This window comes from Ahaetulla prasina, chromosome 12 (assembly GCF_028640845.1).
Source record: "Ahaetulla prasina isolate Xishuangbanna chromosome 12, ASM2864084v1, whole genome shotgun sequence".
In the NCBI taxonomy this organism is placed as follows: Eukaryota; Metazoa; Chordata; class Lepidosauria; order Squamata; family Colubridae; genus Ahaetulla; species Ahaetulla prasina.
In genome coordinates this window covers 16,499,290-16,643,468 of record NC_080550.1, presented here as the reverse complement: position 1 = coordinate 16,643,468, position 144,179 = coordinate 16,499,290, and positions in this window count along the sequence as shown.

The window sequence follows — 144,179 nt, the reverse complement described above, 5'->3', positions numbered from 1 at the left end:
AATGTTGCCAAAACTTCACCTTTCATCATCTTGGTGCTTGTTGGTAACTTGCTTTCTGAGTAGGAATGGCTTATTTTAAGCTAGTAGAAGTAGCTGCTGGACTTACAAGACACCAGTATAGTGTTGACTTTTGCTTCCATTTCTAACTGTTGTATCACCAGTTTTAATGTGGTGGTACTTAGGGAAATGATCCTTCAACCAATGCATGCCAATCGTTGAAAGGTCATTGTTAAAGTACCAGTTCTGTCTCCTAAACAACCAACCAACCAACCAAACAAACAAACAAACAACAACCCTGTTGAGCATAGTTTAGAACAGGGGTCTCCAACCTTGGTCCCTTTAAGACTTGTGGACTTCAACTCCCAGAGTTCCTCAGCCAGCTTTGTTGAAGTCCACAAGTCTTAAAGGGACCAAGGTTGGAGACCCCTGGTTTAGAAGACTGAGGTACTACCATACTGAAAGTTGAAGCAAACTTCATACTTGTAACACTTGTGTAACAGGTTGGAAATTAAAAGCTGAATTTTGGAAATTTCCTTAATACAGCCCTTAGGAAAAAGGGGCTGGGGGAGAGGAGGAAGGGAAATCATATAAATTTCATATTTTCCTTCAACAGTATGGTTCTGCAATTTCATCAGTCCAACATCGAGTGTCAAAATAATTTGTTTGGGATTGGCAGTACCTACGTTCTATCACAGTTGTCTTCAACAGTTAATAAACAGAAACAATTTCGGAAGATGGGATAATTAGCCTTGAACTAAAACATAAACTGGTTCATCCAATAAAATGCAGTGAGTTTATATGCAGGGTGAAAAGTAGCTCAGATCACTTAACAAACAAACAATAAGAATGATCTGATTATTGTGATAAATTAACAAAATTGCATTGCAACGTTACGAAGTTTAGACTTTGGGTCTTTCCTATTTAATGGGCTGGTGGGCAGTTATTTATAAGATCACTGAGGTAACAAATTCAATATCTTGTAATACTAAATGGATGCGAAAAGATTTCTGCTATTAAAACTATTCAAGACAAATTGCTACAGGTAGAGACATTTGCTCAATGGTGGATAAATGATGGACTCTTTCTAAATTTCTCAAGTGTGTAACTGCAAGAGCCAAGAAGACACAAAGAAATTCATTGGAGAAGTGTTTAAAACTATATATTTATGTAGAAGCATCTCTCTAAGAGAAATTTGATATTTCTACTTCACTAGGAATGGACTTCACTGTAAATCATTGATGGGATCCACAGTTCCGCTTCACAGAAAAGGAAGTTTTATGTAAATTCTTTGTTCAATCCTCAATACATAATTTCCTAGTTTATTGAGGCTTTTGCCTTCCTTAAAAAAAAGGAAAAAGAAAAACTGTAACATGTTCCCAGCCATGAAAATTTTGGCTGTCCTCAAATTAAATACAAGATTATTCTCTAAACTAGTTTTAAGAAGCTCAAGTAAAAGAAAAAAAATTGATTTTCAAGTTTTTAATCAATAGCATTGACATATGAATTGCCAGTTGCTAACCCAGCTGCTGTGGCCTAGAGGTGGAGCTCTTGCCTCACCATCAGGAGGTTGTGAGTTCGATCCTAGGTAGAGGCAGGTGTAGGGTCTCCTGCTTGGGCAGGGGGTTAGACTAGATCACCTGCAAGGTCCCTTCCAACTCTAGTTAAATCTGTAAATCAGTTAAATGGATGAAAGGTGCAATGGAAGGATTTAGTTTGACTTTGTAATGAATACAAAAAATAATAAAACATGGTTTTAGATCAATGTCCTTATTTAAAAACAAAAGAACCTAGAGTAAATTGGACTTATTATTATGAAACAAAATGCTGATTTAAGAAAGGTGGCCCTGTTACAATAAAAAAAAATCATCAGCAAAGGATGAAGGTGATTGGCAGCCTAAACACATATTTTTACGAATCTAGAAAATGTGGAGGCATGGTGTATAGAAGGCAGTTTCATTCTAAATAGGTCGTTGACAGGAGACAAAGATTTTTGTCTGCATTTAGTAGAAAGAAGAATGACAGGCAATATTTACCATGTATAAGGATGGTTCCTAATAGTTGTGCAAATTATTTCCCAATTCCAGATTTTAACTGGGTTGTTAAAGAATCTTCCCTTTGGAGAGACCTGAAAACTCTTTAAAACTATTGAGAACCTAGTTGAATCTATAAGTTTTTAAGAATCTATGAATGCAAGGTCCAGTAATTCTAAACACCACCGTGGATCAAATGAAGTCATCTTGAATATCCCAACAATTTGTTGACCTTCTTTTGTAATTTCCCACCAGGAGAGGCATCTACTTGTTCAATAGAACAATGTACCGACAAAGTCTAACATATTATGGCTATATGGGCATCAACTTCCATGTGAGTTTAAATCTTGTGTTAAGTCAAAATTCAAGTTGGTCAATGGACTGACAAATGACATTCTCACTGTAAATGTCCCATTTTGTGAATCAACAGATGTTGTTGTTTGGGAAAATAGAGTTTACCCTTCTGCTTATATGTGAATTATTATGCCTTTGATATGCATGTACACACACATACACACACACACACACACGGGTAGAACAAGAAGCAATGGGTGGAAACTGATCAGGGAAAGAAGCAATGTAGAACTAAGGAGAAATTTCCTGACAGTCAGAACAATTAATGAGTGGAACAACTTGCCTGCAGAAGTTATGAATGCTCCAACACTGGAAATTTTTAAGGAGATGTTGGATAACCATTTGTCTGAAGTGGTGTAGGGTTTCCTGCCTGAGCAGGGGGTTGGTCTAGAAGACCTCCAAGGTCCCTTCCAACTCTGTTATTATTATTATATGTTGGAGACAGATCATAATTATGACAGACCTAAAGTTGACGTGAGTTCTTGAGACATTTTAAACTGACTGCCTTAACATATGTCTCAAAGATGTCAACATTGATGCGGTATCCTGATCAACCTGAGTAGGTAAAGAAGAAATACAGGTAATCTTCGCTTAATGACCAACTGACCATTCAAAATTATGATAGACCTACTAAAAGGTGCTTAGAACCCAGTCCTGGAGTTCTCTCAGTGGCATGCCACCACCACAGTCACATTCATTTTTGTAGCCAGTTGCATGATCACATGATGTGATTTACATTTTTTTTCCTGGAAATCAGCTTTTTGGGATGGTTTCAGGCAAAAAAACCCAGAAAACAATGCTCACAGGAATGCATTGTCTCATTTAATGACTGATTGATTTCACAATCACCATATTCATTTAACAACTGCATATTATATATATGCTTATATGTCGTATAGTTATTTCATGCTTATTTTTATATATATACCCAGTGGTGGGATTCAGCCAGTTCGCACCACTTCGGGAGAACCGGTTGTTAACTTTCTGAGCAGTTTGGCAAACTGGTTGTTGGAAGAAATCATTAGGGCAGAGAACTGGTTGTTAAATTACTTGAATCCCACCACTGTATATACCGTTGTGACAAAATAAATAAAATAAATAAATAAATAAATATTGTTCACGCAGCTGCCTCAGCGTACAATTGTCATGACTTAGGAAAGAAATTCCAGGCTTCCCTACCTAAATCAAGGACTACCTGTACCACTGAGCAGAAGAAAAAAAATTGCACCGTCGCTTCTAGGGAAGGTCCATATGATGCATTCAACATAATGTCTTAACATGGAAATCTCGAAAGTTGAGAGGCTGCAGACTGCTGAAAAATAGATTGTACAATAAAACATAAGGTATTCATAAGCCCCTTGGACATCCTGTCACTGAGTAAATATAGGATTGCCCCTTTGTGCTCATGAAAATTTTACCAAAATCGTCTTTCCCTTCGAAAAAGGGGGGGGGGGATATCCAAAACCAATTTTCTTTCCTTAAATGAGAACTGGTAGAAATAAATGGAGTAGAATTTCTCTGTCCCTTATCTGCCAACATTTCATGTTGCTGAGCCCCTATTTCAAAGTCCAGAATGAGGCAAGACCAACTCATCTTTAGTATTCAGATATTTCACGGCTGTAAAAAATATGCAATGATTGGATTAAAAAGAGGAGTTTATATAATTAGCCTTTCCATCTTTAAGCAGCAGCTGTGCTTAAAATGGCTGGCAACCATTTTCCACATTCCTGTGTTGTCATACAAAGTGCCCAGAGGCACAAGAACAACAGCAAAAAAATCATAGTTATTGGAGGTGTCATTTATCCCCAGAAAACAACATCGTATCCAAAAAGTATTGTGCTTCTTAGCGGTCTATTGGATTATCAATTTTTCTAGCCTGCTAAGTAGTTTATACCTTGTTGCTATATTGAGGCTCAGACTTCTCTTCATAATTAGTGGCAATACACAACGTAAAACAACCATACAGCCAGTTATGCACACATCCAGTTTATTGAATCTACTGTTTCTTACTTAACATTCAAATGGCAGTCATTTGTAAGTTTTACGAGGTATTTGGGAAAGGAAGATGAGTGAGGAGATTTTGTGCAGGTTTTTCAAAGGTTCCCCCCCTCCTTTCTCTCATGGGGCTGTAATAGGAAAGCAAAGGAGCATAAATATAGCCATTGTTTTACAAAAGGAGGAGAAGAAGAAGAAGAAAGGAGGAAAATATTGAATGGCTCCTGAGGAATATTCTATTCAGACTTAAAATAAGTCAGTTGTGTAAATGGAAAGATAAATAGGAGTCAGGGGATGGTTTGGGGTTTTTTTGATTTACTGAAGGAAAACCTGGACCTCTCAGATTTGGGTTTTCCCAGATGTGCCAGTTTACCAATTGTTGTGACCCAGACCCAAGTAGGTAGTAATAAACTTAATCTGTGAAAAAACAAACTTTATTCTAATAGCTGGGAATTACTTCATTCCCAGCATCATTCAACTCAAAGTAAAACAAATGCCTCCCAACACAAATTCCTCAGTTATCTCATAAACCTTAGTCCAATTAGGCAAACTGCCAAAGGTCCTTCCTGGCAAACATCCAGAAGCCACAAAAACAAGACGTATACGAAGCAGAAGATGGAGCAGAAGATGCAGCTACAACGTTGTTTTCCGGCAAAACCCAAACACTGTTGCTGGTCTGTTTTAAGCCGCGGTGTGGCTCAGGCTGTAAGAAGCCTGTTATTAAAACACAGCTGCCTGCAATTACTGCAGGTTCTAGTCCCACCAGGTCCAAGGTTGACTCAGCCTTCCATCCTTTATAACGTAGGTAAAATGAGGACCCAGATTGTTGGGGGGGCAATAAGTTGACTTTGTAAATATACAAATAGAATGAGACTATTGCCTTACACACTGTAAGCCGCCCTGAGTCTTCGGAGAAGGGCAGGATATAAATGTAAACAAACAAAAAAAGCCTTATGGGAGAGGCCAATCATCTCTTGACCCTACTCCCAAGTTGTCCTCTCTGCTTGAGCTGCTCTTGCCTTCTGGCAGCTCTTCTCATGCGTGCATTAGGAACTGGCTCCTCCTGTTCCTCTGCCTCACTACTATCAGTCTCTGGAGCTCTGGAGTCTGCACCTCACTTCCCAATGGCCCTGGCCTCACCTCAGCCTCATCGCTGTCAGACTCTGTTGCCAGCTCCATAGGCTGCTGACAGACCACAACACCTATGACTAAAATAAAGATGGAAAGACATAAAAGTGAGGCGGAAACTGTGAAATGAAGGACCATTTCTACAATTGGTCAGGGGAGATTATTACTCTGAGCTAAACTGATGCAACAGTGTAATTGTGGCTTTTCCGACCAAACATTTGCTGACTGTTATGTCTATTAATAAGGGACACAGTGGCTCAGTGGCTAAGATGCTGCACTTGTCGATCAAAAGGTCGGCAGTTCAGCAATTCGAATCCCTAGTGCCGCGTAATGGGGTAAGCTCCTAAGCAGGGGGTTGGACTAGAAGACCTCCAAGGTCCCGTCCAACTCTTCTCTTCTCTTCTCTTCTCTTCTCTTCTCTTCTCTTCTCTTCTCTTCTCTTCTCTTCTCTTCTCTTCTCTTCTCTTCTCTTCTCTTCTCTTCTCTGGACTTTGCCTATTTCTTTTTTGAATGGGTTTCATCACCTGGAAACCTGACACACAGGTTTCCTATCTTTTCTTCTTAGACTATTTAAAATGACAGGAGCAAGAGAAGGAGTGTATGAACCATTTGATGATCAGGTCTTCTTTACAGCTTCTCCATTGGGCTAATATGCACCAACTTAAATGATTCATTGAGTTTTCAGTATGAAATATATATACTTATCAAAGAGCATCTGGAAGATAAAGAATAACAGGAGTTTCTGGTACACGCAGAAATGATGGACTGTTCATTATTTCCTTTAATCAAGAATCCTAATTTTTAATCCTAAAAATGTGTTATTTCTCTGTCACCAACACCACCGGTGAATTTGCCTTTATACAAACATGACAAAGACAAAGGAAAGAGTGCAGTAAATTGGCATTCGAGTTTGGAACAGAGTTCTGTTGAGCTTTGTAGGTTTTACAACGGTTGTAAAAAAATTCTTGCTCAATTCTTTCAGGGTAGTTATTCTAGCCTGATCTGGAATGAATACCTTAGATCAGCAGTCACCAACTGGTAGTCCATGGACCACTGGTGGTCCCCAGAAAAATTATTTGCACTTTTTATATTGCACTATATCAGGGGTCCTCAAACTATGGTGCCTGGACTAGATACACGCAATGAACGCTTGTGTTGCTGCAGAGAGTCTCCCCCTTCAGGGTCTTTTTGTGTTGTGGCTCCAGCCCCCACCCTGGGCCTGGCCCCCTGCCAGAGAGTGACTCAGAGAGTGACAGGGAAGGGCCATCAGGGCTCCCTTCTGCAAGGCCGGCTTCCCTGGCTCAGTTCAAGGAGCCAGAGGGAGGCCAGGTGGAAGAGGTGACGAGGCCTCTGTCTCCTGTATCTCCCCCCACCCAGGAAATGCTTCCAGACCCAGCTGAGGACAATCAGTCCTGGTTAGATCCCAGGTTTCGTAGACAAGAGAGGCGGGAACAACAGAAGGAGGGGTGGGGCAGGCCTAGAAAGTGCTGAGTCATGGAGCCATTCCCCACAGGGTATAAAAGCAGGAGGGGTTACTATACTGCTTCATGACGAACAAATCCATCTGGAGAGAACTTGAGCTGAAGTGCTGTCTATTCCTGACTTCCTGGTTGACACGCCAGCATCAAGAAAGATAACAGAAAAACCTTGGCAGATGCTTGCTGGGTTGCTGCCAGAGCTGATAGCTGCCATGGACTCAATTGCCGGCTAATTGAGTTATTTTCTTGTGCCTCCTGGACTGAGGTGGGGGGACAGAACATTTTGTGTGGGTTGGGGTCTGCTTCGGCCTCCTGGTTTGGGGCTTTGGATGAAGGCTGGAGGGAAGTGCTGGTGGTGGTGAAGAGCCAGAGGGCCTTGTTCTACTGAGACTGCATCATGGCCTGGAACTGGCTGACCATCTCATATCGCTGAGCCTCCAGGCGCCGGTACCTAGCCTTGTACTCCTGCAGGTCTTCCCTCTGCTTGGAAAGCCTATGCTCCTAGTCCTCAGTGAGGTGCTTCTGCTGAGCCTCCTTCTCGATCAGATCCAATTTGAACTAAGCCAGTTGTTTTGCCAACTCTTTCTCATGGTGGCTGCTTAGCTCCAACAACTGCTTGCTGTTGGGGCCCTAAGGAGCCCAGGCAGGCAGGGGAGGAGTGAGTAGGAGGGGAGGGGTGAATAGAGGCCAGTGAAGTGCCCCTCAATGTGAGTGACATAAAATTGGTCATGGTCACCCAGTCATATGACTACCTAGCCACACCCACCCAGCCGGTCATTAAGCAGATCATATTAGTGGTCCACGGGATTTAAAATTATGAATTTAGTGATCCCTGAGTTCCAAAAGGTTGGGGACCCCTGCCTTAGATGCCTTCAAGAAGAGAGAGAGAGAGAGAGAGAAATTCATGGCAGAGAAGTTTAGCAATAATAATTGATTATGTGGAACTGCTGTGTTTAGAGTTACAGAATTTTGCATGCTGATGAGAAAGAATATGCTTTGTTCCATAGTTTGTCCTTCAGAATCCTATAGGTCAAAGATTTTGCTACTGAAAGAAACAGTTAGATGGATTTGAAATAACATTATTTTAAGCCAGCAAGGCTCTTCATGAATTTATGTGTTAATGTGTCAACCATTTGGATAGGCCCAGGCAAGGAATGAGCACAGTAGGGGCTCTAGGAATGGTATTTATTATAGTAGGGTTAGAGTAAAGGATCTTGAAAGCCTTTTCAAGTTTCTTCTGTATCTCATGAAAATCAAGGCAGGGTTATTTTAAGTTGTTCATGTTTCTGTCATGACTATGTAATCTTTTCTGCAAGTTCAGCCTTCTTCCCACCCACCCCAGTTTACTCATACTTTCTCTATTCCCAAGGTCAGCACCATTTAATTTCAGTTTCAATTATTTCAATTTCACATCTTTTATCAATATTTTTTTAAAAAAATCTTAAACATGTAAGATTCCTCTTTGTATGCATATAGTGTATGTGTTTGTATATAACCAGAGCTTCAATGTGATATTTTATTATTTGTTAATATTTATTGCTTTTTTTGTGTGTGTGATGGGCTACTCTACAAAACTAATAAATAAAGATTTTCAAGAAGCTGCATTAAAAGTAATATATTCCTTATCAATTTGGGGAAGGATTTTATTTTTCCAGCAGCTAAAAAGATGAACTCTTGCTTCGTGTTCTAATTAAATCAGATCATTCTGATTTCAAAATCTTCTTGTGCATAGCACATTGTCTAACAAGTTGATCTTTTGAGGCTTTCCTTACATATTTTTGTTTTCTTTTCGGTCTCCTAGATACTGCCTTTCTTTGTTCTATCAATATGCACCAATGTTATATTATTCATGCATTCTTCATCAGAAAAAGAATGAAAGAATAATAATAATAAAAAAAACAAATTTGACCTTGTGTGACCACTGGAATTCTAATATATCCTTTCTTCCTCTGTTGAAAAACATCTATATAGCTTTTAAAAATGTCATTGGGAACTGTGATTAGTTGAGGGTGCCATATGTCAGTTATTTGTTCATGGGAAATAGAGTACAGCGTGGTTAATCTTAGCCAATTTCATACTGTTTTTCCTTTTTCTAGGTGTGACTGCATTCCATCTCATTTCTATAGAGGTGCATGATTATATGTTTGTGTGTGTGCACAAAAAAAAATTCTTATGCTCTTGTTCTGAAGTAGAATTTGTGCTGCGTTTCCTTAGTGTGTACATTTTAATAAATAGCTTCTTCTAATGCGCGTTTCTGAATACTTTTCATCAGCATGTGTATTTTTCCCCTCTTTGCATTCTGAATTGCATTGCAATTTTCTGAAAAGTATGGGTTTTAGCTCTATAATGCAGTTAAGAGTTCGCATATCCCCCCCCCCAAATTCTGAGATTAGCAGTTTATTCTTTTCAATGCTATGAAGACTAACCATAGTGAAGGTGGCTTACAGTCTGCTGAGTCTCAGATCTCCAAGGTGAGGAAAGGTTGTGTTTAATTCTCAGGTTCTTTCATGGCACCAAGCAGGCATATGTCCATCAAGAAGGCTTCAAGAAAATGATTCATGTGGTAGGAAGCCAGGTAGGAGGAGATAGCACACAAAAAAGAGATAATGGCACTGAACAATGAGAAACATCGTTTTCTGAAAGCTACCCTTGTCTCCCACCCAAACAAAGAGATCCTGAAAGCTTGGTTTCCATTTAGTAAGCTCTTACTCATTTTTTTTATCTAAATGTTCTTTTGTTGAAAAATTACCATGGATAATTTTCACTAGTTTGTACCCAGCATTCTCCCAGTCAATTTCTATATCCAGAACATAACAAGTACACGTGCCATTCAATTCCACTTGATTCTCTCTCTCCCTCAGGGGTGGGCTGCTGGGGCTTCACAGGGGTTCGGGAGAACCTCCAGTGCAGTTCGGAGAACCCCCAAACCCCACTCCTGGGTGGCCCCACCCGCTCACCCTGCCCCTCCAAGGAGTCCCCAAGCAGCCTGTTTTGGATGCAGGTAAGTGCAGGGCATGTGCAGAGGCTCGGGGAGGGCAAAAATGGGCTTGCCAGAAGTTCAGGAAGAAATTGGGCCCATTTCCAATATCTAGAGGGCCTCCGGAGCCTGGGGAGGCCATTTTTGCCCTCCCAGAGGCTTGAGGAAAGCCTCCAGAGCCTGGGGAGAGCAAAAATGCCTACTAGGCTATGCCCACCATAGCCATGCACACCCAGCAATTGGGCAGAGAATCCCTTGCTAAAATTTTTGAAGCCCACCCCTGCCTCTCCCCCCCACGGGGGGGGGGGCGAAATTAATGTTTGTTTATTCAACATCATCAAATATCAAAATTGCTTAGAATCACTTCAACAATGAGATGGCTATAAATTTGATAAATAAATAAATATCATTCACTTGACCACAGCTGGTAAAATTGGGTGGGATGGAGAGTGACACACACAGGCAACAATTTTCATGATCACTGAGGAGGTGCAGAAGTTTCCAGGTCCACTGGAAACAATATTGTGGATAGTCAGCATGGACAGTCCCCAAAAGTCTTTGGTTATGCTAGCTTTTAAGCCCTTTCTGTACATAAACGCAGCAGAATAGAAATGGAAATTGGAATACTGGATGGTTCTCTCCCCTGTTCTGCATCAAACAAGGAGATGGTTTGGTGGACGAGAATAGGGTCTTCAACATCTAAAACATTTGAATGCTGGTCCTCCCAGGTCTGTTGAGTGAGCAACCTTTTAGAGACCAGTGTGCTGTTGGATGTCTAACTAATCCATCCACAGTAAATGTAAGGGATGAGAAGTTAAGAGAAACTCAGAGAGATTGGCCAATGAATTCAAGACTAGAGTGAAAGCTAATGGAAAAGCAGGGGTGTAGATTTCAGCTAAGCCTCCTGAGAAGCTATCTGATGATTAAAACTCATCAGGAAGTGGTAGGTAATCCTTCAGCAGCGGTGTAGAAACAGAAGGCAAAAGGTTACTTGTTAGGGATAATTCAGCAGACGGTTGAACTTAAGATGTGGCACTGAGCAGAAAATTGGGTATCTGTTTTCCCCACCTGACCCCCACTTTTAGGATCCTATGAATTGTGCATGTTCCCTTGTTATTTTGCACACTTCAACAATCAACTGTCTCTATCTCTTCAAAGGGACAGGAGTGACACCAGCACTCTTATATGCCTTCCGCTTCTTTCGCTTTCTCATTTATTTTAAATACAGTAAGTTCTATCCAGTTCTTTTCCTCCAAATTAGTCCCTGAGACAGATTATTTTTTTCTGATCCTGGGAAACTGGAACCGGGAAAAATTCTCATTCTGAAAAATTGTAGTAGTTAGAATCTTCCCTTTTCCCTGGCTTGCTCTTTCAAGTGACACTAAGAGGGACAGTGTGTTGTATCTCGCCCAATCTCACCACAGCCGGGGCCTGCTTATCTGCTTCCGAACACGGAGGAATGTTCTAGTATGCCTCCCGGCCCCAGCCCTGGCTCCATGCCCAGACAGACTGAAGAGGAAGAAATATCTCCAGCCCCCAGCTCTGGCTCCATGCCCAGGCAAACAGAGCAACTAGACCCCTCCCCCTCCTCCACAGCATGTGAGCCTGAGGGAGGTCTATTGCCAACAGCTGCCGACTGGAGTGACCCTCGCATCAGAAGACTTGATAGGCAGAGGCAACAGAAGGAAGGGAGGGGCAGGCCTGGATAAGTGCTGAGTCATGGAGCCACACCCCATGGCCTATATAAAGGATCTGCTTTCTGGCATTCTCTGAGTCAGGCAAAGTCTAAATATATCTTGCTGAAGTCACTTTCTGATCTCCTGCCTGCCCTGAGGACTTTGCTAGGACTTTGGCAGAGCTGCAGAGGCACGCCTGATTCGGATTTCCCTGACCCGGCCGTCAGCGGAGGAGTGGGACACGACACAGTGGTATCTCACAAAAGAACTGATCCAGGGATGGGTTTCTATTGGTTTGCCCTGGTTTAGGTGAACTGGTAGCGGCAGCAGTGGGAGGCTCCACCCACCCAACTAGACGTCATCAAAAATGCTCTATGCATGGTTCACGAGCACATGTACCCCCATGCTACCGATAGCGAACTGGTAGCGCCGGGATTTGAATCCCATCTCTGAACTGATCCAAATGCTTACTTTTAAGGTTCTAGTTTTGCAGGCTTTAGTAAATGTGTTTTTCTATGCTGGTCTCAAGGCCAAATCCTAAGGATTTTTGAGTAGGTCTAAAAAAAAATTCCTGGCCAAACCTCTGCTAATCATAGAGAGACAATAGATGATGATTAGATGTAACAGTAAGTTAAATGAGGTGGGACCCACTCTCTTAGGTTTATTCTGATGCTTCAACTAGGTTATGGTGGCTTAGCATGATATGTGAACTGTGTCATTATAGTTTATTGTGTGGTTCATAAAAAAGTCCTGGCTTAATATTATATATGGATGCAGCTAAAATAGGCATGGATTTTTTTTTTTTAAAAAAAATATCCACATGATTTAATGTTAAGGGTATTTATATTGCTCACTGTATTATTTCTTTCTCACTTTTATCAATTTGGTTTTTATTTCCCCATCCATAGTTTTTTTTTTCTTTTTAATGTACCGAGTTCATTTTTGAAATGGCTGGTGGTCATTATTACTATTATTATTGGATCTGCAATGAGAAAGTTTTGAATGTCAGAAAATGTGATGGGAAATCTCTTTCTGCTGCTTTGATTGGCAAGTCTTTGTGGCGGGGTCACCTCTTTCAAGAACTGATTCTCCATTTCATTTGTATACTTTAGCCAGCTTTTTATTTGTCAGTTTGGGCTTATAGTTTCACCCATCACTTATCAGTGCTTCTCTTCTGTCTCTTTCTGTTTTTTTTTACCTCTACCGGGGTTGATTTCTCTCTGCCCCTGCCACCTGCTTCAACCTGATAAACTGACAGCTCAAATTGTAAATCTTGACCTATGGCTGGCCTTTCTTTGGGATATAAATGCTTCTGTTCAGATGTGTAATGATGCTTTAAGAAACATTCTGGATTCCGGTTGCCCAGCTCTGACACTATATTGTTCAGAAATCAAACCAATGACCGGGTACTGATGAATGAAAGACCACAGAAAAATGATGGATGCAAAACTGAAAATACGCTGGAAAAGTTTAACTTATGAATTACTGGGAGAAATTTACATTAATCTTCAATCTGGTGCTTAACAGGCTAATTGCAATACATGGCTTAACATGGAATGGGCTTGGAAGTTAAGAAGAACTAAGTAGCTGGATGAGGGATAGACTGGAAATTAGGGAGAAAGAGATTAGATGCGGGGGGTGGGGTTGGATCCTAGAAGGTGATGGCAAAACATGTCCATATTTTATTAAGAAAACTGAAAACATCTTACCTTGAAAGTTGTTACCAATAATAAAAACTGTGGGCTCTTATTGAAGTTATATTTTTTTAATGCTCAATGGACCATTTGGCTAAATGCAATTCTATTATTTTTTATTTATTTTATTTCATCAAGCATGTATTTCATGACAGATTCAAGTGTAAACATAATTATAAATACACGAAAAGGATACGAATAAAAGAACAAATTAGGACACGGATGGTAGGGACGCTGATGCGCTTATGCACGCCCCTTAAAGACCTCTAATGAATGGGGTGAGTTCTACAGTAGGGAGTCCAAGGTTAAAGTTTTGGAGATTTGAAGAAGAAACTACAGAGTCAGGTAGTGCATTCCAGCCATTGACCACTCTGTTGCTAAAGTTGTATTTTCTGCATTCGAGTTTGGAGCAGTTTACCTTGAGTTTGTATCTATTGTGTGCTCGTATATTATTGTGGTTGACGCTGAAGTACTCATTGACAGGTAGGAGATTGTAGCAGATAATTTTATGTACTATGCTTAGGTCAGACCAAAGGCAGCATAGTTCTAAGTTGTCTAAGCCCAAAATTTCAAGTCTGGTGGCATAAGGTATTTTGCTGCGAGCAGAGGAATGGAGGACTCTTCTTGTGAAATATCTCTGACCTCGCTCGATTGTATTAATGCCCGATATGCAGTGTGGGTTCCAGACAGATTAGCTGTATTCAAGAATTGGTCTGGCAAAAGTTTTGTATGCCCTAGTTTGCAGTTCAATATTACTGGAGAAGAAACTATGCAAGATTAGGTTAACAACTCTTAATGCTTTTTTAGCAGTGCTGTTACAGTGAGCTTTGGCACTTAGATCATTTGAGATGAGTACTCCAAGGTCTTTGACAGAGTGAGGGTCGTCTGTTAGGTCGTATCTGTCCAGCTTGTATTTTGTGTTCTGATTTTTTTTTTTTATTATGGTCAAAGGACGTGTTCTGAATTATACCGTCTCAAGTTAATTAGGATCTGATCATGTTATTTATTCTGGGGGCATCTGTGAATGTTTCCTACGATTGTATCTCCTTCTCTCCCCCCTCTTGTCCCTTGGAAACCCAATTTAATGAAATGTGGGGCTGACACCTTGTACAAACTGTACTGTGTAGCTTCTTTAGTTTTGGCTTAGTCTGATATGTGAAGCCAGTGATTATAAGTTGCAAAACCTAAGTTACTGCTGAATGAGGTAGATGTGAGTCATTTCTAGATTCATACAGTGAGGTCATGTTTTTTTAGTTAAGCAAAGGTGACTTGATTTACACAGTATTGTCAATCCAATAAGTATTATACATCCTCAGTGAAATGAATTGATCCAACCTGGAAAAAGGAATCAATCCTGGAGAATAGAATAGAATAGAATAGAATAGAATAGAATAGAATAGAATAGAATAGAATAGAATAGAATAGAATAGAATAGAATAGAATTTTTTATTGGCCAAGTGTGATTGGATACACAAGGAATTTGTCTTGGTGATTATTCTCTCAGTGTACATAAAAGAAAAGATACCTTCATCAAGGTACAACACTTACAACACTTAATGATAGTCATAGGGAACAAATTTAACACTTAATGATACAACACTTAATGATAGTCATAGGCTATAATTAAGCCATCAGTAAACAATCAATTACAGTATAAATCATAAAGATATAAACAACGAAATTACAGTCATAGGTGGGAGGAGATGGGTGATGGGATTAACACCTCGTTTGTTGCTCTTTTAACCACTGAGGTTGTGATTCTACAACCTCTAAATTAGTCACAACCTTTTGTAGTAGACGAAATCCAGAAACCAGAATTCTAACATTATCAATAGTAGAAAATATCTGTGTCTAACGGCTGAACTGTGGAATTTCTGATGTTCTCTGAACTTGATTGTTTGCTTGCAGATGTTTTGTTACTCAACCAAGTAACATCATTATTTTACATCATCAGTGCACTGATGATGTTACCTAGTCAGGTAATGAAATGCCTGCAAGCAAACAGCCAACCAACCTCAGAGAATGCCAAGGAATCCACAGTCTAATATTACTAATTAAACAAACTTGTGCAGGGGACATCAACCATTACTTGTGTCATTCTTTTAGTGTTTGGATTGAATCTCTTGTTTCCAACCTCTTTTTAAGTATCAAATCAATACATATTCCAGTTTAGCTGTAAATTTTACTTTGGCTCTTGACGGAAGGCATTACTGCTGTTGTATAATAAAATGCAAAGTCACAACAGTTTATCTCCTGTTTACTTCTTTCTTTGGCTGTTGCATTAGGAATTAAAGCAACACCTGATATTTGAGTCTTGTATTAAAGAGGTTCCTAACATGGCCAATTATTCTGAATGCATTCAGCTATATCCTTGGGTATTTGGCTAACTTGTTCCATCCAGTTGCTATCTACTATTCATTATGACTTGGCTTAAAGGAATTTACAGTTAGATCTAGAAGGAGAATGGGCCCTTACCCAGTTTTGTTCATTTGTTAATTTTTCCCAAACACACAAAAATACACCTAGAAAATGAACTGCCTTCTCCACATACAGAAATATACATATACATATATGTATCCATAAACATATACATACATACATATACATACATGAACAACAAATTGCCTTCTCCATCATGTACAGACACACACGCACAAACACATAACACACTAAAATAACTTTTTTTTTTGCCAGAATTCAAGGTAATTATTTTTCCCTCCATACTTCTAAATTTATCTCATTGTTCATAGTAACTAATGATATTTAGGACTATGTACATTGGCTCACTAAAGCACAAATATATGAAACTGTATCAGTTAAGTGGGATTTTGGCAGAATATTTTCTATTCCATCCAGCAGTCACATTCAACAACCAATTCTGAATTATTTCATCCACTCTGGCAATGAAAATTATTCTCATTTGGAAAGCCAGGAGTTCCTTAGTCTTTCCCCCTTCTGATTATTTTGTAAAATGTTGAAAGGCATTTATTTTCAAGTTTGTTTTATCTTGGGGTAGGAAGACATTAATAATAACAATAACAGAGTTGGAAGGGACCTTGGAGGCCTTCTAGTCCAACCCCCTGCCCAGGCAGGAAACCCTACACGATTTCAGACAAATGGTTATCCAACATTTTCTTAAAAATTTCTAGTGTTGGAGCATTCACAACTTCTGCAGGCAAATTGTTCCACTGATTAATTGTACTAACTGTCAGGAAGTTTCTCTTTAGTTCTAAGTTGCTTCTCTCCTTGATTAGTTTCCACCCATTGCTTCTTGTTCTACCCTCAGGTGCTTTGGAGAATAGTTTGACTCCCTCTTCTGAGTTATTGGAACACTGCTATCATGTCTCCCCTAGTCCTTCTTTTCATTAAACTAGACATACTGCGTTCCTGCAACCGTTCTTCATATGTTTTAGCCTCCAGTCCCCTAATCATCTTTGTTGCTCTTCTCTGCACTCTTTCTAGAGTCTCAACATCTTTTTTACATCGTGGCGACCAAAACTGAATGCAATATTCCAAGTGTGGCCTTACCAAGGCATTATAAAGTGGTATTAGCACTTCATGTGTTCTTGATTCTATCCCTCTGTTTATGCAGCCCAGAACTATGTTGGCTTTTTTGGCAGCTGCGCCACACTGCTGGCTCATATTTAAATGGTTGTCCACTAGGACTCCAAGATCCCTCTCACAGTTACTATTATTGAGCAAGGTATCACATATATCACACATTATATTATTGAGCAAGGTATATGCACATACCTGTGCATTTTTGTTTTTTTGCCTAAATGTAGAACCTTACATTGTAGGATGAATTGAGGAAGGGACAACACTTTTATATTAGGCTTTTTTTTAAAAAAAAATTTTTTTGCTTCTAATCCATAAGTTGTAAACAAATAAGTAGAATCCACATATTTCTGTTTTCATGAGAAGAATGGAAAACTATCTTGGTTCTTACTTAAAAATATGTAACTGAATACACAACTGAAAATTAATTTATCTTGTTCACTTAATACGGAATTTGCCCTTTTAAAAAGTAATCCTGAGAAGATAGATAAGAATAGAAAATCAGCAGAAGTCTTTCAAAGTTTAATTTAAACAAAAATGAATTTGAGCATTCTGTGTTTGAACTTCATATATCCTGTCTGATATTACAGAAGTGAAAATATACAAATAACAGATCCTTCCCTTTTGACTTCATGAACAATTTCTGGCACAAGTAATAGTCTCTCTTTCTTCTGATTTATGGAAAGGGTATTATTTCTGGAAATGTTGCATTCTCTTCCTTTTGCAGAGTGGATAATTTCACACTGGATACTGAAAAAACAAGAAGGGTACAACTCAAAATGAAGAAACAGAGTTGTTGTTTTTTTATTGTGTATCAGACCATTGTTCCATCGGATTCAACAATGTTCTCTCAACTAATAATAGCTCATTGAGTTCTTGCCAATTTTTCTGCATAATTGAAGTTGCTGTCTTCAGGGAGCAAAATCTTCAGGAAATTGGAGGATAGGATTTGGCACAATATCCAGTGCCATCTTGCTAAGAGATTTACCCATTCTGTGTATGCCAGTCAATGCAATAAACTTCTGTTGGCAAGAGTTTGGTTCTCTACCTACTTCCTGTCCATTATCACAACCATTTTTATGGTAGCTGGTCAGACCTCATTTCTGTTTAGATCAGTGGTTCTCAACCTTTATAGTGCTGCGACCCCTTTAATACAATTCCCCACGATATGGCGACCCCTCCCCTATTAAATTTATTGCACCTGAAGCCAGATTAGGCTAGCGATTGGGAGTGATTGCAGCTGGCTTGAGAGGGAGACATCAGAGCAAAGATTTTGCTCTTTTTTAATTCATCGTGCCTGAAGCCGAATTCAGCTAGCGATTTCAAGAGCCTGCAGCTGGCTTGCGGAGTCAACCATTGGAGCGTGATTCTTCGACTCGCAAGTATACTTCCCATATTTCCAATGGTCTTAGGCGACCCCTGGCAAATTGTCATTTGACCCCCAACGGGGTCGCGACCCACAGGTTGAGAAACACTGGTTTAGTTCATATCATGCACCTTCCTTCATCTGCTCTTTTATCCCCTTTTTCTTGAGGTGGTGTTTATGAAGATCAGATAGAGGGGGAAAAAATCACTTCCCTTATAGCAGTGGTGAAATGTAAAATTTGTTACTACCGGTTCTGTGGGCGTGGCTTGGTGGGGGCAGGGGTAATGTGACTGGGTGGGCATGGCCAACTGTTTTTTCGGTTGTTTTTTTTACTTTTAAAATCAATTTTTCTACAACCTCTTTGGCCTGTTCAGTTTTAAAAGGCTCTGACGATCCCAGCTGAGTTGCCTGATCGTCAGAGACTTTTGTTTTCTTTTAAAAACATTTTTTTTGCCTTTAAAAGAAAAAAAAATACCTCTGATGATCAGGCAACTCAGCTAGGCTTCTCAGAGCCTTTTAAAAGCATTTTTTCCTACAACCTCTTCAGCTGAAGAGATTGTAGAAAAAATATTTTTAAAAGGCTCTGACAATTCCAGCTGAGCCGCACGATCATCAGAGGCTTTTTTTTTTACTGCCGAAGAAAAAATGCTTTTAAAAGTAAAAAAAAAAACAACCTCTAATGATCGCATGACTCAAACGGGCATTGGGGGGGCCCAGGTATTTTTGCTACCGGTTCTCCGAACCACCTGCCGCCATTGGTACCGGATCGGGAGATCCGGTCTGAACCGGGAGCATTTCACCCCTGCCTTATAGGCATAGGTTAGGAAGAAAACTGAACAGAAAAATATCTGTTTTATGGTCAGCTCTGCTTCAGATAGCTTTTTCTAAATGCCATGGTGGAAGTGATTATTAATTAAACCCTCATCTTGTTTCAGATTGCTTGGGAACACTGTGGCTACACCTATGCATGTACTTATTTATTGAAATGATTTGTAGCGTTGATCATCTCAGCAATAGTTGTGGGCATCATGCAAAGATTAAAACCTTCATAACAATAAGTAACCCACCATGCCATGGCTAAAACAATAACTCCCAAAACAATAAACCATATCCCTAGGAGAGCTCATCTAACTTTATTTGTTGTTGTTACTTGAGGAATAGCCAGATCTTCTTGTTGTGGCCCACTAGCGGCCAGAGGAGCTGGTGGCAGACTCAGACAGTAAGGGGAGAAACATGGGCCAGTCCTGGAGTCTGGAAAAGGCTCTGCAGAGTGCTCTGCATCAGAGGCAGAGATGGAGCCAGGGCCATCCGACAGTTATCAGCTACCTTTGGAGTCAGAATAGAATAGAATAGAATAGAATAGAATAGAATAGAATAGAATAGAATAGAGTAGAGTAGAGTAGAGTAGAGTAGAGTAGAGTAGAGTAGAGTAGAGTAGAATAGAATAGAATAGAATAGAATAGAATAGAATAGAATAGAATAGAATAGAATAGAATAGAATTTTTCATTGGCCAAGTGTGATTGGACACACAAGGAATTTGTCTTGGTGCACATGCTCTCAGTGTACATAAAAGAAAAGATACCTTCATCAAGGTGCAACACTTACAACACTTAATGATAGTCATAGGGTACAATTAAGGAATCAGGAAACAATCAATGTCAGTATAAATCATAAGGATAAATGGGGTTGAAGAACATCTGGAGCCTGTGCCCATGCACAGAGCTGCCAGGAAAAGGGAACAATTAAGGAACAAGGGCCGACTCAGGAGTAAACGCACAGGTGGACGGTGAATGGCCCCTCCCATAGGGAATAAAGAGGAGCAAAAGGGGAGTGGAGTTTGCAGGAGACAATTAGTTCATTTTATTAATGTGAAGATTTGTTCGTGACTGTCAGAGACTCCTTGCCAAGTATTTTCTTGTACAGCATTGCATTTGGAAGATGTCGACCTGGCAGCTCTCCAAGCCTGATAAGGTCTGTGGTTGTAAATTCACCCTTTTAAAGACTGTTTGTCGGGACTTTGCTGGATGTGAATGAGAGGAATTCACTTTAGCTTAATAAAAAGGGGTTTTGTTGGGACAAGGAGTCTGCTTCGTGCTTTTGGGAAGCCTAGGTCAGAACCCTTCTATTCCTTATGAAAGGCTAGCAGTGTTGATGTCATCGGGGTCTTTGAAGGTGCCGTTCCAAGGAAGAGTTGCAGCTACAGAGAAGACACTGTAGGATGTCCAGGGTCCAAAAACATATCATTGTTTGATGAAAGAAGCTTCCTAGCATGCTCTCCTTCATGTATAAATATTTTTTATTGTTTTATATGACAAATTCCATTTCTATATTGAACAGTGCATTTTCTAGGCATCCAAAGTTAAAATATAAACATCATCATAGTCATTATAATAATGTGCATATAAACATCTATGCATTTATACCAATCGTTATTGAAAAGTATACTATCTTCCATTATGGTATCAATTATATAACCATCAAAATATTTACTCATCAGTTTTTCTTTCTCATGTAGTCCATATTACACATAAATCGACTCCTCTAACCTCTGTATCTGTCAGCTAACCATTAGCATGCTCTTCTTGCTGGACCTGGTGGAATGGGGTGAAACTATGGGCAATTAGTGATTCCTCCACAAATATCCTTCTCCGATGGCACATAAGATGCAAATACGGTGATAACACGAACCTAATTGGTTTCCTTTGTAATGTCGTCTACGCCTATTTATTTCATTTCATTCATTTCAATACTTTTCACCAGAGTCTTAAAAGGATTTTCTATAAAGGTTAAGCCGCTCTACAATTTCTGCTTCACCAAATTGAATGAGACTCAGTAAAGAATTCAGGAAAATACCTTGCACAACGAAATGCAGAATAAAATTGTTGCTGGTTTTGAGGGGCTCGCATTTCATGGAACACCATCATCGTAACTTCAGTTGTCTTATAGGGATCATTACATTCTGCTTTTTTTTTTCTCTTAAAAATAATGTGTTTCCACCCAGCTATGTGTGACCAAAGTTTGTGGATTTATTTTTAAAGGCATAAGTTTTTTTTTTAAAAAAGGTGTCTCTAAACCCATGCAGAATGCCTCTCCTCCTGGCTGACAAAGTAGCCTAATTTTATGGCTTTTCAGTACGTTGCAAACATTGATGGTTCTCGGTTGTCCCCCATTGTTCATTGAAATACCGTATTTTTCGGTGTATAAGACACACTTACCCCCCCCAAAAAAAGAGGCTGAAAATTTGGGTGTGTCATAGCCCCACCCACCCACCAGCCCCATCCTTCAGCCTCCGCGCGTCCTCTTCCTTGCTGCAGAAATTGCCACTGACAATGGCTTAGCCATTTTGGGCACCACAGGTCGCATTTTCAGCCTCCAAATGCTCCGTTTGAAAGGTCTTCTAGACTGTGGGGATTGCCAAAGTACATCGCTGCCAATCGCCACCCGAAAATGCGACACATTTGGAGGCTGAAAATGCAACACACAATGCCCAAAATGGCTACCTGGAACAGCTCCTGCCTTCTCTTATTTATTTATTTATTTATTTATTTTATTAAATTTTTATATCGCCCTTCTCCCGAAGGACTCAGGGCGGTGTACAGCCAGAAATAAAATACAAGATATATACAATTAAAAGGAACTAAAATATAGCAATTACTAAACGGCTGATAGTTAAAAATGAATTTAAAATTTAAAATATTAATAAAACCCCAATATAAAATCAAACTATTATTCCAGTCCCGCTTGAGTAAATAAATATGTTTTTAGCTCACGACGGAAGGTCCGAAGATCAGGCACTTGACGTAGGCCAGGGGGGAGTTCGTTCCAGAGCGTCGATGCTCCCACAGAGCATCTTACCCCTTCCATACTTCACCTGCTTTAGTCACTGGAACACTCTCCAATGATCAGTTGTGCTTTTAAAGCTGTTTTTGAGCCTCAACGAGGTGCTTGCAAGTGAAGCGATCTTCCGCGCTTCGCCTGCTGTTCTCAGTGCTGCTCCCTCCGACAATCAGCTGTGCTTTAGAAGCTGTATTTCAGCCCCAACAAGGGCACTCAAAACCAGTGAACTAATGAGCTGAAGCTGACCACTAGCCAGATGAATACCTGGTAGGCAGAATTTTTTCCCCCCTATTTTCCTCCCCAAAAACTAAGGTGCGTCTTATACTCCGAAAAATATGATAGCTTACTGTAAAGCTCAACCCTAGAATCGTAATTAAAAAGTATTTCGTTCAAAATAAGCAACCAGGTTGAGAAAACTCTGCCTGAGACAAAGGACAATCACTATTTTGCCCATTCATCTTATAAATAAAAATTAATTTCCCTGCTCGCTAGTCATATATATCACTTCTATTGTAACCTTGGGGTTTGACTTTATTGTACAGGGTAGGCGCAGGAGTCTGATACAGTAAAAAAAAGAACGGATAGTTTCTCGACAAAGAGAAAATGAGTTCTTCACCTTCTGTGTGTCTTCTGCCACACTGTAAAATGTACTTCGATTTTTTTATAATGATCATTGTCTTCTGCAGCATTTTATAATTGTGTTTCAGATCTTTCAAGCTGTTTGTGATTGCAAACCTGTTCATTAAACTGACCGCATGAGGGGGTTGGGGAATCTTGTTTTTCTAACCTAAGCACTCAATATTACATGAAAATCTCTCTCTCTTTTTTTTAAAAAAACAACAACGTAGCAAGGCTTAATGTAGCATTTTTATACGAAGGGCTTAAGCTATTTATTCACAATCATCCCTTTGGATCTAAGTGGGAGATTTTTTTTTTTTTATGGAACAAAGTTAATTAATGGCACAAAAGACCACGGTATTTATGTTGTATTTCTTTCAGAACTGATCTGCCCCAATTTATTTCCATGAGGAAAAAATGGTTGGGAATCCAGAAACAGCACCTGTCACTAACAAAAATGATGAATCCCAGTCCGCTGGCTCTCTGCTCCCTACTCACCAAAGTTAATGTCTTGCACAGTTGTGTGCAGCTGTTGAGTTTTCCTCATTTTGTGAAGATAAATAAACCCTTTGGAGCATTGTCTGGAGTTTGGGCTGCCTGGCTAGGTAGAATGTAAAGATTTGAAAGAAACTTCTCTAGGTTTGCAAATTCGGATTGTACAGAAATGCAGGGTGAAATACTTATCGTCTCTGAGAGAGGAACCTCAAAAGAAGGCTGGAGTTTCATTCATCACACTCAGCCTCCACAGACTCCACAGTAAATGCTACAGGTGGGCTTTTATCTTTGGCAGATGTCCTCTCCCAGGAATATCGTAACAGGTGTTGTTGGCTAGAAAAAAGGCGAATGTTTTTACAGAAATAGAAGGAAACAACACTCAGTGGCTGTGCAACTGCTCAACAGCCCATGAAAAGGAGTGACTACTGCAGATGGTTTATTTATGATTGTACTGGCAAGCTCCCAATTAGACTTCTTATCCAATTTGTGGCCATTCCCAAGGGCTCAGACCAGAGGAAAAATTAGAATATATTAAGTGTCATTTTCTCTTAAGTATTAGCTTAGGTATTTGCAAAGTCAGCTTTAGCATTTAATAGAAGAAAATACTAAATAGGTTGTGTGGGGTGGGGGTGGAGAAACCGCAGTAACTCCCCAGTTACTGCTTCTAGGGTCGGTCACTCTCTCTCCTCCATCCATCCATCCATCCATCCATCCATCCATCCATCCATCCATCCATCCATTTTTATGACTTTGAAGATGGAGACTCTTTTATCACTCAGTGTTTCTAACATAGAATAGAATAACAGAGTTGGTCTTCTAGTCCAACCCCCTGCCGAGGCAGGAAACCCTACACCACTTCAGACAAATGGTTATCCAACATCATCTTAAAAGCTTCCAGTGTTGGAGCATTCAAAACTTCTGAAAGCAAGTTGTTCTGCTGATTAATTGTTCTAATTGTCAGGAAATTTCTCCTTAGTTCTAGGTTGCTTCTCTCCTTGATTAGTTTCCACCCATTGCTTCTTGTCCTGCCTTCAGGTGCTTTGGAGAATAGGTGGACCCTTCTCCTCTTTGAGGCAACCCCTTAGATATTGGAACACTGCTATCATGTCACTCCTGGCCCTTCTTTTCATTAAACTAGACCTACCCAATTCCAGCAACCGTTCTTCAAATGTTTTAGCCTCCAGTCCCCTAATCATCTTTGCTGCTCTTCTCTGCTCTCTTTCTAGAGTCTCCACATCTTTTTTACATTGTGGCGATTAAAACTAAATGCAGTATTCCAAGTGTGGCCTTACCAAGGCATTATAAAGTTGTATTAACATCTCCTAAGCTAGTCTAAGGCCTTGTGGATCATGCAAGAACATTTTTCCCTTTTGTATGACCCTATAATCCCTTGCTTCGGGGCAACTGAATGGAGCTGATGAGCGTTTATTGGCCAGATGCCCTTCCTGTCACCTATGTCGGATATTTGCTCTCTGAGCCCTGATAGAGAAACATCTGTCACTGCCTAGGATTGAACTCTCAACTCTCCAAGTGGAGAGGTGGGCTTCTTCACCTTTAGGCCACCACGCCACTGGATCATGCAAGAACATTACCAATATCAAAATAAGATGCTATTTGGTTCCTGGATATGGAACAGAACAAGATGTATCTTGCCTTTGCTTTCGGAAGCAATGGATTTTTGTATGGTTCACAGACCACATTAGATAAGGTCAAAGAGCTGGACCAGGGCTAGAAATGGATATCAAAAAGTATTTCATTCTAGTAGAATGGTAGATTTCTACTAAGAGAAATCAGAGCCATTTTTCCCTACTCCTATTCTCCTTCCGAGGATACAAGGAAACCTAGAAATGAAAGCAAAGAAAGAAAGAAATTGCAGGCAAGAAAGTGGGTGAGAGAGGCAGATAAGACACAGTAAAAAACTTTTGCTTGAAATACTGACACACAATATATACTATGTATAGTTTGTGAAGCTGAGGCCACCGTTTGTATTAAACATCACTGGCCTTCTACACAACAGGCAAAGGATATGTCTTCTTTTTCATCGTACTTTTTTCCTCTTCAGCAACCTCCTTAGCTTTCCGTTAATTCCCTTAATTCCAAAAAGAAAGACCAAGAAAAAAATACTACTTCTAAGGGGTGTTTTTGGTAGCCATCGCATTGTATTCTCCCATGGTAGAATCGTGTCCCTGAGAATTTGTTGGACAATGTCAGTTTTGCCACTAGAAATTGGAAGAAGTTGACCGTCCTGCTTCGTTGTCTAATGAGCGAGTAGTGAAGAACCTGGGGAAATCATCAATATCCAGCTCTCTCGCTCTCTCTTTCTCCTCTCCTTCCAGACTGGTATCAGAGCTCAAATAGCAGTAATATGTCCCTTGCTTATCTACTGGGTGAAGAGGAAGAGAAAAAGAAGCTTCTGTGGCTTTGAAGATCAAGTTAAAAGTTTCAGAAAATAAGGCTGAAGGCCACAGTTTGATTATCATGTCCTGAGAGACAAAAGTAATACCTTTTGTTTTTTGGTTCCCCAAATATATTATTTTCCTCTCTTGGTAATCCTAAATAAATCCTCTTCTCTTTTTGAAGACATATGTCAAGCTTAGAATGGAAACATAAGACCCCGTTGGTAATCATTTGGTAATCTGAGCTTTTAAAAGGCAGAGGACAATTGGATATCCTAAGAGAGAGCTTGAGAATTGATGCTGATATTGATCAGTTATTTCTGGATACCTTGCTGATCCATCAATACTAATAAAAGGCAGGTGATGATTGATCAGAGACGAGAAGACAAGGATAAAAGGAAGACATGCCTGCAGATCCATTTTTAATTTCAGAGATATTTTAATCCATTATCATGCCAGCATGCGATATGTTTATGGGGAGTGATGAAGACTTGATGGGGAAATGCAATTTGGGTTAGTAGTTTGTGCAGGCATTCTCAAGAAAATGAATTGATTTCCCCACTTAGTTGATTTGTGCTCTTAGAAATAGTTCAGGCCTTCTTAAGAAACTACCAGAAAACATAACTATAGTCCAGTGGTGAAATCCATTTTTTTTTTACTACTGGTTCTGTGGGCGTGACTTGGTGGGCGTGGTGTGGCTTGGTGGGTGTGGTAGGGGAAGGATATTCCAAAATCTCCATTCCCACCCCACTCCTGGGGGGAAGGATATTGCAAAATCTCCATTCCCACCCCACGCTGGGGCCAGACAGAGGTGGTATCAGAGGTGGGTTCCAGCAGGTTCTGACCAGTTCTGGAGAACCGGTAGTGAAAATTTTGAGTAGTTCGGAGAACCGGTAGTAAAAATTCTGACTGGCCCTGCCCCCATCTATTTTCTGCCTCCCAGGTCCCAGCTGATTGGGAGGAAATGGGGATTTTTCAGTAACCTTCCCCTGCCACACCCACCAAGCCATGCCCACTGAGCCACACCCACAGAACTGGTAGTAAAAAAATTTGAAACCCACCACTGGGTGGTATTTGGCGGTCCTCCGAACTACACAAAATTTCCTCTACCCGTTCTCCAGAACCTGTCAGAACCTGCTGGATTTCATCCCTGTTAAAGTCCTCGGTTTACAACAGTTCATTTAGTGGCCATTCAAAGTTACAACAGCACTGAAAAAAGGGACTTAGGCGGCATCTCCACAGTCATGTGATCAAAATGACTGATACTTGACAACTTGCATGTATTTATGATGGTCGCAGTGGCCCAGGGTCACGTGATCACCTTTTGCAACCTTCTGAAAAGGACGGTCAATGGAGAAGCCAGATTCAAATAACAACCATCTTACTAACTTAACAGGTTTATTACCTTTTTTCCCCACACTAACTACTGTGACCAGAAGTTGGGTATTTCTCAACTAGCATATATTTATGACAGTTGCAGTGGTCTGGGGTCATGTGATCACATTTGGTCACCTTCCGACGATCAAAATCATTGGGGAAGTCGGATTCTCTTAGCAACCATGTTTCCAACTTAACAACCATGTGGATCCACTTTACAACGGTGGCAAGGAAAGTCATAAAATGTGACAAAGCTCCCTTAACAAATACCTCGCTTGGCAACAGAAATTTTGGGCTCATTTGTGGTTGTAAGTCAAGGACTACCTGTAGCGTCATTTGGAATGGTAGGAACAGAGGTGGGGTTTCAGCAGGTTCTGACCAGTTCTGGAGAACCAGTAGTGGAAATTTTGAGTAGTTCAGAGAACCGGTAGTAAAAATTCTGATTGGCCCCACCCCCATCTATTCTCTGCCTCCCAAGTCCCAGCTGATCGGGAAGAAATGGGGATTTTGCAGTAACCTTCCCCTGGAGTGGGGAGGGAATGGAGATTTTACAGTATTCTTCCCCTGCCTTACTCACCAAGCCACGCCCACCAAGCCACGCCCACCAAGCCATGCCATACCCACCAAGCCATGCCCACAGAACCGGTAGTAAAAAAATTTGAAACCCACCACTAGGTAGGAACAGGGGATTTCTCTTCTGGATATTGACGCTGATAAATGCAGTATGGTTTTATTCAGTAATTAAAGTGTTCTTTAGTCCTCTCACAAACAGAAATGTCAAGGCCAAACTGTAGGTGTCAATCACCTTCTCCCAAGTTTAATAGCACTCTGCAGTGGATTGTTGCCTTTGGTCCCTCCACACATACACAAAAAACCCCAGCATTTCCGAAAATGATTTTAGTATTGTTTTTAGTTTAGTCAGTTCAAACAAACGTACAAATAACCTTCCCTATGCCCAATATCCCTTCTTTCCTAATAAAGGTATTTACAACAGAACATTTTTAGGTATGTTTACTCGAAAGTAAATGCAAACAAGCTTTCTTTCTGGCAAACGTTTGGACTACAGAATAAATGTAAGAAACCAAACGCTTAATAAAAGCTGCTCTTTTATTCTGTTCACCCTGGAAATAGGAAATAAAAAGCAAAAATTATAGATAATTAATAGGTTGGTGCATTCCATTACATTCTTTTTGAAGGCTACAATCTTGTACATTCTTGCTTAAGTTCCCAAGCATTTGTTTTCAGCACACAAACAATTGTTACAAATAATCCCTTACATTTATAAAAAATATACCAAACTCTATTGATGGGGTTTGCTCATGGAGGGGTTGTACTATTGTTTAATGTGTGTGTGAAGACTGCATCTGTATTTGGCAATAGGAAGAGTGCTATTATTTCCCTACATAAAAGAGAAAGTATCAAAAGGGAATGCAAAAAATAAAGGAGTATTAATTTGCCAAGTTCCTGGGAGAATTCTGATCACAAGGGTACACAAGGCAACAAAGGACAAAATTTGCAAAGCACAGTGTGGTTGTATTCTGGGTACTTTTGCTGTTCAAATCACTGAGAAATGTACAAATGTGAGAAGTTTTATTGAATGCTTAATGAATAAGTGCATGGTAAAACAAAAAGGGACGTGGTGGCTCAGTGACTCAGATGCTGAGCTTGTCGATCGAAAGGTCAGGAGTTCAGCAGTTCAAATCCCTAGTGCCGTGTAATGGGGTGAGCTCCCGTTACTTGTCCCAGCTTCTGCCAACCTAGCAGTTCGAAAGCACGTAAAAAATGCAAGTAGGAAAATAGGGACCATCTTTGGTGGGAAGGTAACAATGTTCCGTGCACTTTTGGCATTTAGTCATGCTGGCCACATGACTATGGAGACGTCTTCAGACAGCACTGACTCTTCAGCTTTGAAATGGAGATGAGCACCGCCCCCTAGAGTCGGGAATGACTAGCACATATGTGAGAGGGGAACCTTTACCTTTTAAAACAAAAAAGTGTGTGGAATTATGGAATGTTTTGTGTAAATATGGAGTCGAAGCTTGATTACCAAAAGCAACAAGAACTGCATAGAACGGAAGTAAAGTATCACACTAAATAGAATCCTTAGTAAAGTGTTCAACCTGGAAAGTAAAAAAAGGATGTAAGTTCTCCTATTGGTTGTTTAATGAATATATGGATACAGTCTAAGGAATATATACTTATGCTGACCTTGGAGAACCAGTTTGGTGTTGTTTTTAAGGTATCAGGCTTAACCAGGAGACTGTGAATTATAATTCTGACTTAGACACAAAGTCAGTTGGGTGACATGGGCCAGTCATTCTCTGTCAGCCCTAGGAAGGAAGCATTGGAAACCCAATTTTGAAAATCTTTGCCAAGAAAATTGTAGGGATTTGTCAGGGGAGTCACCAGGAATTAACACTAAATTGATGGTTCAATCAATCAATTAATCAATCAATGCCTGATATTAAAAGTATATTCTTTGGGAACATGAACATATACAATGTTTCTGTGTACATAAATCTGTGTTGTTGTCCGAGATTAAGAGGAGATAGTTATTAAGATAGTTTTATACTTGTGATAAAGGTGGAAAGTCTTCATTTCTTTTCTTATTCTTTCTTATTTTCTTTCTTTTCTATTTCTATTTTTCTTTTTTATTCTTTTCTGCATCATCTACTGTTTCTTTTTATCTTTCTTTGAGTTTGTCTTAGTTTTACTACTGTAATTATAATCTTTAATACAGTTACTATTAAAAATGAATGGATGCAAGATGAAAGTTGCTTTTGTTGTTGTTAATTGCGAAGTCGTGTCCGACCCATCGCGACCCCATGGACAACATTCCTCTAGGCCTTCCTGTCCTCTACCATCCTCTGGAGTCCATTTAAACTCATGCCTACTGCTTCAGTGACTCCATCCAGCCACCTCGTTCTCTGTCGTCCCTTTCTTCTTTTGCCCTCAATCTTTCCCAGCATTAGGCTCTTCTCCAGTGAGTCCTTCTTTCTCATTAGGTGGCCAAAGTATTTCAGTTTCATCTTCAGGATCTGGCCTTCTAAAGAGCAGTCAGGACTGATCTCCTCTAAGACTGACTTCTTTGTTCGCCTTGCAGTCCAAGGGACTCGCAGGAGTCTTCTCCAGCACCAGAGTTCAAAGGCCTCAATTCTTTGGTGCTCAGCCTTTCTTATGGTCCAACCTTCACAGCCATACATTGCAACTGGGAAAACCATAGCTTTGACTATATGCACTTTTGTTGGCAGGGTGATGTCTCTGCTTTTTAGTACGCTGTCTAGATTTGCAATAGCTTTCCTCCCCAGGAGCAAGCGTCTTTTAATTTCTTGAAATTAAAATTAAAATTAAAATTGAAAGTTGCTACTTCATCAGTAATTTGTTCTTCATATGCTTATTGGAAAGCTAATTCTTTAGAGCAATTGTTTTACTTAGATAGGTAAATTGATTGATTGATTGATTGATTGATTCATTCATTCATTCATTGATTTCCATTGGATCCCAACTAACCACCCAGTACATCTTGTACTGGTTCTTCGATTTTAATGAAAGAAGAACCAAGAGAAAGTTTCTCAAGATAGTATAAATGTCTTCCAAGAAAAATAAAATTAATTTCTATCATGAACAATGAACAATTTTCAGAGTAATGTTTTAATGGATAGTTTATTCCATGAGGAACAATTTGGAAAAGAACAGATAAAAGATTAGTGTCTGGTTTGTGAATAAAGCATTCACAATGAAGGTTACAATGGAACCAGTTCACAGGTAAATTGTAAAAGTGATTCTCTGGTTCCCCTTTCATAGAAATTCAATGATTCTCTTTTCTTGCAGGATTAAGGCAACTTAATGCAGTTGAAATGGAATCTGGAAGCATCTGAATTGTAGAAAGAGCATTGAAAGTTAATCTCAATTTATGACCATAATGGAGCCCAGAACTTCAGTCATTAGTTAAGGCACCACATGAATGGATTTGATTTTTACGACCATCATAAAATATCATATTTGTTAAGGAACATGTGGTCCTTAACAAATATGATGGAATATTGTCCAGATTCACAGGAAGGAGAGAGGTGGGGAGGGAGGGAGGAAAATAGGAGGGAGGGAGGGAGAGAGGGAGGGGGAGAGAGAGAGAGAGAGAGAGAGAGAGAGAGAGAGAGAGAGAGAGAAAGAAAGAAAGAAAGAAAGAAAGAAAGAAAGAAAGAAAGAAAGAAAGAAAGAAAGAAAGAAGCAAGAGAAAGCACAGTTTTCAGTTTCCAGAATATATGTATTATGGTTCAAGTACTCTGTTTAATTTGGCAAGATTTCTATTTATAGGCGAGGAATAATAGAAGAACTGTCTCTTGGCTTTGGGAGTCTGGCAGTTAATCCATTTCTGCCCAAAAATGGGAAAAAGAAATGTTGCAAATTGTGACTTCAAAATGCAACTGATTGTAAATCCAAGTTATTTGCCAAACACCTGAATGTGACTGTGTGTAGCAGGAGGGCAGGAGGAAGACATAACTTCAAGGATGGCCTTTAAGTACCCTGTCATAACTTTAAATGATTGCTAAACAAGTCATTGCGAGACTTGAACTAGCTGTAGTGAATTTCTTTTTTTAAAAAAAATTTCAGGCAGAAGGTCAGAAATCATTTGCAGGTGCCTCCAGATAGGCATTATGGGCAGCGTAGAATCACATGCATCATTACACCATTGTGCAAAGAATACCTTGTGATCACCAAGCACATGTGCATAATATATGCAATGATGTCTTGACATATGTGATATCAATGTGACAAGATGTCACTGGGGCTAGCACTTTAAAATGTTTTACAGAAAATTATGTTGTGTTAAACTAGCCATTGTGGATGGTGAACTCAGATAAATATAGATGACTCAACCATAATCTTGTATGTCAATCTAGTCAACTAACTCATGACAGCCACCCATCTATTCTATTCTATTCTATTCTATTCTATTCTATTCTATTCTAATGAAGTAGACAGGTGAGCTATTCTATTCTTGATAACTAAATAGCAGATTTTTAGTATAAAGCTTAATTCTTACTAAAGGAGCATGTAAGATAGTTATTCATTTACTTACTAAATGTATATGGTCACCTAGCTCATGAATGTGACTCTGGGTGGCTGACAGTTAAAACAGAGTTAAAAATAAATAAACATGACCAAAATTGAAAACAGGAAAAATAGCATCAAATAGCCAAGAATGCTCATTAACACTCAGACTAACTATGAAATAGATTCACCCATACTGTCAATGGTTAGTATAATGGATTACACCAGGAAAGAATAATAGAGCAGATAAAAAGAAACCAATTCAAAAAGAAATTAATTCAGAAATAGTTTACAGGGGAAAATAGGAAAAGAGAAAAAAAGATAGGCAGCACAAACATCAATGAGAAGTAGACAGCAAACAAATAATTGCTAAAAAAACAACCACACACACACACCATCAAATGAGCATGCAAAACATGGTGCGTTGTTGAACACCAAGGTTGTTTTGCATATTTTGTAGTTTTAAGCTGCTGTTTTATTTGGATTATTATACTTTAGTTTTGTGTTATGGTATAGTTTTTAAAGGGTCTATAAGTCACCTTGGAAACTTTTGTTCTGAAGAACAACATATTTACAAATAAATAAGCCCTCTTGGTAGATAGTTGCTCTCACTGATTATAATTGGGCTCCAGCTTTAATCAGCAACTTTTTTGCATGTGGCAACAGAGTTCATTAAATTACCCACGCAAGTTAGTTGTTACTGAATTAGGTTGTGGGAAGAAATCTGTAAATTAATTGTAGCCTGCAATTCCAAAGAGAACAAAAATGACAGAAAGTCCTTCATTAGGTGTCAGATATCAACATCTATTGCTTTACTTGAGGGGAAGTTAGAAACTGAAACCAGAAAAGAGCACCACATTCTCCCCATTATATTGTATGCATATATGTGTAGAATTATCTTGAATAAAAAGTATGAACTTTTTCAAGAGTAGAATTCGTCCGAACCGGTAGGAACCCGCTGAATACCACCTCTGGAATTAACCAATTGCAGCCTTGCTCCGTTCTCTAATTCAGTTGGTTTACTCCATATGAAGGTGAAGTGTGCATACTGCTTAGGATTTTAGACTATGATTAGAATGTGAGGTGGTACAACTTTGACATCAGAAATGCCTCTGTTCTTTGGGGATAACTTCTGCTCCCTCCCCCAATCACCCCCTGAACAGAGCAATAAATAGAAGGAAGGAAGTAGAGATTGGGCTTGTAAAGTGGATGAACATAAAATGTGAAAAAAGCAATTAGAGGCCATGGTTGAAAATTGTAACAAGCCAGATCCCCTTCATCTACTTTGGAAGTATGGACAGTTTCTTCCCAAAAAGGTTATATTCTGTTAGTTCAACCATGGGATCCTCCAGATATTATTAAGCTAAACCCATAATACCTTCAACCAACATAGCCATGGGGTATGAGAAGTGTGTAAAGAAACATTTTAGCAAATCTGGAGGTACGTGAATATTTGTGGAAAATAATCTACCATGGGTAGAACAGAAGCCAAAAGTGTAGAGAACAAAAACGTGTATCATTGAATCAGACATTTTGGGGAGGAAATGTAGACCTACTTGAGCCTACGTATTTCCTCTTCTGAAGGACAGTTGTAGCATTGCAAGGGACTATAGAGGTTACACAATCCAATACTTTGCTCAACGCAAGACATCTTAGAACGGTTAAAAGTCTATGGAGATTCTCAGTCATCCAGGTCGTGGTTGTCCCAAAGGTGCTTTTTTTCAGGAGGCAACTGGACTTTCTTGTTTTTTCTTTGAAGACATTTTGCTTCTCGCTTCTTCAGCTCTGTCTGGATGGTAGGGAATGGAAGGATTTATATTCCTTGCAGGCAGCTGGTCATTTGTATTCTTTTAGAGAGCCTCTTGAAATATGTTGTATTCTTTTAGAGAGCCTCTTGAAAAAGTATCTTTGGGTCTCAGAACTGTTAGAAGATTATCTGTTAGAAGAACTACAGCTCACAGAGACTGAATCGTCATTATTCATTTGAGGAGTTGTACTAGACTCTGTTCATCTTTGCAACTTATCTTTAATACATATTTAGTTTTATATGTTCGCATAATGTTATGGAATGTAGTAGTCTGGACTCCAGAAGGAAGAGGCTGGGATTCCAGAGATCCCAGAGGCAGCTCAATTCAGACAGTTTTTGTGCAAGAAAGTAGGTGAAAACGGTCCCTCCCTACCAGTTCTCTGAGTATATGCTTAATGTAGATGGTCTAGTGATTCAGTCTGGCAAGATTCTGTCTATAGGTATAGAACAATGAAGGAATCTGTTTGAAATTTATTGTCTTTATTGTTTTTTGGGCTTGACATACATTCAAGCCCATTCCTGTGTATTTCCTTGGAAGAACTGCTATTTGTTTCTCTTCTAGTGAATATCTTGGCTTGGAATCTATCTAAACTTAGCTTCTGTAGAAAGCCAAAGATAATGCTAGATAAAGAAGGACTAGGATCTCAGATGTTTTCAAACAGATAACTTATTTGTGGTGTTTTTTTTTAAAAAAAAGTGGAATTCACTCTTTGTACTTATTTCTCTCTCTTAAGGTCAGTCTGTATTGAAGACAATGATCAAATTGTTAAAATTACTACTGAACTAGATGAGTGTAATTATAATTGCATGCTCCAGTCCATAGGTTCATGAGGGACAAAATGTCCTTGGTGACTTGCTGCTGACCTTTAGAGATAATGTTGTTGATAAAGGGGGAAAAAACTTTTTAGAGCATCTTCCAGAACCCTAAAACAAGAGAAATGTATTTAGATGACCAATATATGTTCTAAGAGGCATTTTGAATTTTGCAGATAGCAATTAACAAATAGCGTGTTGGCAGTTTAATTCATACTACAGGGCATAAGTTCAGGATAAAAATGCTGTTTTGTGTTTCATTTTCAAGTAGCCTAATTGCAGGGAAAAATAAAAATGGTAACACAGAGCTTTAAAATTAAAGCTATATTGAGTTTGGTCAGCTTTTACTGAAAGACACACCCAGGTCATGGTTGCAAACTCAGCTGAAGTGCTTTCTGCTTATCTGGGTAGTCCACTTATTCCAAATATGCAAAACAGCTACCCATAAATTTCTGAGTGCCCCCACCTCCCGTTTGTCATGAGAACCGGTCCAGAAAATAGCAGATGCACACCACATAGCAAACACTTTACTCGCCTGATGATCCAAGATCCCCATTGAGCCAAGGGCCTAATTATATTCCTTTTTGCCAAAATAAAAAAATAAAGTATTCTGTATTTTTCTCCAATCATTCTCATTCAGACTAACAGAGAAGGAGTTACTTTTGGAGGAAAGATGAAAGGAAAAGAGAATGTTGCTGAAGTTTTTGTTTATTTGGTCTTAGCTTTTTGTGTTTAGCTTAGTCAGTGGAGCTTATGTAGGACAAAGCAACAGGTTTTATACTTGGGCTGCTAAGCAGCCCCCTCCTCTCAACTCTCATCATGGAGTCCTAGTGGAACTTGGAGTTCTAGTGGGCAACCCTTGAAATATGAGTCAGCAGTGTGCAGCAGCTACCAAAAAAGCCAACATAAACAGGCTGCATAAACAGGGATAGAATCAAGATCACGTGAAGTGTTAATACCACTTTATAATATCTTGGTAAGGCGACACTTGGCATACTGCATCCAGTTTTGGTTGCCATGATGTAAAAAAGATGTGGAGACTCTAGAAAAACTGCAGAGAAGAGCAACAAAGATAATTAGGGGACTGGCGGCTAAAACATATGAAGAACAGGAACTGGATATGTCTAGTTTAAAGAAAAGAAGGACCAGGGGAGATATGATAGCAGTGTTCCAATATCTCAGGGGCTGCCACAAAGAGGAAGGAGTCCAACTATTCTCCAAAGCACCTGAAAGTAGAACAAGAAGCAATGGGTGGAAACTAATCCAGGAGAGAAGCAACTTAGAACTAAGGAGAAATTTCCTGATAGTTAGAACAATTAATCAGTGGAAAAACTTGCCTCCAGAAGTTGTGAATGCTCCAACACTGGAAGTTTTTAAGAAGATGTTGGATAACCATTTGACTGAAGTGGTGTAGGTTTCCTGTCTAAGCAGGGGGTTGGACTAGAAGACCTCCAAGATCCCTTCCAACTCTGTTATTCTATTCTATTCATATTAAGAAATGTCCAATGTATGTTCTACCTATCTGTGCCCCCATTTTTTTCCATAGTGTATTTTTTCCCCTTTAGTGGCTTTAGCTGAATCTAGGCCACTGCAAGGAAGAATAGACACAACTGCAATGTATGGATAACTAGCATAGAATTGCTTTCCTAGTTGATGAGTGGAAAGCAGAGGAGGTACAATTGGTGGACTCTTCAGAAGTGGCACAATGTATCATCAGTGGGACACTAAAAGGAAGATGACCAAAGACTCAGGAGCAGGGAGAAAGCAGAAGAGGAGAAAATGGCAGGAAGAGAGGAAAATTTGCCCAAGGTTCTCTCAAATTTGGCAGCTCCCTTCATCTTAATCTTGAAGTGAGCAAGAAAGCTCTAACAAGCTAGAAATTGGGAACTCTTTCTAGCTAGTTTAAATGATTCTGAATGAGACACACTTACCGTATTTTTGGGAGTATAAATAGCTCCAGAGTATAAGATGCACCTTAGTTTTGGTGGAGCAAAATAAGAAAAAAAATTCTACCTCTGCTTAGCAGCATCCATTGGTATCTATCTGGCTAGCGTCCTGTCAGTGTGTGAGATTGTTTGGAAACAGTATTTGCTGTGTGAGCAACAAGGAAGGAGACAGCAAGGAGCCTGGGTGTGTCTTAGGTCAATTGTTCTAGTTGCAAGCTGTGCTGGTCTTGAAACTGAAACTGAAACTCCTCTCCACTGCTTGTCTTTTGCTTGCTGGTGCAAACTCTGACAGTCCTTGCAGCAAATAGCGAACAGCCAGGTCAACTTCAGCACGTTATTGCAGCCTGATTTAGCACAAGCAGCTGATTGGTGGGTGGATTGGCCTCCCAGAATGCCCCCAATCAGCTGTTCCAGGCTGCAGGAATTGCCATATACCATCGCCTCCTCCGTGCCTCACGTTTTGGGCTACATTCGGTGTATAAGACGCACCCAAATTTTCACCCTCTTTTATGGGGTGGAGTGCATCTCATACTCTGAAAAATATGGTACATGAGGACAGAAGTAGATTTTATTGCACATAAAGGCACTCTTACCTTTTTGTAGGAAGGAAAACGTGTTTGCTTACAAGGGTGTTGCCTGGTCACGAAACTCAACTCTGGAGCATATAGATGTGAATCTCAATATTTCATGTCTATGGAGATTCTCGGTGATCCAGGTCATGGTTGTCTCAAAGGTGCTTTTTCAACCCGGAGCTGAAGAAGCTTCTGGATAAGAAGTGAAAGGTCTTCAAAGAAGAACTAAAGGTAAAGGTAAAGGTTCCCCTCGCACATACGTGCTAGTTGTTGCCGACTCTAGGGGGCGGTGCTCATCTCTGTTTCTAAGCCGAAGTGCCAGCGTTGTCTGTAGACATCTCTGTGGTCATGTGGCCGGCATGACTAAATGCTGAAGGCACACGGAACGCTGTTATCCTCCCACCAAAGGTGGTTCCTATTTTTTCTACTTACATTACATACGTGCTTTCGAAACTGCTAGGTTGGCAGAAGCTGGGTCTAATAATGGGAGCTCACCCCATTACATGGCAAGACAAGGGATTCGAACCGCTGAGCTGCCGACCTTTCGATTGACAAGCTCAACGTCCTAGCCCCTGAGCCACCGCGTCCCTCAAAGAAGAACTAGAAAATAAAAAAAAGCACCTTTGGGACTCAATGTCCCATATTTTTGGGGACTCAATGTCCCAGATTTTCTAAACTGAACATCTTAAGACCATGTGACTTAACATAATTCTTCTTGTTTATCCTTCTTGTTTAAAATAATCATTTGCAACAGTGGTTCTCATGCTTTTCGTTACTACCACCACCCTTTAAATACCTTTTGTGGCCATGGAACACCAAGACCTAACTCAAGATTTAAATCATAACATTTCTTCAAGTCTTTTTGGACCCCTTGTTGTGACATTGTGGGTCCCCAGGGTTCCATGGACCACAGGTTGAGAATCCCTGATTTTCAAGATATGACTATCTGTCTTACGCATGCACGTTTTGTGGCTATTATTCACTGGATGTGCCCATTTCCACTAAATATGGAATTAAGTACATTCCTCCCCATTAGCAGATTTAAACTGACTTCCAGGTGCACTTTTAAATCCTAAGTGACACGATCAAGATCACCAGGGTATATGCAAGATGGTATGACGTCCTTCGTAGAATCATTCATTTTACAGTCTAAATATGCAACATAAAACTAGCCTGAATTATTGGGGAAGAAAATGCACCCAAGATTTAATCAATAACTATATTTCAATTTAGGTACCTCACTTGCAGTGAGAAAAATTGTCCACTATCAGCCAAGAGAATTTGTCTTCAATGTTTTTATATAATGGAAAGGGAAAAGATACAAACATTTTCTCTAACATATTTAGGCTGAATGTGTTGGAATTTCTGTCGCTCGAGAGCTATAGCGATACCTTTTTAATGAAGAAATTTCTTTTGTTCTGAATGCGGTTAGAGGGGAACTCTAGTGACTTCTTCCAGTTTTCATGGACACTTAGTTTGGAACTGTTGATCTGTGAAGTCTTGCCCCAATAATGATGACCCAGTAACCTTGCTGGCCAAGTGACAATTTGAACCAATGTTTCCTCAATTTATCCTTATAATCTAGCTATTTCTTTACCGCATTAACTTTGTACTTCTTTGTTACTTTCAGTCGACCTTCTTTGTGAGCTGTAACTTTTGATGTGGCAGTGGCTGCGGTAGGGAGTTGCTGGTTTTGCCTGCACAACGTAGCTCCTGTTCATGCGCAAATCAGCCTTCGCACGCTTGCCCACCGCTTGTATGGCCCAGTTCACAACTGGCTGTAGACCGGTACTCGTCCACAGTCCAGGGTTTGGGAATCCATGATTTAGACTGTGGCGCAGTGGTGGGTTGCTACCGGTTCTTCCCGGTTCGGGAGAGCTGGTAGCGGAGATGTTGAAGTGACAGCGAACCGGTTTTCTTTAACTGTCATCTGGACCCTCCCGCTTACCCCTGCACTATACCTACCTTTATTCCTCCATTTTCAGCCCAGCTGAAAGCCACGGCAAAGTGGATTGCACTGCCTCAGCTGTCCAGAAAATCAATGCACTTGCGCGAAGTGCAAGTTTGGTGTGCATGCGAGCGAAGCTTGCACACACACGCCGATCACACGCAAAGACCATGCATGAAGCGAACCGGTGGTAACACAGGTTAGAACCCACCACTGATGTGGGGGAACCCAAGAAAAAGAACAGCCTGAAAACAAACATAGGGAAGGTAAAAGCCAAAAGAAAACATTATCACTTCCAGAAAATCCTCCACAAAATTTTCTTAACTGCCTTTCATTTGATATTTTTGCCAGGCCTGGAAACCATCTTTTTCATTGGATCTTCAGGCCTGCCACATTTACTATTACCGTGGGAAACTGGGAAGAGGGATTGTATGGAGCCAGGGTAACATATATACTAACATTCCTTTCTCAGAGAGTCAAGGACATCTTGCCCTGCACCTGGAGGGGTTTAACTGGGAGGCATCTCCAGTTGGGACTGCATGGATTGGACCATGCGATGGACACGTGGGTGTTGGGCAGGGACTGGACTTTCTTTTGGGTGGGGAAAACCTGGAAACTTTCAGATTCAGGTTTTCCCAGATGTGCCAATATGACATCTCTAATAAAATGGAACTTTGAGGAAACTCAAGCCTCAGAGTGTTCTTTCATTGGAGGTGTCACTTGGAAACTTGTTCAGTTTAGGGCAAAGTTAGGCAAACCTTTGAAGCCCATAAGCAGATATAAGATTTTGAAAGTATGAGTACTCACAAAGCATCCTCTTATCAAGGGGTAAAAGGTAATTTGACAATGATAGATCCTGCTATCACATCTAATCTAATCTCACAAAACTGTTCCTATTAACCAGTTCCCTTCTCCTTTACCAATCCATGATTTTCCCTTGTTCAAGCAGCATTTGGACTTTTCTTGAATGCTTTTTGTTAATGCCTGTTATAATTTTAATGCTAAGAAAGGGTACAATATTTTGCCTTGAGGTGTGTCAAAATGCTTATTCTTCCTTCAAAAAACAAAAACAAAATCCCCACCAAGAAATTAACTAACCCACACGAGGCAGGGAATCAAATTTTCCAATCAAGTGGTCAATTTGGATTGAATGGACAAATCAATTCCATTGTTTGTGAATCCGTTCACGCATGTCCTGAAACCTTTCTGCTTTCCCCCCACTACCCCCATCAAATCAACTCTTGAAATTGGATTGAGTGAATTGGATGAACCCACTTGGAAATTTCAATCCTACTGATTGTTCAAAATGGAATAGGTTTTGAAGTAATTCACACATCCATGTAATGACAAGACTCCCCATTGGAAATTGCCAGGTGTTTCTAAGTCACTAGCAGAGGAATTGATCAGTGTCAATCGGTGCTTGTACCATTATTATTTTCATTGATAAACATAGTTTACTTGCATAGTGTGGTTTACCATATATCATGCCTCCCTTGAACAAGTCAAGGCAAATGAAAAAGAAAGAAAACCCCTTGTGTCATTTGGTATATTTTCGACCTGCATGCTACACTTGCCCAGTTCAGTGAATTTTTAAAATTAGAGTTGAATGAGATCTTTATGGCTTAAATGTGCTTTTTCATATGGCAACTGGACTTCGTACGTTTCTGCCTGAAGATCCTTCTCTTCTCATCCAAGAAGCTTCTTCAGTTCTTCCACTTCTTCTATTCTCTGCTTTGCTAAAAGAGAACAGTAGTAGAGAATCTTCTTTGTTGTCAGTTAGAATAGCAAATACTCAGATAAATGGAGAAATAATCCAAATAATGTAAGGTAGTTTTCCTACATCCTAATTCTTTCAGTGAATACTTTTTTTCATAAAATAGTTTCCTTCCTTGTTTGTGTAAAGATGTTATTTAAATCACAAAGAAGGAAACCTGTGGTTTTTCAAATACTGTTTAACATAAGATGCAGTCAATAAACATCTATAGAATGTTTGAAATATGCAGAATCACAATCCAAGTAGATCCCCACATTTTTTTTTTAAATGTTCAGTTGTATTGACAATAAAATAAATTATATGGGTATCTGCAAAGGTATACTCTGTTTGGTGAAAATTAGACTCTGGCTGATATATTTGAGTTATTTCGCTACTGCTACATCACATTTTGTCCACACTAGCTTTGAATCTCCGCAGGTATTACTCAATTCATAAACCAGGCTTCAGGGTGCTAGAAAGCAGAGCTTACATTTTACAAGCAGTAGTCTCTTGGAAAATTCAATGTAAGACTTATTTAAAATCTGATCCATCTTTTATAGAAAGGAGAGCTACTTTTTTCCAATAGGAATGAATTTTGGAGCAGGAAACTAGTAAAAGTGGATGGTCAACTTGCATTTGATTTATGTATCAGGAATAGGTGTTATTTTAATTATCTGAGATGAATTTCCAAATCCAGAAATTTCTAAACTTTTTTTTTATTGCAGCTCCTTGTGGATATAATGCCCTGTTTCCCCCCCCAAATAAGACATCCCCTGATAACAAGCCCAATCAGACTTCTAAGCACATAGCAACAAGACCAAGCACTTATGTCACTCCCCTGTTGGAGTCTGAATCTGAAGGGGAAGAACAGCTGACAGAGAGTGAGAGAGGGGATCCATTGGCTGTGGAAGAAACTGGGGAAGAACAAAGTCAGGCTGGGCAGAGTAGGGGAGAGGTAGAACAAGGGAGAGGGGGTTCAGATGAAGACCAAGGGCCACCCCCTCCTCATCCTAGGCAGCACAGAGAGGAATAGAGAAGAGAGCAACATGGGTTGTGTGGCTTACGAGGGAGGAAAGGGACCCGATCCTCTTTACAAGGCACACCTGAGGATGGAGTTTAAAAGGAGAGGCAAAAGGGAGGGGTGGTTGTTGGGAAAAAACACTGAGTTCATCTGGTGTTTATCTGAGTTCCTGGCATCCTCCCAACTGGTTTGATTTACTGCTGTGCTACTTCATTTCTGGAATTCCCTATTTCGCTTACCCTGTCAGATTAATTACCCTGTCTTGCCTTGTTGGATTTTTTGTTGAATGTTTTCTGTTTGCAATGTTTGGGACTGAAGTATTGCCAGTCAAAGACTATTACAGATTGGTGGAAGAGCTCTCTCCAGGCCGGGGAGTTGAAAGGGACATTGGGGGCACAGTTGGTGATAATAAAGGGACTCATATCGGTTCTCTGGCTGTGTTGCCTTTGTGCCATGCCCTGGGTCATCACAGCTTATTTCAGGGTTCAAAAAATATAAGACAGGGTCTTATTTTCAGGGAAACATGGTAGAATCCTGTTTGTAAAAAAATCCTGTCTTATTCTAATATACTATGTACATTATAAATCATTGCCAAATAACAGAGATATAAAAAGAACGGAATAAATAAATATAAACACACATTCTAATACTGCCTTTTTTGTACACCTGTGTCATGTCCCACTCCTCCGCTGATGGCTGGGTCAGGGAAATCCGAATCAGGCGTGCCTCTGCAGCTCTGCCAAAGTCCTAGCAAAGTCCTCAGGGCAGGCAGGAGACCAGAAAGTGACTTCAGCAAGATATGTTTAGACTTTGCCTGACTCAGAGAATGCCAGAAAGCAGGTCCTTTATATAGGCCATGGAGTGTGGCTCCATGACTCAGCACTTATCCAGGCCTGCCCCTCCCTTCCTTCTGTTGCCTCCGTCTATCAAGTCTTCTGACGCGAGGGTCACTCCAGTCTGCAGCTGTTGGCAATTGACCTCCCTCAGGCTCACATGCTGTGGAGGAGGGGGAGGGTCTAGTTGCTCCGTTTGCCTGGGCATGGAGCCAGAGCTGGGGGCTGGAGATACTTCCTCCTCTTCAGCCTGTCTGGGCATGGAGCCAGGGCTGGGGCCGGGAGGCATACTAGGACATTCCTCCGTGTTCGGAAGCAGATAAGAAGGCCCCGGCTGTGGTGAGATCGGACGAGACACAACAACCTGTTAAAGAATAAGCACTCCCCTTTGGAGACTACCTAAGCAACCCATTTTCATTTCCAGAAATGGCAAAATAAAAATAAAAGTTGTTTAGTTTAAAACAGATCAGGAAAATGTTAGGTTGTAGTTTTGTGAAAATTGCCAAATACCATCAGCTGGCATTTGTAGACTAGTTCAAAGTCATCACCTCTAAATTCTAAGCATAACTGCTGTTGTGTACTGAAACTTCCTGCGCTTAAAGAAGTTAAAATTGTCCCGAAATCCAGGTTGTGTTTGCCTACATTTTCTAAACATAAAATAACTGCTCTGCATAGCAAGGTAAGACAGTATGGGCCAGTGGTTGTCCTCAATTTCTCATTCATTCTGTAAAGAGAATGCTAGGGCTAGCCCAATCTGAGTGGGTTGTTGTTGCGAAGTCATGTCTGACCCATCGTGACCCCATGGACAACGTTCCTCCAGGCCTCACTGTCCATGGGGTTTTCATGGCAAAGATACTGGAGTGAGTTGCCATTTCCTTCTCCAATGGATCACGTTTTGTCAGAACTCTCTGCTATGACCTGTCCATCTTGGGTGTCCCTGCATGGTATAGCTCATAGCTTCATTGAGCTATGCAAGCTCCTTCTGTCAGGGTTCCAAGGAACACCCCCTAAGAAATAAAGCTCTGAGGCTTGAGGTTCCTCAAAATTCCAATTTATTAGAGATGTCATGTTGGCACAGCTAGGAAAACCCAAAACTGAAAGCTTCAAGATTTTCCACACCCAGTTGACATTCACAGCTCTCCCCATACCCACAAGTTCATCACATTGTCCAATCAACTCTTCACACTCAATTGGATACAGTCTTCAGGCAGTCTACATCAGACCCAGACAAAAGTCCTTGAATACGGAATGTTTTTATGACTAACTTTCTACCACTCCAACAACAACCCCCTCCCAACTTCCCCACCTAAAATATGTGGCAGTTAAGAAGCAAAAAGAAAATTGCTTTCCAAAACTGACACAAGGTCTATGTAAGGGACATGTCATTGTCGAAGATGAATTTCATGGTACCCAAGAATAATCTCTCTTAAAATTTGAAATTGGGGCATCATTTTTGGTCTCCTAGTCATCTAATTGAAACCACTCACATACATGCTGTGGCTTCAGGCTGAAAAGTAAGGAAGTCCAAAGGGATATGGGGAGGGGGGAATATAAGGAAAATTTATATAAGATGTTTTACAGATGGCACCTCCCCCCCACAAGATTAGCACAAATTAATAAGGGAAATTCTTTGGCATGCTGGAAGTTCAAGGTGGCCGTGGGGAATTTCTATCATATGTGGTGGTAAGTGCATGCTGGAAGTGCAAGGTGGCCATGGGGAACTTCTATCATATATGGTTTTGCCCAAAGACAAAAAAATAATAATATTGGAATCTAATAAAGAGTTGGTTGGAAGAAATTTTGCTAATAAATGTAGAAGTCAAACTAGAATTTTTCCTTTTGGGAATGACAGAGGGTAAATACAAGAAAGACATAAATTATCTATTACTGCATATACTTACAGTGGCATTTTTGAGCATTCTTAGCTTTTGCTCAGAAGTGGAAAGAGAAAGATACCCCAGCTGAAGAGGAAATACTACTAAATTTTTTTCAACTGTGCAGAAATGGATAGACTGACCTTGGAACTCAAGGATAAAAGTGAAACTTTGTACTATAAAATCTGAGTAAAATTTTGTGAATGGTTAGATAAAAGGAGGCATAAAAGGAGACAAATATGTAGTGTTAGACTAGAAATATATATGTTATTATAGATAAATGGGTATGTGAATTGTATAGAAAGGTATATGTATGTGTAGATATGTATAATTTTATAGAAATAAGGTATAAATTATTATTATTATATTATGTGTAAATAACATAAGTTTAAGAAATATATTATTATATTATCATTAGTTTATTATGTATTAGTTTAAAGTGTTGGAAGATGCTTGGAATCAGTGATGTCATAGCTATGTCCAATGTTTTTAATTTTGAATTATTAATTAAAAAAACGCTTTAAAAATTAAAAAAAACACTTTCAAAGGGATGGGGCGGAAGACTCTAATTAATCTATACATAACACAGATATTAAATACAAATAATGAAAGTACCCCCTATCTGTGTTTCCCTTTTGGGCTCAGTTGAACATTTACAATTGGGTGGAAAAATTTAGAGCGGTTTTATAGACTAGACCCAAGCAGAGAGAAAAGCTTTAGATCAAAATGCAAAGAGGAAGACGGGACGCAGTGGATGTGAACGTAAATTTGTGCCTTCATATATTCACTGCATGCCTGAAAAGGACCAAGTTGTCTCACAGAATTACAATCAACCTCTTACCATTTAGAAAGACCAGGAGAAAGTAAAAAGGGCCATGTATGCATATGTATGAAGATCATGCTTCAGGTGCTCAGTTTCTCTGGAGCCCCACTATTTTAAAATACTTTACTGGTTCTACATACCGAGAAAAGACTTTTAAGTGCAATTAAATCAACCTGTGTATTAGGCATGCTGTCAACACGGGAAAATCTCTCGGGATTTCTTTAAAAAGAATATCTGCCCTGTGATTATAACACAGTTTGGAATATTGCATTCAGTTTTGGTCGCCACAATGTAAAAAGGATGTTGAGACTCTAGAAAGAGTGCAGAGAAGAGCAACGAAGATGATTAGGGGACTGGAGGCTAAAACATATGAAGAACGGTTGCAGGAACTCGGTATGCCTAGTTTAATGAAAAGAAGGACTAGGGGAGACATGATAGCAGTGTTCCAATATCTCAGGGGTTACCACAAAGAAGAGGGAGTCAAACTATTCTCCAAAGCACCTGAGGGTAGAACAAGAAGCAATGGGTGGAAACTAATCAAGGAGAGAAGCAACCTACAACTAAGGAGAAATTTCCTGACAGTTAGAACAATTAATCAGTGGAACAACTTGCCTGCAGAAGTTGTAAATGCTCCAACACTGGAAATTTTTAAGAAAATGTTGGATAGCCATTTGTCTGAAATGATGTAGGGTTTCCTGCCTGGGCAGGGGGTTGGGCTAGAAGACCTCCAAGGTCCCTTCCAATTCTGATATTATTATTATTATTATTACTACTTAGCTGCGATTTATTTTTAAAAAGCCAATCATCAAATTTCAAATATATTTTGGGATAAAACTTTTTTTGGGGTGGGGGCTGCTTATCTTAAAATGCATATAAGAATTAATTTGTGGGTCATATTGAATGATTGCTCACCTACTTTATCTGCACATATATTTTATGCAAATTGGGAAAGAGAACCAATGAATGTAAATCAACGCTGAAACCGATTCTGCTTTTTTAAGCTGCAGCCCCTAATAACGTCCTCTGCAGGTCTCCTTAAATGAAACCTGGTAAGAGATGTCAGTAAATCAAAGAAACTCATCTGAATTTTCAGGAAATTGTTTATGGATACTAATAGTTTTCTGAAAGGGAGGAGAACAGGAAGGGAGAAACGATATTCTTTGCTAAATCTGGAAACAGATTTGAAGTTGGCTGGGGAACTCACGGCTCTTAAGCAAGATTCTTCAAATTGCCCTAGCTAAAAAAAATCTGTGGATTTTTTTTTTTGTCCAATATAATCTATGAAGAATTCCCAGAGCCGAAACCCTGTGATGTTGCTAAAAGCTCTTTGCATTATGCAGTTTATTTTTCAGTATAGGGCATATCTTTTGTTGCATTGTAATCTTTTCTTTCTCTCTTTCTCTCTCCTTCTAGTGCAGAGGGGGGTGGGGAGAGTTCTTTTTTTTTTTTTTAAAAAGGAATTTGGAGGAAAGAAAAATGCAAATGGAAAGAATGATAGTGGAAACAACTCAAAAGTACATTTTTCTGACATGCAGTAAAATCAGTTTCTCAAAAGCACTTATTAATCATAAATTCATTACAAGCTAGCATCCAGCTATACATTATAAAACAATCACATCATCATTTTGAATTTTTGTTATTTAATATTAAGTGGTTTAAAGTTTTTTTCCCCCTTTTTGGTAATGGTTTTACTGATTTTTCCCCTAAGATGAGCTGTTAATTAAGAGGGATATATATATATGTATGTATGTATGTATGTATGTATGTATGTATGTATGTATGTATGTATGTATGTCTTTGGTTATTTGGGTTTTCTCCCGCTAAAAATTCACACCAGCCTGAAGATGACGAATGAGACTTCGTTGAAACGTCGCCAAGACACTTCCAATTTTACGCGGGAGAAAACCCGAATAACCAAAGACCTACATACAAACACCCGCGAAAACCTCAGAAAACAAATCTATCTATCTATCTATCTATCTATCTATCTATCTATCTATCTATCTATCTATCTATCTATCTATCTATCTATCTATATCTATATCTATATCTATATCTATCTATCTATCTATCTATCTATCTATCTATCTATCTATCTATCATCTATCTATCTATCTATCCATCTATCTGAATAAATACATATATTTTGGCATGCATCATCTCCTTAATAAGTGTATTTATCTTCATATATTTATTTATTTAAGATAGTAAATATGGATGCCATCATTCAAGGAAATCAAAAGTAGAATGCAGTTCTAGTTCCTGAGGATTATGTTAGAAATATTTAGATTTAATTGTCTTCTCCTTCCCCAATCCTATAGAAATTAATGACAGAATAATCACCTGACCATATAGGATGGCTATGGTTTTATTCATTGCTGTTTCTCTTTGTCTGAATAGCTCAGTACAACATTATTATATAGTCCTCAAGCAAGATATATTGTGGTTTCACTCACCTCCTAACCTGTATTACTTCTGACAGCTGTCCCGTTGTATTGTATCTTATTCTCAGGCCAGTGCTGAGAATCTGCAGATGAGAGATAGCAGATCATGTTCTATTGAGAAGTTAGCCATAAGCTTCTGTCATCAGCTTTCTCTAGAAAAGGAATCAAAACTTTGCTTGAAGTGTACAAATGCTGAAATAGGGCTAATTCAGATCTTCTATCTATCATCCATCCTTCTATCCATCCATCCATCCATCTATCTATCTATCTATCTATCTATCTATCTATCTATCTATCTATCTATCTATCTATCTATCTATCCACCAACCCACCCACCCACCCACCCACCCATCCATCCATCTATCTACCTACCTATCCATTCCAAGTTATAATGCCAGGTTTGATCCATTAAGGAGTAGCCATGCCTAAATATAACCAGCTAGGTTATATTTTGAATCTAGCCAATCTAATAGCTTCCTTTCCAGTTACTTTATAGAACTTACTGCTAAGTGCTTAAAACACTAAGTGAACAATGATGAGATATAGTGATGCAGAGATTAGAATGCAGTGTTGAAGGCTGACTTTGCCCACTGCCAGGAGTTTAATCCTGATCAGTTCAAGGTTAACTCAGCCTTTCATCCATCCAAGGTCAGTAAAATGAAAGCCCAGATTGTTGGGGGCAATATGCTGATTTTGTAAACTGCTTAGAGAGGGCTATAAAGCACTATGAAGTGGTATATAAGTCTAAGTGCTATGGCTATGGCTATTATCTTTCCCACTTTTCTTATAGAAAGGAACAGTGATAGGCAAACAGGAATCTTTCAAAATCTGAGCCAGCCATGATAGATACTGTCTGTAGATATTTTAAGTGAAAAATAACCCCAAACTGATGAAGACATGACTATACTTGCTTATGGAAAATGCAAGGTTAGAAACTTTAATAATTTATAAAATAGTCATCGCTGTAATTTTGAAATATCTTTTTAAATCTTAAAATATAAAAGTTAATCGGAATACATTATAATCGATCAATAGCACAATGGGGGAAAATGTAATATTATAGTATAATATGGCAGGGTGGGGACAACAGAGACTGAATTTACAAAAAAAAATATATAGATTTCATGCTGAAATAACTTTTTATACTTACTGCTATGCCCCTTTTAAAATATATTGCATACCTTCCTGTTTGCTTGCAAAAGCAAATACTTTCCCTGAAGTTGAAAATAGAAAGCTTATAATAAATTCTTAAGGTGATTGCAATATTGCTAACTTAATTCAGAACAAGGTTTTGTATTACAACCAATTAAAAGGGGGAAACCAATTCATTTGCTGTAAACTCTTTTATAATCTGTCAAATAAAGTTTCCAACGTAACTGTGATCATTAGGAATTTTTAAAAAAGAACTTTAATCTCCAGTCACCTCTGGATTATCCTTGTATTTCATCTTTATTGCCTTTTCAGAATTTGCTCAGCACTGAAAAGTTATATCCATCTCCTCACACTGCCTTGATTATTGATGAATTCTGTAATATATCACTGGAACAAACTTGTTTTCCAAATGACACCTTTCATGCATGAGGGTAGAGAATTCAGAAAGACCTCCAATTTTTTTCACAGAAAAAAAAAAAGACATAGAAAGTGAGAGTTGGAAATTCCAGGCTGTGGAATGTATTTCCCCGATAAATTTCTTCGACGTTCAGTTTTTCTCCCTTCTAGAAGAGCACCTCAAAGTTTTTAATAGTTAATTAATTGCGGCATTAGTTTTTAACTTTTTTAAAAATTATTTTTGTCACAACAGTATACACAAACATCGTCATAAATAAAAAACAAGATATCATGAAAGAAATATATGTATATATGAGTAAAAACATGCAACAACTATGTTAATTTGATATAATGAAGGGAACAATAGGACAGGAACGGTAGGCACTTTGTGCTCTTATGCACGCCCCTTAATTAATTAATTAACTTAATTAAATTTAATTAATTAATTAATTAATTAATTAATTAAACTTACTTTTAATTATTCTATATTCTGTATTTATATTGTTGCTATCTGCTGGTTATTAATTGGGGAGGGGGAAAGCTTACACATGGATTAATTTGAAGGTTTCAAAATGTATTTATTTCAGATTGGTTAATTTATAAGGCGCTCTGAGCAGCTATATACAATTCTCCTTCCTATAAATGATCGCAGCAGAGAAATACAGATGTTATATTATCTCATGCCCCATGTATGGCTTTTGTCATGCAATTGTTGTAACAATTCAGTAATCAGTCCCTGGACAGCTCCCAAAGCTAATGCACTGTATATAGCAGTGATGGTGAACCTTTTCGGCACCCAGTGCTGAAAAGGGAGCACTTTGTGCATGCGCACTCATCAGGGCAGCAACCAGGAAGAGGTGCTGCCCAGGTGTTCTGTCCCCCCTTGCCTCCATCCAAGCGATGGCTTAATTAGCCGGCACTGTCAGCTCTGGCAGCAAACTAGCAAGCGTCTGCCAAGTGACTCTGTTATCTCCCTTGATGCCGATGAGTCACCCAGGAACAAACAGTACTTCAGCTCTAGTTAAGCAGTTGATTTGCCTGCTACGAAGAGGCATAGCAGCCCTCGCTGGTTTTATATCCTGTGGGTTGTGGCTCCATGACTCAGCACTTCCTAGGCCTGCCCCACCCCTGCTTCTGTTGTTCCCACCTCTCCTGCCTAAGAAACCTAGGGTCTAGCCAGGCCTGATTGCCATCAGCCGGGTCTGGAGGCATGGCCTGGGGGGGGAAGAGTCAGGGGACGGAGGCCTCGTTATCTCCTCCACCTGGCCTGCCTCTGGCTCCTGGAGCTGAGCCAGGGAAGCCGGTGCTCCCGAGATAAGTCCTAATGGCCCTTCCCCATCACTTTCCAAGTCACTTTCTGGCAGGGGGCCCGGCTCGGGGGGCACAGACACAACACCAGAGGGCATGTGCCCACCAGATAAGGTACTTCCAGATAAGGTAGTTCAGGCCAGCAAGTCTTTGGGTTACTGCTGCACATGCTCACCGGAAAACAGAAAACCAGGTCTTCCAGTTTCCGGCACTGCCACATGCACAAAGGCTAGCTGATTGTTGTGTGTCATGTATGCCAGAAACCCAGAAGAGAAATGGGCGACGCCACATGTGCCAGGTGACAGGGCTCAGCGTGCCACTTTGTGCATGCGTACCATAGGTTCGCCATCATTATTATTATTATTATTTATTAATTTGATTTCTATACCGCCCTTCTCCCAGAGGACTCAGGACGGTTTACAGCCAGAATAAAACAACAAAGACATAAACAAGAATTAAAACATTTTAAAAAACTGATTCTAAAATTGGCCATAATAAGTTAAAACTATCATAAAAACCCTCATAAAAAAAACCCAATTAAAAATTTCGTTAGGCCAGCCCCGCACGGTGGAACAAAATGGTCTTAAGCTCGCGTTTGAAGTCTGGAGGTCGGGGAGTTGACATAATCCCAAAGGCAGCTCATTCCAAAGGGTAGGAGCCCCCACAGAGAAGGCCCTCCCCCTGGGGGTCACCAGTCGGCATTGTTTGACTGATGGCACCCTGAGGTGGCCCTCCCTATGGGAGCGCACAGGTCGATGGTAGGCTATTGGTGGCAGTAGGTGGTCCTGTAAGTAATCCGGTCCTATGCCATGGGGATATGGTCATCGTGAAATTGTAAAGATCTATGAGTTTAATTCTTGGTAAAAGGTTTGCATCTCATAGAATAAGAGCTAGCTATGCATGTCTGTTGCATCCCAATAGGGATGAAATATGGTGCCTCTTGGTGGTCAGTGTCTATGGAGATTCTCAGTCATCCAGATCATGGTTGTTCCAAAGGTGCTTTTTCAAGAGGCAACTGGACTTTCTGGTTTTTCTTTGAAGACTCTTGAGCTGAAGAAGCTTCTTGGCTGAGAAGTGAAATGTCTTCAAAGTAGAACCAGAATGTCCAGTTGCTTCTTGAAAAAGCACCTTTGGGACGAACTGCAGGTCAGTGCTCATGAATTAATGATGATTGATTGATTGGATGGATTATGTGCTATCAAGTCAGCATCATCTCTTAGAAACCACAGTCCACAAGGAACCGAGTGACAGCATTGGCTGATTAGAGTTACTTCTTTATTGATTGGTTTATTCATGACATGTGTATGCCACCTATCTTGCTATTATGTTTGCCTACTGTTTCTTGCCTATTTACAAGGATCTTGCCATATTGACTGACTGAACAGCCGGATAAGAATTTCAGGAATTCTGAAGGAGGTAACATTTCCTGCTGCGCAAAGATTCTAAGCTTGCTAGTTTCTTAACATCTCCCCTCATTCTAGTTGGATATTTATCACACATATTTATCTCCATCACAATCTATCCCTTACATGATTTCCTTAATGGTGTTATCCAGTGGTGGGATTCAAATAATTTAACAACTGGTTCTCTGCCCTAATGACCAGCTGGGTAGGTTTGGCTCGGTGGTCATGTGACCATGTGGGCGTGGCCAACTCAACATCACTCACATCAATAGGCGCTTCGCCTTAGCTATTACAATCTAATAAGGGTTAACCAGAGAGGCAGTTTCTGTAAGCAGGGCAATAAAGATTAGGCTAGAAACACCACCAGAATGTTTCCTTCCTGCCTTCCTTACAGGATTAGCCCTGGAAAGTGGAAAAAAATAAAGTAAGATTTCTTCCAACAACCGTTTCTCCGAACTGCTTAGAAAGTTAACAACCGGTTCTCCCGAACAGGTGCGAACTGGCTGAATCCCACCACTGGTGTTATCTAACCCTAGCCCTAACTTCATCCTTAAATTGGAAAATCTAAGCACTTTAGTCCCATTTATCCATTAAGAGTGTTCAGAATACTTTGATCCATTCAAATAGTTGTACTAACACATAATTTGATGACTTTGGATTAATTTGGAAAATCAGATTGAGATTTGAATTAGAATTGTAAAGTTGTCACTTAGAATTGTCAAGTGAAAAGAAGGACCAGGGAAGACATGATAGCAGTGTTCCAATATTTGAGGGGCTGTCAAAGAGAGGAAAGGGTCAACCTATTTTCCAAAGTACCCGAAGGCCAGACAAGGAATAATGGATGGAAGTTATCAGACTGTTTTTGAATGATTATGATGTATTATTTTTGATTGCTTTTGGGGGAAGTTAGGAATTGATGATTGTAGGGGTATAATTAAGTTGGGACGAAAACTTTTTAGCATATGTTTGTTTTACTTTTAACTATACCTTGTGCTCGTTCCGGGAAGTCGGGGGGGGAGGGGGGTTGCGAAGGGAGGGGGAGGAGGGGGGGAAAGGGGAAAAAAAAAATTTTGTAAAACTTTTTGAATAAAAAAAAAAAAAAAAGGAATAATGGATGGAAACTGATCGAGGAGAGATATAGCCTAGAAATGAGAAATTTTCTGACAGGGAGAACAATCAGCCAATGGAACAGAAGTTGCCGTCGGAAGTTGTGGGAGCTTCATCCCTGGAAGCTTTCAAGAAGAGATTGGGCTGCCATCTGTCAGAAATGGTGTAGGGTCTCCTGCTTGGTTGGGTGATTGGTCCCTTCCAACTCTGTGTTCCAATATCTCAGGGGATGCCACAAAGAAGAGGGAATCAAGCAGGGGTAAAATGTAAAATTTGTTACTACCAGTTCTGTGGGCGTGGCTTGGTGGGGTGGTGGGGTAATGTGATGTGTAATGTGTAATGTGGGGTAATGCATTATTTTCCTGTGTGCTGCACAATCATCAGAAGTTGTTTTTTTTTAACTTTTATAAGCATTTTTTCTACAACCCCTTTGGCCAAAGAGGTTGTAAAAATGCTTTTAAAAGCTTCTGATGATCCCAGCTGAGCCGTGCGATCATCAGAGGCTTTTTAAAAAACTTTTAAAAGCATTTTTTTGGCCGAAGAAAAAATGCTTTTAAAAGTTAAAAAAAACCTAACCTCTGATGATCGTGCAGCTTAGCTGGGCATGGGAAAGGGGGCAGGGATTTTTGCTACTGGTTCTCCGAACAACCCACCACCATCGCTACCGGATCGGGTGATCCAGTCCGAACTGGGAGCATTTTACTCCTGAGTCAAGCTATTCTCTAAAGTGCCTGAGGGCAGGACAAGAAGCAATTGGTGGAAACTAATCAAGGAGAGAAGCAACCTAGAACTAAGGAGAAATTTCCTGACCATTAGGACCAGTGGTGGGTTGCTACCAGTTTGCACCAGATCGGGAAAACCCATAGCGGCAGCAGCAGGAGGCTCCACCCACCTACCTGGATGCTTCTGTGCATGCACAGAAGTGTCGCACCATATAAGCGGACGTGTGAGCGCACACATGAGCGAGCAAACCAGTAGCGATGGGATTTGGAAGCCACCCCTGATTAGAATAATTAATCAGTAGAACAACTTGACTCCAGAAGTTGTGGGTGCTCCAACACTGGATGTTTTTAAGAAGATGTTAAATAACCATTTATCTGAAGTGGTGTAGGGTTTCCTCCCTAAGCAGGGGGTTGGACTAGAAGACCTCCAAGGTCCCTTCCAACTCTGTTATTCTATTCTGCTCTGTATCTGTTCTGTATAAGTTGATTCTTTGGGGTTTTCAAACTGATTGGACTTCTCCCTCCCACTTCTAATTATAATTAAGTACACTTAATGTACAAAGGGAATTATTAAGCAAAGACTTTGAAAAAGCCTAATCCCACTTTTTCCCTTTTTTGAAGGGAGATGGCATTTCATCTTGATTTTGGAGATTTGATCTAATTGCTATTAAATCTCCCACTCCTGCTTCCTCTCCTCATTTTCTGCAAAAGCCACAGAGTTATTTTCCTACATTCAGATCTCTTTCGGCATCCTTGTGTGCTGTAGGTCAGAAGGAGTTAAAGATAGCCCCTCACTCCTCTCCAGGGATATGAAGCAAAGGACATCATTCTTCTTAATTAGAGCTTTTCATATGGACTATGACTGAAATCACCTTTGTTGCTTTTTTCTAGCTCTCACTTGAATCTAATTAGGCCCTTTGGAACATTAACCTGACTTTTTTTTTTCCTCCTCGTGATTCATGTCATGAAGAAAGAAGGTGGGCATGAGAAGGGACAGAATTTGCTTACATATGTGTTACAAATAGGACAGTCTGATTCCAGATTCTAAAGAAATACATCTCATATTTTGTTTATATCGCTATATTACTAAGTCTCTTGTTTCTGTACCCTTTAACTGGGCCAAACAGGGCATCACTGGGCAACAATGTTTGAACCAAGATTTTTTTCAAATGAGCTAATTTACCAATGTCATCAAAATCCAAGACCGGTGATCCTCTGTGTTTGACATTTGGCAGCTTTTTTATTTATTTATTTGCATTTATATCCCGCCCTTCTCCGAAGACTCAGGGCGGCTTACGCTATGTCAAGCAATAGTCTTCATCCTATTTGTATATTTATATACAGAGTCAACTTATTGCCCCCAACAATCTGGGTCCTCATTTTACCTACCTTATAAAGGATGGAAGGCTGAGTCAACCTTGGGCCTGGTGGGACTTGAACCTGCAATAATTGCAAGCAGCTGTGTTAATAACAGACTATCTTAGCAGTCTGAGCCACCAAAGGGCCCTTTGGGGTTTGCGGTTGGTTCAAGGCTATTGCACTGTCACACCATTGTTTGAGATTTAGTAAAAAGTAAAGGTAACAGTAAAGGTAAAGGTTCCCCTCGCACATATGTGCTAGTCGTTCCCGACTCTAGGGGGTGGTGCTCATCTCTGTTTCAAAGCCAAAAAGTCAGCGCTGTCTGAAGATGTCTCTGTGGTCATGTGGCCAGCATGACTCGACGCCAAAGGCACACGGAACGCTGTTACCTTCCCACCAAAGGTGGTCCCTATTTTCCTACTTGCATTTTTTACATGTTTTCAAACTGCTAGGTTGCAGAAGCTGGGACAAGTAATGGGAGCTCACCCCATTATGCAGCAGTAGGGATTCGAACCGCTGAATTGCCGACCTTTCAATTGACAAGCTCAGCATCTTACCCGCTAAGCCACTGCATCCTTCTGAGGATTCAGTAGAGCAGTCCAGTCCAGTGGTGGGTTGCTACCGGTTCACCCTAGTTCGGGAGAACCGGTAGCAGCGGTAGCAGAAAGCTCCACCCAACCACCCAGGCGTCATCAAATACGATCTGCGCATGTGCAGAAGTGGCACATGTGTGAGCAAAGCATGCACATGTGCACGAACAAAGGTAGTGAAACCCACCCCTGGTCCAATCCCTAGCCCCGCCTTTGGCCACTGGAAATCAGATAGACAAAGAGGAGTCTAATGGTATGACAGTTAAATAAACTAAAAGAAAAATTCAAGAAAACGTAAGCAATATAAAATTGAAGTACGAATCCCCTAAAATAAAATAAACCACAGCCTAGTTCAGAAATGAAGTACAATTACGAGTAAAAAGATGCAAGAATAGATTGGAAAGAGACTGATCTATTTGTCCATAACTGAAAAGAAAAAAAAACAGAAAATGCAAACATGGAATTCCCAAGAATACTAATTATAATTTTCCGGGGTCATGTAATATTAGATTGTATTTCCCTAATGACAAATCCTAGAAATTACAGAAAGAAAATCAGGAAACAATTCTTAGAAGGGCTATATATGAATAGAAAAAAATATGTATGTTTGTGTGTGTATGTGTGTCGGTATATATGCATATGGGTGTATATATATAGATTGTGTGTGTGTGTGTGTGTTTGTCCATGTGAACCAGTTCATTGCATCTGTCCAGTTTAATGCAAAGGATTTTTTGTTGCCTGAACTCTTATTAGTAATTAATGTTTTCAGAAGAGAAATTTCATCCAGATGCAAACTTTGAGCGGTACAGCATGGGGGACAACAGAGAAATATGTTTATGGAATTTTCAACAACTGTCATGTTCACTTAAAGGAGAGAAAAAGCTCTGCTGTATTAATTATGTAATATGCAACTCCTTTAAGACAACTTAACGATAGCCTAATTACTTCTAGTTATGAACTAAGGGAATCTCAGAGTGGCAAGCGTGCATATTCATTGTAGTGTAGTCATCATTAGATAACCCAAACTATAAAACTCAATTAATTTTTTTAAAAATTGCCCTGGGCCAGAATCTCCCCTGCAAAACATCACCAGAGTCTATTACGAGAGAAGAGGTCAGGAGTAATATATTGGGATGAATCACCAAAAAAAAATAAAAAATAAATCATGATCAATTATGTGTGGGCAGATATAGTTTCTTTGAATTATCTTCCAGGAAACAGAAGAAACCAAACGGATGGTTTCGATCCAATTTCCTGAATTGAAGAAAAGAGTGTTGAACATACCTTCTAGCAACTCTGAAATGTCTCCTTAGTATTGTATTCATTTTCTAGTTATATCCAAACTCAGCGCTAAAGTGATATGAAGAGTCCCATCACAACACTTACTTGACACAAGACCATTCCTAAGCATAACAACATTTTCTCTCTCTCTCTCAAAAAAAAAAAAAGATTAATAAAACATATTGCGATCTGCCTGACAGGTTCTGGAGAACTGGTAGTGGAAATTTTGAGCCGTTCGGAGAACCGGTAGCGGAAATTTTGAGTAGTTCGGAAAACGGGCAAATGTCACCTCTGGCTGGTCCCAGAGTGGGGTGGGAATGGAGATTTTGCAATATTCTTCCCTCAGGAGTGGGGTGGGAATGGGGATTTTGCAGTATCCTTTCTCTGCCATGCCCACCAAGCCACACCACGCCCACCAAGCCACGCCCACAGAACTGGTAGTAAAAATATTTGGATTTCACCACTGCTTTGAGGGCTAACTTTTACTATACCCCGTAATTAGTAAATATGCCCTTTTAGCTTATTGCCGTGGCAACATTTAGTTTGATCTAATAAAACTTTTTTAGCAACAGTCTCCTTGTGAGAAAGAATTCATGTCTGCATTTTATAACAGAGCTTGCACCTGTGTTGACAGGCTGGCCATCTGTGTGATAGGATTTGGTTCTTGGAATCAGTCATCTCTTATATTGAACAGGGTTCTCAGCAGGTGACAGAATGTAGGCCTATAATACTTGTGTGTGATTAAGATAAAAATCCAACTTCACTTCTATTATGTCTTCCTCCTGAATTCATTGCAAACCTGTAGTACAACAGTTGTTCTTCTTGTTAGTTGCGAAGTCATGTCCAACCCATTGCGACCCATGGACAAGGTTCCTCCAGGCCTTCCTGTCCTCTACCATCCTCTGGAGTCCATTTAAGCTCACGCAGACTGCTTCAGTGACTCCATCCAGCCACCTCATTCTCTGTTGTCCCCCTCTTCTTTTGCCCTCAATCTTTCCCAGCATTAGGCTCTTCTCCAGGGAGTCCTTCCTTCTCATTAGGTGGCCAAAATATTTCAGTTTCATCTTCAGGATGAACAACAGTAGTACAATATTATTGGACTTCTACATCAAACTTTGTAATTGTGCTAACTCAACATGTTAAAATGGTGCATGCATGAGCTTCAACTGGAAGGTTACTATAAACCATAATTTATAACCAGCAATGTTTGGATTTGTGCAACATGCTAAAAGGCAAATGGGATTAGGATTTAGCATGTTGCATGAATGTGCTGTCTTATGGGAATCAGTTCTTATTTGACTCCCCACTGACTTGTGACACCCATTTTAAAACAAAACATTTCGGTCAAGTGAATTTGCAAATACTGCTTTGCATTATCCTTTCTGTTTAACTTTTTACAATGATTGAACTTTGGATACAAGAAGCAAAAAGTTGTATAGGAGTCCTGTAAACAGATTGAATAGGTTCATTTCATTGCTGCTGTTCTTTTTATGTTGTGCCTTGGGTGACTTTACAGGCAAGTGCTCTCCACGCTACCTTGTCAAGCACAGCTTCTTTCAATTCTTATATGTTCAACTTGGCATCAAATTTGATGTTATCAAGCCAGCGTGTTTCTTGCTTGCCCCTTCTTCTTTGCCCGCTGACCATTCTTAGCATCATTGCCTTCTCCAAAGAAGTTGCACGCATGGCAAGGCCAAAATAAGTCAGATGTAGTCTCGTGATTTTAGCTTCTAGTGATGTGTCTGGTTTTATATGATTTAACGCCTCTCTTTTAGTTACTCTGGCTGTCCATGGTATACACAATCATTTATGCCAGCACCACAATTCAAAGGCATCAACTTGTGCCTTGAGCCTCTTGTGGCTCAACAGACTAATGCAGCCTGTTATTAACATAGCTGCCTGCAATTACTGCAGGTTCTAGTCCCACCAGGCCCAAGGTTGACTCAGCCTTCCATCCTTTATAAGGTAGGTAAAATGAGGACCCAGATTGTCAGGGCAATATGTTGACTTTGTATATAAATATACAAATAGAATGAAGACTATTGCTAACATAGTGTAAGCCGCCCTGAGTCTTTGGAGAAGGGCGGGATATAAATGTGAATAAAAAAAAAACAACCTATTTGTCTATCAGCCATTCTTAGCTTCATTTCATTACAAGTTTGAAATCCTGAAAATGGAAGAGCTTGGCATTGGGGTGGGTGGAGACGACAATTGTTTCATATTTGCATGTTACAGGCCCAGCTGTTTTACCCAATTTTAAGATGCTTATGAATATCTATGCTTCCAAAAGAGAAAGTCCTTTAAGATCTCCCAGTAATTCTATGTTTTTTTTTTGTTTTTTGCTTTATTTGCATTTATATCCCGCCCTTCTCCAAAGACTCAGGGCGGCTTACACTATGTTAGCAATAGTCTTCATCCTATTTGTATATTTATATACAAAGTCAACTTATTGCCCCCAACAATCTGGGTCCTCGTTTTACCTACCTTATAAAGGACGGAAGGCTGAGTCAACCTTGGGCCTGGTGGGACTAGAACCTGCAGTAATTGCAGGCAGTTGTTGTTATTAACAGCTGCCTGCAATTACTGCAGGTTCTAGTCCCACCAGGCCAAGGTTGACTCAGCCTTCCATCCTTTATAAGGTAGGTAAAATGAGGACCCAGATTGTCAGGGCAATAAGTTGACTTTGTATATAAATATACAAATAGGATGAAGACTATTGCTAACATAGTGTAAGCCGCCCTGAGTCTTCGGAGAAGGGCGGGATATAAATGTGAATAAAAAAACAACAACCTATTTGTCTATCAGCCATTCTTAGCTTCATTTCATTACAAGTTTGAAATCCTGAAAATGGAAGAGCTTGGCATTGGGGTGGGTGGAGACGACAATTGTTTCATATTTGCATGTTACAGGCCCAGCTGTTTTACCCAATTTTAAGATGCTTATGAATATCTATGCTTCCAAAAGAGAAAGTCCTTTAAGATCTCCCAGTAATTCTATGTTTTTTTTTTGTTTTTTGTTTTATTTGCATTTATATCCCGCCCTTCTCCGAAGACTCAGGGCGGCTTACACTATGTTAGCAATAGTCTTCATTCTATTTGTATATTTATATACAAAGTCAACTTATTGCCCCCAACAATCTGGGTCCTCATTTTACCTACCTTATAAAGGATGGAAGGCTGAGTCAACCTTGGGCCTGGTGGGAGTAGAACCTGCAGTAATTGCAGGCAGCTGCTGTTAATAACAGACTGCATTAGCAGTCTGAGCCACAGAGGCCCATATGTACCATTCTACTAGGAGAATAGCAGGTTTCCTCGTGCAGTTTAATAGCCACTGTGAGTATAGATTGCTAGCCTAAATGGGCCAGGGGCAGGGGTTGGCTGCTGGGGGTTCACGGGGGTTTGGGAGAACCTCTAGCTAAGATTCTGTGCAATTCAGAGAACCCTCAAATCCCACTCCTGGCTGGCCCCGCTCACCCTGCCCTTCCCCTCCCAGGAGTCCCCTGCACTTACCTGCATCCCCATTTTGGATGCAGGTAAGTGCAGGGCACACACGGAGGCTCGGGGAGAGTGAAAAACGGACCTACCGGAAGTTTGGGAAGGGTGGAAATGGGCTCGTTTCCAGCCTCCAGTGACCCTCCGGAGGCTGGGGAGGCTGTTTTCACCCTCCCAGAGGCTCAAGGAAAGGCTCTGGAGCCCGGGGAGAGCAAAAATGGCTCCTGCCACCACTAGGTCATGCCCACCATAGCCATGCCCACCCAGAAATCAGGCAAAGAACCCCTTGCTAAAATTTTTGAAGCCCACCCCTGGCCAGGGGTCTGATCCAGCAGGGCACTGCTTATATTCTTACATTCTTCTTATAAAGCAATCACTGAGTGGTTCGCATAAAGTCTATTCTGTTTAACTAAATTGTGACAGACCTTCTTGGTCGATGTGTGTAAATTCCACCTATGAAACGCCACACAGATTGGGAAGAGGAAAGAGCACTTTTCATGCCTAAAGCAGAAAGGTAGGCAAAAAGGAAATTAGGCCCCAGGGCTGCAGTAACCAACCTGACAACCATCTAAAACAAGAGTAACAGTGACAACAGGAAAGGAAAAGAAATTCAATGCAGGGTAGAAATCTCGCTTGTTAGAAGCATCTGTTTGCTCTAGTGCTGAAACAGAAATATGTACATAACATGTGGCATTTCTTGCAACAGTAGCAGTTATGGCACTTTGGGGATGCAGATGAATATTTCAGAGGAATAAATATGCAGCACTCTGCTTTGTGAAAACAGATACATATTCAAAGGCTTGAGTTTCTGGCAGAGTTCAGACAAAAGGGTTTGCAGGAATACCGCAGAGTGAGGTTTGCAAACTTTCTCTTGGACATGTTGAAGAATGAACAAGGAAGGGCATTTCTAAGAGCTTTTTAAGAGGGAGGGAGGGATGGATGGATGGAGAGATTGTGATATATCATGCCATTTCAAAAGTCAACGTTTTCTTTCTTCTGTCAAATATATTTTCCATATAAAATTGTATACAGGATATACTTCCATATGCAGAAAGGTAATGCAAGATTTGATTCAGAAATTTAGAAGGCAGTTTGCCTACATTTTCAAATGAAATAGACTTGTTCAATGGGGTCCACAATTCAGATCAAAATGATTTTTATTTTTATTTATTTACTTATTTTTGTCACAACAATATATGTAAGTATCATACAGAAAGGTTATATAGTATATAAAGGTATAAGCATATATATATATATAGGAAGAAGAAAAGAAAAACAATAGGACAGGAACGGTAGGCACGTTTGTGCGCTTATGCACGCCCCTTATGGTCCTCTTAGGAATGGGGTGAGGTCAATAGTAGAAAGTTTTTGGTTAAAGCTTTTAGGATTATGAGAAGAGACCACAGAGTCAGGTAAAGTATTCCAAGCACTGATGATTCTGTTACAGAAGTCATATTTTCTGCAATCTAGATTAAAGCGGTTGACATTAAGTTTAAATCTATTGGTTGCTCTTGTATTATTGCAATTAAAGCTGAAGTAGTCTTTGACAGGAAGGACATTACAATAGATGATTCTATGAGTTAAACTTAGGTCTTGTCGAAGGCGACGGAGTTCCAAGTTTTCCAAGCCCAGGATTTCAAGTCTGGTGGGATAAGGTATTTTGTTGTTTTCAGAGGAATGGAGAACTCTTCTTGTAAAATATTTCTGGACACGTTCAATTGTATTGATGTCAGAGATATGGTGAGGGTTCCAAACAGGTGAGCTGTATTCTAGAATTGGTCTAGCAAATGTTTTATATGCTCTGGTTAGTAGTGTAGTGTTTTTGGAAAAGAAGCTATGCAAGATTAGGTTTACAACTCTTAGAGCCTTTTTTGCTATGTATTTGCAGTGGGCTTTGGCACTTAGATCATTTGACATGAAAACTCCAAGGTCTTTAACGGGATGGGGGTCATCTGTAAGGTAATGTCCATCAAGCGAGTACTTAGTGTTTGGGTTCTTTTTTCCTATATGTAAGACTGAGCATTTGCTGGTTGAGATTTGGAGTTGCCAAGTTTTAGACCAAGCGGTTAGATGATCAAGGTCTTTTTGAATGATAGATGTATTATCAGTGGTGTTAAATAGTTTGACATCGTCAGCAAAGAGAACACAATTACTTAAGATATGGTCACAAAGATCATTAATGTATAGTATGAAGAGTGTTGGTCGAAAGAAAAAAATTTTTTTTTGCTTTTTGCTTTGGGTGAATGAGCAGAAAGAGAGATGTTCTCACATCTAATGGGTCTAAATTTCAAAAATGAATAGCCTTGATTAAAAAAAAAATCCAAATCAGCAATATGATTTGCAATTGTAGCTTCTGAATCATTTTTTCCAAATTGGATCTGATCCAATTTACACCTGTCTCTTCCCCAGGTTGAATGTTATTAATGCTATTTCTCTTAACTGCCTCCTTTATACTTTTCAGAAACAAACCTGAGGTCACTAGGTTTCAGATCAGCTCATTGGCAAATCTTTCATGCATTCATGCAACGTGCTAAGCAATTGCATTAACAGAGGGATACAATCAAGATCAAGTGAGGTTACTAATACCATTCTATAAAGCCTTAGTAAGACCACACCTAGAAGACTGCATCCAGTTTTGGTCACCACACTATAAAAAAGATGTTGAGACTCTAGAAAGAGTGCAGAGAAGAGCAACCAGGATGATTAGGGGACTGGAGACTAAAACATATGATGAATGGTTGCAGGAACTGGGCATGGCTAGTCTAGTGAAGAGAAGGATCAGGGGAGACATGATAGCAGTCTTCCAATATTCAAGGGACTGCCACAGAGAGGAGGGGGTCACATTACTTTCCAAAGCACCCGAAAGCCAGACAAGGAATAATGAATGGAAACTGATCAAGGAGAGATTCAAACTGGAAATAAGAAGAAATTTTCTGACAGTGAGAACAGCCAACCAATGGAACAGAGGTTGCCTTCAGAAGTTGTGCTTTCATCACTGGAAGCTTTCAAGAAGAGACTGGGTTGCCATTTGTCAGAGATGGTGTAGGGTCTCCTGCTTAGGTGGTGGGTTGGGCTAGAAAGTCCCTTCCAACTCTGTTATTCTGTTAAACCAAAATTTATGATTTAGTAGAATTTATGATTTATGTGTGAACATAACCATAATGTGGAGGGATTACAGTAATGGCCACAATTGTGGAAACCTTTTGGGAAAAGTATATTTTTGAGGTTTGATGGCTAATAATAATAATAATAATAATAATAATAATAATAATAATAATAATAATAATAATAATAATAATAATAATAATAAGGGAGGAGGAAAGGTTTGTTAAGGAAGTGGTAGCTGGGCAGGTCCAAATAAGTAACAAATGAAAATTAATGATTAATGTTGAATAAGAGACTGTATATTGAATAGGTTGTTGGAAAATGAAAATAAAACTTTTTACAAAGAAATAATAATAATAATAATATCACCACTTTTTCTTTTGGAGATTCAAGATAATCCTATACCACTGCTGGAATAGCCTGGGAATAGCCCAGACCTTAACCCAATTGAAAATCTATGGAGCCGACTAAAGAAACTTGTGAGTCAGAAGCAACCCAGCAATAAAATCCAGTTAATAAAAGCAATTATTCAATCTTGGTTTCACATTAGAACAGCTGAAGAACTAAAAGACTTGGTTCACTCCATGGGAAGACATTGTAAGGCCGTAATTCTTGCTAAAGGTTACCCAACTAAGTATTAACTGACGTGATAATTTTTGTATATCTCATTTTTTTCTATGGTGATAATTTTTGTATATCTCATTTTTGCTACGTGTTTCACTTTTCTTCTTTATACTGTATACTGTAAATCCTTCCCACAAGTTATTGCATTACATTCTTGATTAAATTGTCTTTCCATTGATATATAATTTTATGGTACTACTCAAAAAAAAAAGTGGTGTTATTAGCCAGTTATAAAATTAAAAAATACACTTTTCCCAAATGGTTTCCGCAATTTTGGCCACTACTGTATATTGTCAATCTTATACTGTCATGAGTTAGGAGGTAAAACTAGATACGAGAAAAGCTATCCATGTTTTAGAGAACCCCTGAGTTTATGTTAGGTCTGCTTTTCATAAAGTTCTTGGCATCCTCTCAACTTGGAATCACTGAGAACATTAGGGAAAATAATGTAAACCATCCTATGATTCTGATAGGATAGATATGTCAAGATGCTGCCTGTGTTATAACCTCCGAGGGCTAAATAAATAACTAATAGCCTCTCTGTGGAGAGGCAACTTCAGAAAGATGACTTTGATTCTGGCTGTCGTGAAACGGCACAGGAAGCAACTGGTGGCTAAAAGCCGCCGGTGTTGTGTCATGTGCCCGAAATGGAAATCATCCATGTAAGCTTTTCAGAAAGATGCTGCCTTGATCTGTGATGATGTTGTTCTCTGTTGTTTAGCATATTTCATTAACATTCTTATTACATTAAAGCAAAAATAATCAGCAATTTAATTAAATCAAGTGGGCAGGATGGTGAGAGAAAGCTGATTAACTCCCCGAGGTTCCAGCCTGCAGGATTATGATGAGGCAATATTAAATCACCATATAGTCATAGGGATTTTGGACTCATTCCAGTCTGATGAAGGGAAATCCCTGCAGCTAGGACCGAAGCTGCACAGTTTTGCTTTTTTTTTTTTTTTTTGCTTTAAATGCCTGTTTAATGCAAAAGACTCACATGTGTTGAATATTAGTAGCATTTCCCCACCCTCAAGCCTTTTTCCCAACCCACCATACCATTCTTCTTTAGCAATACCAGTAATGTTCTTGTAAGGGATGCAGTGGCTTAGTGGGTAAGACGCTGAGCTTGTCGATCGAAAGGTCGGCAGTTCAGAGGTTCGAATCCCTAGCTCCCGTTACTTGTCCCAGCTGCTGCCAACCTAGCAGTTCAAAAGCGTGTAAAAAATGCAAATAGAAAAATAGGGACCACCTTTGGTGGGAAGGTAACAGTGTTCCGGGCGCCTTTGGCATTGAGTCATGCCAGCCACATGACCATGGAGACATCTTCTGACAGCGCTGGCTCTTCAGCTTTGAAACGGAGATGAGGACTGCCCCCTAGAGTCAGGAATGACTAGCACATATGTGCGAGGGGAACCTTTACCTTAATGTTCTTGTTGTATAAACGAAAGTTTTTTTGTTGTTTTTTTTAATTTGCATTAATATCCCGCCCTTCTCCAAAGACTCAGGGTGGCTTACACTATGTTAAGCAATACTATTACACTATCTTCATCCATTTGTATATTATATACAAAGTCAACTTTTATTGCCCCCAGCAATCTGGGTCCTCATTTTACCTACCTTCTAAAGGATGGAAGGCTGAGTCAACCTTGGGCCTGGTGGGACTTGAACTTGCAGTAGTTGCAAGCAGCTGTGTTAATAACAGACTGTCTTAGTCTGTTGAGCCACAAGAGGCTCAACAGCAAATTATCTTTTATGGGAATCCCATCGATGCTGGATGATTTACAGAACATATAGACTTCAGTCGGTTAAATTGGAACCCCCTGCTTTCCCAGTCTCTTCCGATTTTAATCTCCTTGGAGCTGGAAGTGAAGTAAGGTGAGTGCATGTGCGTTGCAACACACGCATTCTTGAAATGGGAACCTGACCTGAACAATGATTAGTGAAACAGGTTTCATAACTAAAACACAAAAGAGGTGTACTCACAGGAAATACATTTATAAGAAAGGGCAAACTCCAGCACGTAACCTGCTGCATTGTAACAGGAGGATTGTCCAAGACCATGTGCTTTCTGTATGTCCTAAAACTGTAATGGTGAACCTATGACACGTGTGCCACAGGTGGCACGTGGAGCCATGTCTGTGGGCACACGAGCATTGCCCTAGCTCAGCTCCAACGCGCATGCACGCACTGGCCAGCTGATTTTTGGGCCTTCCAGGATATTTATGGCCTCTGGGGGGATGGGGAAGGCAGTTTTCGCCCTCCCCAGGCACCATAAAAACCTCAGGAGCCTGGGGAGGGCAAAAAATAGGTCTACTGGGCCCACTGTGCCATTATGTGCCAAAAGTGGGGGGGCATGGGGGGCATTGAATTATCGGTATGGGCATGCACACGTGACCTCCCCACACTTTCCCCGCTTTTGGCACATGACGGCAGAAATGTTAGCCATATACTGTCCTAACAGAACAGAATAACAGAGCTGGAAGGAACCTTGGAGATCTTCTAGTATAGCCCCCTACTCAAATAGGAGACCCTATATGAGTGGTGGCGAACCTTTTCCCCACCGAGTAATGAATAGGTACGCACCTCGCGCACTTTGTGCATGCACATGTTATCCACATTAATGTGTGGCTCCTCCCTGTGCTCTGCATGTGTAACCGCACCATCTGAGCATGCACGCAGCTTTTGCACATGAGCCCCTACGTTGTGCATACATCCACACCATCTGCGCATATGCTCAGGTTTCACGCTGCTCCCCCTGTGTGCTGCACGTGGAATTGCACCATCTGCACATGCACATGGTTTTCACGCACACAATGCACATGCATGAACGCCATCGACACATGCACATGCTGCACGCAACTACTCTTGCACGCATGTGCAAATGTGTGTGCATGCACAGGAGAGCTCCGAATACAAGCTGGGTCCCTTGAATTGTGTGAATGCACAGCAGAGGCCCGAATATCAGCTGGGGCACACGTGCATCCGCAGCCGCAGGTGAGTTGGGCGACAGCTCATGTGCCCAGAAAGATGGCACTGCGTGCCACCTTGAGCACGTGTGCCATAGGTTCACCATCACGGCCCTATACCATTCTAGATAAGTGGCTGTCAGTGTCGTCTTTAAAGCTTCCTGTGATAGAGCAGCCAACTTTTAAAGGCAAATTTTAAGGGGCCTCTGGTGCCTCAACAGACTAATGCAGTCTGTTATTAACAGCAGCTGCTTGCAATTACTGCAGGTTCAAGTCCCACCAGGCCCAAGGTTGACTCAGCCTTCCATCCTTTATAAGGTAGGTAAAATGAGGACCCAGATTGTTGGGGGCAATAAGCTGAAATTGTATATAATATACAAATGGATGAAGACTATTGCTTGACATAGTGTAAGCTGCCCTGAGTCTTCGGAGAAGGGCAGGATATAAATGCAAATAAAAAAAAAAGCCATTCCACTGGTTAATTGTGCCAGGGAAGAGAGAGAAACATAACATAACGTAATAACAGAGTTGGAAGGGACCTTGGAGGTCTTCTAGCCCAACCCCCTGCCCAGGCAGGAAACTCTACACCATTTCAGACAAATGGTTATCCAATATTTTCTTAAAAATTTCCAGTGTTGGAGCATTCACAACTTCTGCAGGCAAGTTGTTTCACGTATTGATTGTTCTGTCAGGAAATTTTTCCTTAGTTCTAAGTTGCTTCTCTTCTTGATTAGTTTCCACCCATTGCTTCTTGTACTGCCCTCAGGTGCCTTGGAGAATAGCTTGACTCCCTCTTCTTTGTGGCAACCCCTGAGATACTGGAACAGTGCTATCATGTCTCCCCTAGTCCTTCTTTTCATTAAACTAGACATACCCAGTTCCAGCAACTGTTCTTCATATGTTTTAGCCTCCAGTCCCCTAATCATCTTTGTTGCTCTTCTCTGCACTGTTTCTAGAGTCTCAACATCTTTTTTACATCATGGCAACCAAAACTGAATGCAATATTCCAAGTGTGGCCTTACCAAGGCATTATAAAGTGGTATTAACACTTCACGTGATCTTGATTATATCCCTCTGTTTGTGCAGCCCAGAACAGTGTTGGCTTTTTTGGCAGCTGCTGCACACTGCTTCAAACAGAAGGAATCCATCTCAGATTTCCTTTTTTAATTGTATATCTTTGAATCAATCTATCCATTACTTTAATAAAAAAAAGCAACAGGTTTTTACATGGTCTTTACATGGTCCAGTTATCGCCTAAATTTTGGTAGGTCATGAGATACTGGACAGTCTGTGCAATTGGATGATGACCTTCAACAAATCCAAGTACTTAACTGTTTTGACGAGCTCGTTTGCAATTTACCTTCTTACAAAGTAGTAGCTGAAGATCATTCAGGTGCGCTTTAAGATCTTGGTTACTACCTTTAAAGCGCTCCATGGCTTAGGGCCCGGGTACTTACGGGACCGCCTGCTGTTACCTTATGCCTCCCACCGACCCATACGCTCACACAGCGAGGGTCTTCTCAGGGTGCCGTCTGCCAAAAAATGTCAGCTGGCGGCCCCCAGGGGTAGGGCCTTCTCTGTTGGAGCTCCTACGCTTTGGAACGAACTTCCCCCTGGTTTACACCAAGTGCCTGATCTTCGGACTTTTCGCCGTGAGCTGAAAACGCATTTATTTATTCAAGCAGGACTGGGTTAAAAGTTTTATTAAATTTTAATTGGGGTTATTATTTTAGGGTTTTAAATTTTTAAATTTCGGCCATCTTTGTAATATGCTTGGTTTTAAGTTTCTCTTTTAATGTTTATATTGTGGGTTTTTTATTATCTGGCTGTACACCGCCCTGAGTCCTTCGGGAGAAGGGCGGTATAAAAATCTAATAAAATAAAAATAAATAAATAAAATAAAATTCATACGGAAGCCTCTGCTTTTTAGGTTTGCACTGAAAATAAGTTTTGTCCAATGAAAAAGACAGAGAAAGAGAGAGAGGGCGGACAGAAGAAAAAAAAATCAAAACAAAAATAAGAAGCCCAGTAATGTTCTTATAATCAGCTGTTGGTGAGATTGAGAAAGAGACTTTGGTATCAAGTGTGTCTTTCACAATTTGCTCAGCTGAATTTTGACCAGAGGATGATGAATCCAATCCAGTAGTGTCTTATGTTGAATGTTGGTTCCTACAAAGGAAGAATGGGTCTCGTGCATATTCCCAGAGAAAGGTATATGGGTGGTTTTTATAAGCCAAATGGGGATTTGTAGCATTTACTGACAGAAAACTAGAACTCCTTTTAACTAAATTAACTTTAAAATGACACTTGAAACTAACTAAATTAAAAAAATTCCATGCAGTTATTTCCCATCAAAGTTGGGAAGGCAAAGAAAAGATTTAGTCTTTTCCATTTGCAGGTGGGTTGTTAGAATGACTGAGGTGGACTTGTGTTTCTCCTAGAAATGGAACACTTTATTTGTTAGAGCTTTACCATGTTTCAGAGTTAAAATTTCCCATGCGCCCAGTTGCATTCTCTTTCTCTTTTGCCAATTTGTAACAGAATGAGATGTGTGAGGTGACATGAGATAGAAGGGACTACTCATTTGCATTTCTTTAGAATTTCTAGTTTCTTCTGCAAGTTCCCAGTTTCCAGCACCTGCACAGAAATATCAGCACAATATTCTATTGCTTCCTTTACTCATTCACTAGGCTGTGATTCACTAGAAAAATATGAAAAGAAGCATGTCTCCATCTTCCCAGGAAGGAATTGTGAAAGCAAGAATGTTTTTGGCCCAATCATATTGCCAGCCTTTCCAGGTAGTCCAAAGATGAAAAAGACCAGATGTGCTAATTATATTTTATTTTGTTGTAATGGTATATTAACAGAACCTTACAAGTCTGAAGGTACAAAACTCCTACCATCTCCTTTTAATGTCTGATAAATTAGGAAATTAGGAAGATAAATTAGGAATGGAGGTAGTGACAGATTTTATTTTCCTGGGCTCCAAGATCACCACAGATAAGGACTACCGCCAAAAAATTAAAAGAAGCTCGCTCTTGGGGAGGAAAGCTATGGCAAATCTAGATAGCATACTAAAAAGCAGAGACATCACCCTGCCAACAAAAGTGAGTATAGTCAAGGCTGTGGTTTTCCCAGTTGCAATATATGGCTGTGAAAGTTGGACCATAAGAAAGGCTGAGCAGCAAAGAATTGAGGCCTTTGAACTATGGTGCTGGAGAACACTCCTGCAAGTCCCTTGGACTGCAAGGTGAACAAACAAGTTAGTCCTAGAGGAGATCAACCCTGACTGCTCTTTAGAAGGCCAGATCCTGAAGATGAAACTCAAAGACTTTGGCCATCTAATGAGAAGGAAGGACTCACTGGAGAAGAGTCTAATTGTTGTGTCTCGCCCGCTCCCCCTGCCGCAGCCAGACCCCTCTTATCTCCTGCCGGACGCTGATAGTTTGGAAGAATGTCCTGGCATGCCTCCAGGCCCCAGCCCTGGCACCATGCCCGGACAGGCCGAGCAAGACGAAGGGCCTGATGTGCCTTCAGCCCCCAGTCCTGGCACCATGCCCAGACAAACGGAGCAACTAAACCCCTCCCCCACAGCATGTGAGCCTGAAGAATGTGAAGCCAGATTACCAACAGCTGGAGGCTGGAGAGATCCTCGCTTCCGGAGAATTGAGAGGCGACGTCAGCAAAAGGAAGGGAGGGGCAGGCCTGGATAAGTGCTGAGTCATGGAGCCACACCCCATGGCCTATATAAAGGATCTGCTTTCTGGCATTCTCTGAGTCAGGCAAAGTCTAACTTGGATTGCTGAAGTCACTTCCTGGTCTCCTGCCTCCCTTGAGAACTCTGATAGGACTTTGGGAGAGCTGCAGAGGCACGCTTGATACGGACTTCCCCGACCCGGCCGTCAGCAGAGGAGTGGGACACGACACTAATGCTGGGAAAGACTGGGGGCAAAAGAAGAAGGAGATGACAGAGAATGCGGTGGCTGGAAGGAGTCACTGAAGCAGTAGGCATGAACTTAAATGGACTCCGGCAGATGGTAGAGGACAGGAAGGCCTGGAGGAAAATTGTCCATGGGGTCACGATGGGTTGGACATGACTTCGCAACTAACAACAATAAATTAGGAAGTGAGTGTTTCTTCCTCTGCCCAGCTGCAGGCTCCTTCCATGTCTGGTCATTGTCTGGCCAGCATCTTTCTCTGTGTTCCAAGGTCAATTCCACGTACTATTACACATATTTGAAGAGGCAATACTGTACCCTATTAATTTTATTTCCATGGAGCTTAATTGATAACAATATTGTTTGTCCATTCTAATTGTCCTTTTCTTTCTAATCAGACAGCATATTAAAGCTATATAACTACACTTCATCCAAAGGACAAGTGCTAAATCTAATCCACCCACAGCTATGTATGTTTGCTATTTCTCAGCTTATATTACTTCACAGGTTTATTATTCTAGAAGAGAGATGGGAATTTTACCCTCGCTGATTTGAGCTCCTGGAAAAAAGATTAGTTGCAGATCTAACAAATCAAAACACACATATATAAATATATATATTCAATCATCTATATGCTTCTTTTGAGTTACTATGAAATTATTAGCCCTTGCAGCACTCTATACTTTAATTGATAGTTTTGCCACCCTAATGTAAGCTAACTTACGTTAGCAATGGGAATATCCAAGTTATTTATTTAATTTCCTTCAAATGCGTACTGTGCCTTTTGGTTACTTGCCCTTTTCCAAAGAAATCATTTCAGATCAATTGAAAGAGTAACTTTCAGAATATAAACATTAAAAGTTTTTGGCAGACCTGCTTCTTCCTTTAAAAAAGAGACCCTCAAATCCCTCATTTCATTAAGTTTTGAGCTTTCTACCTCTGCTCTCACATTCTGCCACGTCCCATATGCTCCATTTGGTCTGCTGCCCAAACCCATTTGTTGCCTGGAGCCCCGATCTCATTCTCAAACACGTCTTCAAAAGCTGCTGTGAGACATTTGAAAACCCAAAGATAACATATGTCACAAGTTTTGCTTTGAGACGCAAAAATCTGAAACTGTGGCAGCCGAGTATATATACTACGCACCGCTTCTGCGTTGCGCAGTCACAACTTCCAGGCATCGCTTTACGTCTTTGTAGTCAGACTGTGGAGGATGGAAATTGAGTCAACTGACATGTGGCGTGGTGTGCAAATAGGCCTTTTCAATGGGAGGGAACCTTGTTTTATTCTGATCCTGAGCTAAGCTTTAAAAGGTTTGGTTAACAGGAAGCTCCTTGAATTTTGGGGGAGCTGGCAAAGAGAAAGAGAGCGAGTTGCTCTAAGGTGAGACTAGTCAATCATTCTCTAAGGCTGCAGTCCTTTCATATATCCTCTGGCAGCTGTTTCTTTAATAGATGCAGTATTCACTTCAACACCTCTCTAGTCCGGCTTCCTTGTCAAACTCAGAAGTCGTTGTTTGAAGTTGTGAGGTAGAAAAGCTTCAATGTGTGTGGTGAATACTTTCAGAGCACACAGTTTTGTGGCTGCTCCTTCTGGAAGTGGTTCTCCCAGTATCTAATTCTAAAAATAATAATAATAATAATAAAGGCTTATGCCTAAGAAAGGAAGGACACTTTTCTCAATACCCTTCCCAGTGATGATACTTCATAGAATCATAGAGTTGCAGAATGTAAGACTTGGAAACACATATAGAGACATTCCATTCCGTCGCCGAAGAGCAAGTCAGTCTTATTGCTCTACAAAAGAAGTTCTCTGCTGCCAACTTCCCTTCCCCTTCCCCTTCCCCTTCCCCTTCCCCTTTCCTTTCCTTTCCTTTCCTTTCCTTTCCTTTCCTTTCCTTTCCTTTCCTTTCCTTTCCTTTCCTTTCCTTTCCTTAGCTTAGTTTAGCTTAGCTTAGCTTAGCTTAGCTTAGCTTAGCTTAGCTTAGCTTAGTTTAGTTTAGCTTAGCTTAGTTTAGTTTAGTTTAGTTTAGCTTAGTTTATCTTACCGAAAAGATAAAGGTAAAGGCTCCCCTTGCACATATGTGCTAGTCATTCCCGACTTTAGGGGATGGTGCTCATCTCCATTTCAAAACCAAAGAGCCAGCACTTTCCAAAGACGTCTCCGTGGTCAGGTGGCTGGCATGACTAAATGCCAAAGGCGCATGGAACGCTGTTACCTTCCACCAAAGGTAGTCCTTATTTTTCTACTTGCATTTTTTACACTACTAGGTTGGCAGAAGCTGGGATAAGTAACAGGAGCTCACTCCATTATGCGGCACTAGGGATTCGAACCACTGAACTGCCGACCTTTCGATCAACAAGCTCAGCGTCTTAGCCACTAAGCTGCCATGTCCCGCATACCTTACCTTAAATATAAGGTTTAGTTTTCTGTTTTTACATAGCAATAACTATTAGCCTATGCAGAGGTTTCCATGCTATGCCTTATAGTATTTTCTTTAAACTTTTCATTTATTCATTCATATATTTTTTTATTGTGGCTACGCAACTCACTCATTGTGATGCTACAGGGCTTATAGAAATAAAACCCCAAATACAAAATTCAGTAACTTCAGTAAGTTAGCTACAATTATGGAAGCTGAAGCTAAATTTCATCTGGAAGGTAAGGGATCAGGGAAGATAAAATAATCAATAAAAATCTGAGTACATTACAGGAGGAATAACTATAAAGTACTTACATGGATATGTAAATTTTGTGCCCTGTTGGATACTCTATTGGATTTGCACCGATTGTTGTAGATTTAGTGAAGTCTAATGTTTTGTGAAAATAATGCAGAATGTTTGTCTTAAATACTTATTAATATAACACTGCTAAACCTAACATTCTTATGAATCATTCTTCTGACTTCTCCTTTTTACGTAGTAAAATAGAATGGAAAATCATTGTGGAACCATTTCTTTATATGCCCCAGCAGTTTGAAGTAGCATTCAGTCTGACGTCATTTCATTGGCTTTCTACAAATAATTAAAAACTAAATTATTTCACAGAATTTTTGGAGAGACAGCTAAGATCATCAGACTGACTGCTATCCTTTGGCTTCCATAGATGCTTTATTGTATTTATTGTACTGTGTTGATGTGAACTGTTGAGATTCTTTAACTGTAAGGAAATGCAAATTTAATGAATAAAGATTGATCAACAAATTGACAAGTTAACAAATATTAGAGTTTGACTTAATATATAGCTGTTAATCTTCCATGTGAGTTGGGGGAACAGGTAGGATTGGTACTTTTTCCTCTCTGTGTTTCCAACTAGGTATTTTTTATGGATTACTTTGTTCCCCCGAAAAAATATATGTGTCAGTTTATATTTACAGATTTCCCTATAATATCACATTTTTATCTGCGACTTTTCCTAATGTACTAGCTGTTCAGGTAAATTCCCTAAGAAATCTTTTACACATAAATCTCTCTGATGCTACTCTTTGGTATGTAAATGTCCTCAGTACAGGATTTTATGGCAGGAATTGCCTCCACATGAGTTCTTATTTCAATATGCAGCTTTTAAAAGAATGACTTTCCACCACCCCCCTAAAATTAGCTATCACAAAAAGGTATCTGTGCACTCCCAATGGACACATGGATTCTGCTAGAGTTTATTCCGTCTTGCAAATTTACTCCCTTTAGAAAGCTACAGTGGATCTCCAGTTTCCACCTCCACATCTCTTCCTATTGACTGGCCTTCCTATGAAGTGGCGCAATCCCATTAGTCAGTTCTTATCAACAACTCTTTAAAGATCTTTGGAGCATTTGCCAGCACTGCCTTGGCTTTCTTACTCCATAAGATTGCAATTTGGCTTTACTATATTGAAAACTGTTGTAACAAAGGAAAAAGGACTTTCAAAAGTTCATTTGACTTTCTGGGTTTTCAAGATCATGCCTTGATGTTCTTCTTCCCCTAATGATGAAGAGTGAAGGAACATCTTCCAATCTGCCAAAAAGATTTTATTCCTAAACGAGCAGAAGACCAAAAAATTGTTGGAATGTTGCACAGTGGTAACAAACAGGATTGCACATATTGCATCCTTGTAGTAGTACCACAAGCTTCATCTTGAAGATACTTGATTTTTATTCTGATCCCACAGGCAGATACAATAGTGACCAACAAATTTCCAGTATTGCTTTCTGTCTAGTGGTCCAGATATATTCACTTGGAAAAGGAATATCCACTGTGTCCTCCCTCCCTCCCTCCCTCCCTCCCTCCCTCTCTCTCTCTCTCCCTTCCTCCCCCTCTCATCTTTCTCTCTCCCTCTCTTTCTTTCGCTTTCATCGCTCACATCTCTCATCTCTCTCTTTCACTCTTTCTCTCTCTCAGTATCTCTCTTTCTTTCACTCTCATTTCTCTCTCTCTCTCCTCCCTCCCCCTCTCTCTCATCTTTCTCTCTCTCCTCTCTCTCTGTATCTCTCTCTTTCTTTCTCTCATCTCTCATCTCTCTTCACTTTCTCTCAGTATCTCTTTCTCTCAGTATCTCTCTCTTCACTTTCATTTCTCTCTCTCCCTCCTCCCTCCTCCCTCCTCCCCTCTCTCTCATCTTTCTCTCTCTCTCTCTCTCTCTCAGTATCTCTCTCTCTCTCTCTCATCTCTCTCACTCACTTTCTCTCAGTATCTCTTTCTTTCACTCTCATTTCTCTCTTTCTCTCCCTCTCCCTCTCCCTCTCTCTCTCTCTCAGTATCTCTCTCTCTCTCTCTCTCTCTCACACACACACACACACACACACACACACACACACAGAGAGTATATTGCATGGAGTGGAAGACCACTCTCAAATATTATGGTAGCCATCAGTGTACTCTCTTCACTTAGTTCAGGTGTGGATGTGAATAGCAGTACAAGAATGTTACCTTTCTCTGTCGCCCTCAGTAGAAATTGCTTCATATCTATAGTGAGTTATATGCAGAGCACACCATTCCTCTAGTTTAGTCTTTGGCTTTTTCAGAATTGATTAGCTGAGGCATTTTGTTCTCACCGAGGAAGTGCCTACACCAAATAAGCTTTCAGAAAGGGGAGAAAAAAGCCCTATTGATTTCTTCTGTACTTCTGGGAGAAAGTGCCTTCTTTTCTATTGCAGCAACACTTAAGTTTCTTTAGCGCTAGCCAAGCTAGATGACCGTTAGATGGATAGTGAATTTCATTTGATCCTGGCATTTCACTGGATGCTAAAAAAAAAAGTGTTGTTTTCTAATGAACTTGCTCCTTTTCTTCCAGCAACTAAAGGAGATTGATCCCACAAATTATCCCTCCATTTGTTACCTGTATATATTCCACTTACGGTGACATAGGTGTAGAAACCTAGGTGACTGGACTATTGTGAATCCAACTATATTTGTTAACATTGTGCCAAAACTGGGCTTGCAATTGCTCAAAAGTTAACTTCCTTGTCCAAAAGAGCTTTCTACTTTATTCTCAAGGCATTCGTCAGCCAGGAAAAAAAGAAAAGTAAAAGGAAAGGAAAGACGAGAGAAGAGGAGAGGAGAGAAAAAAAGAAGAGAGAAGAAAACTTTTCTTGAATATATTTTTCAAACTACTTTTTTGTTGGAAGTGCTTCATCCTGTCTTCTATGGATGGACACATTTCAGCTGCAAAAATCTAGGTAATTTGTTCCTTTGCAAGAATTTTTGACAGCAAATTCTCTTTCATCTAATTGAGTGCAAATTGATAGGAAAAATATAACAGCCTTTTCCCCTCTGCAGTGCATTACCAATTCCGTTCTAAAACTAAGCATAATCAGAATGACATCAAGAAATTATCTTAATACAAATATATTATCTTCATATATTAATTTCTTAGAATTAGATAGCTCAAATACACTTTTTTTTTCTTCCCAGATTTTCTCAGTCATTAGCATCATATTTATTGGAAATGAAACAACAATTTGCAACTATGTTGTCCATAAAGCAATGGGCCAAAAAATGACAAACAACCAGAAATGAGTTTGTTAGATAGTATGGAATAGAATTTTTTCCCCATCTTTCCTTCTTTGAACAAGTTAGAACAATATCAACAAAAGTAATGTGGTATATATTTTCTAATGAACTTGTATGATAGTGCTACATAATTTAAAAATAATACAATCTTTGGAGCTTCTTTCTTAAATTCAAATAGCTCTGGGAAATAAGAGATGTAATTATCATAGAAGTATCTTCTATCACAATGATTTTGGGCAACAATATATATTTCTTTATGAGGGAATGGCATGATTTCCTGAAATCTAAGAGTAAAAAAAGGCTGTTAGACTATTAAGATTGTTATAGAATAGAATAGAATAGAATAGAATAGAATAGAATAGAATAGAATAGAATAGAATAGAATAGAATAGAATAGAATAGAATTTTTTATTGGCCAAGTGTAATTGGACACACAAGGAATTTGTCTTGGTGCATATGCTCTCAGTGTACATAAAAGAAAACATACCTTCATCAAGGTACAACACTTAGAATAGAATAGAATAGAATAGAATAGAATAGAATAGAATAGAATAGAATAGAATAGAATAGAATTTTTTATTGGCCAAGTGTGATTGGACACACAAGGAATTTGTCTTGGTGCATATGCTCTTACAACACTTAATGATAGTCATAGGGTACAAATAAGCAATCAGGAAACAGTATCAATATAAATTGTAAGGATACAAGCAACAAAGTTACAGTCATACAGTCATAAGTGGAAGGAGATGGGTGATGGGAACAATGAGAAGATTAATAGTATTAATAGTATTAAGATTAAAAAGTTTGATAGTGTTGTGGGAATTATTTGTTTCTCAGAGTAATGGCATTCGGGAAAAAACTCTTCTTGTGTCTAGTTGTTGTGGTGTGCAGTGCTCTATAGCTTCGTTTTGAGGGTAGGAGTTGAAACAGTTTATGTCCAGGATGTGAGCGGTCTGTAAATATTTTCACAGCCCTCTTTTTGACTTATGCAGTATACAGGTCCTCAATGGAAGACAGGTTGGTAGCCATTCTTTTTTCTGCAGTTCTAATTATCCTCTGAAGTCTGTGTCTGTCTTGTTGGGTTTCAGAACCAAACCAGACAGTTATAGAGGTGCAGATGAGAGACTCAATAATTCCTCTGTAGAACTGTATTAGCAATTCCTTGGATAGTTTGAGCTTTCTGAGTTGGCACAGAAAGAACTTTGTTGTGCTTTTTTGACGATGTTTTTGATGTTAGGTGTCCATTTTAGATCTTGTGATATGGTAGAACCTAGAAATTTGAAGGTCTCTTCTGTTGATACTGTGTTATCTAGTATTGTAAGAGGTGGAAGTATGGAAGGGTTTCTCCTAAAGTCTATCACCATTTCTATGGTTTTGAGGGTGTTCAGTTTCAGATTGTTCTGGTTGCACCATGAGGCTAGTTGCTCAAACTCCTGTCTGTATGCGGATTCATCATTTCTCGGATGAGACCGATCACTGTTTTGTCATTTGCGAACTTCAGTAGTTTAACAGATGGATCGTTAGAGATGCAGTCATTGGTATGCAGAGAGAAGAGAAGTTGGGAGAGCACACAGCCTTGGGCAGCCCCTGTGCTAATTGTACAGATATAAGCATCATGTTTAAAACATGGGAAAAAAACATTTTTTTTAAAAAAAATCATTTAATTGAGGAATAGAATTATACATATACTGTATCAAAAATAGAAAATCTGTTTGTTTTAAGAAGTTTAATACGCTTTCATCTCTAGTTTTATTGTTCTGTTTTTCCTTCCTCTCCCACTTCAACACTGTAATTTAACAGTGAACTTTCTGGATCTCTTGTAAAGTTTATGAACCTTGGAAAGAGACAATCTCTTCAAGAGACTAGCTAGCTACAGACTCTTCAAGTCTGTATGGGCACATTGTAATTACACTGATATGTGCATTAATCTAACCCACACAAACAATCCACAGTTACTGGAATTGTTTCTTACTGAATGGTACAACAGCTTGAGATATTTTGAGAAAGAAAAAACAAGAGATCTAGAAAAGTATGTAGGTATGTACAGTAGTGGCCAAAATTGTGGAAACCTTTTGGGAAAAGTGTATTTTCTAAAATTGGCTAATAACACCACTTTTTTTTTTTTTGAGTAGTACCATAAAATTATATATCAATGGAAAAATAATTTAATCAAGAATGTAATGCAATAACTTTTTTGAAGGATTTGCTATTAGAATAGCAGTTACAGTATAAAGAACAAACGTGAAACACGTAGAAAAAATGAGGAATACAAAAATTATCACCATAGAAAAAATGAGATATACAAAAATGATCACCAGTCAGTTAATACTTAGTTGGGTAACCTTTAGCATGAATTACGGCCTTTACAATGTCTTCCCATGGAGTGAACCAAGTCTTTTAGTTCTGCAGCTGTTCTAATGTGAAACCAAGATTGAACGATTGCTTCTATTAAATGGGTTTTATTGCTAGGTCATTTCTGACTCACAAGTTTCTTTAGTCGGCTACATAGATTTTCAATTGGGTTAAGATCTGGGCTATTCCCAGGCCATTCCAGCAGTGGAATATGATTATCTTGAAACTCCCCCCCAAAAAAAGTGGTGTTATTAGCCATCAAACCTCAAAAATACACTTTCCCCAAAAGGTTTCCATAATTTTGGCCACTACTTTAGGTATATTTCTCTGATAATATTGTACTACTAACTATAGCATACAAAACATTTGCTAGGACATTTCTTGAATACAGCTCATCTGTCTGGAACCTGCACTGCATATCTGACATAAATACAATCGAGAGAGTCCAGAGATATTTCACAAGAAGCGTCCTCCACTCCTCTGTTCGCAATAAAATCCCTTATGCCACCAGACTCCAAATTTTGGGCTTAGACAATTTAGAACTACGCAGGCTTCAGTCTGACCTAAGCATAGTACATAAAATTATCTACCACAATGTCCTATCTTTCAGTAACTACTTCAACTACAACACTACACGAGCAAATAATAGATGCAAACTCAAGGTAAACCGCTCCAAACTTGATTGCAGAAAATATGACTTGAGTAACAGAGTGGTCAATGCCTGGAATACACTACCTGACTCTAGTTTCTTCCCCAAACCCCCAAAACTTTAAGCTTAAACTGTCTACTGTTGACCTCACTCCATTCCTAAGAGGTCTGTAAGGGGCATGCATAAGGGAACATGCGTGCCTACCGACCCTGTCCTAATATTCCTTTTTACTTACTCTTTTCATGTATCCAAATTATGTTTATACTTTTTTACCTGTCATCTTATATATGATTGACAAATAAATAAATAAAATAAAAATGTATGCATATGTTTGTGAGCATGTGTGTCTCCTTTTCCAGTATTTTCTCCAGTGTCCATATATCAGTCGCACCAGGATTTGCCTATTTATTTTGAGACCAAATATAATCTAATTGATTGATAATATTTGCAAATACTCCCTAAAATCATTACTATGGAGTGGCTTGAAGGAATACCTGAAGGCAAAGGAAATGGTTGATTTTGTCAAAGTGCCTAGGCGATGAAAAAACACCTAGAAGTTGTAATAGGAAAGGAGAGTGGGGAGGAACTGATGTGGATTGGGAGTCACCAGATTTTGGAAGTCCTTCAAGGATGGATGGATGGATGGGTAGGTGGATAAGTAGGTGGGTGGGACCAGTGTGCAGTCTAGATGATCACCCACAATTTGTGAATCTTGCTTGAGGAGCATATGATAGCCATGGCTAGGAGGGCCTTTGCATCCATCCATCCATCCATCCGTCCATCCATCCATCCATCCATCCATCTACCCATCTGCTAGTGATACCCATTCCTGGATCAGGAGGCCCTATTCACATCCCTTCATGCCTTTATGACTCTTATTTAGGTTAGTGAAATGATTTCTGAAGACTATTAGAAAGATGGAATTGACATTATGGGTTTTCTTTCTTTTCTCAGTGCTCCCACTTCCTTTTCTGGATTGTTATTATTATTATTATTATTATTATTATTATTATTATTATTATTATTATTATTATTATTATTATTATTATTATTTTTGTATTGTTTTATTTTTAAGGGTGTTTGGTCAACCAAGTTCATTTGATATGGGAATGAGCATATAAACTGAATAACATATTTTATATTTAGATAACTTTCATTAAAACTGAAAGGGCTGCATAAGTCTACTATTTGTGTAATTGTGCAAGGGAAAGCAAAACATGAACTACAGAATGAAGTTTATTTGGCAGGGTAGTTTAATCTGTTAGTTATTCTATTTAACATGCCAATAAGTCCTGTCAAGACTTTAAAAGTTGTTTTCCATCCATTGAGTTAGTCAGAACTCTACATTTTGATTTTCTTTCCCAATTGTTTTCCCCAGTTCTACTGTCCAGACTTACTGCCACCATCTACATAAAATACTGTTTCCCACATCTACTGTATATTTACTCATTTCTTTACAGTTACTGTTATATGTAAAGTGTTGTGTCAATAAATGATAAATTGGTGCATGAAAATTCCATAAAATTTTAACACCATTATTTTCAACCATTTTTTTTAGTTTTCTAATTATACCACATTTGGGAAATTTGGAAATTATATATATTTTTTTTGCACAGATGTCAAACGATCATTCTGGCTTCTCGGTTATGATGTTGTTTATTGTCAGTCTGAACAATTTTGCATCTAATAATGATGTGATTCACGGTTGCATCTTTTCCTTTGCAAAGTCTTCATTTGCAGCTGTTTGATTAATGTTGAATCCTTGATTTCATCCTGTCTGTTTGCAGTCCTTGTTCCTCAGCTACAAAAATTAATCCTTTTGTTTCTTTCTTTATACTGCCAGTTTATTAATCATTGCCAGTTCCTGTTTGTTTCCCCTTTATTTTCAGGGTTGTTGTTTTTTCTCGCTTTAATGTATTGGTTACATATAAAGGCTTACTTCTACTATTTTCTAAACAGTTTCCCGCAGTCACTTTTATAGAAATTTAGTTTTTTGCTTCTGCTACTTTCAAGATGTTTTCCTTTGCAAACTCTGATGTGCATTTGCCTTTGTTGTCTTGATATAATCATTTACTTGATATTTTCCTTTTTAAACCCTTCATTTTGCCTGCAGAATAACAATGTACTATTGTTATAATTATCTTGTATTTTTGTTCTTTTGTTTCTGCTTCACACACAGCTTAATTGGCCTAAGCTACTGTTAACGAACTACCTCCAAAGTTGCGCCAACTCTCTGACCTCCGAGCCTTCTGGCGTGAGCTGAAGACTCTTTTATTTCATCGAGCAGGATTAGCCTAATAGTTTTTAATAGTTTTAATTAGTTTTTAAATGGGTTTTAGCAAATTTTTACATTTCAGCCAATTTAAAATTAGTTTTTTAAAATTGTTCTTAACTTTTGTATTATTGTTTTTACTTGGCTGTAAACCGCCCTGAGTCTTTCGGGAGAAGGGCGGTATAAAAGTTGAAATAATAAATAAATAAATAAATAAATAAATAAATAAATAAATAAATAAATAAATAAATAATGTTCACCTGAGTAAAAGGCAACAAATAAAGGAAATAAATACATAAAACCAGAGGTGAAATGCTACCGGTTTGCCCAAACCAGTAGTAAAAAATGCTTCTGGTTCGCCGAACCGGTAGTAAAAAAATGTAAAATAAAAAAGTTCCGACAATCAGCTGAGCGATGTGTGACTGTCAGAACTTTTTTTTTTTTTTACTTTTTAAGCATTTTTTTATTACTGGTTCTCCGGAACCAATAGTTAAAAGGCTTTAAAAAGTTTAAAAAAAAAGTTACGACGATTGTGCATCACTCAGCTGATCATGGGAACTTTTTTTTAAAAAAACTTTTTAAGCATTTTTTATTACCGGTTCGGGCAAATAAGTAGTAAAAAATGCTTTAAAAAAGTAAAAAAAAAGGGGGGGGCTCAGACAATCGTGCGGTACAGCTGTGATCATCTGAGCCTTTTTTTTTTACTTTTTAAAAGCTTTTTTTTTACTACCTATTCACCCGAACTGGTAGTAAATAAAGGTTTTAAAAAGATAAATAAAGGTTCCCAAGATCACAGGTGCGCTGTGCTGTGCGATCGTCAGAATCTTTTTTTCACTGTTTAAAGCATTTTTTTTACTACCGGTTCGGGTGAATAGGTAGTAAAAAAATGCTCTAAAAAGTAAAAAAAAAACGGTTCCAACAACCGCACAAAATAACTGTGATCGCTGGAACTTTTTTTTTACTTTTTTAAAGCATTTTTTCTACGTATTCACCCAAAATCGATAGTAAAAAATGCTTTAAAAAAGTTTTTAAAAGGTTCCCAAGATTGTGCACTAGAGCTGATCCCCCCCCCACTGTTCTACTTACCTTCCAATGCCTGTTAATGTTAATTATTAATCATAAAAGTATCACGAGGCAATATTTTAAGATTGTCTTAAAATAAAAGGAGGAGCTTTGACTTTTTACCAGTGGCATGCTAGAGGAGTGAAAAATCTCATTCTCATGTAATTCTCGTGAGACTAACCTAAGCTTAGGTTAGTATTGCCTGCAAACTTTCTTAAGTTTGGACTGCGTTTCAAAGTTCCTAAAATATCTGTGTTGTATATGGATGTGCATTGTGCAATAACACAATGTCATAATTCCCTCTTGTTTCTGAACAAAAAACTGTTTTGCCCTGAGCTCAGAATGCCATGCAGAACAGTTTATTTGATATATTTAGCCTGAAGTCAGGCATCATTGCAGAATTTATTACATTCCATAGCTATTATGTAGCCCGTAAAATTGAACATCATGATACTTTGATTGGAGGTTAAAATCCAAGTTTAGAAACAGCCCACAGAAGTACAAATTCCCTATAAAAATTGTGATAAAATCAGCTTTATCATTCTATTATTGTTATCATCAATCCTATAGTCTAATGTGTTACCCATAATTCTTGAAGTAAACATTATGCTACTTTCTATCACTGCGTGTTATCAGTAAATAGACCGGATAGAGTCTGCTGTCATATATAGCATAAATCTGGGATAACTCTTTTAAACATTTATTTAGTAGAAAATATCCCTCCAACAGAAAAATGCTCACATTTAGTGTGGTGCATATTTGGTGTTTCCAGATGTATACGGGGCAAGACATGATTTATAAGCATGGTTCTTTAAAAGTTAAAACTTAAGGACTACAGAATCATAGTTCCACTTTTCATACATGACATAGTAATTTGACTTGTTAAACTTTATTCAATTATACTGCCATATATATGGTGCCACATTATAGTGAATGAACAGAGAGTCCATATTTGCTTGCCATTCCATGGGTGATACTTCTCTAACCTTTAGATATCCAGTTGCACAGGCATATACAGTAGTGGCCAAAATTGTGGAAACCTTTAACGAAAAGTATATTTTTGAGGTTTGATGGCTAATAACACCATTTATTTTTTTTGAGTTTCAAGATAATTATATTCCACTGCTGGAATGGCCTGGGAATAACTCAGACCTTAACCCAATTGAAAATCTCTCGAGCCGACTAAAGAAACTTGTTAGTCAGAAGCGACTCAGCAATAAATCCCAGTTAGTAGAAGCAATCCTTCAATCTTGGTTTCACATTAGAACAGCTGCAGTGACTTGGTTCACTCCATGGGAAGACGTAAAGCCCTAATTCATGCTAAAGGTTACCCAACTAAGTATTAACTGACATGGTGATAATTTTTGTATATCTCATTTTTTTCTATGGTGATAATTTTTTCTACACGTTTCACTTTTCTTCTTTATACTGTAACTACTCTTCTAATAGCAAGTCCTTCATAAAAGTTATTGCATTACATTCTTGATTAAATTATCTTTCCATTGATATATAATTTTATGGTACTACTAAAAAAAGGGGGTGTTATTAGCTAGTTTTAGAAAATACACTTTCCCCAAAAGGTTTCCACAATTTTGGCCACTACTGTATGTTAGAACTTTGTATCTTAAGCATCTGCAACCATTTGGGCTTCTTCATAGGGCATTAAACTTAGAAAACAATTTGGTCTAGTGCTAAGAGCACTAGCCTATAAACCTACCTCAGAGAATTTCTTTCTCTGCCACTTTTGCAGTTGTGGGGAAATTTGGGGAAAAGTAGTTTTTAAAAATAAAACATGGCAGAGGAATATCTGAAGGACTCTTCAGCTGTACTTCTAAACCCCTTAATTAAGACATCTGTAGAGATGACCCCAGGCTGAGCCCATCTTGAATTCCTTTGACTTCTATCTACTGCCAATTTATTTTTGACCCTCAATAGTTCAGATTCTTGTAGAGAATGTTAGCATGCAATAAGCCTGTAATTATTTGAACCATTTTACTTTCTGATTTCTTGTGCTTGACAGTATTAGTCCACCCAGTAGGGTCTCTGTGAGAAAAGGATCACACCCTTCACATGGACCTGTCTTAATGTTGTGTGTAGATACATGTAGATAACATTGAAGAAAGTACATATTTAAATAAAGAATAGTTACCACTCAAACAGTGGAAAGGAGAAAGAAATTCAAAAGTAACTTTCTCTTGAATCAATTTGAAATAAGAAGGTACAAAGGAAAACTACAACTACTCCTACTACTACTTCTTCTTCTTCCTCCTCCTCCTCCTCCTCCTCCTCCTCCTCCTCCTCCTCCTCCTCCTCCTCCTCCTCCTCCTCCTCCTCTTCTTTCTCCACCTTCTGTGTCTAAATCAAACTTTAAACTGCCAGAATGAAGCCACCTTCCTGGTTTTGTTGTTGGCCAAAAATAAGACATTATTGATACTTGTTTCTGATAGTAGCCAACATGCTAACAGATGGGTCTGGCTCTGTGTCTCTCCATAGAGTCACACCATTCACATAGTGCCGTGATGGCAAACCTATGGCACATGTGTCACAGGTGGCACGTGGAGCCATATCTATGGGCATGCAAGTGTCGCCTTAGCTCAGCTCCAGCACACCTGCACGTGCTGGTCAGTTGATTTTCAGGCCTTCCGGGCCCACTGGAAGTCAAGAAACAGGCTGTTTCCGGCCTCTGGAGGGCCTCTCGAAGTTGGGGAAGGCCGTTTTTACCCTTCCCAGGATCCTAGAAAGCCTCTGGAGCCTGGGGAGGGAGAAAAACAGGCCTACCAGGCCCACCGTGACATCATCATGTGCCAAAAGTGGGGGGAGCATGGGGGGGTCGTGTGTGCATGCACGGGGTTGGGCGCATTGAATTATGGGTATGGGCACATGGGCACACAGCCCCCACTCCCGCTTTTGCTACACGGCAAAAGGTTAGCCATCACTGACATAGTGATGGTATGGGCCTCTGTGGCTCAGACTGCTAAGACAGTCTGTTATTAACACAGCTGCTTGCAATTACTGCAGGTTCTAGTCCCACCAGGCCCAAGGTTGACTCAGCCTTCCATCCTTTATAAGGTAGGTAAAATGAGGACTCAGATTGTTGAGGGCAATAAAAGTTGACTTTGTATATAAATATACAAATGGATGAAGACTATTGCTTGACATAGTGTAAGCCGCCTTGAGTCTTCGGAGAAGGGCGGGATATAAACGCAAATTAAAAATAATAATGTGTTGTTATCTGCTAAGAGCTTCAGCATATTGGTTTTACATTTAGACACTCCAACTCTCAACCTATTCAGGGGCCTCCTAAAATAAGGGAGGTCAGATCCTTTAGCCATTTTCTCATTTAATATTTTCATTTGCTAGATGGTCTCCTTCCTCCGTCTTTTAATTCTGTTTTGTTCTTGTGTACCCTCAAGAGGTACACAGGAGGTACACTAGCTCCAAAGTCTAACATGTTCTTAATAAGTAATAATCACTAATTAGCGCACCAGCGTGTCTACTGTCCCTATGCCTACCATCCATGACCTAATGTTCCCTTTTATTCATATCCATTTCATGTATTCATAGTTATGTTTATACTTATATCTGTTATCTAATACATGCTTTGTTAAGGGTAATCTGGGTTCACAACCAAGGTTGTGGACTGTTGAGCAAAGTACCCTACGCGTGAAAATGACTGAGACTGGTTGTATACAATAACAGTCACTTGCAGACAAACTGGGGTTTGATTTTCCTTTACTTTTAGAGAAAAGGCAAAGTCATAGTCCAAAAACAATTTGGTCTAGTGCTAAGAGCACTAGCCTATAAACCTACCTCAGAGAATTTCTTTCTCTGCCACTTTTGCAGTTGTGGGGAAATTTGGGGAAAAGTAGTTTTTAAAAAATAAAACATGGCAGAGGAATATCTGAAGGACTCTTCAGCTGTACTTCTAAACCCCTTAATTAAGACATCTGTAGGAGATGACCAGGCTGAGCCCATCTTGAATTCCTTTGACTTCTATCTACTGCCAATTTATTTTTGACCCTCAATAGTTCAGATTCTTGTAGAGAATGTTAGCATGCAATAAGCCTGTAATTATTTGAACCATTTTACTTTCTGATTTCTTGTGCTTGACAGTATTAGTCCACCCAGTAGGGTCTCTGTGAGGAAAGAATCACACCCTTCACATGGACCTGTCTTAATGTTGTGTGTGGATACATGTAGATAACATTGAAGAAAGTACACATTTAAATAAAGAATAGATACCATTCAATCAATGGAAAGGAGAATGCATGAGAAAGAAATTCAAAAGTAACTTTCTCTTGAATCAATTTGAAATAAGAAGGTACAAAGGAAAACTACAACTACTCCTACTACTACTTCTTCTTCTTCCTCCTCCTCCTCCTCCTCCTCCTCCTCCTCCTCCTCCTCCTCCTCCTCCTCCTCCTCCTCCTCCTCCTCCACCACCACCACCTTCTCCTCCTCCTCCTCCTCCTCCTTCTGTGTCTAAATCAAACTTTAAACTGCCAGAATGAAGCCACCTTCCTGGTTTTGTTGTTGGCCAAAAATAAGACATTATTGATACTTGTTTCTGATAGTAGCCAACATGCTAACAGATGGGTCTGGCTCTGTGTCTCTCCATAGAGTCACACCATTTACATGGTGCCGTGATGGTGGCACGTGGAGTCATATCTGTGAGAACGCAAGTGTCGCCCTAGCTCAGCTCCAGCACACCTGCACGTGCTGGCCAGTTGATTTTCAGGCCTTCAGGGCCCACCGGAAGTCGAGAAACAGGCTGTTTCCAGCTTCCAGAGGGCCTCTTGAAGGTGGGGAAGGCCGTTTTTGCCCTTCCCAGGGTCCTAGAAAGCCTCTGGAGCCTGGGGAGGGTGAAAAACAGGCCTACCAGGCCCACCGTGACATCATCACATGCCAAAAGTGGGAGGAGCATGGGGGGGTGTCGTGTGTGCATGCACGGGGGTGGGGCATGGGGCATTGAATTATGGATGTGGGCACATGTGCACACAGCCCCCACTCCCCCCGCTTTTGCTACACGACGGCAAAAAGGTTAGCCATCACTGACATAGTGATGGTATGGGCCTCTGTGCCTCAGACTGGTAAGACAGTCTGTTATTAACACAGCTGCTTGCAATTACTGCAGGTTCTAGTCCCACCAGGCCCAAGGTTGACTCAGCCTTCCATCCTTTATAAGGTAGGTAAAATGAGGACTCAGATTGTTGGGGGCAATAAGTTGACTTTGTATATAAATATACAAATAGGATGAGGACTATTGCTAACATAGTGTAAGCTGCCCTGAGTCTTCGGAGAAGGACGGGATATAAATGCAAATAAAAAATAATAATGTGTTGTTATCTGCTAAGAGCTTCAGCATATTGGTTTTACATTTAGACACTCCAACTCTCAACCTATTCAGGGGCCTCCTAAAATAAGGGAGGTCAGATCCTCTAGCTATTTCCTCATTTAATATTTTCCCTTGCTAGATGGTCTCCTTCCTCCGTCTTTTAATTCTGTTTTGTTCTTGTGTACCCTCAAGAGGTACACAGGAGGTACACTACCTCCAAAGTCTAACGTGTTCTTAATAAGTAATAATCGCTAATTAGCTCACCAGCATGTTTACTGTCCCTATGCCTACTATCCATGACCTAATGTTCCCTTTTATTCATATCCATTTCATGTATTCATAGTTATGTTTATACTTATATCTGTTATCTAATACATGCTTTGTTAAGGGTAATCTAGGTTCACAACCAAGATTGTGGACTGTTGAGCAGAGTACCCTACGCGTGAAAACGACTGAGACTGGTTGTATACAATAACAGTCACTTGCAGACAAACTGGGGTTTGATATTCCTTTACTTTTAGGGAAAAGGCAAAGTCATAGTCCAAAAACAATTCCAGGTCATACACATATAAAGCCAGTCAGTCAGTCTTCTTACCAACGTAGACTTGCAAAACAAACAAGGTCTTCTTTCAGTTCAGCAAAACACAGTTCAATTCACAACAGTCAGTATCTTGAGGAATCAGTAACTAGCCATGATCAAGCAACGATCATAAAGCTCAAATATACAGTTGCAGCATGTCATTAGGTTACAATACTGTAATTCCCAACAAGCCATAATTTAGTAGTCCTTTTATACATTGGCTACAGAGCTACAGAGCTCAACCAATCAGGATGCTTACATGATGCAGCACAGCCTTAAAGCAATATCATGCCTTTCTATAAACATACATAGTTAGTTTATATATTGCCTGGCCAACTAGTTAGGCAAATAACAATTTCCTGGCATGCTTGATGAAAATAAATAAATAAATAAAATAAAATAAATAATGAAGGAAGGCTGGGGTGTATTTGTTTGTTTTGACCAGTCTTTCTCGATCTTGGTAATGTTAAGATGTGTAGACTTCAGCTCCCAGAATTCCCCAGTCAGCATGTTGTAGAATTCTATCCGCTTTATTGATTCAAATAATAAAATCAATGACCTGATAAGTTTAGCTGTTGGCAGCATGAAATCAGCTTCAAGAAAGTACTGAATATTAATCATTGCTAAGAGCCTTTTTTTTTTCTCCAGATAATCGTGGAAGTACCTAAATGTATTTAAAATATCTGAGATTGCATGTTACTTAATACTGCTGCAGTGCCTGAAAATAATCAGTTCAGGAAAGAATTGGCAGAAGTTTGCTTACGCATATACATTTTTTTTTAACCTTTAGATAAAAAAATCTGAGCCATTTATGCGAATGGTTTGGGAAGAACAAAATATAATGCAGCAAAACAAATGATGGAAAGCAGCTGCATTAATAAAATAAAACGTTTGCCTTGTTTTCTCTCTGTATTAATCACTTAGAATTTATATGCAATACGGACACTGTGGAAAGCATTTGTACTCCTCCTTCGCGATGATTTGCAGCCACAGGCTTATATTTTAATGCATCTTACTTATGTTTGATTAAAGCTTTCCATCGATATTGTAGACCTTGTGAGCAACTGTAAGTTAGAGGAATATTTGTTCAGGAAGGCAAAGAACCTGTTTGCACAAATACAGTGGGTAAAATAATGGATCAATTCTATGTCAAAGAAATATTCCCTTTGAGTAGGCTACTGATTTATAGTGCATTTGAAATCAAAGTCTCATTTCAGGTACAAATCATTTGCCAAATCATTGCCCCATGAACCCCCTGAAAGCTTTAGAGGGGATGTTTTTGTTGACGCACTTGTGTATTTGCCTATGAAAACCACAACATTTTTTTTTTTTAAAGAATGAGATGCTGAGGGAAGACAGTTCATTCTGAGGAACTTTTGATTTTCAGGGCTCGCAGTAATGTATTAACTTTTAGAATAGAATAGAATAGAATAGAATAGAATTTTATTGGCCAAGTGTGATTGGACACACAAGGAATTTGTCTTGGTGCATATGCTCTCAGTGTACATAAAAGAAAAGAAAAGATACGTTCATCAAGGTACAACATTTACAACACAATTGATGGTCAATATATCAATATAAATCATAAGGATTGCCAGCAACAAGTTATAGTCATACAGTCATAAGTGGAAAGAGATTGGTGATGGGAACTATGAAACGATTAATAGTAGTCAGATTCAGTAAATAGTCTGAAAGTGTTGATGGAATTATTTGTTTAGCAGAGTGATGGCCTTCCATACCTCTGGTGATTATGAATACATAACCAATGCTAATCGAATGAAAAGAAAAAATGCTATTCTCTATGACCGTTAGAAATGGTTGCTGTTTTTAGAAAATAAAAACTTGTTTCTATGAAAACGTAAAGATAGCAACAGATGTCATTTTTCTGTTAGGAAAAAAAATCATCCATTTTTTTCTCCTCTTTTGGGTTGGATTGGGGGATCTTAAATCATAAAAACATATTTAAATGTCTGAATTATAAATGGACATCTGAAATACCTGAAATCTTAATGTTTCCTTTAAAAGAAACAAGTGAGGATTAAATCAACTAGCAATGGGAGATTATTTTATACAACTGGCAACACTGCCTAAAAGATCTGGTCTCTTTCGTTACTGGCTAATTTGGTTCATATTGGCATCACACTCCCAACTTTAACTCCTAATTTTAGCTTAGTTTATCTTTTAAAGTACTTTAAAGTACATTCTTTCAAAGTTCTTGAAATTTAATTGTCATTTTATTATTTTTAGTTTCACTGTTCTTAATCAAATACCCAGATTATGCCAAAAACATATATAACAAGCAAAGAAGCAGTTAACTGTACCATCTTACTTTTATATATACAGACAAAAACTAGATAAGACCAGCGAACAGACCAAGAGTATGCATTAAATCTTCCTTCCTTCCTTCCTTCCTTCCTTCCTTCCTTCCTTCCTTCCTTCCTTCCTTCCTTTCTTTCTTTCTTTCTTTCTTTCTTTCCCTCCTTCCCTCCCTCCCTCCGTCCCTTCTTTCTTTATTTCTTTCACCAAGCAATAAAAAAATCATGTGATATAACTAACCAAAATATTTTTACTTCAACTTTGCATTTGCTTTGCTTCATTTTTGTGGTATAAAGTTATTAGTAGCTGTTATGGCATAACATCCCTTTGTTATAATTTGAATCATTCAGCAAGTACGTGGATTAATAGATTTTCATTCCAAAAGCACTTAAGATGAATCGTATAGATGTTGATTCATTGTCTTAGGCACTTTACATTAGAGATATTCTGTCATCTTACAACATGCTTTTCTAATGTCTTCTGTGATTGCAATTAGAGTAGTACCTAGAGGAAATACTGTATATGCATTTAGAAGTTGATTGAGCTTTCTATTAATAGTGCTTTTTGGGGATTCAATATTAGATAGCAATGAGTCAAAAGCAACACTAAATTGTATTATAATTGAGCATTAAAGCGAAGGAGGAAAAATCAAACATGATTAACAGACCATGGACACATTATCTCATGGGAAACATAATAAAGGAAAAAAATAGAAAACAAGAATGATCTTCATAAATCATCTTTATTTAAGTAAAGTAAGGTGCTGGTACTTGACTATAAAGAAAGCCTCATTTTTATATGCAGTGTCCTCTTAAAATCAGTGCCAGTTGGATTCTAAACAGCTTGCCAAAGCAATAACCTTTTTAAAAAAATCTTCTAGGTATTTAGAAGGGCATGGAGTTTATTTTAATGTCTTGACAGAAAAGGGATTGGAGACTAGGTGCATAACTGTGGAACATCTGTGTTTTAAAAGTACTGCACAGTACCATTGTAAAATGGTTTCAATAGTTTACAGATCCAAGGAGAGTAATTGAGAATTCCTTGAGCCAAGGTCATTGTGTTCCAACCTTTGAAAGAGAACTCCAGTATCAAAATCTCCAGAGCAGAAACTCTCTAACTATATTGAAATCTGTTTGCCATTCCTGAAACAGGTCCTTCCGTACTGCACTTCTAGTACTTGATTTCCCCCTCCCAATATTTTCATATTGCATATAAATTGTACTTTATTTATTTTTAAGATCAAGGCATCAAAAATCAAGTCCATGCATTAAGTTTCAGTTAATCCGATTTATTGTTCATGCCTACATACAGAGACATCACTGCCAACAAAAGTGCGCATAGTCAAGGCTATGGTGTTCCCAGTTGCAATGTATGGCTGTGAAAGTTGGACCATAAGAAAGGCTGAGCGCCAAAGAATTGAGGCCTTTGAACTATGGTGCTGGAGAAGACTCCTGCAAGTCCCTTGGACTGCAAGGCGATCAAACTGGTCAGTCCTAGAGGAGATCAACCCTGACTGCTCTTTAGAAAGCCAGATCCTGAAGAGGAAACTCAAATACTTTGGCCACCTAAGGAGAAGAAAGGACTGACTGGAGAAGAGCCTAATGCTGGGAAAGATTGAGGGCAAAAGAAGAAGGAGATGACAGAGGATGAGGTGGCTGGATGAAGTCCCTGAAGCAGTCAGTGTGAGCTTAAATGGGGGATGGTAGTGGACAGGAAAGCTTGGAGGAATATTGTCCATGGGGTCACGATGGGTTGGACATATACAGAATCTAGTCAACTATTAGTCAGTACTAAACTGGCGCTAGATAAGAGTTAACAGAATTCAAGAAAGACTGGACTTGGGCCATTTGTGGGAATGTAAAGACTCCAGTCTGATTTCTCTTTTGATTCTGCCTTTCTTTCTCCTACATATCCTGCTATAATCCAATGGAGTTGATTGTTGCAAGTGAGTTAGGATGTTTTGTGATGTATCTTTCTATCTGTTTGCAGACTTTGTAGACAATATATCAACTTTTCTTTAGGTGCAATTGAAACCTGGGGAACCAAGGAGTCTGAAAAGCCATTACATAGAAGAGGTTATTTGCTTCTAAAGACAAGTAGTTCTGGTGTGTGTGGTGTTGTTGTTGTTTTTTTGGGGGGGATACTTCATCTTATCAACAGAGCATTCTATTTGAAGCACAAATGTATACATTCAGAAGACATGGTCTCGGCTAGCTCAGCCACAGTTGTGTCAGATGCTGTGAGAAGAAGCAAGCCAACTTGGTTTTCTTTCCGATAGTGACTTCGTTTATTGGGTCTGCTACAAACCGTGTCTCAGTAAAAGTTGAGGTCTCTCTTTATAAAGTCAGTGCTGAGAGCCTGTGCCTCTCAGCCCCTTTTAAACATCCTGTGCTGCTCATGCCCCACCCCATGGCTGAACTGCTCCGAGATTGGCCACTCTCTCCCTCCTCATCTGACAGCCTCAGCTGCCACACCATCTGCTAAATCCCGGAACTAAAGCAGCTCTTTCTAACACCTCATCTCCCTCTATCCTGGCCACCAGTGTGCTGATTCCTTTCCCATGATTGCCAAACGCAGATCCCTGCAGCTCTCAAACAAGTCCTTGATATGTCATCCCTTTGGATCCTTGATTAGGGGCTGCTCCCATGATCCGTATCCCTGTAGCATCATGTGTCGAACAGGAACTGGGCTCAACACATGGTTTATGCACATATTTGTACATGTTTTGAAGAGGCCATGCCACAATCTCCAGATTTAGTCCTAAAGTGTCCATGTTCAATCATTAGAGATGTTCCTTTTGATTAAGGGGAATTATCAGCCCAATACACATCAATAGCCCAGGAACAATTTATCATAACCTTCTTCCTGGGTCCTTCTTCTAGATAGGTTGAATTCACTCACACCTAAGGCAGTCAGAGTGGCAAGTTGAGAAAAAGAATCTTGGGACCAGATAAGGCCATTATGTAAACACAACACAGATGCCACCAACACCTCACTAAGAAAACAAGGTTGCAAGAAGTCCATCATGACAAAATGCTGAGAAGAAACTCAGGATCCGTATGTTGGGGAAGACCAGTGGTGGGATTGAGCCAGTTCACACCATTTCGGGAGAACCAGTTGTTAATTTTCTGAGCAGTTTGGCAAACTGGTTGTTGGAAGAAATCATTAGGGCAGAGAACCGGTTGTTAAATTACTTGAATCCCACCACTGGGGAAGACACATGGTCACATTATTACATATCAATCTTTCTGCTACCCATTCTCCAGAACTGGTCAGAAACTTCTGAAACCCACCTCTGATTCACAGTGAAGTGTATTCAGAACAAAAAAAGAATAGTTTACGATGTAAAGCACACTTGCATTGGAACGCCTCTATATTATTTGTAGTTGCTAATATTGTTAACAGCCTTTTCCGACTATTAAATAAAGCATCCTTCTTCTTCTTTTGCAGAATTAGCTATGCTCTCATTCTCCTATAGATATTTCACTATATATCCTTTGCTTTGACCGTGTGTCTGTTTTATTAGCAAGTGTGTAAAAAAAAAGTTTGGAGCAGTGACTCAATTTTATTAACATGAAACTAGCCAGCAAATACTTTGTTTTTAAAGCTACAAACATTTATAGAAGAAAAAGCTACTTACACCTCATTAAAAATCTGTTCCTTGCTTTAGAAACATTGGTAATTGTTCTTAACAGCCCCCTAACTTTGTGGAAAACATCATAAAATACTCTTGTATATGGTTTTATCTATTTATACTCTGGCACAAAGGCCACTGAATGTTGTTTTCTTTTGGCACTATAACTAGGATGGAGCACATTAAATAGAAATACCTATGCAATTAAAAAAAAGAGGGGGGAAAGAAGAAAGTTAGCTGTCCAATCCAGCTCATTGTTCTCATAAAACAGTTTAACCCCCAGAGCATGACTATGTTCTCCAATTTAAGTCAGTCTCCACTTTCCAATGCTCAATTCATTGCCTAGAAAATTCCATTGGTCATTATTGAGGAAATTACTTTCTCACATCCCCAACTATCCCTTAGATCAGTATGATTTGCATCAGTGGATTTATAATGGATATACAACAACAAAGTCACTGATGCCTCCCACAATAGGATCGTTTATTCTTCTCTCTGACACTCAGAATATTGTATATATCTTGCATACAGATGGCTCCAGATTTGGTCCAAATAATTGACAAATTCAAATTGTTCACCGAGCTCTTCTTGTTCATCACCATAGGGAAAAATGAAGGTTGTTACTCATCCAATTGTTGTCCTGATTTTTTGGGAGATCAGTAATATCTCCAGCTGGGACATGGTGGCTCAGTGGCTAAGACACTGAGCTTGTTGATCAAAAGGTCGGCAGTTCAGCGGTTCAAATCCCTAGTGCCGAGTAACGGGGTGAGCTCTGTTACTTGTCCCAGCTTCTGCCAACCTAGCAGTTCGAAAGCACTTTTTAAAAAATGCAAGTAGAAAAATAGGGACCACCTTTGGTGGGAAGGTTCCATGTGCTTTTGGCATTTAGTCATGACGGCCACATGACCACGGAGACCTCTTCAGATAGCGCTGACTCTTTGGCTTTGAAACTGAGATGAGCACCACCCCCTAGAGTCAGGAACGACTAGCACATATGTGCGAGGGGAACCATTACCTTTAATATCTCCAGCACACTTTCTATCCTGAGTCTCTTAAGCTAGCTTGATTCTTCAATAATTTTATTGAATTGAATCCTATTTCCAGTGAAGTACATCTATGCATATGGACCGAAAAGGGGACACCAACTCATTTATATGCAAAATAGAAAAATATGCTAAAGTTAAAAAAAAATGTTCTAGAGCTACTATGATTCCTGCCAGTGGAGGAATCTGATGCTGAGATACTGAAGGAGAAGCAAAGAGACAGATCAGTATTGAATTGTTGGTATGAAAGAAGAGACCCAAATAATTCTTCACAACATTTATCTGATAGTTATGCAGAGTGTGCTTCAGTCTGGCAAGAGTCCTGTCTCCAGGTGAACAGCAGTACAGAAACTTACTTGGAGCAATTCCTTGGCTTTCTCACACCTGACACTGCCTCCCTTATGAGGCTGCATTTCCTTATTTCACTGCATTATGGACTGATATAGAAGCTATTATTTATTGCATCTCTTATTTATAAATTTATATTATTTATCTATTTATAGGGGATGCGATGGCTCAGTGGCTAAGATGCTGAGCTTGTCAATTGAAAGGTTTGCAGTTCAGCAGTTCAAATCCCTAGTGCCGCGTAATGGGGTGAGCTCCCATTACTTTTTCCCAGCTTCTGCCAACCTAGCAGTTCGAAAGCAGGTAAAAAATGCAAGTAGAAAAAAAGGGACCACCTTTGGTGGGAGGGTAACAGCGTTCCATGCGCCTTTGGCATTAAGTCATGCCGGCCACATGACCACGGAGACGTCTTCGGACAGCGCTGGCTCTTTGGCTTTGAAACGGAGATGAGCACCGCCCTCTAGAGTCAGGAATGACTAGCACATATGTGCGAGGGGAACCTTTACCTTTACTTATAGAGAACCTTTCATGGAGATCTGATACAATCCAGAATGGGACCTTTCTCCTGGATAACACAATATTTAATTACCATGGGCAATGGTTCTGAACATAAGAACATAGGGCTTCAAAGCCATCTAAAGAGAGGCTCAGAAGACTTAAACAAAAAACTAAACAGAGACTTGTATTTTTTTTTAAGTGCATGTAATGCAAGTAACACATATTACAAAGAGATGCTTCAATTTCCATGCTGATACTTGATTACCACCCACAACCTTCTATGAAGTCCCAATCTAATCATTTCACAAATGTTACCAAGACCAACTACAGCAAGTCACATACAGCATAAACATAATAAAACCTCATTAAAACCTTGATATAATTTTAAAGCGGTTTTCAATCAAAGAGATATAAATTGATGTTGCCATGTGCATGCAAATATCTGTTGACCCTCTTGAACTCTAGAAGGTTCCTCTAGCAAGATTTATCTCAGTGGAATCCATACTGAGCTTCTTTCAACAAGGCTTGTTTTTTGTCCGATTTATTTTATTATTTTTTAATTTCTTGTCTTTTTAAAATCGTTTACTTGTCTTTCCCAGTTTTTGCATATCCCAATCATTTTACACACCCACAATCCAAGGCTAAAAGATGGTCCGACACATTTTATCATCTAATCAGCAAAATAGAAATTGTCATTGACAATTTCTTCACACCTTTGTCTTCACACCTTTGTCTTAACATCTTTTCCAAAAGGTCAAAGCCTCAGTCTTCTGTAAAAGCGTTAAGTGTGTAACTGGTGAAGATACAGATGCTTAAAAACATGTTTTGCACTGAAAATACGGAGGGCGCATATACATAGGTCTTTCCCTCCCTAGATGTAGGTCACCGTATTCAGAGATGCTCACCTGACACTTCCTTAATGATATTTTGGCTTGGGCCAAAGGGGATTATTTTTTCCAATCCATTTATGCTTTTTGATTTTTTTTTCTGGGGAAAAGAAATCTATCAACTCAAGTTTGGTCAATCTCTACGAAGGTGACTATCTGCTTTTCAATTACAGGTGGTCCTTGACTTACAACAGTTCATTTAGTGACTATATGAAATTACAACAGCACTAAAAACAGCACTAAAACTTATGACCATTTTTCACACTTATGACCGTTGCAACATCCCCAGGGTCATGTGATTAAATTTCTGACACTTGGCAACTGATTCATATTTATGGTTGCTATCTCATAACATAATAAAAGAGTTGGAAGGGACCTTGGAGGTCTTCTAGTCCAACCCCCTGCCCAGGCAGGAAACCCTACACCATTTCAGACACATGGTTATTTAACATCTTCTTAAAAATTTCCAGTGTTGGAGCATTCACAACTTCTGGAGGCAAGTTGTTCCACTTATTGATTGTTCTAACTGTCAGGAAATTTCTCCTTAGTTTTAAGTTGCTTCTCTCCTTGATTAGCTTCCACCCATTGCTTCTTGTTCTACCCTCAGGTGCTTTGGAGAATAGCTTGACTCCCTCTTCTTTGTGGCAGCCGCTGAGATATTGGAACACTGCTATCATGTCACCCCTAATCCTTCTTTTCATTAAACTAGACATACCCAGTTCCTGCAGCCATTCTTCATATATTTTAATCATATGTCCATATGTCCCAAGATCATATGAATGTTTTTTGTGATTGTCTGACAAGCAAAGACAATGGGAGAGCCAGAGTCACTTAAATGATCTGTGTTTCTAACTTAACAACTGCAATGACTCACTTAACAATTGTGGCAAGAAAAGTCATGAAATGGGGCAAAATTTGCTTAACAACTGTCTTGCTTAGCAACAGAAATGTTGGGCTCAATTGTGGTCGTAAGTCAAGGACTACTTAAATATAGAAGCCTACAAAGAGTTATGGACATTGATTTTGTACGAATTATTGCTTTATTGCAACATTGCAAACTATGCTCTTAATTTGATTTCCAGTAGTGGCCAAAATTGTGGAAACCTTTTGGGGAAAGTATATTTTCTAAAACTAGCTAATAACATCACTTTTTTGGGGGAGTAGAACCATAAAATTATATATCAATGGAAAGATAATTTAATCAAAAATGTAATGCGTTTGTATGAAGGATTTGCTATTAGAAGAGCAGTTACAGTATAAAGAAGAGAAGTGAAACACGAAGAAAAAAATAGATATACAAAAATTATCACCATAGAAAAAAGGAGATATACAAAAATTATCGTATCAGTTAATCCTTAGTTGGGTAACCTTTAGCATGAATTACGGCCTTACAATGTCTTCCCATGGAGTGAACCAAGCCTTTTAGTTCTTCAGCTGTTCTAATGTGAAACCAAGATTGAAGGATTGCGTCTATTAACTGGGTTTTATTGCTGGGTCGCTTCTGACTTACAAGTTTCTTTAGTTGGCTCCATAGATTTTTCAATTGGGTTGAGGTCTGGGCTATTCCCAGGCCATTTCACCATTATGTTGAAACTCTCCCCGCCTCCCCCCAAAAAGTGGTGTTATTAGCCATCAAATCTCAAACATAAACTTTTCCCAAAAGGTTTCCACAATTTTGGCCACTACTCTAATCTGTTTATTGCTTGCTGGAAACAGATTTTCTTTTCCTTATCCTGTTTGAAATTGACTAGAACTTCATATTTGGTGGAATTCGACCTCCACCTAAAGCTGCAATACTTAAAAAAATGCCAAGTACCATAGGACAGATTTTAAATACATTCTGTTCTATTAGGATCATCACTTCATTTCTATTATTCCCTGCAGACCCTTCAAAATTTTGAAGCCCTAACTTAGAAATTGTATCTATCTGGTTAGACATTTACTTTTTTTTTTTATCACCTCTGTGTGTGCCAGTCACACAAAGCAAAAGAATTTCATGTGTGTATTTTGATATCTGATACTTTGATAGATAAATAACGGTGGAACGAAGGCTAGCAACTGAACAATTACTATTATTTGCTTCTCTGCTTTTGGCTTGATTGAAATACAGACTGAAACTCATTCTTTTGTACTTTCAGGATTTGTTCAGATGACCTTATAAATGACTCTGCTTTGATTTTGGACTGTGGAGTTCCCCCTTTCATTTCAGTAGGGACAATGCTGGATAGGGTAAAAAAAAAAGAGAGAGAGAGAGAGAGAGAGAGAATATTGCTTCAGGACTCCCTGAGCAATGGATACTTGTAATTAGGTCTAATGGGTCAATAGACACTTTCAGGCACCTGGAGTGCAAATTATTACATCCAACGGGGTCAGGGACCAGGGCAGTTTTAACCTTTACATAGCATGGTTTGGGGACACCTGATTGGTAAACATTTCAAACTCTCTTTTTGAGATGTTGAAAAAGGACATTTTCTTCCTAGAATCTAGAATCAAGAATCTAGACCAGCGGTCACCAACTGCTGGTCCGTGGCCCACTGGTGGTCCGTGAGAAAATTTTGGTGGTCCTCAGAAAAATTATTTGCATTTTTTATATTGCACTAAATCAGGGGTCCTCAATCCCTGGGCCGGATATGTGCAATGAACGTTTGCGTTGCTGCAGAGAGTCTCCCCCTTTATGGTATTTTTGTGTGGGTCAGAGGGAGGGGAGAAATTCCGACTTGGGGTCTGCTTTGGCCTCCTGGTGCAGAGTTTTGGGCGAAGGCTGGAGGGAAGCACTACTGGTGGTGAAGAGCTGGAGGGTCTTGTACCAGTGGGAATGCATCAGGGCCTGGAACTGGCTGACCATCTCAGCCCACTGAGCTTCCAGGCACAGGTACCTGGCCTTGCACTCCCACAGGTCTTCCCTCTGCTTGGAAAGCCTATGCTCATAGTTCTCAGTGAGGTGCTTCTGCTGAGCCTCCTTCCTGGCCAGATCCAATTTGAACTGAGCCAGCTGTTTTGCCAACTCTTTCTCATGGTGGCTGCTTAGCTCCAACAACTGCTTCCTGTTGGGGCCCTAAGGAGCCCGGGCGGGCAGGCGAGGAAGGGCTGGGAGGGGAGGGGCGAGTAGAGGCTGGTGAGGCTCCCCTCGATGAGTGACATCGAGTTGGCCATGCCCACCCAGTCACATGACCATCTAGCCATGCCCACCCAGCCATTCATTAGGCAGATCATATTAGTGGTCCATGGGATTTTAAATTATGCATTTAGTGGTCCCTGAGGTCCGAAAGGTTGATGAGCCCGATCTAGACTCAAGTTCATGTGAAGTGTTAATACCACTTTATAATGCCTTGGTAAGGCCACACATAGAATACTGCATTCAGTTTTGGTCGCCATGATGTAAAAAAAAATGTGGAGACTCTAGAAACAATGCAGAGAAGAGCAACAAAGATGATTAGGGGACTGGAGGTTAAAACATATGAAGAACGGTTGCAGGAACTGGGTAGGATTAGTTTAATGAAAAGAAGGACTGGGGAAGACATGATAGCAGTGTACCAGTATCTCAGGGGCTGCCACAAAGAAGAGGGAGTCAAGCTATTCTCCAAAGCAGCTGAGGGCAGGACAAGAAGCAATGGGTGGAAACTAATCAAGGAGAGAAGCAACTTAGCACTAAGGAGAAATTTCCTGACAGTTAGAACAATTAATCACTGAAACAATCTGCTTCCAGAAGTTGTGAATGCTCCAACACTGGAATTTTTTAAGATGTTGGATAACCATTTGTTTGAAGTGGTGTAGGGTTTCCTGCCTGGGCAGGGGGTTGGACTAGAAGACCTCCAAGATCCCTTACAACTCTGTTATTTTATATTCTATATTCCCTCCAAAGAAGTATATTCAAAGAATAGAGAAAGCAATGAACCTGTCTTTTTCAAAGATCTGCTAACTAGTTTATTAGGCTCAACATTGCATGTTGTCGGCAGCTCTCCGTTGTTACAATGGAAGCCTTTCACAGCCAAATCTAATGAGGATTGAACTTGGAATCTTTTCAATGTAGAACATGAGTTGTACGATGGAGCTAAGTTCCCTTTTGCAAAAGACTGCCTGAAATTTTCACCTATTAGTACTAATTGTGCTCCTTGGAATAACAACAAATAAAGCTGTACAGCTTTCAGGCTATGCTCAGATATCAAAGGTTAGTTAAGTCAACACCTGGCAAATTGATATATTAAAAAAATGCACTTTTTTAAAACTGAAAACCGGGCCCTTCCTTTAGATGATACTTAAGAGCAGTAGGACCTTATGAACAGTAGGATAGTTCATCTCAGGATATGGAATAACCATCAGTTAGGAAATTGTGCATGGGGGGCGATATGGTTAAAGACTTTGAACTTGTCTGCTGGAAAGCTGAAAGCCTTTGGTTCAAGATCCAAGTGCCGTATGACAGGGTGAGCTCCTGTTCCTTCCCCAGCTCCTGTCAACCTAGCAGTTTGGCAGTCATACTGGCCAAATGACCATGCCTTTGAACAGTGCTGAGTTCCTCAGCTAGGAAATGGAGATGAGCGCTGTCCCCTAGAATCAGACATGGCTGGACAGAGGAAATTGTTATCTTTATCTTTAGGAAGTTGTGTAGCCTATATTCTGGTGGGATTTGAATAATTGACTTTTAATATCTTCTCCCCTCCCCTCCTCCCCTCCCCTCCTCTCCCCTTCTTCCCTCTCCCCTCCTCTCCTGTCTTTTCCTCTCCTTATATTCATTTTCCCCATGGTAATAGGGAGAGAGGGAAGAATCTTTGCCAAATGAAATTATGAACAACTCTTGGGCATCCAATTCAACTCAACAATAGTATTTGCTTGTTGTTTAGTGAAATGTAACCCTATTCAGTGACTAGGAAGAGCAGCCAGAATAATAGCAGATAAATAGTTATCTAAGACATGAAGTTTCTTTGAGGAAAAAAAAACCATGGTCAGCGGTTTATATAATGCTGTTATTGTAAATGAATTATTGTTGTCCCAAGGTCAGTTTAGAAAGTTGCCAGACGCATATGAATCTAGCAAATTTGCTTTTCCCTTTCCAAGTCACTAGGACCCCAACCTATGATATAGCAACCTGTATGGGACTTGAAAACATAGAAATGCATGCCTAGCTTTTTTTCTACATTTATGAAGGTATTCAAAGAAATGGGCTTGTGATCATCCTACTCATTTACTAAACTGAAAGGCAATTATTATAACTCCTACTTCATTTGTGTATGGCTTCATGGCAAACATAATTATAGTAAGTGCCACACAACTTCTTTGTTATAAGGTTACCACATAAGTGATCTTGATTATTATTCAACTGTATAAATAACAATTTTTCACAACTCTATGCTACCAATACCTTCCGGGAAATATTATTACTTTACAACTCGGGTAAAGCAAATCCTTTTCAGCTCTTAAATTAAAGCATAAGAAGTTTGCTGAAGTATATTTTCCCACATACACGGAGTATGCTATATGTTCATCTAGGTGTGTATTTGCATATGGAAGTATGCATATCCATATTGTTTATATTCTTTTAATGCCATAGTAATAAAGAGGTCAGCCATGTCAGATCAAATGTGTGTTGTTTTTTTTAAATAATAACCATGGAGTGCAAGTTGATTAATTGGGGAATTGCATACTCTGGGGATTCTGAATTTGAGTGTCATCTTCTCCCCCTCTTTTTTTTTTTTTTTTACAAAGCCACCAAATTAAGGGAATCAAACTCTGAGCTTTCACCGTGCCTATACAAAGAAACATGAAGATAATAGAATCTGTCATGAAATGCTGAGGACTCTGATAATCTTTCCATCAGAGTAAAAATATGAAACATGATAAATGTGACATCGAGTTGGCCATGTCCACGCAGTCACATGACCACCTAGCCATACCAGTCATTAGACAGATCATATTAGTGGTCCATGGGATTTTAAATTATGAATTTAGAGGTCCCTGAGGCCCAAAAGGTTGGTGACGCCTGGTATATAAATCTAAGTGTCATTGCTATTGCTATTTTTCCAACTTAACTTTGCAGCACTTTTTTACCCATGACCATGTCCATCTTCTAAGAAGATGTATTTAACACTAGTAAGACTTAGTTCATAGACCAGGACGATGAAAAGCTTCAATTCGTGGTTTGTTTCAGCCAGCGTTTTGAGTGAAGCATCCCTTCAAAGCTGCTCCATTGAAGCATCACATCATTTTATTCCCAAAAGTAAAGCAACTATATTACTTTGCTTCATCTCATTTTGAAACTTCTCTGAGTTCACTTCTGAGTTGTTAGTGGCCATAAATGTCAACTAAGGAGGTCACGGAGAAGTGAGTTTAGAATGTCAAAATGACGCAAAGCAACTTATGGAGGCACAGGACTACTTCGCGATTTCTGCTTGAACTTTGTATATTAAGTCTACGGGATGCCAGAAGCCATTACCTCAGAGGGGAAATATAACATATGAATAAATAAATAAATAAAGTATGAGAAAGAAGGAGTGTGGAATGTTTGTTGGGGGGGGCAACCCGAATGTGACCGAGAGGCTTAGAAAGTGGGAGATAAAAAGTTCGCTATTTTTTATGGCATTGATTTTAAACTAAGAACAAGGTTACCAAGAGTGAAAACAAGCCTTCCTATAGAAATGTCACATAAACTATAAAAGAAGAAGGATTTCAGAGATGACATCAAGCACAAAAAAAGGGTGAAATGGTAGATTTATGGAAAAGTAGCTTCTAGGAGATATGAATATAGAGATCTCCATTTTCTATGGAGTCAGGTGGCTGTTATTTCTTGAGGCACTTCAAAGTCCATGATGAATTGGAGCTTCTTTGAAGCAAATCAGTCCTGCCAAGCTTGCAGAGCCCTCTTAGATTATAATAGTTAAGATATGAAATTGTTCCTTTCTTGTATCCTACTTATGATACTGTTATACTGATGATACTATTGAGTCCTAGAGGAGATCAACCCTGACTGCTCGTTAGAAGGCCAGATCCTGAAGAGGAAACTCAAAATACTTTGGCTACCTAATGAGAAAGAAGGGCTCACTGGAGAAGAGCCTAATGCTGGGAACAATTGAGGGCAAAAGAAGAATGGGACGGCAAAGAACGAGGTGGCTGGATGGAGTCACTGAAGCAGTAGGTGTGAGCTTAAATGGTCTCTGGGGGGTGGTAGAGGACAGGAAGGCCTGGAGGAACCTTGTCCATGGGGTCACGATGGGTCGAACACAACTTCGCAACTAACAACAACAGTGATGATGAGTTATCCACTATTACATGCAACTTGGGCCTAATAACTGGTCTGTGAAAAATTCCTTGAAAAATTCCTTTCTACCAAATACCGTTAGAAGTCTATAATACTCTGTATTTGCTTCACCTTGGAAGGAATTCCTGAGTTTATATTTACATGGGCAAAAAAATGCCTACCTAATGTCTTAAAATATCCCAAATAACGTAATATAATATTTTGGGATTCCGGGGGGGAAGCACATTTTTTTTAACCTAAAGGACTGCTTTGTATGGGGGCAGGGGTGGTGTCTCATTTTAGCATCTGCACTGAAATTCCAGAACAGTTTGGTAAAACTTTGGAGTTTATTTCCTATTGACAAAGAACTTGCATCAAATAACAGATTAAAAAGGAAGCTCTTGTTAATGATGTGCTAATAATTGCACAGCAAATGAAAAAACAAATGAAATGCCATATTTGTCTACTTCAATGAGCAATCCGTTTGCAAGATAAATAGATACCAGATCAATGTATCTAGCCTTGTGCTTATATATTTAAGCAGTTACAATAGAACTGCATATGTCCCTCAGCATTTAAAGCATTGCAGTATTTTGTATGGAAAATTTCTTCTTCTTCTTCTTCTTCTTCTTCTTCTTCTTCTTCTTCTTCTTCTTCTTCTTCTTCTTCTTCTTCTTCTTCTTCTTCTTCTTCTTCTTCTTCTTCTTCTTCTTCTTCTTCTCCTCCTCCTCCTCCTCCTCCTCCTCCTCCTCCTCCTCCTCCTCCTCCTCTTTCCCTTCCCCTCTTACAAGAAAGATGTTTTGATCTCCTGAGTTCTCCTGTTGATAATTTTTCCCCATTTAAAAGATAATACTTTTAAAAAACAAACAAACAAACAAACAAACAAACAAACAAACAAACAAACTGGTATTTCAAGGTATTTTTGGACAAGTTTTTAACAGGTTTTACTGAGTTCTTTGTTCAATATTGTCATTGTCTATTTCCAAATTAATAGAAATGTGCAATGTTACGCACTTTCTTAAACAGGTACCGAAATGTTTGGAATCACTTAAGTTTCTTTTCCTTAAAGGATGGGAGCTGGGCGATTTATCGCTGATTTATAATATTATAAATGGTAGTTTGTAACTGATTTATAATATTTGTAGAATTATTTATTTATTTATTTATTTATTTATTTATTTATTTATTTATTTATTTATTTATTTATTATTCATATTTATATACCGCCCTTCTCCAAAAACTCAGGGCGGTTTACGGCCAGAATAAAACAAATACACAAAAGTTAAAATATAGTATCTTTAAAAATCTGATTCCATTGGCTGAAAATTTAAAAATAATAGGATAAAATTATAAAAAACAACCCCGATTAAAACCCTGTTAAAATTGCCATTAGGCCATCCCTGCTTGATGAAAGAGAAAAGTCTTGAGCTCGCGCTTAAAGGTCCGGAGATCGGGGAGTACGCGTAGCTCCACAGATAGTTCATCCCACAGGGCAGGTGCCCCCACAGAGAATGCTCTTCCCCTGGGAGCCGCCAGCCGACATTGTTTGGCTGACGGCACCCTAAGGAGGCCCTCCCTGTGAGAGCGCACAGGTCGGTGGGAGGGGGAAGGGGTATGATTGGATTGAGAACAGAAAAATGAAAAAGAAACAGACAAAAAAGATGGAGAATCAAAATGTATAGTAAAAAATGTACAGGATGTATTTGAATTGGAATGTTATGCTATGTAAATGGTCACCGATATGCTTAAGATGTAAAATAAGATTTGCTTATTTGTAAAAACTCAAAAGAAATATTTTTTTTAAAAAAACCCACCAATACAAGTAGGGCTGAACATTACATATGCACGAACAGGTGTTACAGTAGAGGAAACGTTTGCAAAATTTATGGTGATCCGTCCAAACGGAACATATGCTTAAAAACATACAAATTTCAGTGTGATCTTCCTTCATATGTGTCGTGTCCCACTCCTCCGCTGACGGCCGGGTCAGGGAAATCCGAATCAGGCTTGCCTCTGCAGCTCTGCCCAAAGTCCTAGCAAAGTCCTCAGAGCAGGCAGGAGACCAGTAAGTGACTTCAGCAAGATAAATTCGACTTTTGCCTGACTCAGAGACTGCCAGAAAGCAGATCCTTTATATAGGCCATGGGGTGTGGCTCCATGACTCAGCACTCATTAAGGCCTGCCCCTCCCTTCCTTCTGTTGCCTCCGCCTATCCAGCCTTCTGATGCGAGGGTCACACCAATCAGCAGCTGTTGGGAATAAACCCTCCTCAGGCTCACATGCTGTGGAGGAGGGGGAGGGGTCTAGCTGCTCCGTTTGCCTGGGCATGGAGTCAGGGCTGGGGCCGGGAGATGCTCCTTCTTCTGCAGTTTGTGTGGGCATGGAGCCAGGACTTGGGCCGGGAGGCATACATTCCTCAGTGTTCGGGAGCAGGTAAGAAGGCCCCGGCTGCTCTGAGGGCGGGCAAGACACAACAATATGGTAAAGGGATAAACCAACTTTAATAATAGAAAGTAACAAACTGAACGAACCTGATATTTACAAAGTCACCCAGATTTCTAAAACAAATAGTCTGTAATTATCAGTGCTTCTATTTCTGTATTACACTCCAAAGAACATTATACTCAGGCAAAGCCAACGCTGAGATTTTTCTTTAAAATAATCTTCATACAGTCATTGCACTAGTTCAATTTCTGCTTCAATCGAAATTGGAATTCAGCTTTTATATATTAAACTAACTCTGTGTACAGTAGCAGTCAAAATTGTGGAAACCTTTTGGGAAAAGTGTATTTCTGAGGTTTGATGGCTAATAACACCATATTTCACTGGTAATCATATTTCACTGCTGGAATGGCCTGGGAATAGCCCAGACCTTCACCCAATTGGAAATCTATAGAGCCGACTAAAGAAACTTGTTAGTCAGAAGCGACTTAACAATAAAACTCAGTTAATAGGAGCAATCATTCAATCTTGGTTTCACAATATAACAGCTGCAGAACTAGAAGACTTGGTTCACTCCATGGGAACATGTTGTAAAGGCTGTAATTCATGCTAAAGGATACCCAACTAAGTACTAACTGACATGGTGATAATTTTTGCTATATCTCATTTTTTTCTATGGTGATAATTTTTATATATCTCATTTCTTTCTACATATTTTACTTTTCTTCTTTATACCGTAACTGCTATTCCAATAGCAAATCCTTCATACAAGTTACTGCATTACTTATTGTATTCTTGCATTCTTGATTAAATTATCTTTCCATTGATATATAATTTGATGATACTACTCAAAAAAAAAAAAGTGGTGTTATTAGCTAGTTTTATTAGCTACTTTTCCCAAAAGATTTCCATAATTTTGGCCACTACTGTAGAAGTTTAGTTTCGGAGGTCCCTGTCATTCAGCATAATGAGACTGTGGATACTGGAAGTGTGGGAGACAAGGATATGGGTCTTGAAGTCTTTTCCAAACCTCCTAAATTAGGTTAACTGTCTTCTGATGCAGAAGACAATATAGATCCATGATTGGAACTAGGGCTGAGGAAAGATTTAGCTGCTAAACCATCCATCATCTGAACATACAGAGGAGATAACTATCTTCACCTCGGGCATCTATAGCCCTAGCTGCGTTTGCGTACGCCAAGGCTAACAGTAATATGAAAGATCCAGATTAGGATTACACGACATATGAAATATGAAGGTTCAATCAATGTCCTCCATTGCCCTCCGCTTAGATTTAACTTTCCACTACACCAGAAGAATTCAAGACTGTCATTCTGCTGCTCTGTGGGGGCCTTTAAGCCCTTGAAATTCCATTGTCTTCCCAGTGAAAGCATGGATGCAGGGGTGAAATGCTCCTGGTTCGGACCGGATTGAGTGATCCGATAACGATGGGAGTGCGTATTTCAGAGAACCGGTAGCAAAAATCTCTGCACCCCCCCCCCCTGCCCATGCCTACCCAATTGCCCAGTCCCCACTTGCCTACTTGGCAGCTTGCTGTTTCTTTCGGGCTCGCTCTGCCTTGCTTCAGCTGCTGCAATCAATTGCATCAGCTGGCAACTCAATCTGCCTGCCTGCAATCCATCTCATTGGTGAGCAACTCAATCTGCCTGCCTTCTCCATTCAATTGGGTAAGTAATTGGGGGGGGCTTTAAAAAATAGTTAATTGGGGGTTTTTTAGGAGTTTTTTTTTAGACATAGCAATTTAAAGTTAAGGAAGTTTTAAATTTAGCTGCTTTTATCTAAAAATATAAATGAAATAAAATAATAAAATATTTGTGCAGCTTTCTGAGATTTGGTGTGTTTCTGTAGAGTTTCACTCTAACTACACAAACACACAAACTCTCACAAAGCTGTATGTGGCATTTTGTGTCTGTATGTGAATCAGGTGTGTTATGTTTTGTTGTGTATGTGTAAAGTGGGAAAGTTGGTTTTTTTGAGCTTTTTGTGACTGTGTGAGGTTCCTGCTTGTTGCAGGGGCCATTTTTGGTGAAGTGCAGCTGCTTTTACATTCTGTGTGAGTCAGTTGTGTTGTGTTGTGTGTGTGTAAAGTGTGAAAGTTGGTTTTTGGTACCTCTTATTGTTTTTTGTACTTTGTTTATTATTTTTATTATTTATTGTTATTGGCCATGCCTGCCGGGTCACCTGACCACCAAGCCACGCCCACCAATTAGGCCACGCCCACAGAACCGGTAGGGAAAATTTTTAGATTCCACCCCTGCATAGATGCCAAGAGCAGCTCCGTTTCTGAGGTTAACCCTTATAATGGCTTAAACCTTCTCCCTCCATAGTAGTAGTACAAGCCTGAACTTCAGAAGGGGAGCTCATTTGTACTTAATTTACCTGCAGCGGATTTCTCAGATAATCTGTGCCTTGAGGGTGGAGGAGGGGGATGAGGAAGGAAAATAATGAATCGGTCCGTCAGACATGAATCTGCCATTTTATTCCGTAAAACACAAAAGGGGAAAAAAAAGCTTATTTGTTATTAATGGCTATACTTTGCATTCCAGTCAGGTTCGTGGAATGCATACCATTTTATTGAGACTAATCCTTGGAGATTGGCAGGTGATTTTGATTCATTCACATTTGTTCAGAGGTGACTCCATTGCTGCCGTCTGAAATATGCTTTGTTCCTTAGTAACAAACAATTATAGCTAAATCAGTCCCAGAGCTTTGTCGCTCATGTAGAACAAAGGTATAAGAATGATTCGTTTACTTCTTTCACCCATAGATACATATAGGAATAGTGTATGTGTGTGTACACATCTATATTTATATCCATATTATCTACATCATCTATATTTCTATACACACACACATATATTATTATTATTTATTAAATTTGTATACCGCCCTTCCCCCGAAGGACTCAGGTCGGTTCACAGCTAATAAAATACAAAAAATACATATAACACAAATTAAAAAACAGTATAAAAAACTAATTCAATCTATGGCCTAAAAATTTAAATACAATTTAAAAACCCCATTTAAAACTACATTTAAGCTAGCCCTGCATGCTGAAACAAAAGCGTTTTCAGCTCACGGAGAAAGGTCTGGAGGTCGGGGAGTTGATGAAGCCCCGGAGGTAGCTCGTTCCAGAGGGCAGGAGCCCCCACAGAGAAGGCCCTCCCTCTGGGGGTCGCCAGCCGACATTGTTTGGCCGACGGTACCCAGAGGAGGCCCTCTTTGTGGGAGCGCACAGGTCGGTGGGAGGCTACTGGTGGCAGTAGGCGGTCCTGTAGGTAACCCGGTCCTCAGCCATGTAGCGCTTTAAAGGTGATAACCAGCACCTTGAATTGGACCCGGAAGACCACCGGAAGCCAGTGCAGACTGTGCAGGAGGGGTGTCACATGGGAGCCATGAGGTGCTCCCTCAATCACCCGCGCAGCCGCATTCTGGACCAGTTGGAGCTTCCAGGTACCCTTCAAGGGGAGCCCCATGTAGAGAGCATTGCAGTCGTCCAGGCAGGATGTAACAAGGGCATGAGTGACCATGCAGAGGGAGACCCGGTCCAGAAAGGGGCGCAACTGGCATATCAGGAGAACCTGATAAAAAGCTCCCCTGGTGACGGCCGTCATATGTTCTTCTAAAGACAGCCGTGCATCCAGGAGGACGCCCAGATTGCGAGCCCTCTCCGTGGGGGCCAACGACTCGCCCCCAACAGCCAGCGATGGAGTCAGCTGACTGTACCGGGCTGCTGGCATCCACAGCCACTCAGTCTTGGAGGGATTGAGCCCGAGCCTGTTTCTCCCCATCCAGACCCGTACGGCCTCCAGACACTGGGACATCACTTCGACGGCCTCGTTGGGGTGGTTAGGGGTGGAAATATACAGCTGAGTATCATCAGCGTATAGATGACAACTCACCCCAAAACCACGGATGATCTTGCCCAGCGGCTTCATACATATTCCTACATATATATCTCTATGCATACATACATATGGATATATCATTCATTACATTCATTCATTCAATCAATCAATCAATCAATCCACCAGAGGCCTGGGAATTTGATGGTTCTGTGCAGGATCTTAGATGTTCCTAGGACTGCACACTTTTGGACAGACAGCTGCGATGTTGTTCTTGAGATCTGTTGAGGTCACTCTTCCAGTTTAGGAGTCATAGCCCCAACTTGGCTCCTACCACCACCAGTACTACTTTGGTCTTATTTGTCCATATCCTCTGCAGTTTCTCTTTCTGATACTTCGGTAGCTTCTCATACTCCTTCCTGATGTTGCTGTCACTTGGCACCTCTATCACCACTACAGGTGTTTTTTTGGTCTTGAGTACTGAAAGGTTTTGGAATATGGAGAGACGGAGGGAGGGAGGGGGAGGGAGGGGGAGAGAGAGAGTGTGATCAGCTCCATCCCTTTTGATGTTTGGAAGTTTCTCAAGATCTGCTTAGGTGATGGGATTCCAGGGAACAACAGACTATTGGATATTTTACATATATAAATATCAACATTATTTCCTGTTTCATGAACTGTCATCAAGGATTACTGAATTTTGTTCATCTTAGGAAAGTTTTAAAGTTGTTCATGGTCAATTACAAGTTTGGTCTCTAGCCTTCAAAAGGTGGAAACAATTAAGGACATAAGTATCATTTCAGTTCTTTGGTATAGGATGTAGAGATGCCAAATACACTGATGCGATTAGCCAGCATGGACAGATTTCCAGACAAAACTGCACAACTGCATACTGCTATACAACAGTATGTATAGCTGACTGCTGACAAGGAAGAAGTAGGGTGTGGAAAGCTTTTTTAAAAATGAAAATTCTACCCTATTTAAATGTTAACAGATCTCTATTGACATCATGATACTGTTTTCTACCTTTTTTTTTTTTTTAAAAAAATCCATCTGTCTTTCTGTCAATCTTTCTACTAGTCATCCATTCATTGTCTAAAATAGGCATAGATCTGTCAGGAGCCAATAACCAGGAACAGGTGTTTAGTTCAAACACTTCAAAGCACAAAGTTTATTACATGCAACCAATACACAAGAATTTGATCTACTCATGGTCAAGGGAAATTATTGCTCTATTAGAGTCAATAGAATTCAAGAGGGCTAGATTTGTGTCTTTTGTGGGAACATAGCGATTCCAAATTGATGATGCATTTGACCCCACCATCAGCCTGGTTATCAGGGGTTGCCACAAAGAAGAGGGAGTCAAGCTATTCTCCAAAGCACCTGAAGGCAGGACAAGAAGCAATGGGTGGAAACTAATCAAGGAGAGAAGCAACTAAGGAGAAATTTCCTGACAGTTAGAACAATTAAAAGTGGAACAACTTAGGTGCAGAAGTTGTGAATGCTCCAATGCTGGAAATTTTAAAGAAAATGTTGGATAACCATTTGTCTGAAATGGTGTAGGGTTTCCTGCCTGGACAGGGAGTTGGACTAGACCGCCAAGATCTTCCAAGTGTTTTCTTCTCTTGAACTAATTACGGATGAGCTCTCTGAAAATATAACAGAAAACCTTTTAAAAAATTCTGAAAGTAAGCAGACATTTCATGTATTGTTTGACTCTTATTGTTCAAAATGAGAATTCCAATTATGATGGCAGTATCAAATGTGCATTAAAGGATATTATTAATTCCGTGGCAATATATACGATGGCATTTATAATAGGGTTTAGGAGTCATATTATCAAGTTGCATTTGTAAAGGATGATGCTGATCATGTTCAAACGAACTTTTAATAGCTTAATAATGAGAGTGAATCACTTTCGCGAGAGTTTGTTTTCTCTAAGCTGTCAGCAGGGAGTCATCTTTAAATAGAAAGCACAGCTTTAGTTGTTGTCTTCCATGGAAGTTAAGCTAAATCTTTCTGTGTTTATTTCAAAGTCATCTTTCTTCTTCAGATACTATTTTTCCCTCCAGAAGGAGTTACTCCATAGCATATGTATTGGCCACTGGATGCATTAAATACAATATATTCTGCACGATCAATGGCCCTTTAACTTCAGTTAGTACCAAAGATAGCAATTCCTCTAAAATATCATGTTGATATTTTAGAGCATTGGTAGTCAGCCTTTTTATACCTATCGCCCACTTTTGTATTGCTGTTAGTAGTAAAATTTTCTAACTTCCCACTGGTTCCACAGTAATGCGCCATGTATCGTCATCTGTGCATGCCTCTCGCACATTGTGGACTGGGTTTGGGGGGCGCGCCGGCTACCAGCTCTGCTTGTCTGTTACAGCTGGGTGGTGTGGGGGGAGCTGCGCGAGCTATTCTGAGACAAGGCTCTTTTTTTTGTGGTTGCACTATAGCGCCATTTAGTTTTACTTACGTAACGTGAACTAAACTTATGCGCGGGCGATACAAATAGTATATTTTCAGAAATTTAAATTGTCACAGGGAATTTTATGAAAATGTTTTTAAATAATGCTATGATTTTTAAAAAAAAAAGACAATTAAATTAAAAAAAGGGAAAGTGCTTCAGTATCGGACAAAACCCCTACCACCCACCATGAAAGCTGGAACGCCCACTAGTGAGCGGTAGGGGCCAGGTTGACTACCACTGTTTTAGAGGAATTGCTATCTTTATTATATATTCAGGCAGCTGCAGTCAAATTCTTCTACCTTTGCTTTTCTCTTCCTGTTCTCATTAAGTGACACTTTCAAAATTCTTTCCTGGATGCAGTGTTATGGTTTGCATCAGTGGTGAAATCTGAACCAGTTTACTACCAGTTTGCTGGTATGCAAGGTGTGCACACGCACAATGCACGCTAGAAGGAGGCATGGGATAAGTAGAACAGCATGCGGGGTGCATGTGATCAACTGTGGCACATGATTTTCTTTTTTTACTTTTAAAAGCATTTTTTTGCAACCTATTCGGCCGAATAGGTTGTAAAAAATGCTTTTAAAAGTAAAAAAAAAAGGTTCTGATGATCGCGTGGCTCAGCTGTGATTGTCAGAACCTTTTTTTACTTTAAAAAGCATTTTTTACAATCTATTCCTACCTTTCGGGCAGGAAAAGCGAGTGAGCCGGAAAGAAGCAGCAATCAGGCAAGCAGGTGACCAGGCGATTGGGTGGGCATGGGTGGGGGGGGCAGGGATTTTTGCTACCGGTTCTCCAAACCACCTGCCGCCATCACTACCGGATCACCTGATCCGGTCTGAACAAGGAGCATTTCACCCCTGGTTTGCATTTATTAGTGTAAAGTCAACCAAGAACACACATGAATATATCGCCTTTTAATGATAGAATCAATGATATCTCTGGCCATATCCTGTCTTCCTGGTGTCCCAAGTCTCCCAAGGAAAAAATCTCAGGGAAAAATTCTTGTTAGACCCAAAGGTGTTCAAGAGGCAACTAGACTTACTTTGTTTTTCCTTGAAGACATTCTGCTTCTCATCCAAGAAGTAACTGAAGAAGCTTCTTGGATGAGAAATGAAACGACTTCAAGGAAAAACAAAGAAGGTCCAGTTGCCTCTTGAAAAAGCACCTTTGGAACAACCATGACCTGGATGGCTTAGAATCTCCATAGACAATTCTTGCTAGAGTTTTTCAGCAGTGATGCCATTAGGGAAGTAGTCCCATCCTTGAGAATCCATTGAAGAATTTCTCCTGTCCTTCAAAAGAGAGCTGGGGGGGGGATGATATTCCATCCAATTTTTCTGCCTATAAAGAAAGTGGAGAATTTTGAAAGATTAAGGTACTATTCTCTGTCCCTCCAGTCTTGTAAGAGGGATATTGCATTTCATTAACTGCTTCCCTTATTCTATAAATGACTGATGGTAATACCAGCTGCTGCAAAGTTGACCGATGCTTGGGTAAGGTATAGGAGAAGGCATCAAAAATTTGGCTACAAGCCTTTGGAAACAAAATCCTGTTTTTGATTGGCAGTCTCTTCCTTATACCACTAATCACTTCTTGGATCAAACTCCTGGCTTTGGCATTTTATCTTAGCAATTATGAGTACACTGCCAAGATGATTTGAAATAGCAAAGTAAGACACTTACTGGATACTTTTCTGGCTATATTAAAACTTTCACCCAATATCTGTTTATAATTCAAAAATCACTAGCTACACATTTCTTGTGATACACATTTGCAATCTTCCATCTGTAGCCCCCTTTCATGTACTATCCCCTAGGGAGTAATTTGAGATTTGTGCATGAAGATGAACTGATTGGAGGACTGGAAGCAATTGGAGGACTTCTCATGCAAAGAAGCCATGGTCATTAATCTCATGGTTGAACATTATATTGGTCAAATCTAACATTTTGCCAGACATAATGGAAATCGTTCTGTTTTAATTTGTTCTAAAAAGGTTGCACCTTTACAGTGGTCAAAAGAAAAGAATCAGCTATGCACACTGCTACTGATCTAGAAGTAAATTGTTAAGTTTGGGCAATGACGAGGCAGGAGACCATACAAGTGACAACAGCTCTTTAGTTTATTGTGACCCAGCAAAAGACCAACAGGCAAAACCCCTCTTTAAATACTATTTTGGCTGAGGCATCAGCCAATCAGCAACGTGCTTGTTCCCGCCCAAACTTCCCTCCTAAAGTTCAAATACATAACACTCTTCCCCTCCCAGAACGCATTGTGCCACTTTTTTGCATGGAATTTGCATGTTATTTTTCCACGTAGTCACGCAGGTAGACAGGGCGTCTCCTAACTCTTTCTGACCTGCGCAATTCATTCCCTGGGAGTGAGTCGAGCTGGTCGGAGGGACTGTTTGTTCCTCCCAGCTCCTCCTCTGGGCCCTCCGGCCCTGGATTACTTGCAGAGTCGTCCCTGCAGTCTTCTGGAGGAGCCGGTTGGCGTCGCTGGACTTCTTCAAGTTCAGATAAGTCCTCCGATCGCCGTGGGTTTGAGTTAGCTGTTGGTTCAAATATTGGGTAGTCAGAGTCTGGTTGTGCTGTTTCTGGTTTGTTTTGTACCCTTTTTCGTAATTGATCTATGTGGCGCCTCCATACTCGGCCATCCCCCATGTCCACTATATATGATTTTGGACCTGTTACTTCAGTGATTGTTCCTTTAAGCCATGCTGGGGCTTCACTATAGTTATGTGCCCACACTAAATCACCCGTTGCCATTTCCCTGGTTTTTTCCTGGATGCCTTGGTACCCGTCAGGGGAGTATGTTGGGTTTAATCGATCTAAGGGACACCTGAGTTTCCTACCCATCAATAGTTCTGATGGGCTGCGCCCTGTGGCTACACAGGGGGTTCTGTGTTGTACCGCTAGAAAGGTATCGATTTTGGCTTGCCAATCACCGGGGGTTATTCTAGACAGCGCTTCCTTGGCACTGCGAATGAATCGTTCTGGAAGTCCATTCGTCGCCGGGTGGAAAGGCGCCGAGAGGACATGTCGGATGCCCTCTTCTGCTAAGAACCCCTCGAATTGGGTAGCCGTGAATTGCGGGCCATTGTCGGACACTAGGGTGTCGGGCAACCCGTGTGTTACAAAAAGGTGCCGCAATGTTGTAATTACGTCTTCGGCTGTAGTGGATTTCATGAGCACAATTTCTAGCCACTTTGAAAATGCATCTACTACGATTAAAAAGGTTTGCCCATGGAATGGCCCAGCAAAGTCTATGTGGATCCTGGACCAAGGACCCTGGGGTTTCTCCCATTCCCTTATGGGGGCTGTTGGGGGTAGTGGCCTTGACTCTTGGCAGGCCTGGCATTTTCCTACCCTGTCGCTAATGTCTTTGTCCATTTGTGGCCACCACACATAACTCCTCGCCAGGCTTTTCATCCTCACAATCCCCGGGTGACCCACATGTAACAGTTCCAACACGTTTTCTCGCAGTTTCTCCGGAATAACCACTCTATCCCCCCATAACAAACAACCCCCTTGAACCGACAGTTCTGAACATTTTTTTGTAAAGTCTTTGAACCGATCCCCTGGTGCATCGGGCCATCCTCTCTGTACCCAACCAATTACAGTCCTTATGATAACGTCTCTGTACGATGCCCTAGTCACTTCCTTAGAAGTGACCGGGCCAGAGTCTAGAGAGTCAATTAGTAACATGGGTGTCCCTGGGGTCGGGTCTTCAATCGTCTCTGGTAAAGGGCATCTACTCAAAGCGTCTGCGTGTCCTAGGTCCTTCCCTGGACGGTGGGACAATTTGTACGAGTATGCCGCCAGGAAGATAGTCCAACGGGTCATTCTGGGTGATAGTGCCACCGGAGTTGGACGGTCCCCCGCCAGGATTCCCAATAGTGGTCTGTGGTCTGTTACTATTTCGAATTGCCGGCCAAATAGGTATTCGTGGAATTTTTTAACTCCCGAACCTATGGCCAGGGCCTCTCTGTCTAGCTGGCTGTAGTTCCTTTCTGCTGCTGACATCGTGCAGGAGAAATATGCTATGGGGGCTTCCGATCCGTTCGGTAGCCTATGGCTGAGGACAGCCCCTACCCCATAGGATGACGCATCACAGACTAGCACTAGTGGTAATGTCCCGTTGTATTGGATTAGCAAGCTATCACTGGACAAGAGGTTCTTAACGCCCTCAATTGCCCTAGCCTCAACCTTGCCCCACGTCCAAACAGCCTTTTTCGCCAATAGCTTGTGCAGCGGCTCTGCTACTGTTGCCTTATTTCGCAAGAAAACCGCGTAGAAGTTCACAAGCCCTAAAAATGCCTGTAACTCAGCCTTATTTTTGGGAGCCGGAGCCTTTTTAATGGCTCGCACTTTGCTCTCCGTGGGGTGGATGCCTTCTCTGTCTATTTGATAACCCAAGAATTCTACGGATTCAACTCCTATCTGGCATTTGTTGAGCTTGACCTTAAGTCCAGCAGACCTGAAAATGCCCAAGACCTTCCGTAGTTTGACCCCTAACTCATCTAAGTTCTCTGCTGAAACTAGTACGTCGTCAAAATATGGCACGACCCCCGGTATTCCCTGTAGCAGACGTTCCATTAGATTTTGGAACAACCCTGGGGCTACGCTGACTCCAAACTGGAGTCGAGTGCATTTGAAAGCGCCTCGATGCGTTACAATCATCTGTGCCTCGGCTGTGTCATTGTCTACGGGTAATTGTTGGTAGACTTGGGCCAAATCAAGTTTGGCGAAGACCTGCCCTTGTCCCAACGAGTGTAACAGATGTTGCACTACGGGAACGGGGTATGCGCTCTTTTGCAATGCTTTGTTAAGCATTGCCTTGTAGTCAGCGCAAATCCGGACCGATCCATCCGGCTTGATTGGAGTTACAATCGGTGTCTCCCATTTGGCATGGTCGACGGGGACTAGTATGCCCTGGTTTACTAGTTTGTCTAACTCCCGGTCAATCTTGGGCTTAAGGGCGAAGGGGACCCGCCTAGCCTTTAGCCTAATGGGAGCCACCTGGGGATCTAAATTAAACGAAATAGGGGTCCCCACGTACTTGCCCAGGCAGTCCTGGAAGACGTCCTTGAACTCTTTCAGCAGTTCATCTTTTAGGTTGACTCCGTTTCTGTGAACCCCGGTCACTTCCATCCCCAGGCCTCTGAACCAGTCCAAGCCTAGCAAGCTTGGAAGGTTTCCATCTACGATGGTGATCGGTAGAGTTTTCTTAAAATTTCCGTATCTCACTTTGACGGACGTGACTCCTCGAACAGGGATCCGGTTTCCCTGGTAGTCTTGCACTCTCAGCTTTTGGGTTTGCAGCTGGCGTTTCGCGACATCTGGCAGGTTCCTCGCGACGGTGTCCCAGGACATGATCCTGATCGATGAGCCGGTGTCCACCTCCATCTTACACGGCACTCCTTTGATGTGCGTCCGTGTGAATATCTTCTTTTCTAGTCGCGTTGATGCGTGACCCACTTGTACAGTTGTTTGGTTCAATCCACTCTTTTGGATGGGCCAATCCCTGGCCGTTTCGTCGGTCCAGCGCTCTGCTGATTGGCCGGTTTGAATTTTGGGCGGGACGATTGTGGGGCTCGATAGGCCTGTGCGATGTGCCCTTTCTTTTCGCACCGCCGGCAAATTGCGTCCTTGAATCTGCAATTTTGTCGTTAATGTTGGCCTCCGCAGCTCATGCACTCGTCCCGGTTGCCTCTCTCTGACCTTCCGGTATGGAAGACCTCTTCTTCTTCCTCGCCCCCGGATTCGGCCTCGATGACTTCGCTGTGGACTGGCGTTGCTTTCGTGCCACTGTTCGGTGTGTTCGGTTTCTGTAGGGTCTCTGCCGCTTTGGTGGACATTTCGTGTGCCCTTGCCTCATCCAGGGCCAGGGCTAGGGTTAGGTTGCTTTTGGACAGCAACCGCCTCTGTAAACGAATGTCCCGGACCCCACAAATGAGTTGTTCCAGTAAGGAGTCATCCAAATCCCGGTACTCACAGTGGTTCGCGGCTTTCCTCAATGCGGCCTTGTACACGCTAATCGATTCGCCCTCTCGCTAGACTCTCTGTCTTAGCTCGAACCGCTGAACAAACTTCGACAGCACCAGAGCGTAGTGTGCTTTCAGTGTCGTTTGCAGCGTTTGCCATGGTACCGTCTGTACCGGCGTTGGTTCCGACAGCGATTCGGCGGTATCAAAAACCTCTGGTCCGCAGTGACTCAGGAAGTAAGCACGCTTCTGATTGTCCGAGACTCCCTGTAGTTCGTTTGCTTCAAGGAAACACTCGAAACGAGCCATGTATGACCCCCATTTCTCCTTGGCAGGGTCAAACGGTGCTGGCGGTGTATAGCTGGACATTGTTATGTAACCGCTTCCGATACTGGCTGGGTTTTGTGAATCCGTTACTCCTTCAGCTCTTTTCCTGGTCTCGCTGCCTCAGTATCCCACCTTCGTCGCCAATGTTAAGTTTGGGTAATGACGAGGCAGGAGACCATACGAGTGACAACAGCTTTTTAGTTTATTGTGACCCAGCAAAAGACCAACAGGCAAAACCCCTCTTTAAATACTATTTTGGCTGAGGCATCAGCCAATCAGCAACGTGCTTGTTCCCGCCCAAACTTCCCTCCTAAAGTTTAAATACATAATATAAATAGTAAAAATACTGGAGACAAATTCATAAACCAATCATATTTGGCCAAATTATTCTAGTCTAGTCTAGTTTAGTCTAGTCCAGCCCAGTCTATTCTGTCTCCTCTCCCCTCCTCTCCCCTCCCCTCCCCTCCTCTCCTCTCCTCTCCCCTCCCCTCCCCTTTCCTTCCCTTCTATTTTTATTTCTAGACTTATTTCTATTCTATTTGTTTTAATTCTAACTGTAATTTTAATTAATTCTAATTCTAATTCCAATTCCATTCCATTCTGCTTTGTCAGAGATCCAGGTTTGATTACTCTTAATCTAAAGAGTACTACAGTAGTTTGATTACTTTAGTCTGGTCACCTACAGTATATATTGTTCCTTAAATTGTCATGTTGACTTAAAGTCTTATTTCACAATGGTGAGAATGAAGCTCAACTTACAGGAGTGGGGGGGGACAGGACACTCAAAACAATATAAAATTGTGTAATCTATGCTATTCTGGAGAAATTCACTTATTTGCCCATCAAAAATTGCTGACATTGTCTACATTATATTAAAATTCAGAATAACTGTATTTTCATCAATTTCTCATTCTGCAGCTGCTATTTTCTGTTGTCAGCATTCTGATTTACAAGACTGTAGATGGTGTAAAACTAATGCTGTAAATGGGCAATTTCACAAGCATGTTTACTAATTGATAAGCTGCAGCAACTTGAAAGTGTAAACATAACACATGTTTCTGAAGTCGACACAGCTTTACATAAGGGGAAGCACCAAACCTAATAGTCTAGCTTTCATTAATTTTTTATCAAAGTCACTTGAAAGCAAACATTTCTATGCAAATTTTAAGGCAGAGGGTGTGCTGATTTGCAAAGTCACACAATATGTATTTATATTTTACAATATCGCACATGCACAGAATGTACTATGCATGAAAAATTTAATTACTACAAGAGAGGAAAATCGCCAGAGTAAAAGAGGTAGAATGTAAGAGCTTAAGAAACATTTCAAAAATAATTTTGAAATGTTTTATTTATCCTTGCTTGGGGTCTCTGAACTAACTTTCGGCTAAAATATCCCCTGCCTCTTTGCAAAAAGGGTTGAGGACAATTCAAATTACTTCAAAATCATGGAAAGAGAAAATAATTATTTTCAAACTTTTCCAGAATTAACTTCAAATTCATTTTCACACGAGGCTCTTGTGGCACTTTATTCTTGTATGGCTGCAGACTACAGAGGAATAGTTTTCTGCAAACACAGGCTTTTCTTTCAATCTATTTCAGCTATATAATGTCTACTAATATCTACTGTAACAATTGTTGTTGTTGTTAGTCGCAAAGTTGTGTCCGACCCATCGTGACCCCATGGACAATGTTCCTCCAGGCCTTCTACCATCCTCTGGAGTCCATTTAAGCTCACACCAACTGCTTCAATGACTCCATCCAGCCACCCTGTTCTCTGTCGTCCTCTTCTTCTTTTGCCCTCAATCTTCCCCAGCATTAGGCTCTTCTCCAGTGAGTCCTTCCTGCTCATTAGGTGGCCAAAGTATTTGAGTTTCCTCGTCAGGATCTGGCCTTCTAAAGAGCAGTCAGGGTTGATCTCCTCTAGGACTGACCGGTTGGATCGCCTTGCAGTCCAAGGGACTCACAGGACACTTCTCCAGCACCAGAGTTCAAAGGCCTCGATTCTTTGGTGCTCAGCCTTTCTTATGGTCCAACTTTCACAGCCATACTTTGCAACTGGGAAAACCATAGCCTTGACTATACGCAAATTGTCATAGACCTCAGCCAAAGGGCCGGATGTGGCCCCATGGCCCTAAAATGCCCAAGTCTAACCCTAACCATTAGTTGGATTTTCAGATTAGCTTATTTTGGGATGGCTATTTTATGACTTCAACTCTTTGCGGATCTTCTAATAATTCTCTGTGTCCCCATTTGGATAATATAACTGAAAGGGGGGGTTAGCTTAACCTGAAACATACCTGGAACTTCCACTAGTATTCCCCCTACTGATTCCATTCAGCTGTCCACACAATATTCAACCTCAACTAACAATCATTTGTTTAGTGACCATGTATTTGAATCATAATATCAGGCATATAATGCCCCTTGTCCTTTGTCCTTCTCCCTCTCTGGATGCTAATAGTTGCAAACTTTTATAAATTAATTTTACAGGGAGCAATTTGATGAACAGTTAAAATGTTGGGCTGGTTATCTGAAAAGTCGACAGCCCAGGTTTGAGACCCAAACACTGTGCAACGGGTGAGCTCCCATTACTTGCCTCAGCTCCTGCCTACCTAGCAGTTCAAAAGCATACAAATGCAAATAGATAAATAGGTACCACTTTGGTAGGAAGGTAACAATGTTCTCTGCTCCTTTGGCATATAGCCATCCTGGCCTCATGATCATGGAACTGTTTTCAGACAATCAGTGGTGAAATGTAAAATTTGTTACTACCAGTTCTGTGGGCATCGCTTGGTGGGGGGTAATGTGACTGGGTGGGTGTGGCCAACTTTTAAAAAAACTTTTAAAAGCATTTTTTCTACAATTTCTTCGGCTGAAGAGGTTGTAGAAAAAATGCTTTTAAAATGCTCTGACGATCCCAGCTGAGCTGCGCAATCATCAGAGGCTTTATTTTTACTTTTAAAAGCATTTTTTGGCTGAAGAAAAAATGCTTTTAAAAGTAAAAAAACCCCAAAATTCTCCGATGATCATGCAGCTCAGCTGGGCATGTGGGGAGAGGCAGGGATTTTTGCTATCAGTTCTCCGAACCAGCCGCCGCCATTGCTACCGGATCGGGCAAGCCGATCTGAACCAGGAGCATTTCACCCCTGCAGACAATGCTGGCTCCCTTAGCTAAGAAACAGAGGGGGCACTGCGCCCTAAAGTCAGACATAACTGGACATGAGAAAACTTTACCTTTTTGAACTGATTGTAACCCCAAATTTTCCCATTCTACACATGCACACACATACATACAAACACACACACACACACACACACACACACACACACACACACACACAGAGGAAGGTATTCTACAGTCTCAATTCCTTTTGCCAGAATGTGAATCAATTAAGAAATTGGCCAAGAATACTTGTATTTTCTTACTTCAGGAATTATGCTTTAACATATTTACTGCAGCTGGAAATGCTTTTTCACCTGCTTCTGAAATCCGATATGCAGTTATTACCCTTGAAACACACACAAGCACACACAAATATCTATACAAACACTTTTGATATTAAATGGAATTAACAAAGCAGAATCTATTCCCAGTAAGTATTTTTAGGACTCTCTTCAAACTTTGTTATAGATAGCATTGCTTTAATGAGAGATTTTTGCAGTCGCTGTCTCAGTAGGGTTGCATTTAGCTCATTCACAACGATTATTCTATGTGGTGTTTGAATGGAATGCAAATTATGAAATTTTGCATGTTTATACAAAAGGAGTGGTTTTCTTTTGAGCTGCAAATTATAGTACTTGGTAATCAATAATTTCAGGGCATTAAGAACTGCGCTAAGATTTTCATTAGCTTGAAGAAGAGCAGAGTTAAAGAAATACTAACTGGTATTGATGTTTAAATTTGATTTAACCACGTTATTTAAGCATATCTCTGCATTGCACTGAGTTTATTTTCCCACATTAGAGAAAATTCCAGGGTATCACATGAACCTAAATAAGATAAAGCAGTCTGTGAACTAATGTCTTTCTAAAATAAACCAAGAAAAATGCCACTTGTGTCTCCTTTTCATTAAATTATCTTCTAGCCTATTGATTTAACTCAAGTTGAAACCTTACTTAGCAAAAAAACAAAACAAAACAATTGAACAAGCTCATTCTTGATCTACTGATCTCTGGTGGGCCGTAATACATGGCTGCCATGTCATAGACTGCCTGGGGCAGTACATTTGACAAGCCTTATCTGCAGAAACTTGATGAGACAAAGAAATATTTTAGGTAGTTGTGACAGAGAACAAAAGAGAAGGGAATGTCACCGTTGATCCTAAGCCAAACATCCTAGTAGGGACTAATAGTTTCTACAAGAAATCCATGACAAGTCCTGTGCAAAACCATGATCTAAAGCAGGGCTGTCAAACTCGCGGCCTGCGGGCCGGATGTGTCACACACTGGCCACACCCATGCCTGGTTTAGCAAAGGGGGGGGAGTTGAAATAGGTCATGTGATGATGCCATGGTGATGCTAGTTTGATACCTCTGATCGAAAGCATCAGATAGTTTCAATTGCCTGGCCTTGTAAGTCTTAAGAAGCCAAATTTAAAACAAGTGATGTTATGAGACCAGCCATAGTTCAGCATTGCCAGATAGATTCAAATCAGGAAATCAACTCCACAGTAAGGTAAAAATTGCTTTTGCTGAGATTGACTGTAACAGCAGAAGCTTACAAGCCTGATTTTGATGTACTTTCTGCTCCATATTATTATCCCAGTGAATCAGGGGGCTGATTCAGTCTCATTTCAGAATATTTTCTTGTTTCTCAGTCCTTAACAAAATGTTTCAGTCCATTTTCCCTGGGTAGCAGTTCTTGCATATTTCCATTCTTCTGTATTCTCTGTACCAGGACAGTTTATGGTTTTTATGGCAGACTTATAGTAGTGGCCAAAATTGAGGAAACCTTTTGGGAAAAGTGTATTTTTGAGGTTTGATGGCTAATACATAATAACATTGATAATAATATAATTGAACATGATAATACAATTGAATGAGTCCAGAGATAATTCACAAGAAGATTCCTCCACTCCTCTGCTCACAACAAAATACCTTATGCCACCAGACTCGGAATTTTGGGCTTAGACAACTTAGAACTTCGCCGTCTTCTGTCTGGCCTAAGCATAGTACGTAAAATCATCTGCTACAATGTCCTAACAGCCAATGAATACTTCAGCTTCAACCAAAACAATACAAGAGCACACAATAGATACAAACTCATGGTAAACCTATCCAAACTAGACTGCAGAAAATACAACTTCAGTAACAGAGTGGTCAATGCCTGGGATGCACTACCTGACTCTGTGGGTTCTTCCCCAAATCCCCAAAACTTTAACCTTAGACTGTCTACTGTTGACCTCACCCCATTCCTAAGAGATCTGTAAGGGGCGGCATAAGCGCACCAACATGCCTACCGTCCCTATCCTAATGTTTTCTCTTATTCATATCCTTTACATGTATTTATAATTATGTTTACACTTGTATCTGTCATAAAATACATGCTTGATGAAATAAATAAAGTAAAAAAAAATAATACCACCTTTTTTTTTGGAGTTTCCTATTCCAAGATAACCCTATTCCACTGCAGGAATGGTTTAGGAATAGCCCAGACCTTAACCCAATTGAAAATCTATGGAGCTGACTAAAGAAACTTGTTAGTCAGAAGCGACCCAGCAATAAAACCCAGTTAACAGAAGCAAGCATTCAATTTTGGTTTCACATTAGAACAGCTGCAGAACTAAAAGACTTGGTTCACTTCATGGGAAGACATTGTAAGGCCATAATTCATGCTAAAGATTATTAACTGACATGGTGATAATTTTTGTACACCCTGTTTTTTTCTATGGTGATAATTTTTGTATATTTCTATGTGTTTCACTTTTCTTCTTTATACTGTGACTGCTCTTCTAGTAGCAAATCCTTCATAAAAGTTACTGCATTACATTCCTGATTAAATTATCTTTCCATTGATACATAATTTTATGGTACTACTCCTCCCAAAAAAGTGGTGTTATTAGCTAGTTTTAGAAAATACATTTTTCCCAAAAGGTTTCCACAATTTTGGAAACTGTACTGTACCCATGAACCCAAATTTATCCTTTTGAAGCTTTCCAATTGTGATTCCTGAAAACCAATTGCACCTTTCTTTATTAGCCCAAGAGACTGTGTTCCAAGTCTGCAAACAAACAGAATTCATTGAAAATTTAAAATATTCTTCCAAACACATACAAAGATGTTTCTAAAACACCTACATGCTCAATGAGCTTTTATCACATTGTATCTTGCCCTGTTTATTGTATATAGCATCTTGCTAATGTACAGCCACTAAAGAGATTGATTATATTTTAGCCGTAAGCCAAGAATATTTTTATATATTCAACTAACCCTGACTAAATAAGGGACCTAACAAAGCCAGGCTTTTTAGCAAGACTAATAGAATTATCCTGCTTCTACTCTTTTCTCTATTAGGGCCTTTCTAAGCACGTAACCTCCTTTTTGATATAAAACATTTTCCAACACTATTGAAAATGAGACAGCAAAACGTGACTGCCAGTCCTTTGCTAGTAGGAAGTACATTTTGAAATTAATTGCAAATCTCAAAGGTGCCACTCACAGTCATGCTAACAACTTTGACATTTTTGTGATGCTACAAGCCCATAATTAATTCCTTTAAATGGATTCTGGAGGTGGAAGGATGATCGAAATCTAAGGACTAATAAGAAAGAAACAGGAGGAGGCAACAAAAACTGGTTGTTTTCCAAATACTCATGGTAATAAACAATAATATTTAAAAGATTGCACTTTTAAAAGCAGAGGGCTAATTAAGAAATGTGTGGATGTGATGCAATCCATCTTTGAGCAACATGTCCTTAAATATGTTATTGGCTTCGATCCACAAATCTTTGTGTGTGTCCATCTTTGGCTGATGCACTACATGTGTATTTCCCTACAATTTTGGGTTTCTAGAATTAATATACCAATATATTTTTCTTGTGAAAAAATCCATGAAGCTCTAGTTTAATTCTTCTCTCTTCAAGCTGATGATATTAATATATATATTTGTATAAATACAATATATTATAATACAATATATTATAAATATATTAATATATATATTTGTTTTATGAGGTTTTCACGGGTGTTTGTATGTAGGTCTTTGGTTGTTCGGGTTTTCTCCCGTGTAAAATTGGAAATGTCTTGGCCAAGACATTTCCAATTTTATATATATATATATATATATATATATATATATATATATATATATATATATATATATATATATATATAAAGTTTTACAGAAAATTTCCACAAATGCCTCCCTCTCCCTCCCCCACCCCCACCCCTCCCCTCCCCAATTCCCCCGGACTTCCCAGAGCGAAATACAGGGTATAACATCTAACAATCATAAGCTAGAATACGCTAACTATCCATAAACTCCCATCTTCTTAGGGTTTTGAGAGACATTTCAGATGTTCCCATTTGAAAGGTATTTACATAAGCATAAGTGAAATGCCCATCCATATATGTCTAAATATTTTGGGATCTTCAAGAGTGGAAATTAAAAATAATAATAATCTGTGAACACAAAATGTGATTGTGCATTTAGTTCTTTTCATATATTTAAATTATGTATACTAAACTTCTAATCCTTGGTTGAGTAGTATGATAAATAAATACAAGGAAGAAAGGAAGGAAGGAAGGAAGGAAGGAAGGAAGGAAGGAAAGAAAGAAAGAAAGAAAGAAAGAAAGAAAGAAAGAAAGAAAGAAAGAAAGAAAGAAAGAAAGTTTCTCAAAGAAGGCTACAATAAAAACAGCACTGAAATAATCAACATTATCTAAATATTGGAATGGAAATTTAATGGAAACATTATCTACCTAAAATGATAAAGCATGGAGCAACAGAAATAGCATTCAATTTAAAAAAAATAAATCAAAGTGAGGTAGGACATCCCAGAATCACTACTGGAAAGGATGAAGACCACTCTAAGGATATTCTGCACAAATCCCCCCAAATTTAAATGGGAAAAGCATTGCAGAATGCTAATGTTAACACAGAGAAGGCAGTCACAAACTCCTGTCAGATAGCAATATTTGGTATATGATGCAGGATGTTTCCAAATGACCTCCATGACCAACAAGGTCTAAAGGTATTCTGGCCTGAAGTTATTTAGGGCCATCACTGAAACCTTGAACTTGGTTCACTAGATAAAAGTCAGTGTGGTTGCTTCAAGAAAGCTCTACGTTCCCCACTCTATAACTTGATCAATGCCTTCTAATATAGTAAGTGCAACAGCTAGGAAGTCAAAGTCTAGTAGCTCTTCCCAACAATCAACAGAAGAAGCCACCCTGGCCTTTGTAAAAGAGCCTAATCTGTAGACAATGAAGAGGATGACCTTGATGGAGAGAGGAACGAAGATCACAGCTGCTCCCTGAATTCACATAAGGATAAAAGAGAGAAGAGGATTGGGTTGTGACAGCAAAGTCTGCAATTAACAATGAAATTGTAACACATGTCAGTTTAGTTGGGCTGGCTTCAGTGCAGTTTGTGGCTCTGTCTTATCATATTCAAGACCATACTATGATTAAGAAAACAGTGGGCATCTGTTTCATTCTTGAGATTGATGCTCATTCGGTTCATTCAGGGGTGATGTAGTAATACGATTGATTATTTTGATTCCCTCCCCCCATATATTTTCTGATAATGAGCTCAGGAGTTCATGCCCAAGGAGTGCCCAAGGAGCTGCTGATACAGTTCTACAGAGGAATTATTGAGTCTGTCATCTGCACCTCTATAACTGTCTGGTTTGGTTCTGCAACCCAACAAGACAGACACAGACTTCAGAGGATAATTAGAACTGCAGAAAAAGCAATGGCTACCAACCTGCCTTCCGTTGAGGACCTGTATACTGCATGAGTCAAAAAGAGGGCTGTGAAAATATTTACTGACCACTCACATCCTGGACATAAACTGTTTCAACGCCTACCCTCAAAATGATGCTATAGAGCACTGCACACCAGAACAACTAGAGACAAGGACAGTTTTGTTCCTCAACACCATCACTCTGCTAAACAAATAATTCCCTCAACACTGTCAAACTGTTCACTAAATTTGCATTACTATTATTATTAATCTCATCATTCCTATCACCCATCTCCTCCCGCTCATGACTGCATGACTGTAACCTTGTTGCTTGTATCCTTACAATTTATATTGATATTGATTATTTCCTGATTGGTTATTTTTACCCTATGACTATCATTAAGTATTGTACCTTATGATTCTTGATGAACATACCTTTTCTTTTATGTACACTGAGAGCGTATGCACCAAGACAAATTCCTTGTGTGTCCAATTACACTTGGCCAAAAAAGAATTATATCTATTGAAAGAATCTCCAGGACCTTCTTTGCTTTTTTGACTTTCATGACACCTTTGTGTTTGCTTCTTTTTATACATCTCTTCTCTCTCTCCTCTCTCTCTCTCTCTCTGCAGTGCTTAATATGTCTTGTGCTATGCACAACAGAGGAGAGTGTTGTTCTATGTGCTGCCACTTTATTTAACAAATAGAATGTACAGTCTGTTACAGTTTATTGTTTTTCCCCTGACAGTTTTCAAAAGGTTAGTTTCATGTATAAAGCTGGAGAAGCCAGGCATAGTTACCCAAGTGTCATATACATCTCCCCACCCCCTCTTGTTTAGCTAGGCTGTTTAGAGTTTGCCTTCAAGAAGAAAGAAGCTGAAAAGGGGAAAGTGGTTTGTTGTTGTTTTTTAATCTAGAGAAGCTGACATGCTTCAAGGTCTTATTTAATGTGAAAAAAGGACTTTGATGGATATCTGTCAACCTGGAACGAATGAGTATTTGTTCCGTGAGCCGACCTGGAGTCCAGCAAGTAACGGTTCCATTATGAAGAAATGCATTGCAGCCAAAGGATAGCATTAAGATAATTACGCTATTAAGAATTAGGAATTACTCTTTTTATCCTCCGGATGACACTCCTGGCATTTGTTATTTCTACACAGGCTTTTGTCAATGTGACTCGCTCATAAAAAATTCTATCCTGATGATTTATGATTACAAATGTGGGTCCCCCTCCCCCTATTCTCATTTATTACATGGTGTCACATTTTATCACAACTGCATTTAATCATATCCTGTCTGCATGCTAATAGTTACAAATATGATACCTGTGTAGGACCAGAAAACCAATGTCTGTGACTGTCTGAAAATGCGATGCCTGAATGTGTTGAGGGGGGGTGAGAGGCAGAAAGGGAGTGAGAGAGAATAAATAGCTTGGCAAAGAAAATTCAGAACATCATTCTTCATGCATAAAGCTTTAAAACTATATCAGGTTGGCAACATTTCATAAAGCTTTGCTGAAAATCTGGTTCAACTGAATTCCCATGTTTTTTAAGGTTTCATATAGGTCTCTACATTTGGGAATTATTCAAGGGGAGAAAAAAAAAACCCACCAAACCAAAAACAAAACAAAAAAACACCACCACCACAAAACAGAATAAAGAGAAGCGCCTGATTGACTGACTTTGAATTTACGGCACAATTTTTTAGGAAGCAGGAAAATACTGAATACTGATTAATCTCTTAATGATAATGAAGAGCCAAAATTCTCTCTTCTTAATTGCCTTTCTGTCCTTGAGGAAAGTTGGTCTTGGTTTTGCTCAACTTCCTTTTCTGTGGAGATTCTCCGTCATCCAGTTCATAGTTGTCTCAAAGATGCTTTTCAAAGGTTAGTTTCATGTATAAAGCTGGAGAAGCCAGGCATAGTTACCCAAGTGTCATATACATCTCCCCACCCCCTCTTGTTTAGCTAGGCTGTTTAGAGTTTGCCTTCAAGAAGAAAGAAGCTGAAAAGGGGAAAGTGGTTTGTTGTTGTTTTTTAATCTAGAGAAGCTGACATGCTTCAAGGTCTTATTTAATGTGAAAAAAGGACTTTGATGGATATCTGTCAACCTGGAACGAATGAGTATTTGTTCCGTGAGCCGACCTGGAGTCCAGCAAGTAACGGTTCCATTATGAAGAAATGCATTCCAGCCAAAGGATAGCATTAAGATAATTACGCTATTAAGAATTAGAATTACTCTTTTATCCTCCGGATGACACTCCTGGCATTTGTTATTTCTACACAGGCTTTTGTCAATGTGACTCGCTCATAAAATTCTATCCTGATGATTTATGATTACAAATGTGGGTCCCCCTCCCCCTATTCTCATTTATTACATGGTGTCACATTTTATCACAACTGCATTTAATCATATCCTGTCTGCATGCTAATAGTTACAAATATGATACCTGTGTAGGACCAGAAAACCAATGTCTGTGACTGTCTGAAAATGCGATGCCTGAATGTGTTGAGGGGGGGTGAGAGGCAGAAAGGGAGTGAGAGAGAATAAATAGCTTGGCAAAGAAAATTCAGAACATCATTCTTCATGCATAAAGCTTTAAAACTATATCAGGTTGGCAACATTTCATAAAGCTTTGCTGAAAATCTGGTTCAACTGAATTCCCATGTTTTTTAAGGTTTCATATAGGTCTCTACATTTGGGAATTATTCAAGGGGAGAAAAAAAAAACCCACCAAACCAAAAAAACAAAAACAAAAAAAAAACACCACCACCACAAAACAGAATAAAAGAGAAGCGCCTGATTGACTGACTTTGAATTTACCGGCACAATTTTTTTAGGAAGCAGGAAAATACTGAATACTGATTAATCTCTTAATGATAATGAAGAGCCAAAATTCTCTCTTCTTAATTGCCTTTCTGTCCTTGAGGAAAGTTGGTCTTGGTTTTGCTCAACTTCCTTTTCTGTGGAGATTCTCCGTCATCCAGTTCATAGTTGTCTCAAAGATGCTTTTTCAAAAGGCAACTAGGCTGTTTTTTCAAAGAGGAAGAGGAAGAGGAAAAAGGAGGAGGAGGTGGGGAAGGAGGAGGAGGAGGAAGAGAAGAAGAAGAAGAGGAGGAAGGGGAAGGGGAAGGAGAAGGAGAAGGGGAAGGGGAAGGGGAAGGGGAAGGAGAAGGAGAAGGAGAAGGAGAAGGAGAAGGAGAAGGAGAAGGAGAAGGAGAAGGAGAAGGAGAAGGAGAAGGAGAAGGAGAAGGAGGAGAAGGAGTTTTGCCTATCACCCAAGAAGCTTCCTTATTTCCTAATTTCATAACAGTCCATCTCGGGAATCTGGTTAATTTGATCTGGGTTTTGGGGTTAATGGAGAATATTCTGAATAAAGGAGAATGAAAGTTTAGTAAAAAAAAAAAAAGTCCTGCAAAGAAATTACGATGATTTAGGATTTCATTCATGCATCCATCCAAATTATTACTATTACCACCACTACTTTCTCATCTTCCCCACAATCAAAGTTTGAACAAAGAATATGCTTAGGTTTAATTATGCTGGGTTTTACCTGTTACGAGCCAGCCCAAGGTGAGAGATGATTCCCAGGCACAAAGATGATTAGGGGACTGGAGGCTAAAACATACGATGAATGGTTGCAGGAACTGGACTGGCTAGTGTAGTGAAGAGAAGGACCAGGGGGGACATGATAGCAGTGTTCAGTATTTGAAGGGCTGCCCCAGAGAGGAGCAGTTTTTCCAAAGCACCTGAAGGCCAGACAAGGAATAATGGATGGAAACTGATCAAGGAGAGATTCAACCTGGAAATAAGGAGACATTTTCTGATAGTGAGAACAATCAACCAATGGAACAGAAGTTGCCTTCGGAAGTTGTGGGAGTTTCATCCTTGGAGGCTTTCAAGAAGAGACTGGACTGCCATCTGTCAGAAATGGTCTCCAGCTTGGCAGTGAGGGTTGGACTAGATGATCTACAAGGTCCCTTCAAACTCTATTAATCTGTATTTGTCCTGATTCACACCCTTTTGTGATTTTTTTAACCACTTCCCTTTTTCCCTTGTAAAGGCTTGTTAACAGATTTGAGCAAATGTCTGTGTAATAATATTTAGTATAAATTATGCTTTTTTGACCATGTAGCTATACATGTTGAGTGATCTCACCATTCTCAAAGCACACGATCTCCTAACAATGTGACACAAAGCCACCTTATTATTTCACTTGGTTATTTCTAGGGTAGGGTGAAGTGGGTAACCAAGATAGAAATGATATCTTAAAGGAGATTTTAAACATGTTACTCCTTTTCCTTGTTTATGGTATGCTGTATGTTAGAAGGGCACTTTGAATACACACACACACACACACACACAAAGGCAAAGATTATTTGAACCAAAGCGGTTCCATATTGAAACAAAATATATATATATTTTAATCTTGTCCAGCAAAGAACTTTTTTCTAGTAAACTGGGTAGATAATGAACTTAATGAGCTATGTGATGTGAATATTCAGTCTAATGAAGTACATACAATCCATCTGAGTGCACAGGTGTATGGAAAGGCAACAGAATGCTGGGGTGGACTCAAGCAACAATGTGCCAAAAGTCAGGAGAAGATCAAGGTATGAATGAAAAATAAAAGTATCAAGACTCATGACATGAACTTCCACAAACAAGAAGTACAAAAGAACAGATAGACCCTCTCCAACTTGTCTTTTAAATAATTTTCTCTGAGAATGCTGAAAAATAGCTGGCGCAAAACCCAACATGTTTAGATTTTAAAATAGGAAACAAAGAGAAATTTGTTTGTTTGTTTGTCAAACATGTACAAGATAGCAGGTACGAATATGAACATGGATATGAACATGTCCGATACTGAAGCACTTTCCTTTTTTTTTTTAACTTAATTGACTTTAAAAAAAAAATCATAGCATTATTTAAAAACATTTTCATTAGGTTTTCATAAAATTCCCTGTGACAATTTAAATTTCTGAAAATATACTATTTGTATCACCCGCGCATAAGTTTAGGTCATGTTACATAAGTGAAATTAAATGGCGCTATAGTGTGATCGCAAACAAAAGAGCCTCGTCCCAGAATATCTTGTGCATCTCCCCCCACACCACCCAGCTGTAACAGACAAGCAGAGTTGGTAGCTGGCGCTCCCCCCAAACCCAGTCCACGATGTGCGAGAGGCATGCACAGATGATGATACATGGCGCATTACTATGGAACCGGTGGGTGGTTAGAAAATTTTACTACTAACAGAGATACAAAAGTGGGCGGTAGGTATAAAAAGGTTGACTACCCCTGATCTAGCCCATTGAAGAGAAGGATTAAGGGGTACCTGTGTTATGATGATGCTTTTGACATTTTAATCAAAGCTGAGGTTAGTCATACCTTAGGACGACTGATTTCCCTCACATATCCTGGCTGATGTATTCCAATTTTATACTTAACAATATTATTCTTAAGATTGACGTCTTTGGAGGATTTATAAACCCCTGAACAGGCTGGAGAGAAGAATTCTGATGTTTGAATTCTAGTTGGAAAGCTGTCAATGTCCAGTTCCTTCCCTTCCCCCTTCCCTTTCTTTCCCTTCCCTTCCCTTCTCCAATATTTGGTGTCAAAACCACAGTCATTTGCCAAACATGATGGACAAATGTCTCAAGACTGACAAGACTATAGTAATTTTAACACTGTCAGCAGGGCTATGCATGTAGAAATTTAAGTACATGGAAACTGACAATGTCATTGCAAATTATTTCCCCCCAAAAAAGAGAGTCTTTGGGGGAAACCTGCATTCTGTAACATTCAGCGTATGCGAGCTTGATGGTTGATTGGACAAAATTGCTTAGCTGTCACTTTTTCCATCAAATTTGCAGGGTGTATCATGTAAATAAGTAGATCACAAATCCTATAGGTTTGTGCTAGATGGGTGATGACTCTGGAGTGTAACATTTGCCAATAGAGTCATCCATCTTGTCTTGCTTAATATCAAAATAAGACAATTGCAGGCTTAAATATATATTCCTCATATTACTTGCTCTCTGGTGATTGTAATGAAAAACAGAATGTCTAAAGGACTTTTAAATCGCACTGTGGCATTAAGATATTAGTTTCTAGTTAAAACTTCACTTGCTTTGTAGTACTTATCTTTAGACAATCTTGATGATATGACAGATGTATAATATAACTCTTGGTTATAGTAAGTTATGTTTATTCTGGCTCAAACCATAAGATTACAATGTGACACCAACATCTTTAGTTTTATTTGGAAGCATTGAACTCTATAAATTTATAATTAATGTATTTTTCGGAGTATAAGACACACCTTTTTCCCCCAAAAAAGAGGGTGAAAATCTGGGTGCATCTTATACTCCAAATGTAGCCCCGCCCAGCTTCTCAAATGGAGGTTTCAGAGGCTGAAAAAAGCATCAGAAATGGAGCTTCAGAAAAGAAGCCCCCAAATAGAGCTTCAGAGCCTCTTAAGGGCTTCTGGTGGCTCAGCAGACTAAGTCTGTCTGTTATTAGCACAGCTGCTTGCAATTACTGCAAGTTCAAGTCCCACCAGGCCCAAGGTTGACTCAGCCTTCCATCCTTTATAAGGTAGGTAAAATGAGGACCCAGATTGTTGGGGGCAATAAAAGATGACTTTGTGTATAATATACAAATGGATGAAGACTATTGCTTAACACAGTGTAAGCCGCCCTGAGTCTTCGGAGAAGGGCAGGATATAAATTCAAATAAAAAAAAAAGAAAAGTAAAGAAGCTCCTAAGCAGAGCTTCAGAGGCTTTTTTTCTGAAGTTCTGTTTTGAAGGCTTTCAGAGGCAGAAAAAAAAAGCAAAAAAAAAAAAAAAGCAAGGCGCAGAGCTCACAACCAAGGAACCTGTTGCTAAAATTCACCTCTTGGAACAGCTGATTTGGGGTACTCTGGAAGGCCACCTGCCAATCAGCTTTTTTCTTATTTTCCTCCTCAAAAACTAAGGTACGTCTTATACTCCAAAAAAAATACTGTACTTGGCAGTAAAGCCCATCAAACGCAACTGAAATTACTTCTGAGCAAACAGCATAGAGTTTAATGTTAAAATGTACAAAGGAGCATAAGTGGCATAATCTATTTAGTGTGGATTGGGAAGCAATAGTAGAGACTAAAGTTTATGAAAAGCTTTGATTGATACAAAAGGAAATGATGATCTTATATCTTTCAATCAAACCTTGGGATATAAATGCTGAACTGTTTTCATATAATCTAGGCAATATCAGAGCTAAGTATTTAATGACATTTGCTGTGATGGAATGTAGTCTGGATTCCCAGGACAGAATGGGTACATTCCAAAGAAGGACTCAGTTCACATAGTTTATATGTTAGAATAAGGATGAAGACAGCTGCTCCCTAACAGTTCCCAGAGGATATGGTTTATAGGCAGTGGTGGGATTCAAATAATTTAGCAACCGGTTCTGTGCCCTAATGACCAGATGGGTAGGCGTGGCTTAGTGGTCATGTAACCGTATAGGCATGGCCAACTCAACGTCACTCACATTGATGGGTGTTTCGCCTTAGCTGTTACAATGTAATAAGGGTTAACCAGAGAGGCAGTTTCTGTAAGCAGGGCAATAAAGATGAGGCTAGAAACACCACCAGAATGTTTCCTTCCTGCCTTCCTTACAGGATTAGCCCTGTAAAGTGGGGGGAAAAAACAAAATAAGATTTCTTCCAACAACCGGTTCTCCGAACTGCTTAGAAAGTTAACAACCGGTTCTCCCAAATAGGTGCAAACTGGCTGAATCCCACCACTGTTTATACAGATGGTAGTGTGATTTAGTTTGTTGATTTTTCTTTTTTTTTTGGTTAGGTGAGGAACCATATCCTTGGGAAAAAAATCACAACATGCCTCACACCACATTAGCACAGTATTTATTTATTGTTCAAATCTATTTGATCCAACAATTTGAGTCTAGTCAACCAATTCAATAACTTGAGCCTATTCAAATATTGTATTTTGGATGCCGTTGCACATTCAAAGTAAGATTTAAATTATATGTAGATCTTATCTGATGTAGAGATTATATTATAACCCTAATACATTGTTTTAATGTCCAGAGTAAAGTCTAAAGTTTAGATTGGTAAACCAGTAACCATATGCTGAATTTTACTAGTAAGTTTAGAAGGCAATCGTGTCAGTAGAAGGTTTGAGTCTATAAGATTTGCTTAGCAGCACCAACATAATAATTTTCCCCTACGAATACCCTTGACTTCCTTCCCTTGTGAATTCCCTTGACTTGTTTCTAATCTACAACTTCTCTCTTGCTCACAGCTAAGACATCTGACTGATGCAATAACTAGGGACCCATCAGGCTTTTTTCAGGAAAAAAAAAAAGATCTACATTCAGCATAAGGAACTATGGTTAGTGCACACTAGGAAGCAACTTGATTGCATTTCATGTTCAACTCAGTATGGAACCTTTTCTGGCTCAGTAGGTCATTGTAATGGGTGCCATTTGTTCTTGTTTATATCAGTTCTTTGCATTATACATAAAATGCTAGAGTGTTCAAAGTACTATCTCTGTGTAAGTAGCTAGGGAAATAGTTTCCTAAAGTTTGACTGTGTAATGGAGGAAAACAAAAGTGTGCCTATAGATTTGCGTGTTCACTGTTGTAGCACACGCATGTTTCATTCATTCATTTGGTCATTAAATTTATATAATCACCCATCTCATATTTATGATACTTCAGGAATTCTGGTTTCAAGAGTGCATTCTCAGCATTTTGCAATGGTCTGGGTTGTAAAAGCCTTGGACCAGGGGTGAAATTTAAAAAAAAAATTCCCCTCCCGGTTCTGTGGGTGTGGATGATTAGGGGACTGGAAGCTAAAACATATGAAGAACGGTTGCAGGAACTTGGTATGTCTAGTTTAATGAAAAGAAGGACTAGGGGAGACATGATAGCAGTGTTCCAATATCTCAAGGGTTGCCACAAAGAGGAGGGAGTCAAGCTATTCTCCAAAGCACCTGAGGGCAGGACAAGAAGCAATGGGTGGAAACTAATCAAGGAAAGAAGCAATTTAGAACTAAGGAGAAATTTCCTGACAGTCAGAACAATTAATCAGTGGAACAACTTGCCTCTAGAAGTTGTGTAATGCTCTAACACTGGAAGTTTTTAAGAAAATGTTGGATAACCATTTGTCTAAGTTTCCTGTCTGGGCAGGGGGTTGGACTAGAAGACTTCCAAGGTCCCTTCCAACTCTGTTATTATGTTATGCTTGTTGGGGGGAGGTCATGTGACTAGGTGGGTGTGGCCAACTCGACATCACTCACATCGAGGTGAATGGCAGGAAAATGGGGAGGGGAATATTCCTGCCTACCATCCTTCCCTCAGTCTGTGCTGAGATTGGGGAACGGATGACAGGCAGGAAAATCCCCTTCCTCATTTTCCTGCCTTTCACAAAAACGGCTCCATTCCAGCTGCCTCCCCCACCCCCCCATTCCCTCCTGGGAACTACCATTAAAAGGGACAGGCTGCAGCAGCTCCATTGGGAATGGAGGGAGAAAAGTTAACATTCTCTCTGCCACATAATTCAATGTTAAATGCAGCAGAGATGCTACCTTTTCTCCCTCCATTCACAATGGAGCTTCTGCTCCCTTTATGGTTTCCTCCTGACCCCCTCCCTCCTGGGGACTACCTTAAAGGGACAGTCTGCAGCAGCTCCGTTTTGAATGGAGGGAGAAAAGTTAGCATTCTCTCTGCTGCATTTAATATTGAATTCTGCCGGAAGAGGTAAGTGGCAACTGGCTGGGCATGGGTGGGGCCAAGGAGGGGTAATTACTACCGGTTCGGCAAACTGATGCCTATAATCCCTAGCAGTTCGTCCAAACTGGTCTGAACAGGTAGGATTTCACCCCTGCCTTGGACCCATGATATATAAAATAAATTGAATAGGGAAACAATCATTTTGCACCAGAGTCATCAGATAAAAAGATGGAAGTCCTAGGAAAGACTCAGTATTAAAAACTGAGTCCAAAAATATAAGTAATTGTTGAGAAGTTCCATAGGCTGCAAGAGTCTCTCAAATTCATTTTACAGCCTCTAAAGCAGGGGTCTCCAACCTTGGCAACTTTAAGACTGGACTTCAACTCCCAGAGTTTCTCAGCCAGCTTTGCTGGCTGAGGAACTCAGGGAGTTGAAGTCCACAAGTCTTAAAGTTGCCAAGGTTGGAGACCCCTGCTCTAAAGCAGTCCAAGATCTCCTAGCCAAAAGCAGGTGGCACAGTTTCCTACTATTTTCTGGAAGGAAAACAGTTAAGGTCCATTAAAGTTTTGATTTTAATATTTAAGCTCTATACAGTAGTTTCCTCCACAAAAACAATGCAGTGTTCCCTTTTTTTGGTCAAAGTTACCCCTGTAGTCACTGATTGCCAATAGGAGAAAAGGAGTATCTCCAAGCCATTAGAAAGTTCTCCATTCCACGCCTAAGATAAGTAGTTTGCTTTGATAATAGCAATAGCACTTAGACTTATATACTGCTTTACAGCCCTCCCTAAGTGGTTTACAGAGTCAGCTTAGTGCACCCAACAATCTGGGTCCTCATTTTACCCACCTTGGAAGGATGGAAGGCTGAGTCAATCTTGAGCCGGTGAGATTTGAACTGCCAAACGGCAGCTAGCAGTCAGCTGAAGTAGCCTGCAATACTGCACTCTAAGCACTGCGCCACCATGGCTCTTTCTAACAGATGTAACTGAATTCCCATAATGAGATTAAATAGGTTAATCAGGAATGAATTTTACTGTAGTTAGATGTTGGAGGCAGGGTTGGTGACCACTTTCTAGTATTATATCCTAGAGATTTGCATTCTCTTACAATGTAAGAGGGGGGAGGGAAAAGGCTAAATTTTTGATGGAGCTGAATGTAAGTTTTAGCTTTGAAGCAATGTCCTGTCTTAGTTAAGTACAAAGTCCTTTAAGAAGACCTCAAGGTCCTTCCAACTCTGTTATTATGTTATGCTTGTTGGGGGGAGGTCATGTGACTAGGTGGGTGTGGCCAACTCGACATCACTCACATCGAGGTGAATGGCAGGAAAATGGGGAGGGGAATATTCCTGCCTACCATCCTTCCCTCAGTCTGTGCTGAGATTGGGGAACGGATGACAGGCAGGAAAATCCCCTTCCTCATTTTCCTGCCTTTCACAAAAACGGCTCCATTCCAGCTGCCTCCCCCACCCCCCCATTCCCTCCTGGGAACTACCATTAAAAGGGACAGGCTGCAGCAGCTCCATTGGGAATGGAGGGAGAAAAGTTAACATTCTCTCTGCCACATAATTCAATGTTAAATGCAGCAGAGATGCTACCTTTTCTCCCTCCATTCACAATGGAGCTTCTGCTCCCTTTATGGTTTCCTCCTGACCCCCTCCCTCCTGGGGACTACCTTAAAGGGACAGTCTGCAGCAGCTCCGTTTTGAATGGAGAGAGAAAAGTTAGCATTCTCTCTGCTGCATTTAATATTGATGTAATGTATCTTTAAAAGTTTTGGCGGGAGTTTTGGCGGGAATTAGCACGTTGCTGATTGGTTGAAATCACCGGCTGAAATATATATAAAGAGAGGTTTTCCTCAGTACTAGTTGCTGGGTTCACTGTATATTAAAGAGCTGTTGTCACTACCCTGGTCTCCTGCCTCGTTATTGCCCAAACTTAACACTGGCGACGAAGGTGGGATCCCGAGGCTAAAAGCACCAGGAAAGAGCTGAACGCACTACGAGGACCGAACCCAGCAAAATTCAGGGCGGAACGCAGCGATGGCCGGCTACACACCGCCCGCGCCGTTTGACCCATCCAACGAGAAATGGGGGACATACATGACCCGTTTCGAGAGTTTCCTCGAGGCGAATGAACTGCAAGGAGTTCCAGACAACAGAAAAAGGGCGTATTTCCTGAGCCACTGCGGTCCCGAGGTCATCGACATCGCAGAAGCCCTGGCAGAGCCAACGCCGGTACAATCGGTATCGTGGCAAACTCTGCAGAACCTATTGAAGAACCATTTCGCGCCAACACCGTCCAAATATGTGCAGCGTTTTGAATTTGGAGAGCGCAGACAGCAAGAGGGCGAGTCCATCAGCGATTACATGGCCGCCCTGAGGAAAGCCTCCAAATATTGTGGGTACCGAGATTTGGATGAGGAACTGTTGGAGCAACTCATCCGTGGGGTCAGAGACATTCGCTTATGGAGGCAGCTGCTATCCAAAAGCAGCCTAACGCTGGCAAACGCTCTGGACGAAGCCAGAGCTCATGAGATGTCCACCCAAGCGGCGGAAACCCTACAAAAGCCGCTCACACCAACGGCGAGCGCAAAATCAACTCCGTTCCACAACGAAGAAGTCCAGACCGAATCAGACGGCGAGGATGAGGAAGGAGTTTTTCACACCGGGAGACCGAGAAAAGAAGACCGGGATGAATGCGGAAGTTGCGGAGGGCAACACCAGCGTCATCAATGCAAGTTCAAGGACGCTACATGTCGGCGGTGCGAGAAGAAGGGCACCTGGCTCAAGTCTGTCGAGCACCCCAACCTTCCCGCCGAAAATTCAAACCAACCAATCAGAGCGCGGGATCGGCAAGGCACCCGTGATTGGTCAAAACAAAAGGGCGCCAAGTCAAACCGAACGACCGTAATAGTGGGTCGTGCAGCAACCCGCTAGAGAAGAAAATATTCACAAAACCAAAATTGAAGGAGTGCCGTGCCGACTGGAGGTGGACACAGGGTCAGCGATCACAATCATGTCCTGGGACACTTTTAAAGCTTTGCCGAACATCGCCAAACGCAAACTGCAAACACAGCGGCTAAAAGTTCAAGACTACCAAGGGAATCGCATCCCTGTTCGAGGACAACATCCGTCCGCCGAGTACGGACCACACAAGAAAACCCTGCCCATCACGATAGTCGAAGGGACCCTGCCAAGCTTGTTGGGACTAGACTGGTTCTGAGCATTGGGCATGGGAGTGACTGGCATCTACAGAAATGACTTTAACCTAAAGGACACACTCATGGACGAATTCGAAGATGTTTTCAAGGACTGCCTGGGCAAGTACAAGGGACCCCTATTTCTTTCAATTTAGACCCCAGGTAGCCCCATACGGTTAAAAGCAAGGAGGGTCCTTTGCCCTTAAACCCAAGATTGACAGGAGATAGACAAACTAGTCAGTCAGGGATACTAGTGCCAGTCGATCATGCAAAGTGGGAGACGCCAATCGTCACCCCAGTGAAACCAGATGGGTCAGTTAGAATCTGCGCTGACTACAAGGCAACTTTAAACAAAGCCTTGCAAAAAAGCGCTTACCCGGTCCCGGTGGTGCAACACTTGCTGCACTCGCTGGGGGAAGGGCGTTTTGCCAAATTAGATTTGGCCCAAGCCTATCAACAACTGCCTGTAGACGCCAACACAGCCGAAGCCCAGACAATTGTGACTCACAGAGGTGCTTTCAAGTGTACCCGGTTACAGTTTGGGGTGAGTGTGGCACCTGGTCTATTTCAAAATTTAATGGAGCGACTTCTGCAAGGGCTCCCGGGGGTAGTCCCCTATTTTGATGATGTATTGGTATCAGCCGAAAATTTAGAAGAATTGGGGGAGCGTTTGAGAAAAGTTTTGGGCATTTTCCGGTCAGCCGGTCTAAAAGTTAAAGTGAACAAATGCCAAATAGGGGTAGAATCCATAGAGTTCTTGGGCTACAGAATAGACAAGGAAGGAATTCACCCCACTGAGAGCAAGGTCAAGGCAATAAGAAAGGCTCCAGCGCCCAAAAACAAAACAGAGCTACAGGCATTCCTGGGTCTAGTGAACTTTACGCGGTCTTTTGAAAAATAAGGCAACCGTTGCCGAGCCGCTACATAAGTTACTGGGAAAGAATACTGTTTGGTCTTGGGGAAAGGCGGAAGCTAGGGCTTTCGAGGCAGTAAAAACCTACTCGGCGATAGTTTACTGATCCAGTATCATAGCACAATGCCATTGGTATTAGTTTGCGATGCTTCCCCCTACGGGGTGGGTGCTGTGCTCAGCCACAGGCTTCCAAATGGCACAGAAGCCCCAATAGCCTTCTACTCCAGAACAATGTCCTCGGCAGAGAGGAACTATAGTCAGTTGGATAGGAAGCCTAGCTATAGTTTCAGGAGTAAAAAAGTTTCACGAATCGGTCTTTGGTAGAGACTTTGAAATTGTTACAGACCACAGACCACTGTTAGGGTTACTGGCTGGCGACCGCCCAACGCCTGTGGCACTCTCGCCCCGATTGACCCGATGGACTATCTTTTTAGCCGCCTACTCCTATAAACTGCGGCATCGGCCAGGAAAGGAGTTGGGGCATGCGGACGCGTTAAGCAGATGCCCACTGCCAGAGGCGATCGAGACCCCACTCCGGGACGCCCATACTGTTAATTGACTCTCTGGACTCTGGCCCAGTCACGCCTAAGGAGGTGGCTCGGCCATACCGGGACATTACTTTGAGAACTGTAATTGGTTGGGTCCAAAGAGGGTGGCCCGCTGCGCGAGCGGCGTTCAAAGAATTTGTAAGAAAAGCGGGGAATTATCGGTTGCAAGGGGTGCCTGCTCTGGGGGATAGGGTGGTAGTTCCCAGAGAAATTGAGGAAAAGTTCTGGAACTTCTGCACGAAGGTCACCCTGGGATCGTGAGAATGAAGGGTTTAGCTAGAAGCTA